We start from the raw sequence: 144,179 nt of genomic DNA, 5'->3' as shown, positions 1-144,179 counted from the left end.
AAGACCTTTGGAATAGTGTTACCACTTTCGGTAAGAAACAGGCCCTAGTGCGAAGCACCACCTTATCAGGGAAGATGGTCAGGTGAGGAGGCTTAGATGACAGAGCCTGCAATTCGCTCACCATCCTGGCAGAAGTTAATACCACAAAAAAAGGATGTTTGGATGGAACGCAACTGGAAGGGGCAGTTGTGCAGGTTCAAACAGAGCACACATGAGGAAGGTGAGAACCAAATTAAGGTCCCACTGAGGCATGATGAAAGGGGCAGGTGGAAACATATGTACAAGCCCCTTGGGAAATCTATTTACAATAGGGAATTTAAATAAAGAAGGTTGGCCCGGTAGCCTTGAAAAGGCAGACAAGGCCAAAAGGTACCTCTTAAGAGTGCCCACAGAAGAGCCATGCTGGGCAAGGGTCAAAATAAATAGGATAACTTGAGAGTGAAGCAGAAAGAGGATCAATAGATCGTTCTGAACAGTATGTTACAAATTTGTTTCACCGGCAGGCATACACAGTCTTGGTAGAGGGACTCCTGGCAGCCATAATAACATTACAAACTTAGGGAGGAAGGTTGAATGCCATCAACTGCACCGCTCAGTCTCCACGCAAAAAGGCATAGTTTACAGGTTCAGGTGGAGGACCCTTCCCTGCTGCTGCAACTGAAGATCCTCCCAAAGGGGCAGCCTGATTGGAGGATCAATGCTTAATTGGAGAAGCTCGGGATTCCAACCTCTCCATGCCCAGTCCAGAGCCGAAAGAATGACTTGGGCCCAGTTGCTCCAGATCTTATTGAGCACTCTGGGCAGGAGTGGTAAGGGCAAAGGCGTAAGGAAAGCCAGAGCTCCACTCGAGACAAAAAGTGTCTCCGAGCAGAAGTCTCCTTGGAAACTCCAGTGCGCAAAACTGCTGACATTGCGCGTTCTCGGCAGAGGCAAACAGACACATTCGTGATCCACTAAGCATCGACGGCTGAGTTTATCCGCCCTAGCATTCGGAGAACTTTCTAGTATTGAACCACCAGCGATGTGCCCTGCAGTCCCAGCCATGCCCAGAAATGAAAAGCCTTGTGGCAAAGGGTCAACGACCCCACCCCGCCCTGTTTGTTATAGTACCACATGGCGGTGGTGTTATTTGTGAACACTTGAACCAGCTTTCCCTTAATTGAATGAAGAAGGGCTTTCAATGTCAAGCCAATCGCACGGAGCATTAGCAGGTTGATGTGGTGCCGGATTCTGCTGGAGAACCAAGTCCTTTGATCTCCACCTCTCCAAGATGACCGCCCCATCACAGGAGTGATTCATCTGGCACTATTGTGTGATATGGGTGGGGGAGAGAGAGGACTGTTTCTGACCCAATCGTAGTTGGTCAGCCACCACTGCAGGTCCTGTACAATTCCCTCTGAGATCTGGACCATGTCGGAGAGATTCCCTTGATGCTGTGCCCACTCGAACTTCAGGTTCCACTGCAGAGCCCACTTATGCCATCTGGCATGTGTCACAAGCATGATGTAGGAGGCCAATAAGCCCAGCAGGCTTAGTCATTCTCACCGAAATCCAAGATAGAAGCTGAAACAGCAGAACCCTAGCCTGAATATCTTGGACTCGCCTATCTGGAAGATTGGCACAAAACGCACCATGTACGGAACAGCTCTGGTGAAAAGAAGCATGCGAGAGGGAGTCAAGTGTGACTTCAGCACATTAACAGTGAACCTCAGTGAATGCAGGAGGTTCACCATAGTCTGGAGGTGGGAGAGCTGGGGCAAGGTCACCTTTAACAGCCAGTCATTGAGATGGGGGAAGACTGGCACCCCTCATCTGCAGAGATGAGCTGCAACCATCAGCATCACCTTGGTGAAAACCCTAAGGGCACTGGTAAGGCCAAAGAAGAGCACGATGAACTGAAACTGCTCATGGCCTACCGTAAACCACAGGTAGTGCCGATGAGCAGGCAGGACGGAAATGTGAAAATATGCGTCCTACAAGTCCAACGCTACCATCCAGTCTCCTGGGGTCCAGGGCTAACAAAATACCTGAGCTAGAGTGAGCATCTTGAACTTTTCTTTTTTGAGCAAGTAGTTGAGGGCTCGCAGATCCAGGATAGGTAGGGTGCAGGCCATACCCTTCTTCAGAACCAGTAATTAGCAGGAAGAACAACCACAGCCTACTCTGGCACCGGAACCCTCTATGGCTCCCATTGGCCAAGAGAGTCATGACTTCCTCCTGAAGGAAAATTAGGTGATCCTCTGTCAGCCGGTCATAAGTCGAAGGCATGGAGAGAGGGGTAGTCTCTAAAGGAAGAGAGAAGCCCCTTCAGACTATCTGAAGAAACCACCTGTCTGACGTGAGGTTTTGCCAGTGGTGGAGATGGGGGCTGATCCTGCCACCAACTGGCCGCCCTTGATCTTGAAGGGTCAGACTAGGAGGCGGAAGTGGTGGGGGAGGAGATGGCCGGACTAGACTTCTGGCTGCCCGAACCACAGGGCAGGAACAAGTTGTGCCCACGTCCATGCAGAGGTTGTGCAACTTGCATGGCCGGGGTATGGCTGGCACAGATGAAAGCCCCTTCCGTAGCTATGAAAGGGGCTAAAAGCAGACAGGGTAATGTGTGGTCACTGAGAGGCCCAAGGACTTGTCCATAGCCTGTGAGTCTTTAAAACACTCTGGTGCCATGTCTGCTTTGTCTCCAAAGAGACAGGTGCCATCAAAGAGCATGTCCATGAGGTAAGCCTGGACATCCCCTGAAAAGTCAGAAGTTCTCAGCCAGGCATGTGATAGAATAGCCACCAATGACATCGCTCTGCCCAGCGAGTCGGTCGTGTCAAGCCACAACGAATGGCAAACTTTGTTGCATCTGTCCGGTCTGATACTGCTTGGTAGAGGATGGCCTGGTCCTCCTCTGGGACCTCTGGCAGAACTTGCGCAACTATTTCCCACAGGGAGTGGGAATAACGGGCAAATAGGCATGAAGTGTTCAGTGACTGCAATGCAAGGCTGGCAGTACAAACGATTTTCTTAACCCAACTCTCCAGCTTCTTGGATTCCCCGTCCGGGTGTGCAGACGGGAACGTGCCTTGTGAGGTAGAGGCTTGGACCGCCAAGCTCTCAGGGGTAGAGTGGTTGGTGAGGAAATTTGGGTCGTCCAGTACAGGGCGATTGTCCTATTCACAGTAGACCCTGCGCTGGACTTGAACCAAGTTCCCAGAAGGGCATCTTTCAAGGCCTCATTGAATGGCAGGAGGGGTTTCGAGGAGGAGACACCAAGCTGCAAAACCTCCCTCAAAATGTTAGTCTAGACTTCCACTAAAGGGAGCTAAAGGTGCAGGACCTCAACTGCCCTTCTAACCAACATAGCATATGAAGCTCCCTCCTCCATAGCCACTGTAGGGTGAAAAAGAAGGCTAGAATCTGGAGAGAAATCCAGTCCAACTGCCTCATCCAATTCCACCTACCAGTCCATTTCATGTTCAGGCTGGTCTTGCAAATGGTCAAGCGACCCCTCCCAGTCCTCCTCCATTTGTAGCCCTTCAAAGTAAGGCTGAGGAACCGACCTAGGACCCAAGGGTGCTGTCAGCGCTGGAATCAGCATCAGTAGGCGGAGATCTGGCTCCAGGTCGTCAGCGTTTGTCCAGATCCACCACTGGATCTATTGGGGGGCATTGGTGTCAGATCTGCCCCCCTTCAGCCTCCAGGGTCAAAAGGCACGCTGGGAGGGTCAAGTCGCCCAAACAGGAGGGATGCAGCGTCATAAAATTATTTGAGCAGGGCAGGGGTTGCTACAGCTCCCATAAAGGCAGGGAGGCGTGGAGCCGACCCAGGTGCAAGTTGCGCAAAATGAGGCCTAGAGTGCAGAGACTCCTCTGTCACGTTGGCTGACGGATGGGGTAAAGTTGAAGCACGCTTCAACTTCTTGTGTTTTTTATGCCTCTTACCTGACCTGCTAGACGACTACGAGTGGGAGGACGAGGACATAGGACTCCCGAGTGGTGCCCGGACCTTCCTCTTGACCGCGAGAAAACCTCTGGTGCAAATGACACCGTGCTGAGTGCAGGGCCACAAACCGCTTTAGGGACCGCTCTTCAAAGCTTTAGAAGCCATGGCCCAGCAGTCGGAGCAGGACAACATTTTGGGAACGCCCCAGGCACCATACACAAATCAAGTGTGGATTCGTCACCGACATGGCGTGGTGGCAGGCACCACATGGTTTGAATCAAGAAGTCTTCTTTGACATGTTGGAAAAACCTACATCCCAAAAAATGTTAGACAAAACGTCGGAAAACCCCTATCAAAAGGTGACAGAGGGTAGCTCTGTTCACGGTCTGAGCTGGCTTATTTATTTATTTATTTATTTATTCAAAGTTTTATATAGCGCGAACAGGATCCTTACAGATATCAGAGCGCTTCACAAAGACAGGGAGGGGCAATAGGAGTAAACAGAGATAATGGGAACAGTATAATAGTCAGTGACATGGTAATAACATGGATGATAAAAACAAACATAAAACCAATCCATATATGATCAGGTAAATAACATGGTAACATGGTAATAACATGGTAATAACATGGTAAGTAACATGGTAAGTAACATGGTAATAACATGGTAATAACATGGATGATAAAAACAAACATAAAACCAATCCATATATGATAAGGTAAGGGAGTAGTATAGAGCAGCACAGGTCATTGATCCGACTACAATGGCGTACAGGTGGATCAGTAAACCAACGTGTATCATATCTTGGTCGGTAGTAAGAGAGTAGCGTAATAGTGCCCCCAACAAGTCAAGTATAGTGCCAGGGGATAGGCAGAGCAGCGGTACAAGCAATGCAGAGTCTCTGACCCAACATCTGTAGCGATCAGGAGATCTTGGCCAGAAGCATTGTTTTCACCTCTTTCTTGAAGAGTGCAGTGGAGGTGATTAGCCTTGTTTCAGGAGGGAGCGCATTCCAGATCCTGGGTGCCATTCCAGAGAAGGAGCGTTTGTAAGTTTTCGCTTTCCGAAATCTACGAGGTTTCAGGAGTAGATTTTTAGCACTCCTATTGGATCTCGAACCTCCTGATATAGACAGCTTTTGAGCGAGGTAGTTGGGTGCCTTGTGGTGCACGGCCGCGTGTGTCATAGTTGCAATTTTTAGCTGTATTCTGGCTTCAAAAGGCAGCCATTTTAGAGACTTTAGGTCTGGGGATATGTGCGAGTGCTTTCTAGAGCCAGTAATGAGTCTCGCGGCAGCGTTCAGGGAGGCTCTTAAGGGTGCTGTTGTGGATTGTGGGAGACCGCTGAGGGTCGCAATTCCGTAGTCTATTCGAGGGATGACTAGAGCTTGTACAGCAGTTTGGAAGTCTTTGGCCGGGAGGAAGGGTTTAATTTTCCTCAGCGTGTTAATTTGGCAATTAGCTGCTTTTGTGGCTTTGCTGACGTGCTGCTGCATGTCGAGCTTGGCGTCGAGTGTGATGCCTAGGGATTTCGCCGAGTCCACGATGATAGGTTGGACATTGAGTGCTGTTAGGTTGTTGAGCCAGTGAAACACTAGGAGGGTTTGAAGTATTCCAGAATTAGGACAGGCGCACTCCCTAGTAACCGCACAGTATCGTGTCACAAAGTGTCAGACTCCAGGCAAAGGGGCGGGCGGTAATCCCTCGTAACCGCTCAAACGTGGATTTCAAATCCACACAATTTTGTACAAAAACAACAATTGCCCCTGCTCTAGGAACATATCATAAAGGCTTTGTAAGTCATGGTAGTGATACAGTAGTAAACCGTGCACATCAAATGTGTATCAGAATCAAAAGCAAGAAAGTTCAAAGAGGTGGAATCCTTGTTATGGAATATAAATTTATTGTTCCTCTTGTTCTGGCCAACACGTGTTTCATCGCAGGGAAACAGACTGCGAATCTTCAGGGCCTTTCGAGAGAGAAGCCGGAAGTAGTGAAAAGGCCACGAGTATTGGTAATGCGCTAGAAAGCGTAGTCAGGAGATTCCTTGAATAATTTTAAAGGAAAAACCTTTCCCGGGAGGAGAGTTAGAGGCTGTTGCGCCAGAAAGACAGGTCTGCAGGCGGGTACACCTGGACAAGTTCGTTCTCCCTCCTGTGGTTCCCGGTGCCGTCGTTCGAAAACGACCGTTTTTCCTTTAAAATTATTCAAGGAATCTCCTGACTACGCTTTCTAGCGCATTACCAATACTCGTGGCCTTTTCACTACTTCCGGCTTCTCTCTCGAAAGGCCCTGAAGATTCGCAGTCTGTTTCCCTGCGATGAAACACGTGTTGGCCAGAACAAGAGGAACAATAAATTTATATTCCATAACAAGGATTCCACCTCTTTGAACTTTCTTGCTTTTGATTCTGATACACATTTGATGTGCACGGTTTACTACTGTATCACTACCATGACTTACAAAGCCTTTATGATATGTTCCTAGAGCAGGGGCAATTGTTGTTTTTGTACAGGTTGTTGAGCCAGGTTTGGGTGGTGGAGATTTTCGCCGGAGGTGAGATGAGTAGGAACTCAGTTTTTAGAGCATTCAGTTTGAGGTGATTATCGGCCAGCCAGGATTGGGTGTTAATAAGCGTGGAATTCAGCTGTTTGATATCTTCCGGGGACTGTAACTTTAGGTAGAGTTGTGTGTCATCAGCGTACATATGGAATTGAACATTGGATGCTTGAAGCAAGGTGGCGAGGGGTTCCATAATGAGGTTGAACAGTGTAGGAGAGAGGGTGGATCCTTGTGGAACCCCTAGATCTGCAGGCACAGGTGTAGATAGTACATTGTCGATCTTGAACCTCTGGGACCGGTTGTGAAGGAAAGACGAAAACCATTTGAGAACAGTTCCCGATAGCCCCATCCTAGTACTTAGCAGCTCCAACAAGTTCTCATGTTTGACCGTGTCAAATGCTGACGAGAGATCAAGAAGGATGAGGAGGCAGGACTCATTACGATCCAGAATTTGGAGGGCGTCATCAATTATGTGTGTCATAGCTGTTTCCGTGCTATGTTTCGCTCTGAAACCTGATTGATGAGGGTTGAGGAGGTCAAATTGATCAATGTGTTTTGTTAGTTGGATTTGGACACATTTCTCCAACAGTTTGGCCAGGGTGGGGATATTGGTGATGGGCCGATAATTGTTTAGGTCAGACGGATCAGCTGTAGGTTTCTTGAGTATAGGCGTGACTTGCCCCACCTTAAGGGAGTCTGGAATGTGTCCTTGTTGCAAAGAGCTGTTAATGATCTTGGTCCAGAGAGGGAGGAGCAAGGGGATAAAGTCTTTTACAGCATTAGCAGGTAGAGGGTCTGTGAGGTGATTAGAGGGCTTCAAAGTGCAGAGCAGTTTGTGTATAGCTTCTTCCGAGTAGGTGTCGAAGTACTGCCAGGATGCCTTGTTTTTAGGTTGAGTGTCAGCCATTCTGGTGTAGTTGGAGTATCGATTTACATCCATGATGAGGTCATTTCTTATGTTGTCAGTCTTATGTTTAAAGAAAGCAGAGAAGGCTTCACAGTGTGGAGTGTCATTTGTTGTGCTATTTGATTGTGTGGGTTGTGCCTTTGTTTGGGTCTTGATTAGCTCGAACAGTTTTCTTGGCCTATTCTTCGCTTGGTCCAACTGGCGGCTGAAGAAGTCCGACTTTGTGCGCTTTATTTTCCTAAAGTAGGCATTTCTCTTGTTCTTGAGCTTTTTGAGATGCAGTGCTGAAGGGTCCGATCTCCAGGTGCGCTCTGCCATTCGCATATTACGCCTTTCGTCATTGAGACTGTCATCATACCAGGGGTTAGAAATGTTGGTGGAGACTCTCTTCAGTTGCAGAGGGGCGACTTCATTGACTATTGTATTCATAGAGTCAAGGTAGTGGTCAGTCAGTGATTGAACATCTGAGGCACCTGAAGGGGGAAGGAGGAGGTTGCCGATGTGGGGAGGTAGGGTGGAGGGGTTAAGATTCTTCAAATCCCTTTTCCATGTTTTGGATTTGATTGGTTGAGTAGGGTTAGGTTTAACTTTTTCGTTGATAAAGAAGGTGATAATGCGGTGATCTGACCAATCGCAGGGTAGAATCGCTTCCAGTTGAATAGCGTTCTCTTTGGCAATGATGAGATCGAGTATCGCGCCTCTGTCGTGTGTTGGTTTATCGCATAATTGGGTGAGGTCAAGCGCATTGAGGAAAGTTTTTAGACTATTCACTGAAGTGTCTTTCTGATCGTTCCAGTGGAGATTGAAGTCACCCAGGTAGACTTGAGTGGTCTGCCGACCGGCGTTGGAAGTGATCAGGTCCATGACTTGTTGGGTGAATATGAGATTGTCACCAGGCGGGTGATAAATGAGATGTAGAGTACATACTTGTTTGCCCTCACTGATGATGTCTAGGCAGAGGAGTTCACAGGAGGAGAGGGAGGGTGAGGTGACTTGAGTAACGGAGAAAACAAACAAACAACGCAAGCACTTTGAGGTGGCACCTATATTGAGGACACAGATATCAGAACGGCGGAGATGGCGCAGACAACATCACGTTGAACTGACCAACGCCACCTAATGGCGCGCAAGGGTATTGCTCAAAGAAAAATTTTCCAGATTTCGTCTAGCGCCTGGGAAATTCAATGGTAACGGATGTGCGGCTCGATGTCTATCAGATCCAGAAGTCAACATTTACTCTGTTTACAGCTCATCTGAATTTGTACTATACGTTGGCCCAAAGGCCTTTTTTATCCCATGCGGTATTTCAAGATTAACATCATAAATGTACAATTCATTGGGTGTTTGACATTCTGCGAGGATCTTTCAATGCAAGGGATCCAGATTTGAGTTAGGGCTAGACAAGGGTTCTTCAGTATATACAACTCATTAGGTAGGCACCTCAGTTAGTACGTTAACTGTGGCTAAAATAAAAACTGTTGAAAATAACCTGGCCCAAAAATCTACAACCAAATAAAGTGGTGGGCAACCAATGTTGTCACTGGTGCATTTCTAGGTCCTTTAGAGTGGTAGAATTCAAGTCAATTACTATCTGGCAGTTATGTGTTCGATGGGGGCACTTGTAATACCAAGACAGCACCCGCTATGCCATCTCCAGGTGTACCTAAAGTCTCTGGCCCAACATTTTTTTGGTAGCATAGGTACAAACTTGACCAATGCCACTCACCGACCTTAAATGCATTACCATTTCCCCTGTGAATCATACTTTATGGGGTCAACAAGAATTCCAAATATTAATATCTCAAGAGCTGGATGAGATAGAAGTATAGTAAAAATGGTTCCGGAATCATTAAAAAAACAGTTATCAAACACAGCTGGACCCCTATTCCAACATCTCATGGTCAACTATCTTCTTTTCTGTCTGGGATTGGCGCAGGGGGCAATGTAGGAACAGAACAGGCTCACCAGGTCAGGGACATGTGATGCAGACCTGGCCAGCTGGGCTTCAGTGATCTTGTTGCTCCTGCCTGTCCTCAGTCTATTGAGATGTCCTCCATGCAGATTCTCCTGTTAGCTTGGCTATGTACACATCTTTCAGAAATTAGGTCAACCTTTTTTGGAAGGTGCAATCCAGCTCTTTGTGCAGATAGATAGGATCATCATCTCTCCAATTTGTGAAACCAATTAAGACACTCCAGTGCATTTATACCTGTATTGCACGGGCCCCATATTGAAAAAGTGCCGACCTATTGGACTTCGAAAATGCAATGTTTATCATGCTGACAAACTGCCTGGGTAAATTAAAACTGAGATGGTTCAAGGGTGGCAGTATTTATCCTCCTGTGCCATGGCAGGAAGACATAGCTAGCTAGAAGGGTGTTTTTAGGTCTCGCCTTTTCCATTCCGAAGGAATGGGAAATGGCGAGAATTCAAGTGCTCAAAATACTCGTAAAACCAAGGGTTTTTTGGTGCGGTTTTCTTCGAGTTCACGTGGCCACAGGCACGCGCTTTTGGGCCATAAACTTTCACGGCCATCTGTTCCCCAGCTCCTGCACCTCCCCTCTCTCTCCCCGCACACAGCCTTACTTGGATTTCTCCTCCCCCTCCCCAGCCAGCTTCCCCAGGCCATGTTCCCTCCCACCTTTCCCACAAAACAGAGTGCACGCCTTCTTATGTTGCTCTTATTATTAAAGTCTGTGACGGTGGTGGCTTGCAGACTGGAGTTTTTTTTTCCTGTTTTGTGGAATACAATAATAAAACAGCTGCAATTCGTGAAATTGTGTTTTCACGTGTACTAAAAGGAATAAAAGAATAACGTATCGGAATTTCATTGTGGTACGTGACCCACCACAAGTGCACGCCTCTTCTGTTGCTCTTATTATTAAAGTCTGTGACTGTGGTGGCTTGCAGACCGGAGAATTTAACAGAGTGCACGTCTTTTTATGTTGCTCTGATTATTAAAGTCTGTGACGGTGGTGGCTTGCAGACCGGAGTTTTTTTTCCTGTTTTGTGGAATACAATAATAAAACAGCTGCAATTCGTGAAATTGTGTTTTCACGTGTGCTAAACAGAATAATAGAATAACGTATCGGAATTTCATTGTGGTACGTGACCCACCACGAGTGCACGCCTTCTTATGTTGCTCTTATTATTAAAGTCTGTGACTGTGGTGGCTTGCAGACCGGAGCATTTAACAGAGTGCACGTCTTTTTATGTTGCTCTGATTATTAAAGTCTGTGACGGTGGTGGCTTGCAGACCGGAGTTTTTTTTCCTGTTTTGTGGAATCCAATAATAAAACAGCTGCAATTCGTGAAATTGTGTTTTCACGTGTACTAAACAGAATAAAAGAATAACGTATCGGAATTTCATTGTGGTACGTGACCCACCACAAAAAAAAAATAGACATGAAATTGTACCAAAACAATGAAACCACAAAATTCCGTGAAACTTCATGAGGCAGAACAATTTGGTGAAACATTCACACCCCATATGCTCGTTCCCTCCCACCCTTCCGACTTCAAAGGAACGCCGCTCCCCTGCTCCCCCGCCGCCATGCAATGCAGAGAGCTTGTTTTCCAAGTAGCTTCCCGAGCTGAGATGAGCAGGCATCGCATTTGGCAATGGTCCTTGGAACAGCAGTCTCAGTAGATTGTTAAGCTGCAGCTCAGCGAACACACCACATTTTGGTTTGCTTGTTTTGATAGGCACTGGGAGAAAGGGAGACTCGAACAAGTCTGTAGTCCGCATCAATGCGGCACGGACCGAAGATAATGACGGTGAATGCGGACCTCCACTTCGGCATGATCATTAAGCTTCCCCCATCCTACTTCACATCACAAGCCCTCCCCACCCTCTGAGCACAAACGGAGCCTTTCTTAAGCGAATGTGAACACTTCCTTATTCCTCCTCCCGCAGACATTCCCTAGACTGCCCGACCCCTCTCTCACTCCTTACACCCTTCCTGCACAGGTCCAGCGGGCGCCTTCGAGGTATGGGCTTCACAACAGCATTTATATTTTTAAAAAGCAGTGTGTGTAAAATCATTTCTAGTGAATGGCTGAATATGCAAAATATTGGGGTGCTCGTCTCATGCTCAAGCTGACCCTTAGGGGGTATTCGTTAGGTGGGCTCAGGCTCGGCCCTGCCTATTAATTTGTTGATTTGCCCACAGACCACCTCTAATCTTCGCGCCCTCCCCGTGTATCCGGCTGGTGTTTGTTGTGAGAAGGGTGACCCAGCAGCTGTGAAAGGGTTTCTGCTTTGGCGGCCCATGTGTTTGTTTCAGTGGTATAGAAATGACTACGGCACATTTTCAAGGTATCAACCACAGTGTGTGTTTGCCTGTTCTTTTTCAGTTTCTCTGCACAGTTTCTCTACATGTGATCTGAATCCTTACTTATGTATGTTTCTAGCTGATGCTCCATGTAGGAAGGTACATCCTGACTATGGTTGCCCCCAACTTTTTGCCCTGTGTTTTAGCTGGTTTTGGACATAGTCGTCCTGGGACCCTGCCAATCAGGACCCCAGGCCTACTGCTCTCTCTTTAAAATGGATTCCATGTACCCTAGGTACATTTCCAATTGGTACTGGGCCACCCTATCAGACCCTGTAACTCAGGGCATGGGTGTACCCAGGGCTGCCAGGGGCTGAAGCATGTATTATGCCACCCCTGGCTGGCCTCCTAAATTTGACACAACTGGCTGCATGACAGCTGGGGCAAAGTCGTGTAATCACCCTTTGCTGTAGGTGTAGTATACCTATACCTAACCCTAAAATGGACACACAGATTCCTATCAGTCACTTCTTTGGCAGGCCTTGACAATCCTGAAGGCAGAGTGCTTGGAATCGTGTGAGATGGGGCTCTGGCATGAGCTGAGCCTGTCTGCAGCTTGCGGAACCAAGTCCTAATAGCTGTTCCATGATATCGCATACCATATACTCTTTAGTGCATTATAATCCTCGCGGTTAAATGCTAACTTTGGTATTGCTTTATCAAAACATGTCGAGTAAGATGTCATACGAATTGGAATACTAACCCCTCGCCAATTCTGGCGACGGGGTTAGCATTCCACCCTTCTAGAGGGACACGACATGTATGTAACTGTGAACCCCGGTTAAAGTTAACTGAAGCCTCAGCTCCACAAAATGGATGCTGCCACCACAGACACGAGTCTGACCTCCTGCTGCTGGGAGTCCTTCCAGCGAGGGAGGCCTGGACAAAGGGTTTCCTGTCCGGGGCGGTGCTAGCACCGTCCCAGACATGGTTTTGTGTATCCTGGGTAGGCAGGGCTTTTCAGGAAGGTGACTGCTGAGTGGCACCCCGGTGCTCATTACGCATAGGCCGGTCTGAACCAGTTCCAGGGGCACACCAGCCCCTGGCCTGGGGAAGTCCGGCATGGCAGAGGGGTGTAACCACCCCCCTCCTAGTCCCACCCATAGGCAGGACCTAGTCACCGGGTCAGCCCCCTTTTTTAGTATAAAGATGGGAGCGGGCCCCCTGTTCAAATTAGATCATCTTTGGAATCAAGACACGACTTTCTGCTAAAGGACTTCACGATTTCTTCATCAAGATTCTCCCTTGTGGCTAAGGAGTAGTCACCCTGCATCTGCAGGCACCATCCTAAAGAACACTGCGGTCTGCTGCAAGTCCTTCATCACGAATCCGACGACCCAGCTCGACGAGACCCGGCTTCCCTGGCACCTCTGACCTCTACTCACCTCTACAGCCAAGCTGAGAACCGTGAGTGCGACGAGACCTCGAGGGACCGACGATCGCCAAGACTGCACGACATCTTTACAACAAGCCCACCGTGTCCTCCACTGGTGAGTGCTTTGGGGTCCGAGAAGCCCCGACCCTGCGCAGCTCCAGCACCCAAGGTCAGCCTCCCTGCATCTCCACGATCTGCGTGGGGCCCTTCTGCTGTTTGCTGTGCACCGCGTTGTTTGGCTACTAGCCGGCTGGCTTGTGGCCTTCTGAACGACGCCCGACGACATCACTGCTGCTGGTCTGGTTGCTCCAGACTGGCCCTTGCTTCCTTCTTGAAGAGAGGCACCCCGGACCCTCCTGGTCCACTCCAGACGCCATTTTAGGTCCACCGCGTGGGCTTGAATTTGCCAAGGCTTTGTTGCCCAATCCTGGGTCCAGCGACGCCGACAGCTTCTATCTTCGTGGGACAGCTCGATCCTCCTTCCTGGTCGCCGACAACGCCTCCTGGTCCGTGAGATCTCCGAGCCCAGCGTCACCCACACGCCTTGTCGAGGTGGCTACCATCCGGTGCCCTCCTGGTGCCCACTGACTACTGGCTAGTAGTCTCGAACTTGGTCCCCTCTGCTTTCAGGTGTCATCTTCCATCGATCCAGGCTTGGATCCACCGAACTTTCTTCACTGGTCGCCTGCCAGCAACTTCTTTCTTCCAGGCTCCTGGTCCGTCAACGAGGATTCCCGACGTCCTTTGAGTCCTATGCAGCTGCAGCCCCTGGGCTAGGTAACTTCGGCATTTTGGTGCCCCAGCATAGCCTCAGTATCCAAGGGTCAGAATCCACTTTCGTTTTCTTCCTACCAGGTCGGGTTCGCCCGAGAACACTAACTTTGCAATTCTAGCTACCATAGACTTTGTCCCGCATCTCGCGTGAGAGTGCACACACTGCACCCGAGTCCCCTGGGTCTCCTAGAAGTAATCTAACGATTCTATAGTCAAGTCCTAGCGATTCCAAAGCCTATTAGTACTGTACTTACCTGCTAGTAATTTCGCATTCCACTTTTCAAGTATATGGTTTTCCGTGCCCCTCGGGCATTTGTGTATACTGTGCTAACTTAAGTATTTTTGTAAGAGTTTTGGTTTGTGCTTAGTCCCCTGTCCTCATAAAGAGTACAGGGCTGTTGTGATCTTTAATAAATAACTGTTTATTTTCATAACACTTGTGTGGTGTCCTTTCACTTGGTGTTCAAGGGGTATATGTGGTATAACAGCTGGCTTAACACGCCCTCTCGAGTCTTTAGCCTTAGACTGCTCGTATCCACGCTACTAGGATAGCTGGTCTATAAGGTTGACTTACAACCAATCATCAATAAGGGTTGCTGGACTGATACATAGTGTTCACTAGAATAGTGACCACTGCATATCAGGCCACCTTCTCACATTGGTGAGCAGCGGTTGGGATTTGAGCTTGCTGTTGTTTTACCACACGTATCCTAAGAATATCTTGTTGAAAGATCACATAAGTACTGTTAGTACATATAACTAAGCTTAGAATACTCTGAGTTCTACTGAACCAGCTGTTACAGCTCCTCAAGGCTTAGCACACCTTGGCTGCAACTCTTAGCAAGGGACCAGTAGGTAAACACATAGTGTAGGTAGGTGCATCACTTACACCACACTAGAATCAGCATGTCAGACAAAGGAGGAAACTCTGAGTATCCCCTTGTGTCAGTGGACCCTCCACAGGTCCTTACTTCAAAATATGCTGCTCTTAGCTTCCATGAGATGAGACAAGTGTGTACCCTCTGGAAGCTAAAACAGGGGTCTAACCCCACCACCTCCTTTCTGATTGGTCTCTTAGAGGCTTATGATGCCAGTAGGGCTGGTAACCCAGACCCTTCTAATCCAGAGGGGAGTTTGCCCTCCTTACAGGGACCCTTTGATAGTCAGGACCATCCCCTCCAGGAAGCAGATGATGCTGAGGATGAGGATGAGGACCAGTTGTCAGGGGATGAGGCAGATAAGGGACAGGTAGAAGTCAATAGACTAACCAGGTCCAACTTAAGCAGACATGAGCTTGGTACTAGGGGACTCCTGGGCCCACTCTCAGGTCAGCTTAACATTGGGAATGGACGAGTTAGGTCTCTATCAAGAGGCTCTAACAGATCCCTTCGAACCAATGGCTCTCTCAACTCTTCTCACAGAGGGATGTCTTCCCCTAGGAGGAGAGTGTATGAAGCTGAAGAAAGGGCAATCAAACTGAGGATTGAAAGGGAAGAACTTGCCCTGGCCAAAGAGAGACTTGCCCTTGCTAGAGAGCAAGAATTATGTGGGCTACAGCCCACTGGTGGCAGCAATAAACCTAGCAATAGGGAAAGGAGTTTTGATACAAAGCACCTGAATAAGATAGTGCCCCCCTTTAAAGAAGGGGATGACATCCACAAATGGATTACTGCTTTGGAGAGAGCCTGCACTGTGCAGGGTGTTCCCCAAAGTCAGTGGGCAGCTATCTTGTGGCTCTCCTTTGATGGCAAAGGTAGAGATAAGCTCCTCACTACAAGAGTTGAGGATGCTAACAATTACCAAATCTCGAAGAATACACTGGTTGATGGGTTTGGTTTAACCACTGAACAATACAGGATGCTGTTCAGAGACACCCAGAAAACTCAGTCTCAAGATTGGACTGACTTTGTTGATTGTGCCACTAAGGCTTTTGAAGGCTGGCTACTGGGTAGTAAGGTTACTGATTTTAAAGGATTGTACAATCTAATTATGAGGGAGCAAATCTTAAATAATTGTCAGAACCAGTTATTACACCAGCACCTGGTAGACTCTGATCTGACCTCTCCACAGGAATTGGGTAAGAGGGCAGACAAATGGGTCAGAACCAGGGTTAGGCCTAAAAACCAGGGTGGTGACCAGAAAAAGGAATCAACCAAGCCTCAAGAGAAGGGTGGGGATAAATCCACAGAGAAGACTTCCCAAGGGCCCCAAAACTCCAACAAGGGTGGTGGGTCCCAGAACACTCCTTCAGAACAGAAGAAACCTTATTGCCATACCTGTAAACGGGTGGGTCATTACAAAAGTGATGCCAGTTGCCCTAAAAATGGTAATAAGGGAAACATGCCCCCAGGTAATACTCCTAAACCCCCTGTTACCACTAGTGGTAATCCCCCAGGTGGTGGGAGTGCCCCCAAGAATGTGGTGGGCATTACTTTGGGCCAACAGGAGGACTATGGCCTAGCCAGGTTCCCTGACCACACTCTTGTCTGTGAGACTGGCATGGGGTTTGCCAACTTCACTACTGGACCCCACCTTTTGGGAAAGTATAGACAAGAGGTCTTAGTGAATGGTCAGAAAGTTGAGGCATTCAGAGACACAGGGGCCAGCATCACCAGGTGGAGCAAGAAACTCACTCCAGAATGATAGGCCTATCCAGACAGGGTAGTGGGGCAGTAATAGCTACAGCCCCAGTCCAAGCACCATTCCTCCCTGAAAAGGTTGGAAGGGCAGTGGTAGCCACTGCCCAGGCTCAGACAGACTTTCCAGAACAGGATAGGAGGGCTGTGACAGTCACAGCCCAAACACAGACTGAGTGCCCTCCTGAAAAGGTTGGCAAGGTTGAAATGGTCTCAGCCTCTACTCAAACAGATAGTGAGGTTGTGAAGCCTGAAACAATGGATCACTCCACTCAAACAGAGAGCATTGAGGAGGAAGAAGAGTCTTCCCCCTCCCAGACACTAGGTGAGAGCCAGCCTCCTCAGGGAACTGACTCTACCCCTGTTGAAGGAACTGCCCCAGAGGTAGTCAGGCCTAGCCTGGCAGAGCCCCTGATGGCAGTGGACCCTTCCCAGGTGGGACCCAGTCTGGAGCAGGTAACCTGCACCTCTCTACCCTGCCTCAGTCAGCCCAGGGCTGAAGAGGTTAGGGAGGCCAGTGGTGGACCCAAAAGGGCCCCCTGTCCAAAAGAACCCCTTAATCAGAAGATTAGGATCACTGAAGCTGGTAAACCTAGCCAAGTGAAAATGAAACAGACTCCTGAGGGATCCCCCTTAAAAGTAGTTAGGGACCTCCCACAGCTGGACACTGTTGGGCACAGCCAAACATGGGGCCTAAAAACCCCAAACCTGACCTGTCCCTCCAGTAAGCCAAACAGAGGGACTCAGCCTCCAGCTTTAGGTAGCCAGAGGCTGACCCTGAGAGCTCAGTGCATCTCAGCTAAAGAAAGAAAGGCACACATGATGGATGGTGATTGGAGGAAGTTGAGCCCAAAGGTAGAGGAGCCTCACTTCAGTACTCCATCCCAGCATCAGCCCTCTTCTTTCCCAAGACACACCAGAGACAGAGATTCCCTATGGTGGAGACCCTCAGATACCCTTAGGGTGAGGGGTTGCCTAGTGGACCATGACACAGGGGGAAACCAAGCCAGAGCTGGTCCTTCCTTATATGGCCACTTAGGTAATAGAGGCTTACCTGGACAAGGATAGCCTTATCTCCTTTCGTTTGGGGGGGGGGGGGTTGTGTAGGAAGGTACATCCTGACTATGGTTGCCCCCAACTTTTTGCCCTGTGTTTTAGCTGGTTTTGGACATAGTCGTCCTGGGACCCTGCCAATCAGGACCCCAGGCCTACTGCTCTCTCTTTAAAATGGATTCCATGTACCCTAGGTACATTTCCAATTGGTACTGGGCCACCCTATCAGACCCTGTAACTCAGGGCATGGGTGTACCCAGGGCTGCCAGGGGCTGAAGCATGTATTATGCCACCCCTGGCTGGCCTCCTAAATTTGACACAACTGGCTGCATGACAGCTGGGGCAAAGTCGTGTAATCACCCTTTGCTGTAGGTGTAGTATACCTATACCTAACCCTAAAATGGACACACAGATTCCTATCAGTCACTCCTATGGCAGGCCTTGACAATCCTGAAGGCAGAGTGCTTGGAATCGTGTGAGATGGGGCTCTGGCATGAGCTGAGCCTGTCTGCAGCTTGCGGAACCAAGTCCTAATAGCTGTTCCATGATATCGCATACCATATACTCTTAAGTGCATTATAATCCTCGCGGTTAAATGCTAACTTTGGTATTGCTTTATCAAAACATGTCGAGTAAGATGTCATACGAATTGGAATACTAACCCCTCGCCAATTCTGGCGACGGGGTTAGCATTCCACCCTTCTAGAGGGACACGACATGTATGTAACTGTGAACCCCGGTTAAAGTTAACTGAAGCCTCAGCTCCTCAAAATGGATGCTGCCACCACAGACACGAGTCTGACCTCCTGCTGCTGGGAGTCCTTCCAGCGAGGGAGGCCTGGACAAAGGGTTTCCTGTCCGGGGCGGTGCTAGCACCGTCCCAGACATGGTTTTGTGTATCCTGGGTAGGCAGGGCTTTTCAGGAAGGTGACTGCTGAGTGGCACCCCGGTGCTCACTACGCATAGGCCGGTCTGAACCAGTTCCAGGGGCACACCAGCCCCTGGCCTGGGGAAGTCCGGCATGGCAGAGGGGTGTAACCACCCCCCTCCTAGTCCCACCCATAGGCAGGACCTAGTCACCGGGTCAGCCCCCTTTTTTAGTATAAAGATGGGAGCGGGCCCCCTGTTCAAATTAGATCATCTTTGGAATCAAGACACGACTTTCTGCGAAAGGACTTCACGATTTCTTCATCAAGATTCTCCCTTGTGGCTAAGGAGTAGTCACCCTGCATCCGCAGGCACCATCCTAAAGAACACTGCGGTCTGCTACAAGTCCTTCATCACGAATCCGACGACCCAGCTCGACGAGACCCGGCTTCCCTGGCACCTCTGACCTCTACTCACCTCTACAGCCAAGCTGAGAACCGTGAGTGCGACGAGACCTCGAGGGACCGACGATCGCCAAGACTGCACGACATCTTTACAACAAGCCCACCGTGTCCTCCACTGGTGAGTGCTTTGGGGTCCGAGAAGCCCCGACCCTGCGCAGCTCCAGCACCCAAGGTCAGCCTCCCTGCATCTCCACGATCTGCGTGGGGCCCTTCTGCTGTTTGCTGTGCACCGCGTTGTTTGGCTACTAGCCGGCTGGCTTGTGGCCTTCTGAACGACGCCCGACGACATCACTGCTGCTGGTCTGGTTGCTCCAGACTGGCCCTTGCTTCCTTCTTGAAGAGAGGCACCCCGGACCCTCCTGGTCCACTCCAGACGCCATTTTAGGTCCACCGCGTGGGCTTGAATTTGCCAAGGCTTTGTTGCCCAATCCTGGGTCCAGCGACGCCGACAGCTTCTATCTTCGTGGGACAGCTCGATCCTCCTTCCTGGTCGCCGACAACGCCTCCTGGTCCGTGAGATCTCCGAGCCCAGCGTCACCCACACGCCTTGTCGAGGTGGCTACCATCCGGTGCCCTCCTGGTGCCCACTGACTACTGGCTAGTAGTCTCGAACTTGGTCCCCTCTGCTTTCAGGTGTCATCTTCCATCGATCCAGGCTTGGATCCACCGAACTTTCTTCACTGGTCGCCTGCCAGCAACTTCTTTCTTCCAGGCTCCTGGACCGTCAACGAGGATTCCCGACGTCCTTTGAGTCCTATGCAGCTGCAGCCCCTGGGCTAGGTAACTTCGGCATTTCGGTGCCTCAGTATCCAAGGGTCAGAATCCACTTTCGTTTTCTTCCTACCAGGTCGGGTTCGCCCGAGAACACTAACTTTGCAATTCTAGCTACCATAGACTTTGTCCCGCATCTCGCGTGAGAGTGCACACACTGCACCAGAGTCCCCTGGGTCTCCTAGAAGTAATCTAACGATTCTATAGTCAAGTCCTAGCGATTCCAAAGCCTATTAGTACTGTACTTACCTGCTAGTAATTTCGCATTCCACTTTTCAAGTATATGGTTTTCCGTGCCCCTCGGGCATTTGTGTATACTGTGCTAACTTAAGTATTTTTGTAAGAGTTTTGGTTTGTGCTTAGTCCCCTGTCCTCATAAAGAGTACAGGGCTGTTGTGATCTTTAATAAATAACTGTTTATTTTCATAACACTTGTGTGGTGTCCTTTCACTTGGTGTTCAAGGGGTATATGTGGTATAACAGCTGGCTTAACACGCCCTCTCGAGTCTTTAGCCTTAGACTGCTCGTATCCACGCTACTAGGATAGCTGGTCTATAAGGTTGACTTACAACCAATCATCAATAAGGGTTGCTGGACTGATACATAGTGTTCACTAGAATAGTGACCACTGCATATCAGGCCACCTTCTCACACTCCATATGTGGTTTGAGAAAGGGAGACTCGAACCGGTCTGTAGTCCGCATCAATGCGGTACGGACCGAAGATAATGACGGTGAATGCTGACCTCCACTTCGGCATTATCAATAAGCTTCCCACCTGCTGCTTCGCATCACAAGCCCTCCCCACCCTCTGAGCACAAACGGAGCCTTTCTTAAGCAAGTGTGAACACTTCCTTATTCCTCCTCCCGCAGCCATTCCCTAGCCTGCCCGACCCCTCCCTCACTCCTTACACCCTTCCTGCACAGGTCCTGTGGGCGCCTTCAAGGTAGGTAGGGGCTTCACATCGGCATTTATATTTTTAATCAAAAGCAGCGTGTGTGAAATCATTTCTAGTAAATGGCTGAATAGAATAATGTATGTATATTAACTATACAGGCCATGTGTAGGGGGCACAAAATATCTAACCTGGATCTTGATTCTTTTCACTAAGCCATATTTTTACATTTTGTTTGTTACACGTTTTATATGCAAAATATTGGGGTGCTAGGCTCATGCTCAAGCTGCCCGCACCGTAATCAGCAGTTGAACTAAGCCAGAACACAATTTTCAGTTTTTTTAGATGTTTCTCACTTCAGAAGGTTTGCTGGTTTGTGGCCAACTAATTATGTCATTTGTATAGCTTATTTTTGGGCCATTTATTAAAGTTGTTTTTCCATCACTAAAACGTTCTCACAGTCATTTTGGCTAGCCTCCACACAACCACACAACTACACACACAACCCCACACACACAACCCCAAACACCTGCACACACACAACCCCACCACCATACACGCATACAACCACTCACACATACAACCACTCACACAACTACACACACACTACACACACACCCCCAAACACCCCCACACACACAACCCCACCACCATACACGCATACAACCACTCACACATACAACCACTCACACATACAACCACTCACACATACAACCACCCACACATACAACCACCCACACATACAACCACCCACACATACAGCCATTCAAACTACACACACAGCACACACAAACACACACATCTGTCGCCCTCACTCTATCTATTCCCCTCACTCTATCTATCTATTGCCCTCACTCTATCTATCGCCCTCACTCTCTCTATCGCCCTCACTCTCTATCAATCTATCTATCTATCGCCCTCACTCTATCTATCGCCCTCACTCTGTCCATCTATCTATCGCCGTCACTCTGTCTATCTATCCATCGCCCTCTATCTATCTATCGCTCCACCACAGCATCACTCAGGGGCACCACAGCATCACTCAGCACCACCACAGCATCACTCAGCACTACCACAGCATCACTGGTTCAAATATGTTCTCTCAATGTTTGAAGCTTTATTGCAAATGTCACAAAAAAATGTTAATATTTCACTTCTGTTCTTGGATTTTAGTCACTGAACATAATCTTCACAACAGTTATTTACAAAAGTTTAAGCTATTGCCATTAAAAATTACAATCACTTTTATTTAAGCATTAATTATTGAAAAAAATTAAAAGCCAATGTTAATTGTAATATCAATACATCTAAGTAAAGGCAATACAAAACATGTGACATTACGAATACTAAAAGTGTCACATATGCTAAAGTTAAAAGTATTGGCATTGTAAATCACAAAACATAAATATAAAATGTCATTTACAAAACCAATAGCTCCAACTTTCCTACTGCGAGACCTATTGGCAACGCCAGTGCTTGTTTTGTTTGTTGCAAGGTTCATGCATAACCTCCAATCACGGAGGGGTGCAGCATCCCTTTGTGATCACTTTCCCAGGACTTTTGGAGCAAGTAGTTTGGTGAAGATGATTTTGCGTATCGAGGGCCAGTGACCAGCACAGGTCGCAGATGCGCGCAACCCAAAAACAAAGCAAGCAGATGGGGGCGCAGGAAACTTACAGTTTCAAGGATATGGGCCGAGAGCCTCTACCCATTCAGAGAGAATACGTTTCAGGGAGGTTATCCTGAGCAGTGGTATGCCCACCTTGAAAGAATGTAGCCTGCATGAAAAAGGGTCCTATCTTGCATACTACACCTGCAGGGACCAAGTGACTCCACCAGTCACTAAGTGTGAATTAGCCACGTATATGAACATACACCCAAGTCTCATCATGTCACAAAATGAAAGCAAGCAACACCAGTTACTGTGACTGGATGGACCTACAACTGTGGGGTCTAATAGGCATCTTCCCGCGGCTGTAAAGAGACCCATGCCACTAAACTATTGATTACCTGCCGCCACTGGCCGTACCCGTCCAGTAAGGTAGCACGGTACTGTACTGCTATTGCCAGCGCTACATATAAAATAAACAGACAGGCAACATATTTCCTAACCATAATGTGCATTTTGTGTAAGCAAAGGACACCTGCAATGCTGCTTCCCATGATGCATCAAAGACAGTTGCCCTGTGCTTCACCTGTTTCACGTGCAAGGAAATATTGCAATGCACTTGCCCATTCATAACCAAGGATGTAACTTAGTAACGGAGATTCAGGCATGTCACTCTCAAAATTCCCAACTAAACAAGTGGTGGGCAGTAAGTTGGAGGGACGAGATGAACAAGTTTCAGGATGGGCTGCTCCCTTGAGGACCAGGGTCAGTCCTGATTTGCATTAGGTGCGCCTTGGCAGTAGCACAGTGGCGAAACAGGATAGGTTGGAATGTTACTTAGAGCAATTGCCACAGGTTTGTCTATTTACAAGTATCTATTCCATTACCTTGTGGGTGTTTGATTGCGAATAGTATGCCAGAAAACCTGAGACTGGTGCAGATTTCCAAGCCTACTATTGCCAATGTTTGTGAATTTCAAAATGTAGTAAATAGGAGCCTATTCAAAGAGTACTTCTATGGGTGCAGATTTACTACTTTTTTGGCAAATCAGACACTATATTTGCACTCTAAAAAATGAACAAGTTAAAAGCTCTTAGATAAGTGAGAAAAATCAATCACCGACAGAGCAGAACCAACTCACTGCCTGCAGACTCACAACCCAAACACCATCCCCAGAAGCTAGGCCCCTGACAATCCCACCAGTGTCTGTTAGTTCTCAAGGGGAACTCATGGCTAGTGTCACGTATGACGCAATGCCCTGGAGTCCGTGCTCTGGGATCACTTATTTTAAATGAATTTTAACTACACACACTCTTTTTCATCTTTGCTATAAGAAGTCTTGATGGAGATTTGTCAAATCAGTGCATGTAGGCAGGGATGCATGTTTCCAGGTTTTGTCTTTCACAAACCGTTTTATCATATGACTGAGGGCCCTGTGCAATAATCCCAAGACGGAAATAGAGGTGGGTGCACAAAGGAAAACCAGAGCCAGAACTGAGAGAAAGGTCTGGCTTAGCTTTAAAAGTCCATGCATGAGCCAAGTCACAAAACGTATGGCATGCATATCGTGCAACAAACAATGTAAAAATGTAATGGTCTCTTTAAAATTCAAAAAAGGTATATTTCTGGAATGTGCAGAAGCATTTCGTCTTGGTACATAAGATTATATCACTGCATGAAGAGACCTTTTTTAAAAGTGATAGTTTTAAAACATGAACTTAGCAATATTAATGGCTCCACTCCTCCCCCAACAGCGCCAATAAGGAACTAAGAGGTGGCAGTAGTCCTGTAAAACCTAAACATGGCCTATATTCATATTATAGATGGAGTAACATTATAGACTATTAAACATAAGAGGTGCTTGTATAGCGCACATTTCTTGAACTTTAGCATTTAAAACTGCTCTAATACGCGGTAATAAAGAAAAAGGACGTTCTGTGAAAAAATGTTTAACTAGGATAACACAATATAAAGATGCGGGGAAGCCAGTATGGATTCCAGTATATTTGGTTTCCCATTTGAAATTCCACCACCAGATGATTTCTACTGCTCTTTCTCCGGTTGTAAATCAAAGGTTACTGTTTTCACTTTTATTTTTGGACCACTAAAAAAACAAGGATGCAGACATACGACGCGACTCAGACCCCCCAGGCCCGACTACCAAGCCAAGAGGGCATTTATTAGGGAGATGTAACACCCCAAACAACACCACCCCCGAAGAGAATGCCCCTGATGCAACTTACACTGCTATTTCCCTTGCCCTACATGTTCCTTTAATGATGTGTGTTTGCCAGAGCTAGTGTCTGCACACCACTTTGAGAGAGTGATGCTGCCCCTGTAACCTACCATTACTTGAGTCAGACTTGTACAGCAACTGGACATTCTGTTCATGGTTTGTGTTGGGAGACAAAAGTGTCCTGCTGATTCCTGTGCTTCAAATTATGGTTGTGTGTGTTTGAAGCTGGTCCAGCTTCTGTATATGATCTATTTCTTTGGTTGGACGAAAGCTTGCACTCGTGCAGTTCATAATCTACCAGTTCAGAGTATGAGAAAAGTGTGGTGTGTGCCGCACTTGTTCTGCATGTGAAGAAAGCTTGCACGGCTTCTAGCAGTGTTTTTCCCTCTTGTGTAGCTTGCAAAGCTGCTACCCGTGATTTATCCGTAGCTTAAGAAAACCTTGGTTAGTAGGAGTCCGTATCTTGCCTGTTTTTGATGGGGTTGCTTACCTGCTGCTGCCCATACTTTACATGTGTGTGCTCCTGCAAACGTCTGCACAGCTGTGATTTGCGATACGTTTTGTGCATGGTGGGGGTGTAAAGCGAAACCGCACTGCTGTTGCTTGAGCATTTTGCCACGTATGTGGTTGTACTGTAATGCAACATTTATTTAGAGCTCACGCCCCAAGGTGAAGTATTGAAGACCTTACACACATGGGCAGCATGCTGCAAAGTGTAAGAAGGGAATTGTTTTTGTTTTGGTCCTATGTGGGAAGTGCTTCCATGTCATGCATGAGGACCACCCAGATGTAGTTATCGTGCAATAGGATGCAGCACTTAGCAGATGGATGGATGGATGAAGAAGTGTGAGATCAAGACGGGCACTTCATGGTTTTCAGTAAGCTGGCAGCTCTCAGCAGCTTTAAAGGTTCCTTTGGTATATCTTATTAACAGTCCACTTTGCTGGTTAATTATTTGGGTTACCCGTTCTGAGAAAGTTGCTTAAAGTTTATGGCGCTGAGCCTACATGTTCCATATGTGACAACATCTAGACTGACTTCTTCCAAGTCCCACCTGACACTGTTGCCTGTGCAGCGTGTGAAGGAAGGCTGCACGGATGCTTTTTTGGTGACACTTTTTACTTTTCATGACAAAAATTGGTGTTCATGCACTTTATAAATGTACCAAAGGGATTTTATTAAAAGACGGGTGAACATATCATAGAAGCATGATTACACAGAAAGGCGAGACAATACAAAGTGTCCTCGTGGCGCAAAGCTTCCTCCACTCCATCTCTCCTAGCAGCTGATTTGGGGCTCAAGGCTGGCGGATCATGTTCTCACAGGCCTGTGCGTACGGGCGGCCATTTTACGCATTTCTGTAAAAGAAAGAAGCAGGGAAAAATAAGTTAGGAAATCATAGGGCGACACCTGCTGGACATATGTGGGTTAACATAACAGGATCAGAGTAGAGAGAACATGCAAAGCAGGCAGTACAAAGAATTTGCGTTTTAGTTCAGACGAACAGCCAAATCCACACTTTTGCTCACTCACACATAATGGCTCAGGTTTACTATGATTTTGCGTTGGGACTTTTGTCAATTTACTAAATTACGCATAGCCACTTTGCGAGGCTTTGAATGGTTTAGTAAGTACAAAGTAATACAAGGCAACGCAAAGTGCTGTTGTGCGTTATTTTGCATCGGGTTGGCATGATATGGGTGGATCATGGGCATTTGCATTCATCCACCCATGTATTTTGCTGCAAACCCATATTCGCAAAGACTTGTAAAACTAGATTTGCGCCAAAAGGGCATCCCTACCCCACAGAAGCGTTACGAGGAGAAATTTCTTTATTTCTCTCCTTTACATCCTCTTTCCATGTGTGCGGCATTCTGCAGAATACATTACAAGGAGGAATATACCTCAAAGGATTGTTTTTGTACAAGAATGTTTACCTTCCTGCACAACACTACCCTGCTCGCAACACAGGCACTGTTTTACTATGTTACAAGGTTGCTTACAATGGCGATAGGCAGCTTACAGTGCACCACTGCAGGAAAGAGCAGCAATGCATATCTTTGTAAACATGGAGCATTTCTGCTCACTCCCCTTCATGCAGTGCTACATCACGTGAAATTATAGTGAATGCGCCTGATGTATCTTAAAAAGTATTGTAACGGTGAGCAGCATAAAATGTTATCAAATATGTGACAAACCTAAAGGGGCAGTGTGCGTATAGATCCAAAGGTCTTGCCTTGCAGAACTATCAAGCCTTCCAAAAAAGAAAAAAGCGGATGCTAGAACCTAGAACTTGTTTCGTCTTCATTTGGGCTCATCAGCCAGGTATAGCTGGGTTCCAGTGCTAACTAGAGCAAAACCAGTCCTGGGTTGCTAGTGTTCCAGTTCAGGGAGGACCTGGACTGGCAGTTCGGGCTAGACTGTACCCACTGGAGGAGGGTTAAAACTGATTTGCATATGGCTGCATCCAAACTGAGATGGCATGGGGTGCAAAATAACAATAGACTGAGATACAGCCCAAGTAATTACAAGTGGCTGAGATTAATTCAAACATTCCATCCATCACATTTCTGTATACTTTAGTGTGTCACCCTAAGTGGGAAGAGTATGCCTAAACATGGGTCCAGTCCACCCTGTGTCACTGAAACCAAGCTATACCTGGCAGCTGAGCTCTCACTAGGATGATACCAGCCCTGTTTACTTGTCATTAAATTTAGGGAGAACCTGGCCTAGCAGCTCAGACTGGAATGTTCTCACTGGAGCAGGATCAAAACTGATATGCTTAATGTTGGATCCAAACTGAGGTAACAATGTGTAAAATAACGATGGACTGTGATGTAGCCCCGACTAATTATCAGTGGCAGGATTAATTGAAGCATTCCATCCATCAGATTGTTGTATACTTCAGTATCATGTTTTGAATAGCCACACAGAATTGTTTATTTGCAGTTTTAAATAATGTGAACTAGATTGATCAGTGTAGCAGAGCGATTTGCATAGGAGAGTGGAGTTCACCAAAGTACGATATGGAAATGGCAAAGGATATAAATTACACCCCCAAAATGAGGATAGCTAGATAGATGGAAAAAAAAGATTGGGAGATATAAGGGTGAGTGTACTCCATGAAAATATTATGAGTATATAGTCCTACATGGTGGAAGTATCAAGAATATATTAGTTTATTTGCAGCAAAGTGGGTTTACAGAGAATTCTCAGTGTCACGGTGATATGGGTGAAGTCTAGAAGTCAGTCTTCTCTCCAGCGAGATCTAGTTCATGCCTACTTTGCCTTGAGTCACTGACTAAAAGTAATGATAGAATCCAGTCATACATGGACACAACTATGGAAAAGTAACTCCTTGAGTTAATTTTTGAAGTTGTCATAGCACGGGTTAGCTCTGAAAGCTGAAGGAATAGAGTTCCCTATGCCGGGGACACTTCCCAAGAAAGACTGTTGTAGAGGTTTTGTTTAATAAAACAAAGGAGTTTCTAGGAAGACATATTCTGCACTTCCAAGAGAAGAGGAGCAACCTGTGAACATTCGTTTGTGGGCCAAGAATGTATTGTTATTCCTATTCCATGGGTTTGTGCACAATCCAGACCACTTTGAATCAGGGAATTGTGAAGCGCTCTACTCACACGTGAGGGTCTCAAGGAGCTGCGCTGGGTTTCTACTAGGGCGAGATCGACGGAGCGGAGGATTCTTTTGGGTACGTGGAAGGAGACTCTTTCGTTGAGGTATTTGGGTCCAGTGTTGTGGAGAGATTTGTAGGTGTGGGTGAGTAGCTTGAAGGTTACTCTCTTCGACGGGGAGCAACTGGAGGTCTCGCAGGTGTTGGGTGATGTGCTCATGTCGTGGGATGCAGAGAAGTCTGGCCACGGTGTTCTGGATGGTCTGGAGTTTGCATAGCAGGGAGTTGTTGATTCTAGCATAGAGGGCGTTTCTGTAGTCCAGTCTGCTTGTTAGGAGTGCATGGGTGTCCGTCTTTCTGGCTTCGGAGGGATCTGCTTGAAAGTCTTGCAAAGGATTCGGAGGGTGTTGAAGCAGGCGGAAGTGACAGTGTTGATATGGCGGGTCACGGTGAATAAGATTCTGCCTTCAATGGAATGCCATTTTTAAGGGGAACATGATCTGGGTGTGCTGGTCTCATGTTTTGTGCTGGATAGGAGTACAGCTTCCGGAATGAGTGCTGCTTTTAATGGTGTGTGGATTTTGGTTAGGTCAACTAGCAGGGAGTTGCTGTAGTCCAGTCTTGACATCCGTCTAAAGTCTTCTGGGGGAACCAAAGATTTGATGTTCTGAAGGCCTCGAATTTCATGTTTCGCTCCCCTTAAAAATGGCATTAATATGGGCATGCAGAATTAGGCGTTTGCCTAGAGTGAGACCAAGAAATTTTGCTATCTTGACAATGGGTGGCTTACATGTAGATTTATTGAATTTAGGCGAGTTTGCACAGGACTGCGTCCTGAAACTCCTTTGTCTGGGGATGCAGTTTCAGGCGGTAGAGACATCCATGTCTAAAGGTTTTCTAGAGTTTTCACCCGACTGACTATGTAGGGTAGGAAACTTTCAGATATAGCAGTCATAAGCGTATAGATGAAAAGAAATGTTGAGTTGTCTTAGGAGGCAAGTGAGGGATTCAGGTAGATACCTGAGAGAGGTAGGAAGATGGAGCTTTCAGAATTCCTTTTTGAAGAGGCAGATTTGTAGAGAGAATTTGGTAATTTGACTTGCTGTGTGTGAGGCAGCGCAGAAATACAACATGGCTGACATCTGTGATGAAGCCCCAACAATGGAGCGCGCTCCAGCTCTCCTTGAACAAGGTGTGGAGACTCACCTCGCCCCTGGGAAGGGTGAGACAACAGGCGCAAGAAGGGAAACGAGCGAGCAGAAAAACAGCAAGGAGAGACTCTAAAGCGAAATTTACGGGAGGACATGGAGAGCGGCTGGAAACCAGTAGCGGCAACCATGGTTCCTGAGGAGGATCTACCAGTCAGAGTATATAACATCGAGGAGCAAGCTACGGGAGCGTCCAAGTGCCCCAGAGACACCAAAGCCGACGATTATGAAGATGGACATTCCACAGACCAGGAGATGGGTCGGGGTCAGAGGCAAGTACCACGGAATGCAGTGGATTTTTGGTGGGCCTGGTGGGGCACCAGAAAATAGCAGGCACTTGGGGCAGAGAGAAGTGCATGTGGGAGTGCATGTGGATGGAAGGGTAATCCCATCACCAAAAGGTTATAGCCACAACTTCCTATTGTACACAAACACCCTTGCCTGGTGAAGGAGGCACTCTGGTGAAAGAGTGACCCGTTACAAATCCTTGTTTTGGATCTTATTCCTTTTTATTTTTGTGTCTGTTTAATTCGGGTGCCCTAAAAGACGCGACACTTCCTGACGGAAAGGTGACCGATCACCAACAACTGAAGCCTTGAGAGACTGATTTGAATCTACTCCCGTCCTTTACTCTTTTGTTCTTCTTAGGTCTAATAAACATATACGCAACACAAACCAACACAGCGTGTATAGCGACGACTTCTACTACTACACTGTGCTTAGTTGAAAAGGTAAGATCTGAATCATATCAGAACTATGCCACTGGTACCCATTTGTTCCTCTAGGGATTTTAGCACTGAGGTACGACTGACAATGTCGAATGTAGCAGAGTGGCCAAGGAGCACAAGGTGACTGGATTTGTCATTATTCTGCATAAACAGCGCATTACTGACTATCTGCAGTATTGTGGCCCCTTTGCAGCAACTGGCTCCGAAACCAGACTGGAGTTCATTCAACAGTTTGTGTATTTCAATGAAGTTTTTTTAACCTGCATTTCAAAACAGCCATCCGCATCCTTAGAAATAATACATATGTTTGATACAGGAAACATTTTCATCAGGCCTCCATAGTCTGTATCTCGTATTTTTAAATGAGGAGTCAATAGGACAATTTTTAGGCACTCTGCAACTACCCCTGTTAGCAGATTCCTTGATTGGGCTGGTTAGGCAGTAAGCGAAGTACAAGTTAATCTTAATGGAAAATCAGGAGGAATAGTGTCCTAGAAGTACACCAAATCATTTTGCGTTACTGTTGAGATTTATCATGTTTGTGGGTCAGGGCCAATTCACAAAGTTCTGAGATAGAAAACTCTACCCTTTTAACTTTCTCTTCAAATAATTTAGAGAATTTATTCACAACACTCTATGGAGTCAGAGATAATAAAATATATTAGGGAGTGGCATTTGACGTTGAAATGTTTTGTTGGCCTATTTTTGCCAGGTTGATTTCCAATCGAATTAAAGTGCCCTTGCTCTTAAATCTTTTTTTTGTGTTCTTTGCATTTTTTTCATAGGGTTTGGAGGTTTTGTTTTGAGTAGTCCTTGCACCATAAACGTTATCATAAACGTTATGTGAATCTAAGACTTCTCTACTGCGTTAACTCTTATATACCATTGAGCACATTTGATATTACCTGGTCTCTTTTTGTTCAACATCTATCATGAGCTGGTTGTAGTGAACTAGCATAGCATTAGCATCAAATTTAGTTTGAGCGATCATTAGCTTCAAAAAGAGATTTAGGATATCAAGACTGAATTTTAGGTCTCGCTTGATAGCGCAACTGCAACCAGACGTAATGTGATCAATATAGTACAGTACAGAAGTATAGAGAAATGCTTCAGCTTTGCTTCCATGTTGGCAGCCAGGAGTACATTTTTTGATTGGGCAGAAGCGGTGTGCTCTCACAGAAAAGTGCTTCACCTCCACACAGATGTTGTTATTTTTTTTATCCAGGAGCCTGAGCTAGCAGCCAGCCATCTGCCCGAGACTGAACACTCGGCAGCACACACATGGCATTGTAATTAGGGCTCCCGGTTTTATGATATTTATTTTTTTGCTAATTTTATCTGTATGTATCCATATTTATTTTGGGTTTTGTGGAAAAAGTAAGCTGAAATTAGTATATTCAACATTTCTTTAACCAAGAAATATGCACTCATCCTTGAATGTTTGCCAGGTTTCAGAACTGTGAACACCCACAGAAGATAAATCAGTGCACTTATATGAAGATATGCAAATTTCAGTATCAACCTTGTACATATCTACTGCTGTTAAAGCCTCTTTACTAAAATTCATTTTTTTAACCCCCTTTTCTAGCAATCCACACATCAGCATTTAGAGTTCCCAAAAAGCAACCCAAGTCCCGTTTTTATCCACGTCTAAAAATTAATACAAACAAGAAAATGAATGTTTTCGGTCTGTATTTAAATGTAAAAATCAGTAAAAAAGAAAAACAGGGAGCCTTAATTGTAATGCAGGTGAAGTGTCTTGGATAATTGATACAGCAGGACTGGATTGGCTATGGTAGCAAGCCAATTATCTTGACTATAGGCTTGGTCTGTTTATTATGAAATGCTATAGCGGAGGCATTAGGCCGAATGTATTTATTGTGAAAAGCATATGTTAAAGTTAATAAGCATTTAAGTGCGAATGTTATCACTTTATATTAAAGCCTGCAGATGGGTATTTTATTACATGGAGTAACACACATTACCGTAGTAGGCAAGGGTTTTTGTGTTGGTTACCCTGTTAAACAAACTGTTTATATGGAAGGGATTCTGTGGGAGAATCATTGATAGGCTCTCTTAGGAGAGATAGTACTTTGCTTAGCCAACTGTAATCTTCTCTACTTTTCTAATTTTATGACTGTGTGCTTGATGGTTGCTTTGTGGAAACATTTAGGCTCCAGACTGTCGGCTTGAGTCGGTGACAAGCTGTAGGCCAGATTGGTGCACTGGGAAACGTTATGTCCAATGTCGTAAACCTGGTCTGTTTATCACGGAACGTAATGACAAAGGCAGTTGCCCCATCTTATTTATTATGAAAAACAATTGCTAAATCCAGTAAGTCTTTAACAGTTAGTTCTCATCGAATGTTATAGACAGTTATTTTATTACATGTAATCTCACAGACCTCTGTATTGGGAAAGGGATTCTTGTTTGTTTTGCAAGCTGTATTTTTGTACATATTTGTAATTCTATATCTGCATGCATAATTTCTGCCAGTTTATGTGAGCTTGAATATGCCGGTGGATGGTAAGGGACAATGCCTATGGTAAAGGTTATAGGCTTCCTTGGTTTACGGAGAAAAGTCATGCCAGATTTCATAGGTGTGATCTGGTTATTTTGAAACATTACGACAAAGCAGGCAGACATAACCAACTTATTGTGAAAGCATGTGTTAAAGACAATATACTTTTAAGGATGGCTTGTTGTTACACTGTGCTACGTCTATAGGCAGGTATTTTGTTACATGGAATTTCACAGATTACTGTAGTAGTCAAGGCTTTTGATGTTGGTGGCCCACCAATACATACCATTGGGATAGACGATTTGTACTATGGCAATTTTTATTAGGCCCCATTATAGGGATTTTATATTGTTTTGACAACTGCGTTTTTTTTTTTTTTATCCTCATTTGCCTGGCCCTCCTCTTATTCAGCCTCCAACTGCCATGCGCGTATTAGATCCAAGTGCAAGATTCCCACAGCACCTGAAAACGCGATTGATAAGAATCGGCAGGAGATGGCCCGAAGAGAAAACGGGTAAAGACTCCAAACTTGATGTTTAACCAGTTGAACTAGCCTTCGAAGCCAAGTGAGGGGGCCTAGTTCTTGGAGTTCTAAGGCATAATCATTGGACGGGGGGAAAAAGAAAAAAAAAAAACCCCGGTTACTGTCTCCACTGAACCAAAAAGTTCCAAAAAGTTCCAAAAAGCCCGGTTGCGTGGACCCCCTGATCTCGACATGTCTGTTTTAGAGGTTGCGTAGAGAGATGATAACCAATTTCAGGCCCGGACTGGCTGTTGAGGGCACCGGGCAATCCCCCGGTGGGCCGCATGGTTGGGGGCCGGTTTTGGGCCCCTGGGGCCGTTTTTGTTACAGGGCCGTTTTTGCAGCATAACGGCCCTGTAACAAAAACGGACGAAAACCGGCCATGTCACAGAGCGCGGTCGCACCTCTCCCCCAAGGGGGCCGGCCGAGCACTTTGCCAGGGCCGGTTCTGGTTCCCAGTCCGGCCCTGACCAATTTGCATGTGTTGGTGCCGAGTTTTCAATCCAAACCTTGCATATCTCTCTTCTTGCAAGCAGTATTGCATAAAACAGAAATGTCCCTGCATCACCCTTAATGCTGCTATCCCATCCAAATATAATCAGGGGAAGTGTAATAGAGATCGAGATGTTAAGAATGGAGTCCAAGGTCGCTTTTGCTTCATTCCAAAACTGTAGTATGTTAGGGCATTCTTTAAACATATGGATATCCGACACTGCGATGCAGTTACATTTATTGCAGCTCTTCCCCGGGATAAATTTAGACAGCTTTAGAGGTATAAAATAGGCTCGATGTATTGTAAAAAAAATGGTTGCGCCTAAGCCATGCAGGTTTAACACACTTGAATAACAAGGTACAGGATTTCTGCCAGATTTCGATACTCTGGGCGCCAAGTTCTGAGCCCCATAATTGTTCCGGGAGGGTGAATTCTCCGTCTATCTCTTCTAACAGGCTCCAGTACCACTGCGAGACTTCTTTGCCCCCTCCTGATCGTGCTACCAAATTCTCTTCAGTGATGCTACGCTTCCCAAGTGTTGTCCCTGACCTGGCTAGTGCATTAAACCAACTGTCTAGTTGTAAGAACTTAAACCTCGAAAGCTCTGGACCCAGTTGGTCCCGTAACTCCTCCCAGGACCTCTCAGGACCTCAATGATTCGCCTACCAACAAATCTCCCCATGTTGATATTCCTCCTACTCTCAGCGGGATTGCGAGCCTGTCTTCCAGGCAAAGTGGCAATCCCGGAGATTCCCAAACGGGTGCCAAGTTAGAATAGTAAGGCAGACCTAGTTTCCTCCTTATATGTAACCATGTCTTCGCTTGGGACATAAGAATTTTTAGTTTTACTTTTTAAGTATTTCTGGTCTCCATATTTAAACATGTAGCCATTAGTTGGTAAACCGGCTCCAATCAACATGGCTTTAAACATGAGACCAATTGATGTATTAGATGGATCTTTTAAAAGCATTCTTGAGTGAGACAGCTGGAATGCCCACGCATAATACTGCAAATCAGGCAGAGACAGACCCCCCTTTTCCCTCCTCCTTCTCAATTTCTTCCATGCCACTCTTGCCGATTTATAGCACCAAACAAAGGAATTAAGCTCTCTCTGACATTTCTCCAAGGCTGTATTATCGAATGCGAGAGGGATGGTATTAAAGATAAAAGTGAATTTAGGAAGGATGGACATCTTCATCCGACTTATTCTACCGAGGATAGTCAGTGGAAGGTTCGACCAAGATTTTAGTAATTTCTTACTTTCATTAAACACTTTCTCGAGATTAACTTGAGCGATTTTACCGACGTCTTGCACTACCCGAATACCCAGGTATCACATTGAGTTGGTTACGTTTAGCTGTAAATCTGGGATGTTCCAAGCCATGATGTCAGTTTTGCTTTGATTGATCTCATAGCCCGAGATACGGCCAAAATCTTCGGCTCTCCTTATTACTTCTGGAAATGTAATCTCCGGATCTGAAGTAAAAACTAGGATGTCGTCTGCATAAAGAGCTACCCGCTTTTCCCACTCCCCAAATCTGAAAGGTGGAATAAGTACATCCCGTCTTAGGACTTCCGCAAACGGTTCAATGTACAGATTGAAGAGGAGGGGGGGAAAGCGGGCAGCCCTGTCTAGTGCCTCTCGAAATCCCAAGTGATTCAGACAAAGTACCATTTATTAAGAGCCGTGCAGATGGTGAGTTGTACATAAGTTCTATGGTACGACAACATTTCTCCCCAAAGTTTCTTCAGTACGTCTTTGAGATAGGGCCAATTTACCCTATCAAAGGCTTTAGCCGCGTCTAGGGTGAGTGTTGCCAGCGGAAGGGAAAAAGATGAGGCGATATCAATTGCCCCCACTAGATCGTATGTTAGATCAGAAAGCTGGCGACCTTTAATAAATCCCTTCTGGTCCTGGTGTATAATTTCCCCGACTACTGAACCCACTCTAGATGATAAGATGGAGGCAAAAATCTTGTAATCGCTGTTCAATAGTGATATTGGGCGATATGACCCAAAGCGTTTTGTACATACCTGTATTTTATTACGATATACTTGATTAATGTCTTGTGGGAAGGCTTATGACTAACAAAGTAGGTCTGAGTTGGTTATGGTGACAAGCCAGTGATTACGGTTATTGGCCTGATTGTTTACAATGTATCATTATAATACAGGCGGTTGGCCTGGCATACTGGTTGTCAAAAGCATTTGTTACAGTCAAAAGGCGTTTAGGTATAGATTGGTATTACGCTGTATTAAAGCGCACTGTTAGATATCGTGTTGCATGAAAATTCAGAGATTACTGAAGTAGGTTTTTATGCAGGTTATCTCCTTTGGCAAACAAGTTTACACAATTTAAACAGTCAGAATCCTTGTATGGCCTTCCTCGGAGAGAATGTATATTGCTTTGCCAACTGTAGTTTTGTATACTATGTAATTTTAGGACTGCATGCCGGATGGTGGTCTTGTGGTAAAGCTTAAGCTCAGCACAAAAGGCCTCAGAAGGTTATAAGCGAACCATGACATCTAGAGGTCTGAATGGTTCAGTAGAAAAATATTTTTCTGTTGCCATAGGTATGATCTGTTTATTATGAAACATTATGACAAATGCACTAGGCCTGACGTACTGATTGTCAAAATCATATGTTAAAGTAATTCGGCACTTAAGGGTGGATAGCTCTTTCTGTATATTAAAGCCTACAGATAGGCATTTTGTTACATGAAATGTCACATACTACCTTTGTAGAGGTAGATTTCGGTGTTGGTTACCAAATCTGACAAACCTTAGGGGAATAGGATTTGCCCTGCAATAATTCTTGTTATAATCTCTTATTTGTCCACCTGGAACGTTAAAAAAAAATACACCCATATATATATATATATATATATATATATATATATATATATATATATATCCATATACACAGAGGACCTTTGGGTCAGCTCTGTTCTGCCCCATGCCTGGCCAAGTGTCATTTACACTCTTCGTCACTCCATGCCAGAGCTACTGCATGGGATAATGGTTCAGTCCACATCCGTCATTGGCTCTCTTGCCATGTGAATGATGTTATTTTCTAAACATATGTGTAAATCAACCTGAAAATGAGTGTGCTTTTGAGTCCGGGATGATTGCCCAGTTATTTTGTCAAATTTTTGCTTTCATTTCTTTGCTTCTCCTCTTTTGTTATTTAAAGTTTCTTAACAGGATACTACAGCTCTCCAAGCAGTGCAAAAAATCATCTGACCAGGTGACCTATTCCTCTAAACCAGGACACCATCACGGAATGTCGTTGTCCGCAGTGTATCATGGTTTTAACAGTCCAAGAGTGCCAACACATTGGTTCTAAATGTGGCAGCAAATCTGAAACTTTAAAATGGTGACAGACTATTGCAATACCTCTGCAGGAAGGACATCCACTGCTATTTTTAGTTTACTTACTGCAAGCATATGCCTTGTGCTTAGTCGGCAGCACATGCTCTTTTTTCTATTGTATGCTTTTAATTTATCTTGCATATATTGTTGAGTTTGTGTGTGTTTTAATGCGGTAGTGTGAGAGGATGAATGTAGCAATGAGTGGATGGTTGAATCGATGTGAAAGAGTAAATTACAGTGACAAAGTGCATGTGTGATGACTTAACCCATCAATGGCACAAAGGGGCATTCATTCATAAGCCAGAGTTAGTTGCATTGCCATTGCTTGTTAATGTTTACTGAAGCTTCCAACTCAGGTTTTACTTATGTTTTAACTGTCCCCAGATTTAACTTTTAGTGCTGTGGAGGTAGAAAGGTAACCGGGTTAAAATTTGACAAATCTAATGGTGTTCGTATTAGATTTATGCTGTCTGATTGAACCCTTTTCATGTATGAAAGCGGAGTGCTTTCGGTCATTATTTTGGAGGACAGTTGAGAAGTTGCTGTATTTTTTTGAGTCACCTCTATGTAGGTTGAAATCCCAAGAAGATGGTGGGGGGAATGGACTTCACTGCAATGAGTTCTAACAGTTGTTTAATAAGCAGGGGGGTTTTCGGCTGGTGGATGGAGGAGGGGGGGGTAAATGTGAAATGCGGTAGATTTTTATCGACGGGGAGAATTTGTAAAGTAGGGAACCATTTCATTTTCAGATTTTTGCATTGTGTGGCAGATCTGTGGATTAGGGTCATCCCGCCTCTTATTTATTTTTTGCAATCTTAGGGCCAAATTATCATTTTGACAGTCTTGGAGCAGGCTGCCACGCCAGCGCTCCACTCCAAGACCGCCAATCCTGAAGTTAGTCTGCCCGCCGGATTGAGATGTGTAATCCTGGCAGGCGATCCTGCGGTAGCAGTTCCACGGCTGTGCCTTTCCAAGGCTCATAGGAGAGACTTAGAAAGGCACAGCCGGAGGAGCGCTGCAGCCCATTCAAGCATGGACAAAAACGCACAATGTTGTGCATTTTTGTCTGCGAAGGAGCTGGGGGGGCAAAAATACAGGGGGGGCACACCATGTGCCCCCCTCCCCTGCATGCACCCCTATGCACAGAGATAAAGGGGAGCCCTCTAGTGCCCCCATACATAGTTTCTTCACCACAACCCTTTTCAGAGCAGGCTCACCGCCATGAAAACAAGGGTAGTGAGGAAACTCGTAATATGCTCGGAGGTGCACAGCTAAACTCTTAATCGGGTCTTAGTCTAGTAATTGACATCCTCCACAGAATGGACGTTGATGGGGGCAACTGATGGTTTCTTCCCATGCAACATTTTCTTTATCTCTAGGAGCTTCCTAGACCGGTTTATGGCATTTCAGCCGTCTGGCAAATAAAGCGGTACCGCTTTGTTTGCCATTAGTTGGCAGGGTATGCTCAGACGTGAGTCCCTTGCTCACTTTGCCACTGGATTCAAGCAAGCCTGGCTGAAGACGGCTGAAATGCCATAAACCGGTCCTAGGAAGCTTGTTTCCAATCCAGGGAAAGCATGGCTTGGCAGTTCGGGCTGGACTGTTCCCATGAGGCACAGGGTCAGACTCATTTGCATATGGCCATGTCTGAACTGGGGTGGCAGAGTGGGCTGAAGAACGGTGATGGATTAAACCCAGATCTGTTGACTGGGTGTGAGTGTTTGATTGGTTCAGATGCTCCGTCCATCACCCCCCCCTTTTGTACCGCGGGTGCTGGTATTGGCATTAGTGGTGGTGGTATTTATTTAAGGAATTTATAAAATGCCTGTATTGGTGGTATTGTTGGTAGGGTATTGGTGGTGGTATTGGCGGCGGTGGTATTGGTGCGGGTGGTGGCATTGGCATTGGTGGTAGTGGTTTTGATGGTGGTGGTGGTATTGATGGTGATGGTGGTGGTGGTGTTGTTGGGGTTAATAAAACAGGCTTTTGAAAAATACCTGTCAGGTGGGGTAATGCAGAGAACATGTAACACAGATCTGCTGTTGTCAGCTTCAGCCCATTAGCACACAATTATGTGATACCTGGAATACAAATGACTTCATTTGCTAATAATTTCTAAATCCATTTTACTTAGGAGGGGGAGTTGAAACAGACAAGATAATGCCGGGTTACAGTGATTGAAGGCGGGCTTCCGTGTTACAGGGCTGCTGTACTGCTCAAAAAATACACAAGCGGTTTCCGCTGAAGCAGAGCAATAAGAGAAACTCAATAAAGTAAATAGTGCTTACAGATTAAATAACAGGTCCCAAGTAAAGGGGCCAGTAGCCATGGGAGGTTACAAATGAAGACAATGCCGTACTAAGGAGGGACTAACAAGCCTATTAACATATCCGAAGGCAGCATCTACGAAAGACATGGACACTTGCAAATGAAAAATATGGGAGAAAGTGGGCCCGGCTTCTCTCTCATGCTCTACTACAGCAGTCTTGCAGAGCGAGCAGTGCATGCGAGCAGCTGCTAGGCTCAACCTAAAAAAGTCTTGGAATTGCTTGCCTTAGACTGGAAAACCATCATACATGCTAATACTGCCTCCAGACTCCACTATGCCAATTACCTGTACCTAGACCTCCCTAGGAGATTTACTCAATGGATCAATTAGTACAGAACACAGTGTCACAACTCATTCTCAACATTGTTCAAAGACAATCTGTGACCAAACACTTAAAGTCTCCCCACTGGCTCCTGATCCAAGGTAAAATTAATTTTAGCGCCCTTACTAGAATTTATAAAGCCTTTCACAGGACTGGTCCTACATACAATTTGAACCAGTTTCAAAACTATTCACATGTACGTTATGATGGTCTTCATCCTTGCTTCTTAAAATCCCCAATTTCAATCTGATCAGAAAGGCTTTGTCTTCCTTGCAGTGAAACTTTGTAACCAACTTCCCCATAAGATACGCTAACTTCCCACTGTCTTCCGTTTGCAAGAAGCTGAAACACTGGCTCTATGAAGTAGATCATTTTTCAAACATTTGTTATTCTGTTCACTTCTGTCAGTGTTCCTTCTTTCCCTCTAGAGCTAGGATGCCCATGATAGCGCATTTGATACCCTGAATACATTTCCTCATTCAAATGGTTAGTCTTTTATTTATCAGATGGGGAACACCAATAAGCAATTGGGGCATTGTAGGAGTTACCAGCTTGTTCATTTTCCCTTTAAGCTGGGCAGTGTAAACCACCTACTTAGAATGGCAATGGAAGGCTTTAGGCCATTGAAGCATGAGGTAAATGTTGAAAAATAAGTAATTCAGAACCCTGTCAGAGATTCTGCACCTTTATAAATGATTTCAGCCATTCAAACATCCGCTGTATGAAGAAGAGTCCATTCAACTGATGCATATTTTGCTACTAAGGAATGTCCCTGTTTTGGTTAAAGTGAAAATCAGATACCATCTTAAGGGAGAAAAGAGAAGGAACAGCTCCTCTGTTAAGAACATATCCTTGTAAAGAAGTGCTCCCAGTTCTCAAAGTCTTTTTGGCGATAGTGGTGGGCATAAGGAAAAGAATGTTGGGGGTTCAATGCTGGAACCCGAATTCAATCCCATCCAGCTGCTCAAGATAGACAGACAGACTACTACTTTCAGTACCCAAAGAAGGTCCTTAAAGTGGAGGGGAGTGAAAAGCTTAGGCCCCCTGATGTATGAAAGTCAAGAAAGGACAGGAAGATTTTATAATCACCTCTCCAGTGCTTACCAGAGTTCCATAAAAAAAGATCATGGCCAAGTGGATTCAGAGGGTGGGCAGCACAAAACAAGCAACCCCACTCAGGAATTCCAGAACCTCACAACAGAGGGAAGCCAAAAAAAAAAACATAAAAAGGCACGAGGAACAGCTTTACAATGATGTGAATAGATTTCAGTATGACATCCTGCCTGTACTCTTTAAAGGGTTAAGAACATCACTCTCCATCTGATATTGGAAAGGACATGGAGAACCAGCCAAAGAAGTGGTATGTAAGAAAGAGGAGGAGGAGGAGGAGGAGGAGGAAGGACACACTCCTATGCAATCGCCATCTGGTAGTGAAGAGGAGGCTCGGACCTTTGAATCGAGAAAGATAAGACAGAAACACCAAGGATTGTGCACTCCTGCTCCTAAACTGTGTTTTCTTAGGGATACGTGGTAGCAGACAAAAGTCAAATAAAAGAACTTTTGAACACTTGACTGAGGAGTTCATACCACCTAGTTCATACCACAAAGTCCAGTATCCTTAAATAGTCTGAAAAACAAAATGCTGTCTGTGGCAAACAAGTCCAGTACCTACTAACCAAACCTCTCACAGCCATAACTCCTGCTTCTGGCTCAATTCTAGGGACAAATGGAAAATCCTGCTCAGAATACCTGCCTGAAGGCAATCAATCCCCAGACAGCATAATGCTTGCAGATAGGAGGGGAAAGTCTGACCATTCATATCGTTTTACTGCCAGGGAATTGGATCTCAATCCCTTTGGTAATTTACAAAGGTCTTAGCCACAATCCTGTCTATTTGGACATGGACTGAGCATCCTAACCCTTTATCTACAAATGCCTGGGTATAGGTGGATATTGCAATTGGATCGCACCAGTTTAATGATGGGGATACCTTCCACAATGCCTAAGGACCTTGAATATAGGGCTATCAAAATGTTGATCCTTATTTCTTCATGCTAGCATTTGTGGTCACCTCTAGAGAGGAGAAAGTTGATTATACACTTCTTTCAGGAGGTTGTCTAGCACTAGCCGCAACTGGAACACTTTAGAGACAGGCTATGAAATGGACAGTATGTATATATTCCGCTTTGAAAAGGCATGGCATATTAGGGGTGTGAACTGCATATTTGTTTATGACATGCCAAATACAAACAAACAATCATTGGTAAAGTAAGAGGTCTCCCTTCTCAATGGAGTTACCAGACCTTTCGGCTTTGCAGGTGCTTTTTTAGCAATGCTGTACTTATTTTTTTTTTTTTGCAATGCTGTAGTGACAAAAAGAAGAAAATGTTTTAAAAAAAGGGGGTGGGGTCGCACACTACTCACACACCGGCGGAAGTTGCCCCTAAGGACTCTGGTCATTGTAGTAGAGTGTTCGCGATGCATCATCTTTCGATCTTGCTATCTTCGCTGTCTTCGCCATCCCTGGACACGTGTTTCGGGTTTTCAACCCTCGTCAGCAGGGATAGGCAGTGTTCTGGGGTCGCCGATGGCTGCCAATATCTGCCAAGTATAGTACCACTCCGGCGCGTAGGTGCGGGATCCCAGGCTCGTCAGCCCGCTGCTCAAGGGAGCTTTAAGTTACAAAAAGGGGGTGGGGTCGCACACTACTCACACACCGGCGGAAGTTGCCCCTAAGGACTCTGGTCATTGTAGTAGAGTGTTCGCGATGCATCATCTTTCGATCTTGCTATCTTCGCTGTCTTCGCCATCCCTGGACACGTGTTTCGGGTTTTCAACCCTCGTCAGCAGGGATAGGCAGTGTTCTGGGGTCGCCGATGGCTGCCAATATCTGCCAGGTATAGTACCACTCCGGCGCGTAGGTGCGGGATCCCAGGCTCGTCAGCCCGCTGCTCAAGGGAGCTTTAAGTTACAAAAAGGGGGTGGGGTCGCACACTACTCACACACCGGCGGAAGTTGCCCCTAAGGACTCTGGTCATTGTAGTAGAGTGTTCGCGATGCATCATCTTTCGATCTTGCTATCTTCGCTGTCTTCGCCATCCCTGGACACGTGTTTCGGGTTTTCAACCCTCGTCAGCAGGGATAGGCAGTGTTCTGGGGTCGCCGATGGCTGCCAATATCTGCCAGGTATAGTACCACTCCGGCGCGTAGGTGCGGGATCCCAGGCTCGTCAGCCCGCTGCTCAAGGGAGCTTTAAGTTACAAAAAGGGGGTGGGGTCGCACACTACTCACACACCGGCGGAAGTTGCCCCTAAGGACTCTGGTCATTGTAGTAGAGTGTTCGCGATGCATCATCTTTCGATCTTGCTATCTTCGCTGTCTTCGCCATCCCTGGACACGTGTTTCGGGTTTTCAACCCTCGTCAGCAGGGATAGGCAGTGTTCTGGGGTCGCCGATGGCTGCCAATATCTGCCAGGTATAGTACCACTCCGGCGCGTAGGTGCGGGATCCCAGGCTCGTCAGCCTGACGAGGGTTGAAAACCCGAAACACGTGTCCAGGGATGGCGAAGACAGCGAAGATAGCAAGATCGAAAGATGATGCATCGCGAACACTCTACTACAATGACCAGAGTCCTTAGGGGCAACTTCCGCCGGTGTGTGAGTAGTGTGCGACCCCACCCCCTTTTTGTAAAGAAAATGTTTTATTTGCTGATGCAGGGGAGCACTGGCAAAAAGTAAACAAGGTCATAAAAGTGAAATGACATACATTCAATTGCATCACCTTGCATGTGCCATGATGCAGCGGCCATTTTATTCTTTTTTTTCAACTTTAAATTTGTGGCCTGGTAGTAAATAGCAGCAGTTGGGCTCTAAAATATAAACAAACATGAAGCTCACAACACGATGAGCGAGGGTGGTTGTTGAAGAAGCCAACGTGGAGATGGCGTTGGTGATACCAACAGAGTGCAGAGGGAGACGGGCAAGGGGAGCAATGGAAGAGTTTGAGAGAGGGAAAAAAAACACAGACTACTGAAGTGGAGGAAACAGCCAACCTCGATGTGTTAAGCTGTGTCTTAAGTGTGCTGATCCTCCGTTCTCTATCCCTCCAGATTTCCTTGCCTTTGGAAACTTGTTATGGTTGATCATCCAGACTATCTCCCTCATCAGTCAGAAAAGTATCTAGTTACCACCACGGATGTTTGAGAAAAGGCTTTTCTACACATATTGTTGAGCATAATGTTCACATTGGATCTCAGCTTTTGGAAGTAGTCCCTACTACTTAGGCCCCTTTCTGGCGGTTGCCAGGGAAGGTAGACTCTCTATAGAGGTCAACAGAGATCCTGAGACTGAAACCTTTAAAATGACATTAGGAGCCAGCGAAGAGGCAGAGAACACTACTACAGATAGCCCTCTTTCGCTGCTTTAGCTGTTTGTTTTGGTTACATTTCTCCCTATGCCCTTACAGGTTTCTTCTTCCTTACCTGTAGGGGACTCTGAACATTAGGACATGAAGCTAACAGTTTACTTAGGAAAGTGCTTTCCACATGACTGCTCCTCGTGAGCTAATAAAAAAGCAGAATAGCAGCATGTGCAAGTATGCCAGCAGACCATGCTGCTCTTTAATATGATTTGAAGATATGTTACCAAGGAAAGCAAGTATTGAAGCTTAGTATCCGCTCGAAAAAAACCTGATCTTTATTAGGAAGTGTAGGTTTGAAGGAGCACAATTTACCAGCCACACGGAAATACCAAGCTCTGTGAGGTTAGTTCCTCTGTGCTGTCGGCCACAAGAAACACATCTGTTTTTGTTCTTCAACGCCATTTTAATACTCCTGCAGTGCATTAGTGCTACCCTGCTGTTGACATGTCAGCAAATTCTTAGATGGTGACAACTGGTCAAATGATTGCTGTAAATCCAGTCTTCTTCATACCTTTGTCCCTGCAGCCTCCTGCCCCCTCAATAATGGCACGCGTGCCTCCCTGTCAGAATTCGGAGTTCTAGTTCACTGACTGAGCAACAATAAATATCCAACTAGAACATTACTGAATGTGACTGAGGAGGAGCAGGACGGGACCCGTGGTCTGGACCGGAGGTGTACTTCCGCCTTGCCACCACAGGAAGACCCGGAACACGCCAGCGCTCTAGTCTCTGGACGACTGGAGGGGGCGGAGACACGCCTGACTGCGGAAGTAAGGGGGATAAGAGGACTGAAGGGGGAACGGACGGGGTGCAGCGTTCGAGGCAGGAGAGCCGAGCACCTGGAGGGCGGAGAGGAGAACCGACGGAGAGAAGAAGGACGAGTAACGCGTGGAGAAGGAGTAGTGGACGGCGAAGGACTAGCAGAGGAGAGAGCGGGGAACCGAGCAGGACCAGCGGAGGAGAGAGTTGGGAGCCAAGCAGGACCGGCGGAGGAGAGAGAGGGGAGCCGAGCAGGACCGGCGGAGGATAGAGAGGGGAGCCGAGCAGGACCGGCGGAGGAGAGAGAGAGGGGAGCCAAGCAGCGCATGCGGCGAGAGAACACCGGAGCCAGGAGAACGTTCTGTACACCACTCACAAACCCGGTGGGCCGACAGGAGGAGGAGACGCCCCAAGTCCATACGCCGCGGTCCAAGGAACAGGCAAGTGCCTTTGCAAGGGGAGTTTTGGTGGGTTGAGTGGGGAGGAGGGAGGTAGGGCACTTGAGCGGCTTGTCGTATGTTTTTAACATTTTTCACAAACCCCCCCCCCCACATTGACTGGTGAAGGTAGCACTTACTGAAGCCATAAGACGTTTACTGATCCCGACCCTTGCACCCTCTGTTTTTCCATTCTGAGACCCGGGAACCCAAAACCTAAGACCAAGCAGGGGCACAGAGTGCTTGACCCATACTGCACGAGGAGGAAGACTAGAGACCAGCCTACCAATCCTCAAAGATCTTGTTGTTTCTTTTCCTTTCTTTTGGCTTACTGCTAAAGCCTCAATAAAATACCTAAACACAAATAGATCCTGTGGTTTTGTATTCTGCACCCCGTGTGACCCTGGACCCGTAAAGTGACATATATGAAGAAATTATCCTCCCTTCCTCCCACATCCCTATCCAAAGTGTATCTTGTCTCCTTTCTTCACTTCATGAACACATTTCTAGAATCAGGGATGTTCCCTCACCTCACTAAAAATGGATAAATCCTACTCCTCTATGAAAAGCCACACTTGAAACCAGCAAAACTCAACAACTCTGGTTTGTTTTCACATGTTCCTTTCCTTTGGGGTATATCTAGCTCTAGGTTCATCTAAACAATAACATTCTCAAAGATTACCCAAGATGATAATGACATCCTCAAAAGGAGCACATCATGACTCCTGCTCAGCATGCCAGTCATCTGTTAGTCCAGTGCTTTAAACGGGCCGGTACTCACCGGTACAGAGTACCGGCACTTCTTCGTTTTATCACTCCGAGTACCGGCACTTCTCCATTGCCGAGGAGAGTACCGGTACTCACGAAGCCCTGGTGCTGGCGGCCTGTCTCTGACAGCAAATGCACTTCTGTGGACCTAAGTCGAGCCCCTGCTGAACTATTCTGGTTGGGCTCATCTGCATATACCATCTGGGTGTTCACCATCATGCTGTGTTGTAAACACAGAAATCGAGGCAGCCCGGTGACAGCGCTATTCAGAAAGCTGTGGAAAGTAACCAGTTTCAAATTGCTTTAATCCTACCAGATTCTTTTGTGTAAGTGTCTGATATCGTTTGTCTCCTTGACGTTGTGCTTGCCTGCGATTGTTTTTGTGTGAGACAAATAGGAGACGGGGTAGAGAATAGGCACACTGTTTGAAGGCATATTAAAAGAAATGTACGGAATGCTTATGTATGCACATCTGCTTGTTTCTTTCTATATCCCTCGCGAATATATGGTATTGTGCCAAGCAACAGCAATTAACAGGAGTCATGTTGCAAATATTACAAAACAAGGAAATGTGAAAATATCACCACGTTTGGCTTTCGTTGTGTAATGAGTAAACACACCTTCTTTGTTTACTGAAACACATTTATAATGTGTTTTGGTATGTGCTGAAAGTAGTATATAAGTCCAGAAGCCAACCGCCACATTTAAATGAGTACCTGCACTTTTTCACCCCCATTTAAAGCACTGTGTTAGTCCCAGTGAGCCCCCTGCAAATTCTAGATTTGAAGCAGGGCTCAGCGGTTTCTGTGATGGGATTATCCGCACAGTTAAAACAGCCATGGGCAAAGCTACATTCTGAACATTTCCAGAAATGCTGATGTGAGCCATGGAATATGCCCCCTCCTCCAATGTAGCTTTTACCTCTAACTCTGTATCTTTGAATCTTACAGTAGTCTTTGATTGTTTAACTGATGTTGTCTTGAGATTACAGCTCTGTAGTAATGGCTTTGGTTAGGATTTCTGAATCAGGGGGTGCTTTTTGTCACGCTACATGAACTCATATCTACCTGTCACACTGGATAGCTGCATAGACTACTTTAAATTGGACAAGTCCCAGTCCCTAGTACTTTTAAGTTAAAAGTCCTGCATCTGTCTACTCTGCCTCATTCAAAGCCCAGTCTCATACATTTCAATAGGTGTCACGAATTTCACAATTAACTCCAATCTTGGTTCTGGTTTGGATGGGTCTCTATCCTCAATTAAATTCTAACTAACTCACAATTCCTGTTCTTTCCTTGTTTTTGTATCTATTCCTTCCTTTTTTATATTTATTAAGCTTTACAATCCTTGCTTGCATGTTCTTGATTTACCTGCTGCCCTGTTCAATCTCTGACACCACTATTTGAGTACAGCATCTATTATTTTAGGCATGGTGCCTTCCATGAATATGCAAGCTAAGTATCTACACCATGTAAGCGACATCACAAGGGTCATCTGTGCCTTCTATGAATTCTGGGAGCAGGACTGTATTAAAACCCTGAACTGTCGCAATTCGCTATATTGTGCATAATCTTTCTTTCCCAGTTTAGTGAATATTGCCTGGCACTAGTCTCTACAATGTCTATGTGCATGTTGGCAGTAGTTCAAACGTGTATGGCTCTAGTCACAGTGTTATATTAGTGAAGCACTACTGCAGTAAAGGTATGTCTGCACTAGTAGAGCACAAACCAAATGCCCATTTACTACAGTACTATCAGCGTTTTATCCTCTGTCCCCCTAGAGAACACAGACTTGGGGGATGACCTGCAGGAATAAGGCAGCCTCACGAGGGTTAGCTACCCCTCGCGAGGCTGCCTTATTCCTGCAGGTCATCTACATCTCATGTACTCTCTGCAGTCACAGCAGAGATACTTCACCAGTTCAAGCTATGCGAGTCACATGAATCCTGGGATAAGAAGACCAAAGCCCAGCCCCAGTACAAAGCTATTCTCAAGTGCCTGCTGTTCTTTGGAGGTGCAGACCCTTTCTGCTTTAACCTGATAAAGGTGTGGGATGTACACTAGAGGAACAGGTGGTCTATGAGGAATGTGTAGCACAGCCTTAACCGTACCATCTTTCGGTGCCAAGACCAGCACCTAACCTGGGAATGATAGGGGGCTTTGAGCCCGATAGGGCTTTCTCCGACTCCAACTGGACACTTTTGGCAGCCCAGCTGAAAGGAAAAGAGATACTCAACACAAAAATAAAACAAACAAGGAGGTGAGACTAAGAAAACTTTAATGTAAGTAGGAGTGGATGACTGTAGTGTGCCTTAGAGTTGGACAGTTGGCTTGTGGTGTTGAAAGAGAGCGACTATTCCTTGAAGGCACCAATCCTCTTTATTATTTTTGTAAAGCGCGACAGCTGCCCCAGCAAAGAAGCGCCCCGGCGCCGATAGCAATGAGGTGGACAAGATCAGGGAGGGGCCCCAGGGAAGGCCTACGAAGTGGGAAAGAGCATGGGTTTTATGGCTTTCCTGAATTCTAAGTGATTGGTTTTTTTGTAAATCTTTTTATTAACAATTATCAAAAAAGGACAAAGCAAAAGCATCAGGTGAATTACAATTTTCTCATTGGTCAAAGATACAGTCTCATTAGTACAGAATTGTAAAAACAATATATAAGCTATGAGTCACAGGGATTCTTGAGCTTCCACCTCCACTCGTCGCGCCGGGGGCGCACAAATCTCTCCTCTAACTATTCCAGGCCCCCAAACCTTTCCCCATTTCTTGGGACAACCCCAGGCCACATATACCGACTTCTCCCTGAACCTTCACCAGTCCAAGTCCTCCGCCCATTTGGAAACCCGGGGCGGCTGGCTGGCTCCCCACAGTTGAGCGATGTTTTGTTTCGCTACCATACACGCCAGTGTTACCCATGGTTTCCCATATGCATTCAAGTCCGTGGGTTCCCACTCATTCAGTATACATCTCCGGGCCTCCGGCCATATCTCCACTCCCAAAGCGTTTCGTAGATCGTCATGAACCTTCGTCCAATACTCCTGCACTTCCGCGCAATGCCAAAGAATATGCATAAAGGTGCCGCGCTCTCCACACCCCATACGGCACTAACCACTCTCCATTCGTACCAGACGAGGCCCTGTGACATACGACCTATGCAAGATCTTTAATTGTACCAGTCGAAGTCACATCTGGATTGCAACCACCCGCGGGGAGATCCCCTCTGTCCAGTCTTCATCCTCTAACTTCACCCCATCTGCACTCCACTGTGTTCTGATAAGTTCTAGCGGGTCCTCCATATTATTAATAAGCTTTTTATATATTAAAGAGATAGTCTTCTCTGGGAGGTATCCGTCTAGCACTCGATCCTCAAGAGGAGAGGCCTCGGAAAGTGTTGCGTCTCTAGGTATGTGCGTGAGGAGAGCGTGCTTGATCTGGAGGTAACAATAGTACTCAATATTGTGTAGGCTGTATTGCTGCTTGAGAGAGGCGAATGTATGCACTATGCTCCCTCCCCACATGTCTTTGATCCGTGTGATCCCAATGAGATAACACTTGTCGAATCCCTTGGACTTCAACAAGCCCCCTAGTCTCTCCGAATTCCATAAGGGGGTGGCCAAGGTGAGCTTCCCCTCCCAGGTAAGATATCTAATGGCCGCGTGCCTTACGTGGACGGGACCCACTAGGGAAAACCACAGAGGTTTGGCATACAGCGCCCTGGTGAAATCACCACCTGGCGCCTGCCAACGGTCCATGGCATACCCTGGATCCTCCGGAGGTCCATACAAGACATGGCTCACCGCCGCAAGCTGAGAAGCCCAATAGTATTTCCGCAGATCTGGCAGTCCAATCCCTCCACCGTACCAAGGGAGAATGAGTTTAGAGAATGCTATGCAGGGTCTTCCGTCCCAGAGAAGGTTCCTCTGGAGGGCCTCAATATCTTTGAAATAGGATGCAGGTACCGGGTCCATTGTATTCTGTAGTACATATAAAAATCGGGGCAGGGCCATCATCTTGAACAGAACTGCCCTACCCAACAGTGAAAGCGGAAGAGCCCTCCAGCGCTCGACCTCCCTTTTAAACCGGTTCAGGTGTACCGTAGCTTTGGGTCAAGTGTAACATAAATACCTAGGTATTTAAACCCTACTGGCTCAATCTGTATAGGGCAAGACTGCGGGATCACTGGCGCCCCTGAGGACAAAGAGCACAGATTTCGTCCAATTAATTGCGTATCTGGAATATTGTATAGTAATTGCATTTATATAGCGCTTACTACCCCAGACGAGGTGTTGAAGGGTTTTTTCGGCGAGTACCACGCTACTCCGGGACCCATAGAGGATTCGTGTTGAATTAGTATGGTGAAACATGCAAGTACATTTTAAGTGGTGGATAGGTTAGTCAGTAATTTGGATTTGGAATGATAGCAGAAGGATAGAGGTGGACAAAGGTTTGTATTTATATAGCGCTTGTTGACGCATGCTATTCAGGAAGCCTACAAAGGATTAGTGGTGAATTAATATGGTGAAATATTAAGTCATTTCAGTGGTGGATATTAGTCAGTTACTTGGAGTGAGAAGGATAGTGGAGGGATAAAAGGGGAAGAAAGATTTGCATTCATATAGCACTTGTTACCCCTGATGGGTGTTGAATCGCTTATCTGGCGAGCAGCACGCCACTCCGGAACCCATAAAGGATTTCTGTTCAAAATTAGTATAGTAAAAAAAATATGAAGTAATTTGAGTAGTGGATAGGTTATTCAGTTATTTGGGTAGTATATTAGTGTAGTTTAATATGGAATTTGTGAAGAGAACACGTAAGTCTGTTAATTTTGATTGAAAAGGATAGTGGAGGGAGAAAAGAGTGAAAGATTTTTTTTTTAGGTCTTAGCAATAGGAGGAGGCTTTTGTAGGAGTTAAAAGGAGTTTTGGGTATTGCTAAATTGGAAAAATCACAGAAGTTCTGGCCCTAGTCCCAACCAGTCTCTAACAGGCAACTGCCCTTGTCTTCTCTGCCCTTAGCCGCGAGACCGGGCTGAGACGCCCTAAGCCTGGCCTTTTTCATAGCCCAGGTGAACCCTTCAGCCAATGGGAACCCTAGCCCTAACACTATCCTATCACTACACTACACTAGCCATAAAATCTAGAACCAATAGGAGACCAGGACCTTACAGCCAATCTTAGCCCTAGTCCAAGCACCAAATCAGTTAAAAAAAACCCTGATCTCTACGTCAAATAAAGCCCCTAGCCCTACCAGTGGTCCCAAAACAAGTCCATGCAACCAATGGCACAGGTTGCATGGGTAGCCCTAGTCTCTACTTCCAATAGAAAGCTTAAACCTACTCTAAGTCCCACACCTAGTCCAGCAACTAATCACACCAGAAGCCCTGATCGCTACTTCCAATTAAAGGTCTAACCGTAGCACTAGTCCCACCCTACTCCCAACAACCAATAACATAGGAAGCCCTAGTCCCTACTTCCAATAGAAATCCTAACCCTGGCCCTAGTCCCAACCCTACAATGATTGAATCACAGACCCAGAAACCAATCAGAACCCTCAAATACCCAACCAATGAGGACATTAACCCTAATCCAATAGAAACACCAGATACAACCACCAATCAGTGTAGACATGTACCAACCACTAGCAGACCATATAAGGTCCCAGCGACCTCAGACAAGGTTTGCTGGCCAGGGAGTTGGAAGCTGCTTCTCCTGTTCAGAATCTCCTAGAAGACAGACAGGCTCAATCCACACTTTGGACTGCAGCAGGTAAGTGCCTCACTAACTTGAAATCTAACAATACTGTGTGAATAAAACTTTACTCCCCCTGCTGGCCAAAAAACGAAGTGCACAGGCCCTAGTAAAACACAGTTTAAACAGCTCACAGAAGCACCCTCTGATGTAGAAAAATCCATGTTGCTGGAGGAGAGGGGGGCTGGTTTAACTGGCATGTGAACACAAAATGGTGGCTGGGAGTGCCCTGTTTTAACATACAGGTCTTAGGACAGAGCAAAGGAGAAATTTGGAGGGAAACAGAATTGTCACCAAGGAATGAGAGGGACAAACTACAGAGGTTGGACTGCAAATCCCACAATTCAACACACTAAATTGAGGCAATCATGGGCAGGGAAAACCACAAATGTAAAACACAACACAGGTGATAAAATATGCAATTACAGGCAGGCTAAAACTGCAATTTGTTAACTGTAACAATCACAGGCATAGACCATAAACACAGAAAGTGAAAATCGTTTTTAAACAACTTTGTCTTGGGAAGTGAAATTTTATACTTCCACTCCAGTGTCCACCGCAGGCCTCGTATTGACCGGTCCCATCTAACCCATTCTGCCAGAGGCTCCAAGGCAAGAACGAAGAGAAGCAGGGACAAAGGGCATCCCGGTCTCGTGCCCCTTCCAAGGGGAAGGTCGGGCGACTTGCAGTTGTTTACGACTACTCTAGCCAAGGGATTAGCGTATAACGAACGTACCCAACCTACAAACTCTGGTCCCAAGCCCATCTCCACCAATACCCAGAACAGATAGGACCACTCTACTCTATCAAACACCATAGTGGCGTCTAAGGACACTAGTTCCGCCAGCTCCTAAATCGTCGGGGATCTACCCAGTATCCCAGGCAACCTCCGCAAGTTGAGAGCTGTATTTCAGCATCGCATGAAGCCAGACTGATCCGGGTGTATCAGGGTGGTGATTACCTTAACCAATCAAGTAGCAAGTAGCTTCGCCAGGATTTTAGGCTCAGCATTGAGCAGCGAGATTGGTCTGTATGAGGAGCAAAGCGTCTTAGGTTTGCCTGCCTTATGGATAACCGCTATATTTGCCCCCCGCTGGTCATATGGGAGTCGACCCTTCGCTCTACTTTCTGTGAACATGGAGCGAATATACGGGGCGAGTTTATGGGCATTCAATTTATACAGTTCTGTTGGGATGCCGTTCGGGCCAGTCGCCTTCCCGGATCTTACCCCTCTGATCGCCTGTGCCACTTTATCATCAGTGAGAGGGGAGTCCAGATATCCCTGATCTTCTTCTGACAGCGCAGGCATATGGATGTCCCTTATCATAGAACTGTTCTCAGCCTCTTTATACCCTCCGACCGAAGTGTATACACCTCTGTAATATTCTGAGAACTCATCTGCTACTGCCTGTGGGTCTGGGACAGCGAAATAATCTGCTCCCTGTAACTCCGGTACCAGCCGTGAAGCCCATTCCCCTCGCTCGAGCCAAGAAATCAATTTACCATCCTTGTCTCCATGCTCATATATTCGACTTTGGGTGACCATATTATGAGCTACCGCCCTGTCTCTAGCAAGGCCTTTGTACTCGTCCTATCATAATTTTAAAAGATGCATGTCCGCCGGAGCGGCTGTCTTGGCCACCAATTCGTCCAACCTTGTCAGGTCTGCTTCCGCCCTCTCGACCTCTGCCTGATGCTTCCCCGCCATCAAGGACAGGACTTCCCCTCGCACTACTGTCTTATATGCTTCCCACAATGACTGTGCCGAATCAACAGTACCTACATTTTCTTGGAAATAGCGATCCAAAATCTTGGCAATCTCTCTTAGTAGCAGGGTCCCTTAAGTACCACGCACTAATAGGACCTACAGGCTCCCGAGCTCCACCCACAACCACATAGGAGAGTGATCAGAGATACCCCTTCCAAGGTATCGTGCCTCTCTGACAGAAGCTGCTAGGGCCCCCGGTATCAATATGTAATCTAGTCTGGACATGCTGCGGTGCGCAGCGGAAACGTGTAAAGTGCGTCTGCGTCGGATTTCATATCCGCCAGCTATCCACAAGCCCCATAGTTTCTAGGAAGTCCGAGAGCCATCTATGAGCTGGTCTGCGTATTCTTGCCGGGTGTCTGTCAATCTCCCCATCTAGCACTGCATTAAAGTCGCCCCCTAACATCAGAAGGCCCAAGGGCAAGGTGAGAAAGACAGCCCCAAGTCACAGAAAGTGTCAGACTGAAGGCCAGGCGGGAAGTAGATCGACAAGAAGGTAATCCCCCCCCCCCACCCCCCTCCACTGTCCCGAGATACCAATATAACGGCCCCTTTGGTCGGACCACGTGGCCTTGATTGCTAAGGGAGAGGAGCTTTTTACCAAAATTCCAACCCCCCTGGACTTCGTGGTAAACCCAGCATGAGCTACCAACTTATATCCTCCTTTATGGAGAGTCATGCAGCGATGGCCTATGAGATGAGTCTCCTGCAATAGCACTACATCAGGAGAATGCCAGCTCACCAACTGATTAACCATTCCTCTCTTGATCCCGTCCCCAAGGCCATTCACATTCCAGCTCAGCACCTTTAGCCCAATCCCCAGCTAATGTTCGACATTTAACCAATATGAGTAGTGTCCGACCGTAACATTGTCACCTGATGCATGAAAGGTAAAAATTAAAGAAAAACCCCACAGTGCAAATGATACTGCGTGTAATAGGATCAATCTTAACCAAAAGACTCCCAACTGGCATTGTGCCAGTCACTCACTGCATCGGGGCGTGAGACGCCCCGGCCAAACGCACAACTTGGGTGTGCCTAGAACAGGCAGTAATCGAACTACTTGAGATAAGTCCAGGTATTTACAATTTGATCCAATTTATACACACTTTAAGCCACTTCTCAACCATTTTCTCTCCACACGCGGAGTGGATTTGTCATTTTACAAAACTTCACTGAAAGTGCACCTCTTAGTCACTTTTGTTTTACCCGATTACATCCTGTCTTTCAACATTCACAGTACAACTGAGGGTTGAAATTACTTATCTCAAGTAGTTCGATTACTGCCTGTTCTAGGCACACCCAAGTTGTGCGTTTGGCCGGGGCGTCTCACGCCTCGATGCAGTGATTGTTTGTGACCCAGGTGCCGTGAGGGCATGGCACCAAGCCAAGCTGCACGCAAACAGAGGATTATTGTTGAAGTTTGAAAAACGTGTTTAAAAAGAAGGTGTGCATCCCTACCCCCATATTTTATTGTGCCAGTCACCCCATAAACTAACCTACTGACTAACTAAAAGTAGAAAAGGAGGAGGTCAGGACCCAGTCCCCCTCCACCCCGCCCTTTGAGTGTCCACCCCACCCTATGTCCATGTCCACTCATTGTCCTGGGACCAAAATCAAAACAGAACATATGGGTTGAACCCACTACCTGTCGCTTTAAAAAAAAAAGTCCCAGACAGCCTGCGGGCACCATCATTCCTCTTCCTGCAGTCTGTCATCGCCATCACGGTCGTGCCTCTCTTGTCTGTTCGGAGGACGGCTTTCTAACCAGTCTGCAGCCACTTACGGTACTTCAAAGAACCAAACCCTCCCTTCAGCCTCCAACCTCAACCGGGCCGGGAACATCATTGCGTATTTCAGTCCTGCATCTAGTTTCTGCTTTACTCCGAGGAAACTTTGGTGCGGTTTCTGAACAGTCTGAGTTAAATCCAGGAAGAACGAGAGCGTGGCGTTTTCAAAGCGAAGGGGACCTCGTGATCGGGAAGTGTGCAGGATAGCTTCTCTGTCCCTAAAATTCAACACCCTCGCAATCATGGGGTGTCGGGCCCCAGGTTTGGGTTCCCCCCCTCCCCTCCTCCCCCCATGTGCTCGTTCGATCGTGAAGAAGTTGCTTAGTCCCCTGGGCTTCAGATGGTTAAGAACAATATCCTCGATGAATAGGTCCAGGACCGGGCCCTCGGCCTTCTCGGGGACACCAATAATGCGAACATTGTTGCGCCGAGCCCTCCCTTCATATTCGTCCAGCTTCCAGTTGGTCTGGGTGCAGGAGGCTTGGAGATCACGTACTTCCTGCTGGAGCTGCCCCACGTCATCCGTTAAGCTAGCGGTCTTGATATCCAGGGACTTCCCTTTCTCACTCACCTTAGTGAGATCGGCTCGTATGAGATTGACCTTAATGGTGACCGCATCTAACTTATTGCCCAGCGATTCCATCTTTTGACCCAGGGAGGACTTCACACCATCAATAGCTTCCATCACGTCAATCGGGGTCGGTTCAGCCGACGGGCCGACAGACTCCCCTTCGCTCGACTAGATCCGTTTCGACTCAGACGGCGATCCCCGAGGCATCGTGTACCGGTCAAGTTTGTTGGTTTGTATCTGTTGCGACCCTTCAGTGGTTCTTGACTGTTGCTTCTCACTCTCGGATTTTGACGCCATCTCAATCGCCTCCTCGGTGGATCCCTGGCCACTCCACTTCACCCAGATGCAAAAACGGCTCTCGATTCAACCAGTCGGGGGGGGGGGGGGGGGGGGGGGGCGGGAGGGCGGGGCGGCACGTATGTATGCGGTGTCCCCAGGCAGATCTGGTCACAGGACCGTCGAGCGAAAAGGGCTCAGCCTCAAGACAGCAGTCCCCAACTGGCTAGTCAGACCTCAAAGCACGAGTCCACGATCTCAGGTGAAATGCAGGGCCAGCGAGGCGTCGTCCCGTCTATCTCAAATCACTATGTCCAGGGCCACTCCGGGCGGGTTGGCCCCCACCATTACCTAAGGAGGTATGTTATAGCCGGCTTTGGCGCCCCCTGCCACAACCGCTGCGCCACCTCCACTGTTCACCCCAATCTCTGCCCCCCCCCCCCCGGATTCAATGGCACCAGCGCAGTTCAATCCAGCGGCCAAGGCGGGTGTATGAGGAAAACCAGCCCAAACTACTACCGATGCCCAGGCTGCTGGCGCAAGGCGCCTCTTAGTTCCCATCTTGAATAGTTACCAATCAAAGAGACGGGCGCTGGAAACAGGGACACCAGAACAGAGTTTTATTACTCATGAGGAGAGCCTGTCATTTCAGACACGAAACACGGTGTCTTCGGGAGGTGCTCTAACAGGTTCTCTGAGACTGCGTCTTTTATACACAAGTTGATGATGCATAAACATTCCTTATTACAATAAAGACATTGTGAAGCAAGGAGAAGACGTCCCCGGTACCCCCCCCCCCCTGTTCCGGTTTATTGCAACACGTGGCTACAGTAGAGGTCCTCATCCCCCATACAATAGGAGGGGGTTACAATGCAGCAGAGTGTTCCACTGATTCCTTTGGAATGTGTGTGCCTGATCGGATCTCAGGGGGTGGGGAGGTCATGATCAATAGTAGCTCCTTTGAAGAGGGGAGAGTGCATACAGTAGCGGGCAATAAACTGTATCCTCAGGCTGAAGGATGACCAGCGGTCCGTGCAGACAGTCGGGCTCAGTGGAAGGGGTCATCAAAGGAGGGGTATTCAAGGAAGGAAGGGAGGTGTTGCTCAGGCGTGGGGTGTGATTCCCAGGGGCAGAGTCGCACAGAAGGAGAAGTCTTATGACCCGTGCAGGAGAGAGCGGGGGCAGCCAGAGTGCGCGGAGGAGGGGTGCCGGGAGTTAAACAAATGGGCAGAGAGGCCATGGTGTCTAAATGGTTGTTTGTGTGTGTGTGTGCATGGGTCTATGCTGGCGAGATGATGCGGTCAACGCTTCACGGTATTCATTCTGCTTACAGTGAGGGTATGGTGGAAGCAAATGAACGCCGCTTATGTGCATTAACATTGTCATTTTCCACATGTAGGTCTCACTCCCGGGGGCCCAGATTTCTAGCCACCGTCACTCAATCAGGGGGCAGCCCTGCAGGCAGCAGTTCTTCATCCGGGGCCAGGCTTCTCTCAATGCCACCTCCTCCAACGCTGTGCACCGGGAACCTCTGCAGCCACCCACAAAATCCCTGCGTCCAGGGCCACTTCGAACGGGTTGGGCCCCACTGTCACTCAAGGATGTACATTGTGGCCGGCTTTTGCGCCTCCTGTCGCACTCCCTGCGCCATCTCCACTGCTCACCCCGATCCCTGCCCCTCCGGAGCTCAATGGTACCAGCGCCATCCAGACCAGCGACCAAGATAGATGCAAGTCCCACTCCCGGGTTCCCGGGTCCCCAGCTTCCAGCCACCATCACTCAATCAGGGGACAGCCCTGCAGGCAGCAACTCTTCATCCGGGGACAGGCTTCTCCCAGTGCCACTTCCTCCAGCGCTGTGTACCAGGAGCCCCCGCAACCACTCTCAAAAGGATGGAGGGGAAATCCCAGGTTCGAATAATCATCTGCCCAGGTCTCAAAATTATACGGCGCCTGTAGCAGTTTTTTGGGCACCGGGGGCGCACAGTGTCTTCCTGCGCTCTGTTCTTAAACGGCAGACGCGCTCCCCGGGCCGCCACCACACCTAATGCGAGCCCTGGGTCGGGAGGACTCCCCGCAGCCGTATCCCCCACAGCCGCGCCACCTCTTATACAGAGCAGACGGGGGGAGGGGGAAGAGGGCGGGGGCTCACACACCGCAGAACACTCTGTCTCCGGCACTATCCGCCGGGCGCCAGTGACTGTCGATCCGCACCTGGGCCCGACCGGCAACTTACGGTTTGCGGCCCCGGTGTTATTAAAACTTGCAGCCGGCTCTCCCGTCCAGTCTAGTTCCCGGCTCCAGCCAGCACCAAGGCCTCAAAGGGCACGCCGTCCATCTCCGGCCCCCGATGGCACAGCAGGGCTGAAGCAGCAGGAATAGGCACCGCTCACCTTCATCCGGGTAGCGGTGGGGTCAGCAATCAAGACGAGTTCCAGGATAGTAGGATGGGGGGGGGGGGTTCGGGGGGGGGACAGGTCCGGGGGAGCTGAGGCTTCACGCGGCCATCTTTAACCAATGTGTAGCTCCTCCTCTTCTAAGTTATTGTTGAGCCGACGAATGTGGGCGGGCAGCGAGTTCCAAAGGGTGGCCGCTCCGTTCCGGAAAGAGGGCCTCGGCGCGCGAACCATCCTAACCCGGGGAACCACCACCAGGTGTTGTCCCATGGAACGGAGATGACAGGTGGCGGGGGGAGCATAAGGTAAAAGCAAGATACCAGGAGAGCCAGATTTCAGGACTTTGAAGGCTATACAGAGAGCCTTGAACTAAATCCGCCTGGCCACAGGCAACCAGTGGAGATGGCGAATGTGGAGAGATCTTGCGGCTGCGTTTGTACCCTCTGTAATCTATGTATTTCTGTCTTGTTTGCTCCCAAATACAGTGAACTGGCGTAATCAAGTCTAGACATAATCAAGGCCTGAATGATGATCTGCCTGGTAGGGGCATCAAAGAAGCCCAGGATGGGTTTGAGCCCTCGCAACAGCCCAAAACAGGTTCCAGCTACCTTTTTAGTTTGGGTCTAGAAGTTGAGAGATGCATCCATCCAAACCCCTAAGTACTTCACTGCCTGCTTATGCAATGCCTAGGTTCTCGGGCCACCAGAGCCCACTCCATTAACCATGGTCTTCCCCCAACAACACCACCACCACCACCACCACCTGCACCTGCACCTCCACCAAGCAGCAGGCTGAGGGAGGAGCCCTGTGGCACCCCTTGCTTGATGGGAAACTTGCCAGAGGTGGGGGGGGGGGGGGGGGGCAATCACCTGAAACATCCTATCAGCAAGGAACGAGGCAAGCCACTCCAGGGCTGATCCTTCAATTCCAGCCTCCTCCAGGCGTCGCAACAGAATGGCATGGGACACTGTATCAAACGCAGCACTGAGATCCAGAAGTATCCGTGCAGACATCTGCCCTGCATCCAAAGCTGTCCAAAGATGTTCCGTCACAGCCAGGATCGCCGACTCTGCTGTGGCCAGGGCAAAAGACATTTTGGGAAGGGTCTAATCTGTTGTTGGAGTTCAGGTAGTCTGTGAGGAGGGAGTTGATGCAAGCCTCCGTGATCGTTGCAGCCCAAGGTAGCAGGGAGATCGGCCAAACGTTTTCTGGCTTTTTTGGGTCCAAGAAGGGTTTTTTAAGCAGCAGTATCAACCTTGTCTGTTTAAAAGCTGTATGTACGATCGCAGTATTGAGAGTCCCATTGATCACGTGTCCTAGGGGGAAGTAAGATAGTGGATAGAATTTTCCGAAATTGGTCAGGTTTCAGTGGGATCGGCTGGAGAGCCGGACTTGATTTTGGAGCTCAGAGCAAGTAATTGATACGGAGGAATGAAGGGATGAAAGAGGTAGCCGAATGGATGAAGAACAGCCGCCTGAAACTGAACTGAGACAAGACGGAAGTCCTAATCCTGGGCTCCTCGCCCTCCGCCTGGGACGACTCCTGGTGGCCCCCCGCCCTGGGCACCGCACCCAAACCGACCGACCACGCACGACACCTGGGCTTCATCCTGGACTCCTCCCTCTCCATGACCAGTTCAAGTCAACGCTGTCTCCTCGTCGTGCTTCAACATCCTGCGCATGCTACGGAAGATCTTCCGGTGGATCCCCACCGAGACCAGGAAGACGGTCACCCAGGCCCTCGTCACCAGCCGTCTGGACTACGGCAACTCCCTCTACGCCGGAACCACCGCCAAAATCCAGAAGAGACTCCAGCGGATCCAGAACGCCTCAGCAGGACTCATCCTGGACATCCCCCGCCGCAACCGCATCTCCAGACACCTGAGAGACCTGCACTGGCTCCCGATCAAGAGAATCACCTTCCGCCTCCTCACCCACGCACACAAAGCCCTACACAACCAAAGCCCAGGATACCTCAACAGCCGCCTCAACTTCTACGCTCCCAAACGCCAGCTTCGATCGACCGGCCACGCCCTCGCCGCCGTCCCCCGCATCCGAAGAGCCACCACAGGGGGAAGGTCCTTCTCCTACCTCGCCGCCAAGACTTGGAACTCCCTCCCGACCCACCTCCGCCTGACCCAGGACCACCTCGCCTTCAGGAAGCAGCTCAAGACCTGGCTGTTCTAGCAGTAGCGGACCCCCCCCCCCCCCTAGCGCCTTGAGACCCTCCGGGTGAGTAGCGTGCTATATAAATGCTTTGATTGATTGATTGATTGAGGAATAGGTGGAAAAGCATCTAAAGTGACATTGTAGGGGTTGCAAGATACCTCAAGAGGGCCGACGTGGTCCGTAGGGAAGGACTTGTAGATGACTTCCACCTTCCTGACAAAGAAGGTGGCGAGCTCTTCACACTGCTGATCAGTGGACCTGCAGCACCTTTCTGAGTTTTAAGGCAGGAGACTATCGAAAAGATACTCTTCGCCGGGTTGGTACTCTCGCCGATTTGCGGAGCATAGAATGCTGCACGCTTGACGTGGATGGCTCTATGATAACTTTTAACAGCTACCCAGTAGCGATCCTAGGAGGTTGGGTCAAAAATCGCTTCTCCAGATGCTCTCCAGCCTTTTACAAATTTTGCGCAGTTCAGCTAATTTAGCGTTGTACCATGGGTTGGATTTTGATTTACGATTCATGGACAACTTGGCTGGAATCCAGCGATCCAACGGCTGGTTAATCCAATCGATAAAGGCCGAATTAGCCTCATTAGGGTCAGCCGGCAAAACTGGGATGGTGGAGGAGAGGTGGGCTAGGAATTGGTCCCAGTTCAGTTTATGCCGATGGCATTTGAGGTAGAGTGTTTTGTCTAAACTACGAGCTGGTGCCATGCCCTGAATGGACATGGGGACCAAATAGTGATCAGACCAACCCATCAGTACAGGGGGTCGGACATTAAGGGAAGGGATATTTGTGAAAACTGGGTTCAACAAGTCGCCAGCCGAATGCATTGGTCCTGAGACCAGTTGATCGAGCCGACAAGCTGCAAGATCGGCCACAAAATGAGCCACATCGGAGTCAGAGTGATTATCCAAGTGCAGGTTTAGATCACCTTTGACTGTAAAATTCGAAGTATTAACTGCCAGGGTGATGACTGTCTCGATAAGAGCTTCCCTTAAAACTTTTGATTGACCCAAGGGTCGATAAACAAGTAAACCTGTCATAGTGTACTTAGGATTAAGGGTGATTTTAAAACTGGCAAATTCGCAGCCAGCGACCGGCTGCTTTATGAAGGTGCAGAGGTAGCCGGTTTTAAAAATAACCACGATACCCCCGCCTCTCGTTTCCCTATTGAGGGTATAGATGTTATAACCCCTTTTTACTGGGGGGAGGTGGTGGCTGTGAGGGGTTACTGGGATGAAAGACATGAAGCCACAGCATCTGCAGCCAAAAGGACCCTCTAAGCTACCCAGGCCAGATTGCTTACACCTGCCAACCCGCATCCTGATTGCTAGTAACTCATTCTGGGCATAGCTATACCCCATTTTGTCGAAAATGGCAGCATGTCTGGCAACGAACTGGCACAGAGGGGTTTGCCTTCGGCACGGCCGGGCTATCTCTTACAAGGTTAACATAGGCCCCACGGACTTTTGCAATCACATTTTCACAGGAAATCCATGACACATTCAAAGCACATTTCTTGCTGATTAATTGGCATTAATATCCTCTCATAGTGAATTAATGTATAATTTTGTATAAGCTTCATACTTAACAAAATAACCGCATCATGCAACATTGTAGTCGATGAGCATATGATGACTGTGTTCTCGGTAGATCATTGCCAAGACTGTTCCGTTAGTGAAGGCCTTACAGTTTCTGCTGCAGTGTCTTAGAATTTTGTCTCGTAAAGCATCATTTTTACCCAAAGGGTGGTGCCAGCTATGTGGAGTAATAGCCCTTATTATGTAAAGGTCATTGTTCTTTGAACTGAGATAAGTTAGGTCTCGTTATATGCATAATTCTACTCCTGTCCCTTATTTCTGCTAACTTGTTTCTCCTGACCGACAGGTTGGGTTCCTAAATTGAGAACCATTTTATTGGTATACAGTGGTAGGCTGCTGTTACCGTTATCTTCTGAAGATATGCCTCTACTTCACTTGTCTGCTTGATACTTTTCCGAAATGAAGTGGGTAGTTCAGGAGGTACCTGGTGAGAATGTTCTTTCTTTCTCATATTCCTTGCCGTTGGAAGGACTTTTTTCCAAGCGTTTTGTGGATTTCAATTATCCATCTCATTTTCAAACTCACATGAATAAGATAGCAAATTTAAAGCTTTCTATCCTACAGCTCAAAAGGAAATTTTCAGTGTTTACATTTGGGCCCAATATTCATGTCTACGTTAGCTAGGATAAATGCCTGCATATTATATAAGCATGAACAAGATGGCCGCCTGGTAGGAGCTTCTGTGAAGAGCTCCCAGTGCTTGGGATCCCGTTCGGGCATTATCCCTGTTAGCACCCACCAGCACGACGGAACAAAATCAGAAAAAGCAACGCAAGTAACTGGATTGCCCGCTGACCCGATTTAAGGAGGTTGGGGCCTGAAAAGCCCCCGCGATCGGACACTCGGCTCAGACACCCCCATCGCTGAAGCTCCGGGAGCCTGCTGAGCCTGCACCGCGGATCATCCGTCCACCAGCCCAACATTGGTTTCACGGCGGCATAAGAGGGCACCCCCGTCGCGTCGCAGGGGCGGCTGAAGCTGAGCCGGCACCGCCCGCCCGAAGGCATCGGAGGGCCGAGAGAGCCCCCCCCCCCTGCCTTCTCAGCAGAGACGCGGGCTGGTGTACCGGTGTACCGGTGTACCGGGCCAAGGTAGTCTTCAGGAGTTCGGCTGTCGGACCAGCCCTCAGCAGCATAGGAGTCCCAGAGGCATCGGGGGACAGAGAGGATTCACGGTGGCACGTCGCAGAGGTAGCTGAAGCTCCGTGAGCCTGCTGAGCCGGCACCGCCTGCCCGCTCTCCAGCAGTGAGGGTTCAAAAAGGCCCCCCTCTCGTCCGCTCCACGGTGGAGGACGCTGGCTGTTACGCCGAGACTGCAAAGAGACGTGGCAGACCCCCCCCCCCCCCTCATCCCCCCGCACCGCAAAACCGGAGGCTGGACACGGGCACAGGAGAGACGACGGATGAGCAGAGGTAGCCCCTGGCTGCACCGGAGACTGGATGCGACCGGAGGCTGTGGCACCGATGCCCAGAGGAACGACTGAAGTGAGCCCTGAGTCTAACAAGAGCTGCAGGGGCGACAGAAGACCAGAGCCTGCCCCCATCGGCACCGGTGGATACCTGGTAATTAGTTGCACCGCTTCTCTGGGTAATACAGACTTGGAGCCCTGGATCTAAACATTTGAGAGCACGCACATTCAGTTTACATATATCTATGAATTGGAAGGGACTGAGACAATCTTGGACTAAAACATTGCTTCTGCAAAATTCTGCTGGCAGACTCAACAGGCACACAGAGACTTAAGGTATTTATTTCTCCCACCCGCCTGCTCACTTTTTAAAAACTACCTCCTTTGTTCAAAATGGCTGGGGCCATAAAACTGTTAGCAATAAATCCCCTCCGGTACCTCTTGTGTCCACGAGGCTCCTCAGCTTAACTCCCCCACACAGAGATAAGAATCCCTCCCAGCTAGCCTTGAGCATTGCTTGCTCAAATAGAAAGTGAAATTCCTTACCCTAGGCTCAAAGTAATAGCAGCAGACAGAGGACTAATATCTCTATCTCCCCTGCTTGCATGATTGGGGAAGGGAAACTGCTCCTCCCTGCTATCTAAGCAACAGCAACAAACAGAGGACTACGGTCTCTATCTCACCTATTTGGCGGCCATTTTAGTCTAGTCTCTCTCTTGGGCGGCCATCCTGGACTAATCATTATCGGAACATACACTAAGAACTTATCATTTTAATCTAATCTCAAATACCGAGTACTTTGCTCAGTTATGTATTTACACCTTCTTGTAAAAGAATGTCTGCCTATTATTGCAGTATTATACTTCTACTTGTATTTTGACCTTCTGTACTGCACAGATTGCTACCTCACATATGAAAGATTGTTTGCCTATTTTTGCAGTATTATACTTCTGCCTGTATTTTGAACACTTGTAATGCACAGATTGCTACCTCATATACCTTGGTTGCTAACTAATGTCAGTTTTGATTCTTGAGTCATGTACATTACTGTCTACATCTGTACTCTGTTCTTATACTTGATCAGTAGTACACCTACACTTGTATTCTGCACTATTTTGCACATTTCCGCAACCTGCACCCATTCCCACTTTTCTCTCCTGGTATGCACCGATTGCTACCTCATATATCGCATACTTCTTTTGTATTCTTCACTATTATGCACAGTTCTGCAACCTGCATCCATTCTCACTCTTCTCTCCTGTAATGCACCGATTGCTACCTCATATATTTCTGGTTGCTCACTAGTGTCACTTCTACCTGTATTTTGTACATTTGTAATGCACAGATTGCTACCTCATATTTTGATTGCTCACTAGTGTCACTCCTACCTGAATTTTGAACATTTGTAAGGCACAGATCCCTACCTCATATTTTGGGTGCTAACTAATGTCACTTTTGATTTTTGATATTTGATTCATTTTTGTTTTTTTGATTCATGTAAATTGTTGTTTGCATTTGTATCCTGTCCTTATACTCTATCAGTATTATACTTGCACTTGTATTCTGCACTATTCTGCACATTTCCGCAACCTGCACCCATTCCTACTTTTTTCTCCTGTTATGCACCGACTGCTACCTCATACATCATATACTTCTACTGTATTCTGCACTACCCTGCAGTTATACAACCCGCATCCATTCTCACTCTTCTCTCTAATGCACCGACTGCTACCTCATACATCTCTGGTTGCTCACTAGTGTCACTTCTGCCCCCTAGGTTCACTTTTAACCCATGCAACTTGATATTTGCATCTGTAACCTGTCCCAGTATTATACTTCTACCTGAAGTATTATACTTCACTTTTGTATTTTGCAATTTACTGTAGGTATTTGCTCTACTGCACACTCTTATATCCTGGTTATGCTGGTTGATCACTAGTGCCACTTTTGTACCTTGTAATTTATTGTATGTATTTGTTTCCTTGCACACTCTTACATCTGGGTTATGTTGACTGATCATTAGTACCACGTTGTATTGTGTAACTTATTATATGTATTTGTTCCTCTGCACATGTGTACCACTATAGTGCATTACCCCATACCCTCCTAAACCACCATCGCAACATGGATCCTATCGGCAATCACACATATAAAATCAACTACCCACCGTCACTCACCAAAAAAGCCGCTAAACGCTTTAAACACAACTTCTTTAGGTCACACCCTGAAACCCACCTACTTCTCACCGGTCAATGGATCCCTGAACACTGATATCATATTCCACACCACACGCAGAGCGCAATGGAGAAAAGCGTTTATCACCTTACTCACCGTCTCCTCCACCAGGAATTCCACTCACAGCCTAACTCTCTCCATCACACCGTCCCAATTCTTCCCAGGCAGAGCCACCATCACTATTTACAATAACGGGATTGTCCTATCTCAATCCACAGACAGGAACCTGGAACTACTATACAACTTGTTCCCCACTTTCAAAGAGCACCTCTCCAATTCGCGGACCAACACTCCTATCTCCTCCAGTCCCACCATCCATGACCTCACAGCTCCTACCACCCATAACCCTTCTAACCTATCTCAGAGCCAATTACTTACTACACACTCCTCAATCAGGGACACACCTACCACCCCTGGCCTCACATTTCACACCCACAACCCCTCTATCCCAGTTCAGCACCAGGCAGTCGTAACACACGCCTCAAACACAGACACAGATCGCTCCCCCTCATACACCACTCACACCCCCACCCCTTCTACTAACCATCGGACCTCCACACATACCATCAACACTCCTCTCACACCTACAGCGGGCTTTAACACTCCGCTCACCCCTGACAGCACAGCTCCCACCCACAACACACCTAACCTAGTTCAGCAACAGAACAACACGCATTTTGTCAATTCTCCCCCTTTATCCCCCCCCCCATTCTCAGTCCCCATTACCCCCTAACCAACTACGCAGAACACACCTCCTCTCTTAATTTAACTCCCCCACCCCACAACAGGACCATCTCCAGTCCCACTTCCCCTCCTACTCTCAGCCCCCACTACCCTTCCTGCACCCCCACCACTACTAGCAGTCTCCCAGCCTACACCTTGACCCCCCCCGCCTACCATCAATGCCCTCACTCATACCACCAACCTCCCCCCTACCACAGCCACACCCCTCCCGCCCATAACCTCTTTCCTCCCTAACACCATCCCGGACACTAACACAACGCAGACCTGCTCGAACACCAGCCCACTCTCCCACCTGCACGCGAATTCCCTGGTCAGTCATTCACCTCTGACTACCACCCCCACCTCCACCACCTACCCCACGATGGACAACATCATGGCCACCCTTATGCAGATCAAAGAAGACATACACATCATCAAAGAACGACTCTCCACACACCACATACACCCCTCACCCACCTCCACCTCCCCTCCCAACTTGTCCCCTACCCCTCCGACTGACTCCCTCACTCAACACGCCCCACACCGGGCGTCAATCCCTGCTCATAGGCGCAGCAACTGCCCTCGTCCCCCTCGTCGCCCCTGCAACCCTTCACACAACCACACCCCCCCGCCCAACTTGTCCCCCACCCTTCCGATTAACCCGCCCACTCAACTCTCCCCCAACCTGACCTCAATCCCAGCTCGCAATCGCAACAACCGCCCTCGTCGCACCCACAACCCCAATTCTGACCTCAACACACTCACCCTTCTCCGCTCCTATGACCCAGCCCCCCAAAATCACACAACAACCCCACACCTCACCATTCCCACGATACATTCAAATCCCCTTAGACCCCCCACACTAAACAGTAGATTCTCCATCCCCAATAACCTTAGAAAAGTCCCTCTCTCTCTAGAACCATCTACCTCCCTCAACACACCCCGTCTCAAATGCACTCTCCTCAACTGCAGATCGGCCTCGAAACATTCCGCCGCCATTGCTGATCTCCTCTTATCGCTGGACCTTGACCTAATCATCCTGACTGAAACCTGGCTAACTGAATCTTCGAAACCTATAATGGACATTCTGGTTCCTCCCAACTACCACATTATCAGGCTCGACAGATCAGGCAAAATAGGTGGTGGAATCGCATGCATCTACAGGAACAACCTCTCTGTTCTGAAAGTCGATTCCACCTCCCTACCATCCCCAACATCCTGGGAATACATCTGCCTCGACATTATTAGTGAGGGCAAACCGATATGCTCTCTTCACAGCATTTACCACCCACCCAGGGACAACCTCACCTTTTCCCAACAAATTATGGATATGATCTCAACCAATTCCGGACGGCAGCTCACCCAAATATACCTTGGCGACTTCAACCTCCACAGGAACGATCGCAATGACGCGGTGGTAAATAGTCTTAAAAATTTCCTCGATGCCCTTAACCTCACCCAAATATGCGACAGCCCGACCCACGAGAAAGGTTCTATCCTCGACCTGATCATCTCCAAAGAGGACTCTATCCAACTCGAGTCCATCCAACCCTGTGACTGGTCAGATCATCATATTGTCACATTCTTCATCAATGATGAAGTTAACCCGGCACAATTCTCCAAACCCAAAGTCTGGAAAAGGGACATGAAAAAACTCAACCCAGGCTCTTTGCCCCCTAACAGTTGCAATCTCCTACTCCCACCGTCTGGCGCTACGGACGTTCAAACCTTGACTGACCACTATCGCAACGCTATGACCTCAATAATTAATGAGGCTGCACCTATGCAGCTAAAAAGAGTCTCTACTAAAATCTCCAATCCATGGTACGACGGGAGTCTCAATGAGGATAGACGAGCCATGCGAATGGCAGAGCGTACCTGGAGATCAGCTCCCTCTGCAATGCACCTAAAAGATCTGAAGAAAAAGAGAAACGCCTACTTCAGGAAAATAAAACGCTCAAAAGCAGACTTCTTCAGCCTCCAGCTCGACCAAGCAAAAAACCGCCCGAGAAAACTATTTGAGCTAATCAGAGCACAATCCAAGGATCAACCCCAACCACTCAACACTGTACGGGAGGCACCCTCCTGCGAAGACTTCGCTACTTTCTTTATCCAAAAAACTGACAACATAAAGAACGATCTCCTCATTGACGCAAGCCTCTACTCCAAACCCCAGTGCCTAGCACCCATTGAACCAAAAAACAATGCTACATGGTCAACCTTTGGCACATACTCGGAAGAGGAAATTGGCAAACTGCTCAGCACCCTGAAACCATCCAATCACCTCACGGACCCCCTTCCTGCTACCGCAGTCAAAGACTTTACCCCTTTGCTTCTCCCTCTCTGGACTAAAATTATCAACAGCTCTCTCCAACAAGGAAGCATACCTGACTCCCTCAAAGTTGGTCAGGTCACACCTCTACTAAAGAAACCTACAGCCGACCCCTCTGATCTCAACAATTACCGTCCCATTACCAATATTCCCACTCTCGCCAAACTGCTGGAAAAATGCGCACAACTACAATTGACTAAACACATTGAACAATTTGATCTCCTTAACCCTCACCAGTCAGGCTTCCGAGCAGGACACAGTACAGAAACTGCTATGACTCACATAATTGACGACGCACTCCAAATGCTAGACCAAAACGACACCTGCCTCCTCATCCTCCTTGATCTCTCTTCAGCATTCGACACCGTTAAACATGAGAATCTACTAGAACTACTAAACACAGAATGGGTTTATCTGGAACTGTTCTCAAGTGGTTCACTTCCTTTCTTCACAACAGGTCGCAGAAATTCAAGAGCAACAACCTGATGTCCTCGCCAATACCCGTAACGCTAGGCGTCCCCCAAGGATCCTCTCTTTCCCCAACTCTGTTCAACCTAGTCATGGAACCTCTCACCACTTTGCTACAAGCATCCAATGTACACTTTCACATGTACGCCGATGACACCCAACTTTATCTCAAATTACAGTCCCCCAAAGACATCTTGCTCCTGAACTCCACGATCAGATGCACCCAATCCTGGCTTGCCGACAATCATCTCAAACTCAATGCCCTGAAAACAGAGTTCCTTCTGATCTCGCCTCCAACGAAGATCTCCACCACCCAAATTTGGCTTAAACACCTAACCGCACTCAATGTCCAACCCACCATCGTGGACTCAGCAAAATCTTTAGGCATAACACTCAACACCACTCTCAACATGCAGCAACATATCAGCAAGGCAACAAAGGGAGCGAACTTCCAGATCAATACTCGGAGGAAACTTAAACCCTTCCTCCCAGCCAAAGACTTCCAAACCGCAGTACAAGCACTTGTCAAACCTCAACTTGAATATGGCAGCATCGCCCTCTGCGGACTCCCCCTAACTACAACCGCACCCCTAAGAGCTTCTCTAAACGCTGCAGCGAGACTCATCACTGGGTCAAAAAAGCACTCCCATATCACCCTGACTTGAAATCCCTGAACCGGCTGCCTTTTGAAGCCAGAATACATCTGAAAATCGCCTGCATGACACACAAGGCGGTACACCTAAACTCACCCGGCTACCTCGCTCAGAAACTGTCAATCTCTGGCGGAGCCAGAAACACTAGAGGCACAAACAATCTTCTGCTGAAACCTCGAAGATTCCGAAAGGAAAAAACATATAAGCGCTCCTTTTCAGGAATGGCGCCTAGGATCTGGAACTCACTCCCTCCCGAAACCAGGCTTATCTCTTCCACTACACTCTTTAAAAATGAAGTAAAAGCTATCCTCATGGCTAAATACACTTGAACTACTATCTCGAACACTGTTAATACTCTGCACCGATCTGTACTACATGTTTGACCCCTTTGCTTATTTGTATTTGTATTAGTTGTCCTATTACTCACATGATTGGCTTTGCAGCCACCTATTTGTACTGTTTGACCTATTGATTTATTTGTCTGATTATGCTCCTTCATGTACTATTCTTTGTAAAGCGCTCTGATATCTGCGAAGATCTTGTCCGCGCTATATAAAACTTTCAAAATAAATAAAATAAATTTTACTAAATAATGTGCAGGTCAAATTATTAAATGAGAGGTTTAGGTGGGCCCCTCCTCAGTTGACACAGTAATGGGAAATTCACTTGACTATACCAGATATTAGTTACATGCCACACCTTGAGACCGGATTCGTCGAGACAGCTATCCACTCGTGGTCACACTTATTGGATACCGACAGCTTGGCTGTGCTCTCTGGTGAGGAAGTAGCTGGTTTAGAGACGCTCACCTAATGGTGCTATGTAATGTCAGCAATCCGTCCCAAAGCACAGAAGTCAACAGCCATTAACAACCTTTTGGGAGGCCATCAACAATCTGCTGGGGCACCTGACCGATGCCCCTTCTGTGTCTACAGACCAGCTGGGGGAACTGGCTCCCAGATAAGCATAGAAGCTCAGGACACTAAAGCAGATACCAATCTGTGAATGTCGCAATTAAAGAAAGAAATGGCTTCTCTGCGACAGGATTTTTTACTATTCTGTGTCGGAGTTTGACCAGTCTATCCATAAAGATGAACGCAGGGTAGACCAATTAGAGGAAATAATGGCAGTTGGAGCACATCATAGAGAGGTACTGGGTACCAGAGTTAAAGAACATGAAACTCACCATCAGGTTCTGCCTGACCGAGTCAATGATGGGTGAATATAAAGCTTGCAGTGCTAACTTGTGCATCAGAGAGATCAGAGACCGGATCTCCGGCAACGAGCTGGAAGATTATGTGCAGCGCCTCCTTAACTCCATTCTGAAAAGAAAAGAAGATGCTGCCAGTGACCACTGAGCATTCTTTGCATTTCAGATAGCAAAGAAATTGACTCCTCGAAGTGTTGACCTGGGTGTACTTTTTTAAGGCGAAGGAGGCTATTTTGAAACCAGCAAGGTTAACTGACTCCATAGTATAGAAGTATCTTTGTCTTCCACTGCTGTTCTGCCCTGACATTGACAAGTAAAGATCACTCAACATAGTAACAGGTCATCTTAAAAACAAACAGATCCCCTATAAATGGGCCTGTCCATTCTGCTGGATGTTAACTTTAAATGGGAAATTGACGGTTGCGACTTCAATAGAAAAAGAAACCAGCCATGAACTTCGAACTAGGTGTGGCAAGGAAGACCCAGATAAAACAGCAGAAATGCGGAGAAAGACATGGCAGAGACAGCAGCCACAGAAAGCCAGAAGAAAAGCCACCAACATGACACAAAGAAACAATTTTTCAGCCAGCAAAGCTGAACCCGACTCCAATTAAAAGACCTGTCCTAAAAAGGGCCCCCAGAAAGACAAAACGTACAGTATAGTAATTCTAAAATCAAGGAATGATCACCTAAGAACTGACCATCGCCTGGTAAAGTAAGTGCATGATCGACATGCTCTTTTGTTTTATCCCTCTCTTCTTCCTTTGCTGAATTCTAAACTCTTTCCTCTTTGCTTTTGACAAGACCCAAAGTCAGAGAGCGAGCCCCTCGTACTGCGAGGTTAGACCACTGTTCTCGATTAATACTTAGTAAGGACATAAGTCAGGGAGTTTTTTTGGTTCTCATATTGTCTGTTGCTAAACGCATTATTAGTGGTTTATGTAACCTCTCTGACACCATCTTCAGTAAGAACCAGTTGGCGAGAAGGACTTGGTTTACTGATTTCTCTCGTAAGTGTCCCTGATACGAGAATGCCTGGGAGAGACTTTATGAATCACGTTGAGTGGATGGATGAACTGAAGCAATGCATGTGATCACCTCACAAACCTTAACACAGCCTCAAGAGCACCTCGGACGATAACATTCCTGCCACTAAACAGTTAAACATAAAGCACTCTTGCATTGGCTTCATGTGAAGGGAGCAAATAATGTTGTCCCCCTTAAGGAGATCCACCTCCTGATCACTCATGCCGAACGCCTTAAGACTCAATATTTTTCTATACAGGTGGACTCCACTACCTCACAGGTCATAGGGGTGGCTATCCAAAATCTGTTAAGGCATTCAGAGTCCCCAATTCCTTTTGTAGAGACAAAGAAGGGCGAATAGCTGTCTGGCGAGGCATGCTCTAATGGCACCTGCTCTCAATAGTTTCAGTATATGGACCGAACAACAACAAGGAGAGGTTTTAATCGCCACTTTCTTCTTCATATCACTGTCTTTGTGGTGGACCATCCAGTGATAGCTGGGAGATATAATCTTACCTTAAATCCTGATATGGACAAGTTTGCTGCTCCATGGCACTCAACCCCGGCCCTACCGGCTGACAGGAGGTGTGAATGATCTACACCTTAGATGTTTGGCGACCTATGCACATGGCTAGAGAGCGCAGGAGAGTTTACTCTTTCTCCTTAAAGGTCAATAGGTTTAATTTGAGAATAAACTTTCCCTGATCTATGCCCCTCATGCAATTGTGCGCTCTCGAACCATGCTCCGGTTCTTCTGACATTCCAGGTGGCGTTGGGGACCCCATGCTTCATTCAAATATTAGGGTAGCCTCAAAGAAAGACTTAGGGGAGAATAAGACAGAGGCCAGTTATATGGGACACAAAGTTGTAACAAGAGGTGAACTGATCAAACACAAAGCTACCTTCTGTGGGACGGCTAAAGCTAGATGTCTTGAATTGAAGGCCAAGATAGCTAGTCTTGGGGGCATGGCTTGGCAAGCCAGCATGGCGGACGTGTGCTGAGCGAGCTCCGTCCAGCCCGAAATTAATTAGTCATTTATCCTGACTTTCCGAAGATAATTTGAACCCCGCTGAGACCCTGCAGTCCCTAGACATTGTGGACACCGTCCTCATCTGCAGCGGGGCTTTTTTTGGGGCTTGTGGCAGTGCTGGGGAGCCTCGACCGGGACAGGGCCTGCTGGGTCCAATGGGTTCCCTAGTGAAAGTTTTAAAAGCTATTTCATGCAACTGGCCCCTCATTATCGATCCGTAGTGGAGGATGCCCATGAGGAGGTGGTGGTGGTGTTTCATAAGCCGGGCAGGCCCCGGAGCAACAAGCATTCTATTGCCCAATCTCTTAAATACAGAGACAAAAATTCTGGCCAAAGCCCTGGCTAATCGTTTTCTGCCTCACATCACCAGGCTGGTCAACCCGGACCAAGCTGGGGTTATGCCCAAGAGGGCGACCAGACCTAACATCAGGCGGTTACATGTGGCAATGGCCGCTATCTGGCAGGTGGGTGAAACAGCGGCGCTTCTATTGGCTGATATGGACAGGGCCTTTGAGTCCCTGAGCTGGGTGTATTTGTTTGCATAGTTGTGAAGACTCAACTTTGGACCGCGCTTCCTTTCCTATCTAATGCTCCTACACACAGATTTGACTGTGTCGGTGCGGGTGGCTGGTGCGACCTCGTCCTCTTTCTCTATCAGGCAGGGCACGCGGCAGGAATACCCCCTGTCCCATTATTTATTTGCTCTGGCTATGGAGCCATTGGCTGCATGGGTGCACATTGATACACAGGTGCGGGGATTTGAATGGGCAGAGGGACTATCAGATAGAATCGCATTATATGCGGACGACATCCTTTTCTTTCTCACAGTCGTGGATAAAACGGGAACGCGGCTACTGCGTATCATGCAGATTTTTGGGGAGGCATCTGGATTATATATGAATCCCCATAAGTCCACGTTATGTATTCTCAAAGATCGGAAGAGCGTGTGGATCTCCTCTGTCCAACTGGCAGTGGGGGGCCAGAAATACCTAGGCGTGTTTTTGTCGTATGTGCCGGCCGTCTCCTGGGAGCGTAACCTGGTTCCGGTGTGGTAACGAATACACAATGAGATCAAGTCCTGGTCTTGAATGTCCCAGTCCATATGTGGCAGATCGGCCATTTTTAAGATGGTGGCACTCCCCCGGCTACACTATCAGCTACAGAACCACCCTTATCAGATCCCGTCCCGATGGTTTCGACAGGTGAATGCAGTGCTTGGCCAGTTTCTATATGAGGCGGGGGGGGGGGCGTTTAGCTTTGCAAACCTGCTGCTTGTCCACTTACTGTGGGGGGCTAGCGCCCTCAGATATTCTGTCGTATTATCAGGCCTCACACCTGCTGGTCCTTAATGAGTGGTGGTAGGGCAACAGGGATGACCCAGCATATGCGGTGGAGCTGCAACTTATGGGCCACCACTCACTGCATACACTCCTATACTCAGCCACTGCGGGGCTCACTTCCGTCGGCTACACGGGTGGTATTCCAGATCTGGAGACAGGCGCTGAGACGGATGTGGTGGTGGAACACGCTGACCCGGGAGACTCCCCTATGGAATAATGGATCTTACCATAGCTGGCGGCCCTATAAGGATTCCAGGGGTGGGATAATATAGGCATTTCAGTCCTAGCAGATGTGATGAGGGGGCTGACGCTCAAATCTTTTCAGGACCTTCAGACAGACTTCCTCTTGCCGCAGTCCCAGTTTTATCATGATCTTCAATTTAGGCATGCTTTATCCCTCAGCTTGGAAGGCGTGGTGTCCTTGCCAGACTTCAGCCCACTGGAGGAAAAAGTATTTATGGGGGACCTTGAGGACCGTAAAATCTCCCAGATCTATCTGTCCCTGGTTACTCACTGCTCTTTCTCGCTTCAGAAACTCCGGGGAGACAGGGGGGGGGGGGGTTGAGATGTGGGTCCACTGGAGGAGGAAGACTGGAACGAGGCCCTGGCTGCTCCACGAGGGGCGGCCCCTTGCCATACGACTCCACCTCATCCAGTTCAAATACCTACACAGGGTTTATTTTACAAGAGCGTGCCTGTGCACGGCGGGGCTGGTAGCCTCTCCTATGTGTCTTAGATGCAGTCGAGAGGAGGGCATATTTACACACACAGTCTGGCACGGTCCTTCCCTAGATCGTTTATGGAGGGGAGTGTTTACCTGCCTCTCGGAGGTTCTGGGGTGGGAACTTCCCCGCACATCGCGATTGGCTCTGCTTCATGATATGGAAGGAATAGGAGGCAATATTTACAAGCGGCATCTGATGCAATTGAGCTTCACCCTAGAGAAAAGGGACATTGCCAGGGCATGGAAGGGGCCGAGGGCCCCGCCCCTCTGTGGCCGTGCAGCAGAATGGCTTGAATTTCTGTATGGGGCTGGAACAACCCATTCTTGTTGCTAGGGGGTGCCCGAACAAGCACTACAAGATCTAGAAATGTTGGGCAGATTATCAGGGCTTGTTATTAGATCCACCACCAGCGACAGAGGCTCACCCGTTGGGCTGACTTACATACACATGTTGGGAGTGTGGGGTTGCTGGGGGGGGGGGGGGGTGAGGGGGTAGGTCCTCCTACTTTATTTGTAAGCTTTGCTCAGGGATGTAAGGGGGATCGGGGGGGAGGAGGGGAGTAGGGGTAAATGGTTATGTTATTCATGTTTTCATACAACTATGTAAAAACTGTCAAAGCCATGTCTTTTGTATGGTCTGATTGTGCAGTCTTCTCTGGAGAGCAGAGCCCTGCAATATATGTGTGACTTGACAAATAAAAATCTGTTCAAGAAGAAAAAAATTGATCGCTAGTCTCAAGACCAAGGGAATAGTCCGAGAAAGGTTTACAGGGACCTTCACTCCTGTAAGATAGAACTAGAACTACTGATGGTTAAAGACGCAGCCCATAACTTACTGAGCAATAAATAACTATATTAGGAGTAAGGAGACAAGGCTGATAAGCTGTTAGCATACGTAATAAAATTAAATCGATATTATTAAGACATCGGATGGTGCACTTAAAACCTCGGAAGAGGAAGCAATTTCGTACAGTACTACAAAATGGTGACCAAGCCACTCCTATCTTTCAGAATCAATACCTTGAGGGAGTCCTTTCTGGATATACTTCAAGACCTGTTGGAGGGATTGGAAGAATCTCTCAGAGAAAGAAATAAGGACTGCTATAAAATCTTTCCCAAACAGGGCTCCTGACCCGGAAAGTTTCATCTTTTTAAATTCTAGTCCATCCCCTTGACTAAACTCTTTGAAACATTCACAGTGACGGGTAAGATCACCTTTACGATGGAGATAACCCTCATGCTTATATTAAAGCCCAACAAAGATCCATTTAGATGTGATTCGTACAGGCACAAAGTTTGGTTAAATAGTGATGTCAGGATTTTCATCAGAATGCTCACAAGTGGAAGTTGGGATATGGCAACTAACAGTTTCACCCTACCCAACAAGCTTTATATGAGAAAGGAAAATGGGAGACAGTATACGATTAGCCCTGAAGTTGAATGGTGTAGCCTCTCAAGACCACCTACAGTTAGGGCTTCTCTCGCTTGAGGAGCCGGTCTGGGCCTAAAATCAGAAGTTTAATATTAGCACATTTTCAAGAGCCTTCAACTTGCAGAAATGTGATATCTCGACTGTCAGACCCCATTTTTTGACAAGATGCATGAGGCAGGGCTGTCCACTGTCTCAATCTATTTTTGCATTAACAATGAAGGCTCTGATTCATAGAGTAAACGCTAACCCCAAGATTACGGGTAGATCAGTAGCAGTGATCAACGCACTCCTCAATAAGCCCACAGCTAACCTGAATCAACTGAGCTATGTTTGACCAATCTCCCTGCTCTCCTATGCATCCAAAGTGATTAAGAAGGCCATCAACAAGCAACTCACAACCCACATTAAGCTTTACCATCTTCTAGAGAAAACTCAATCAGTATTCAGAAAGAACCACCACACCAAAATAGTACTCATCACAGCCACAGACGACATTAGAACTATCCCAGACCGATGAGAAATAGTTGCCCTCATCCTGCTCGACATCTCCTTAGCAATCAACAGTTTCCCACAACTCATCCTCTCTGTGACAAACAAGAAAACCACCACCAGAACAAACTTCAGCAATTACATACCTCTGGTTGTAGACTGGATGCGAACCAACTGCCTGAAGCTCAATTCTAACAAGACAGAAGTATTGGTCTTCGGCAACAAGAACTACCTATGGGAGGCTGTCAGAGCTAGTACCTACACCCACAGACCAATCAGGAAATCTAGGGAACATCCTAGACGACAAGCTTTACAGAACTGCTCAAGCCCACCCAGTGAGCACCTCCAGCTTCCACATCCTATGCATGCTGCAAAAGATCTTAAAATGGTCAGCACACCAGACGGACCATCACACAACCACTCAGCCCCAGCAGGCTGGACTATGACAACACTCTAAAACGGAAATTAAAAAAAAACTCCTACACAGACTCCAGAACATTCAGAATGCTGCTGCAAGACTCATACTCCACCTCCCACACCGCACCCACATCACACCGCACCTCAGTAAGCTTCACTGGCTCCTCAATCACACGTGCAGACAAATCAAACTTCTCATGCATACATACAAAGCCCTACAAACACATGACCAGAATACAGCCACATACACTTACAAACCCACCAGACACCTACGCTCTGCCTCATTCTCACAAACTACCTGCATCCACAAAACCAAGAGGGAGGTCACTCATTCTCCTACATCGCACCCAAGTCATGGACCAACAACCCATAACACATCAGAGCCTCCTCCTAATTTCTAGAGTTCTGCAAGAAGCTGAAGACCTGGTTCTTCGTATAAGCACCTCAGGGACCACGCAACCATACACCTGCCCAAGCTCTAGGAAAGCCTCGTTTGTGATGTGTGTTCTATCCAAATCGAGAAAACTGTTGAAGCAGATTACGGTAGCCTTGTTCGCAGATGTGCTGTGTTTTTGACAAATCCCACTAATTCTCTCCCTAAACTGTTAGAAGAGTTGTAGATATTCCAAACATTTTTGGATTTTCAAGTCAACTACAATAAATCAGTTGATCTACAACTGGGGTGGGCTACTTGAGTGGGGTCTTGCCATCATAGGTTACTTAAACGTATAGGATTAATGTCCCCCCCACCTTTGGATACCCTTTTCAAAGACTTATACAGATGGGGGCTGCTAGACATCTCATGAAGACTGAATAAAATTAAAATTACCCTCCTCCCGAGGCTTATGTATGCTGCAAGAAAAATACCCTTGATTTTTCTTCTTAAAGTAATTCAAAACATACAGAAAAAGATTATGGTCCTTCACTTGAAATGACAGATCACACAGAGTGGCGAGAAATTTCTAGATTGATCCCAGTGGAAGGGAGGGGTTGGGTTATTTATACATTTTTAACCTGGAACAAGCTCCTTGTGAACATCAGACGCTCTGACCCTGCACACTTTCAGGAAAGACCACAAGACCTGGCTTTCCGACTGACCTGGAGCTGCCCCCTCCCCCAGCACCTTGAGACACTCACGGGTGAGTAGCGCGCTATATAAACCCCCGATTGATTGATTGAATTCGTAGTGGCACAGCTATCTCTGGCCTTGACCTTTATTTCCAATTAAAAAAATAAAAAATAACCTTAGTACTGTATGGACCAGGTGTCCTGCGGGGTGCCCTCATCTAACCTACTCTGGCTGCCACCTCGTTCAAAAGACTTTTGGGACTGGTTATTGATCTTCGGTGATATTCCACTTTATCACTGACAAATGTAGTTCATTCATATCATGCAACAACTCACCTACATCCCCTCACTCAGATCATTATAAATCCAGACTTTCCACTAGGAATGTATGAGAGCAGTTACTCCACCTGGTCTGAAGGCTTTATTGCGGTTCTGGGCAGGGTGTATGAGATAGGAGCACTTAAGACTAGATGTGTGCCAACAACTTCTTCCTGAAACCACGGGACCTCTATAGAGTCAACCAAAATTGTTGCACAGGGCACGAGACCCTAAAGATATGGACATCAAAATTTCAGAGGACTTTTGCATACTCACTTAGAGAAGGGCGTCTGAATCTCAATTTGCGTAAAATACTAAGAAACCGGTTTCAAAATTATGCTGGATGGTACTTGCCACTGATTTGCCTGAGGGCAGAGTATGGAGCCTCAGTGGTTGCCAACATGGAAGTGATTAATCTTGTACTTATTGTCATTCATATGGGTCGGGCGGGGGGGGTGTTTGGAGGTAAAGTTGAAGGGGGAGTCGGGGGGTGATGTGCAAGGCTTTTGGGAGCGAGTCATCCAGGAAAATAAAAGGTAACAAGTTCATCTGGCACTGATCTCTCGAATTATCTAGTAGGAGGAAGCAGAATAAGCGTGCTTGTTTCCGCTTGTGACACTTACTGGCAAACTGAGATCTCTGCAGTTAGCAGTGATATTAACGGCATCTCAAAAGTGCAGGGCTCATCAACCCCCACAAACACACACGCATGGAATCTTTAAGCTAAAGAAATGTGGAGTAATTTTGCAAGATAAAGTAACTTATTTTGAGAGACTATGGACGCCCTACCTCACATATCAAAGACAAAGCCTGAGAGCTCTTCCGCCCGCACACTCAGCTGTTATCTGCAGTTAACGAGAAGAAAGCATCTCCTCATTAATTTGGATGGGTAGGTGTGGGGCGAACGCACGATCGGCGATTAAGATGATTGTACAATGGCTTTTGGTGAGAGTGCGGGGGATTTGTCTCAGGTAGATCATTGGAAAGTATGGTACTACCAGGAAACAATGTAGTGAACGTTACACCCCCTTACCCACATAAAATGGGAATATATTAAGTGTTGATCAGGACTGGTGTAAATTTAAAACGTTAAAATAAAGTGTTTATAAAAAGGAAATTAATAATGTAACCAATATAATTATATTTATCACATTCTTTGCCAACAAGCTTACAATAAAAACAGTCTCAAAAGTTTGAGCCATTTAATGTCCTTCAACTTCAAGTTGTCAAAAGTTGTTTTACAAGGAATTAAAGTTAAAACAGTTAGCAAATCTATGGCAACAATGAACTTTTCCTACATCATATAATAAGAGGCACAGAAATTAATACAATTTATTAATTAATTATAGCCTCCAAAATATGGAAGTGCGTATTCTTTGTGATGGCATTATCGTGCAAAAACCACAAGTCTGATTGGTGAGAGAGAAAAAAGATTGCAACAGCTTCACATCAAGCTTAAAAAATAGTGCTGATTTTTGTTTAGAAAAATCAACATGTTTACATGCTCTGCTGTTAGTCTTGTAATAAGACAGTTCTCAGTAAGACCAGCATTTGAAAACAGGCGTTCTGCAGGGACAGATGATGCGGGAACACACATGTAACTCTGCGCCAGTTTTCCAAGAGTTGGAAAACGCTGTGCGTTGACCTTCCACCATGCTAAAGGACTACATTCCAGGGAAGGACAAGGTTCTCTGAAGTAAGTGTTCAGTTCATTTTCCACTGCATTCTCCACATTACCTTTTACAGAATAATCTTCACCTAAAAGCATAACGATGGCGCTTTTCTTGGCCTCACACATGGTTTGGGGGGTTGGTTCTGCTAGTTCATTCACTTCAGCCACTTCCGTCTTCATTGGTTCGATCCCAGCCTTCGGAAGACTTTCTCCTACTGGGGATGCAAGTTGAAGAAGCTTTGATTTAGCTGTAACTTGGAGGACAGGTGAAAGAAACCGCATGTGCTTATGGCGTGGGTCCAACATGGAAGCAATCAGGGCTGGTTTGGCAGCAATGGCAGGATCATGGGGCTTCATTCGATGCTCCAGCGAGTGACGTACAGCAGCCTTGAAATTAGCAACATTTCCATTTTCAGCAGGTGACCCACTTCGGAGGTGAGTTTGAAGGAGGCTGTTGCAAATTGGATAAATATCTGAAATTGAGAAGGACTGTTCAGCAGATACTGCTGCTGTGGCATATTTTAAAGTGGAAAGTAGTGGCAAGATATCTTCTATGAACTGCCAGTTCTCATCTGGCATCTGAAGCTTTTGGGCAGCAGACTGTTTAGTTACAGAGCCATCTGAAAGGACAGCTGTTATAGCCCACCTCTGTTCACAGAGTCTTTCAAACATGTTATGTACAGACATCCATCGACTGCATGACTGGATCAGACAGTGCTGCTTAACCTGAAGCTTAGCTTGCTTTCTTACTAGTGCTTCTGCAGCCACGGAGCAGTGGTGGAAGTGGGCAACTAGTCTATTTGCAGCTGCAACAACACAAGCAACGCCACAAGAAGAAAATCCATCATCTATGGCAAGCTGCAAAGTATTGTTAAAACAACTGATAAATTCCCATGTGACATACTTGGGTACGTCGGCAAGCACATCGCTTGTATGATCAAGTACGCAAGCCAAGACTCGTCCTGCCAGTCCCCATCTTTCAACCACCAAGTGCAGCTTCTCAGCAACATTTTCTGCGGCATGATGCAATGCTAGACTTTCAGTATGTAGAACTGCTGTTCGAAGCTCCCAGTTTTCAATATAATGACAAATGACAGTCATGTAGCTCTCTGCAGTCAATGCCGTCCACCGGTAGGTGGTGAATGCTACTTGAACAGCAGCTCCCAAGTGTTCCCTAAGAGACCTGACACAGTTGTCATAGCACATTTCCAATCGAGACATCACCGTCTGTCCCCCTGGTACACAGTACTCTGGTTCAACAAAACTCATCAGCGCACGAAAACCTGTGCCCTCAACAACACTTACAGGCAACATATCGGTGATGATCATGGAGCACAACAAATTGGTCACTTTTTCGGCACGTTGTCTGCTGCATTTTCTTGAATTGCCGGACTCAACTGCCATCGAGGTTTGATTTTTCCTTTCTTTTGCACAGGATACAGAAGGATGCTTCAGCCTCAAATGGTTCAACATTGTTCCAGGACTATTTGCATACTTCAGCTCAGTTGCACACATTTTACACTGAACTGCATCGTCTCTAATTTTTGTGAAATAATTCCAGGCTTTACTCCTTTTTGCTCTCTCCATTTTCTGTAAGCTCAAAGGACCCCCGTACTTCTGATCATTTGCAACGTCTCTATCACCCGTGCACTGTGTTGACCTCTGCTCTCATTAAAGTGCTACCAGAAGCACAATGACCGCTTTAATCAAGAAAACATTTACATTTTTTGATTTTCCTAATAAATAGTCGATCAGAAAGAGTACATGCATGAGGCTGTCATGTACTAATACATATGTACAACAGCTTATACAAGACCAAAACAAACTTTCATCAAATCACAGAGATTGCTCTAGTAATGTGTTTGTGTCACACATTCGAAGGCGGATTAAGGGCATATTGCTAGAGGACTGGGCCATTGCCTATAACACAGTGGACTGCCACTGTATAACCACAAAATATTCTCCAGAACATTCTCAATGAATTTTGATCAGGCAAACTAAGCCAGTATGGGTGAAGGCATACATGGGAGCAGAGTACATATAAAATCTTGAATGTTTTAGTACATTGAGATTTGACCAAAGGTGTTGGAGAGTTTTCAACCAGTTTTTGATAACCATCTAACTGCCTTCGAGGAAATGTACCAATTCTTGAGGTAAAGCACAACAAATCAGGTATCAAAAGGCAAAGTTCTGTTCATACTTCTGAGCAGATCAGTGCACTTTTCAAAACCGCTTTTTATTCAGGCAAATAAACTAAACAATTTCCATGTTGGAACTTATTGACTGAAGGACGAGAACAACTAGTTATAAGAAATGCATGTGCAGCAACCTGGCAGCCCTGACAGTCGAAACGGTTTCCCCACCTTCGCCTGTCGTTAGGATGGACGCTGACGACGTTCAGGCTACTTCTCTCCAATGTATTTTACTTCTTTCCCAGTCTTCTTTAAGGTGTCCAGTAGGGTGTCCACATTGTGGTCAGACTCAATGCAAACAGTCTTGTTATCCAGATCAATGTTAAACTCCACCCCTGACAATGAAAGAACATTTTTAATCATAGTTTTTATACAGCTCCAGGCATGCTTCAACGTTAGACACAAAACACAATACCAAACAAAGTCACACAGAGATGAACAGTAGGACAAGGCCAGAGAGAGGATATAGAAAAAAAGAAAAAGCTACTTACATGTAACTACAGTTCTCCTGCAATGGTATAGTTCATAGATTTATATCCTTCATTCTCTTTTTTTGGAGCAGGGAATCCCAGGTAACATTACAAATAGCAGCGTGAGTTAACAAGCAAAAGAACAGGTTCCATTTCACAGCATATTTACTTTATTGTGATAGTCCATCAGCCAATAAGGTTAATAAGCTCCTCCTGAAAGTCACCAGTATTCAGATTTCTAAGCACTAGCATGCACGGAATATAAAGATCTGGGTCATGTAATGATACGCACATGTGCGCAGAGATGTAGAATGAAACTGTGCATCCATTTTTGTTTCAATTAGTGCGTGTGCTACTGCAAGAGACACAGTTCATCAACACTGACATTAGAGAAGTTGGTGTCAGTTTTCCTAAAGTATTGCTGCAGCAACGCAGAAACATAAAAAAAATTTTTTTTCATGAAAACACATATTCCTCTTTTCTAAGTATTTTTATGAGATGCACTCTCTGTAGCAACATATCAACTGCAGAAAAATACATTTCTTGGAAAAACAAGACAACAAAACCTCATTCTACGTTGGTGTGCATTTAATCATAGCATTGCCTATACACAACTATGCTGGATTATACAGCAGTACTACTAAAATTAATGATACCACTTACATAGATTCTGTCCATTTCATGGAGAAGCTTTTCTGAATGTTCTGTACCATAAGGAGCTAGGTGAAGGTATTGATTAATATTTCAACATAAATGTGGGGTTGATTCAGAGCCAAGCCACCACCACCTAGTACTGCCTAATCAGTTGAGCTTAGCTACATCGAACAACCTTCGTACCATATTTACGGTAATGAGTAACCTCGGTCTAGAACTAGCGGTCTCAGTCTCTTTGAATGCGGCAAAGGCATTTGATTCAACTTTTGTCATCAGTGCAGGCTCGGTGTGGGCTTGGACCCTACCTGCTAAGATTGATATATTTACTATGTTTGAGCCGAAAGCTTGCATGTGCATAAATGGGTATGTATCCGCATCGACCACTGGCATGTGCTGAGGGTGCGTAATGCATGTCACAACACTTCCTTTACGTCGGTTTAGCTCTTGCCATCTATGTTTAGAGATGATATGTTCTAATTCTCCTGGGGTTCATTTATCACTGATACTAGGGGGAACTAAAATTTGTATTCCGGTCAGGGCTACATATAAATTGAAAGACATTGGAAATCTTACCTCTCGCGTAGGCCACAGCTCCGATGGAGACAGAGTACTCTTTACGATGATGCTCAAACTCAATTTGGTATTTAGGTGTGAAGATACAATTGGATAGCGATGCAGTGCTCACAGAAACCATGGTACAGGGCTTCTGTTATCAATGACAGGACAAAGTGTCCCTGTTAAAATAGTTAGGTCTATGCTATGTAACCAGTTTGTCAATTTTACTATCACACCTAATAAACAAACACTTTTCAAAACATGCTCCTGGATTCTGAAATTTACACTGGGAGGGAACCGGGTCCAAATGAAATAGGATATTTTAACATTGCCATGCGCCAAAGGAAGCCAGTGGCCCAGATAAGCAAAGATTTGGGAGACTGCTGTTAAATGACACATTAAATATTGTTAGAAGGTACACTTCTATTCACCCACATCACAGCAATACTTGGGTAGGTTGCCAAGATGACTAAAAATAGTAAGAAAAGCATTGTTGATGTTCCTGTTGAAGAGACTGTGTGGCTATAAGATGGATGAAGAGCCTGTTGCCACAAATAAAAGACTGGTTCAGGAACTTCACATAATATAATGAGAAACAAGAAGCAATTGCGACACTGAAGACCACGAGCTGGCTTCGATGGACTATATAGGAACCACTTAAAGGATAACCAGAACATCTTGGATGCAGTTAAGTACGTAGAGAGGAATGTTTTAAAAGTATAATAAGACCAATAAAGGGATCAGACGGTTTAGAACAAAGTGTTCTGATATTGGTCTGTCGGGTTAAGCACATTAGGTGGGTAGATGTGGTGCAAGGGATGTGAAGTCATACCCATGGATATTAGCTGTGCAAAGCTGGTAATGCATATTTAGACATGTGCATGTAGTCCAGGGTTCATACTCAAATTAATTACTCAATGTAAGAATGTGTGCACACATGTGGAATTCATAAGACTGTTATACATTATTATGATTCATTGTCTGCTGCGTGATCTGCAGATTTCAACAAAACAACGTTTCTAGCTCAAACGGTTTAAAGTTACCAAAAATGAAGCAACACGTGTGGTTGCACAGTGTAAGACCCTTTGCAAAGGTTGACTGGTCACCTTACAGTTCTGATAGCTATATTGAGGTAATTAACGGGTACTAATGAGGTGCAGCCAATACCAAACAGTGTAAAAATGACGGAATAATGTAGTAATACTATCACAAAATGCACTGCATTATGCCCCATAATTTACCTTCTTGCGGTCATATAATTCCACAGGCCCTGCTTAAAATGAAGTGCCAATCAACTTTAATAAAAGTATATTAGCTCTCAGCTCGTGGCGAAGTAGCAAAAAAAGGCTGTTCCATGATTATTTAATGATTCATTGTACCAAAAATGATTTGTCACTGTACGTTTATCTGGCTCTAGATAAGAGTTGAATGGTGGACCGTTGCTGAACCTTGAGACCACATTCAGTTGTAGATAAGGCATTCAGCAGTTGTGAAGATAATGGGCAAAATCATTTTTCACTGTGCTAATCACCAACTTTCTTCCATACCGATGCATAAGGCACAGTAATAAAAATAGCCCATGTATTTTTCAGAATATATCTAGTTTGCCGTACTGTTGAAGTGTTCGGACTCCAGATGCTGGATGGTCAGGAGCCTTTCGGTCTAATGCAGTGAGCGGAGATCATAATGTAGAAACTGAACCCTCTCTTTAGATAGCAGAGCCTAGTCAGTTTTGTGAAAAGGTGGTTTCAGCTTTCTGTACAAATATTGCCCAAGTAGGAGCAATGAGAATTAAAGTGAATCACTTCTCCTTGATTTCTGTGTAAATGTGCAGGTTGAGGAGAAATTGAAAAAATACGCAAGCAAACATCCCAAACTAATTAATTCAAATAGGCTACTTCTGCCCACTGCTCCCCCATCCCGCTTACAACCAGATCCTGTTATCCAACAGTTTGCAATTCTTGTGCTCTCCTAAATCCATTTAAAGCTCTATCCAATTATGATAAAAATACATAGATTATCTTTTCTCATTTGACAAGGGTCCAGTGAGACAGTAGCCATTTCAACAATGGCAATAGCAGAACTGTGAAGCACCTTTTCTATAACCAGTGGCAAAAATGAGATTTCATTCCTGGAAGCTTTTTGGAGAGTTTACAGGGATAGACTGCGTATGAGAGTAGGATCTGCTTACTATGGTTACCCCCACTTTTTGCTGGTGTTTCACTGTTTTTCGACTTTAGTCTGGCTGGGGGCCTGCTAACCAGGACCCCAGCCTAGCTGCTTCCTCTCTAAATAAAATTGCATGTACATTAGGTACACTCCAGATTGGTTACTGGGTTACCCTTGTGAGTCCCTAGTATATGGTACCTTGGGTACTAAGGGCATAGGTGCCCCAGAGGTCTACCAGGGGGTTAAGCATGTATCATGCCACACCTGGGAAGTCTTCCAAAATGACACCACAGGACTGCTACTGCAGCCTGAGAAGGTGGTGCGTGCACCCCTTACTAAGATATAGGTTACCTATATCTACCTTAAATCATTGACACATATAAGCCTATCAGTCACTCCTATGGCAGGCCTTATCAATCCTGAAGGCCGAGAGCTTGGTTTTGTTTGAGAGGGTGCCCATGCATGAGCAGAGCCCCTCTGCAGCTTTCGGAGCCTATTCTCTGAGGCTATGTGATGCAGCCAGACCATATACTCTTAAGTGCATTATATATCCTCCCGGTTAATGCTAACTTTAGAATGGCTGCATGGAAACATGTTGTGTTTGGTGTCAAACACTTTGGAATCCTACCCCCCCCCCCCCCCCCCCGCCACCATCCAGTCCTGGAAGCAGGGGTAGAATTCCACCATTCTAGTAGGAGAGACATGTACACACTGTCCTAACCGGTAATAGTTTAAAAGAACCCTAGCTTCACAAAATGAATGCTGCAGCCACAGACACGGGTGTGACCTTCCGCTGGATGAAACTCCGGCAGGGGAGGCCTGGACAATAGGTTTCCTGTCACAGGGAGGTATAACTACCTCCCAGATAGGCTTTAGTGTATTGGGGCTGGGTGGGGGCACTCAGAGTGCTTTTCCGGCAGTGCTGGGGGCAAATTTGGTGTCCCTGTGCATACCCCAGTTCAAACCGGTTGCAGGGTCGCTCAGCCCCTGCTCTGGCGCGAAACTGGACAAAGGAAATGGGTGTAGCCACCCCTCTTTCCGGAACTTCCCATAGGTGGGTCCCCAGAGTATGTCTAACCCCTTTTCTTAGTACAAGTAAGGGAAACCTGGCAACAGGACTTTAGATTACACCTGGACGAAACGGATACTGAATCCTGGCACTTCGACGCTCTACTCAAGACTAGAGGATGGAAGAATCTCCCTTGGCGTCAAGGAGTGACTTCCTTGTTCAAACAGGCACCAAAGAAGCATCTTGCCAGTCTGCATTTCCGAAGCTCCCATCGCACTCCGAAGTATTTGCGACTCCGTACACGGACTCCTAGACTTCTCAGAGGCCGACCCGAGATCCCAACAAGCTGAGACCTGCAGCCTTCACGAGTGACATGGGACCGAAACTCCTGGACACCGTGCACATTTGCTAGTGCATCGACTTCCTGAGCTTTCCCGAAGTTGTGCATTGGGCTACTTGTAATCCAAGCCCCGAGCACCATCTGCACCAAAGATTGTGGGCCTACACTTCACGAGCGTTCCTTGAGCCGGCTTCTAGCAGTTCTGATAGAGGCCCCTTCGCGATCCCTGGTCCATCGACTGGTGAGTCCCATGAAGGTAACTCTACTTTCCTTTGGGCTTCCCTGGTTGCTCCAGACGTGCCCCGACTCCCCACCGAGTGGTGAGTCCCTCAGACCTTTCTTGTCTGCACCGAAGCCAATCTCTGCTATCTGCGTGGGTTGCTGTTCCAAGACTTGTTGGGTCCAATCCAGAACCCGACACCGCAGAACTCTACATCCTTCATGGGACAGCTTGAATCCAGCGCCTGGTCGTCGACACCTCCTGGTCCTCGTGGCTGAAGAGTCAAGCTTCACCTTCACCTGCAAGCACCCGACAGCGGTGGGCATCCGCTCATCGCCTTTCTGGTCACTGGCAAGTGACCCAGACTCTGCCCCTCTGCTTTCAGGTTCTTCACATCTCCGATCCAGCCTTGGATGCACCCGGACACTTTCCACTTGGACGCCAACAGCACTTTGCAGCAGATCGCCATTGAAATAGACGACGAAACCCGACACGAAAAGACACCTATGCACCAGACTTCCCTGGGTGAGGTAACTTGAGTACTCCGGTGCTCCTGTGGGTGTGGACTCTAGCACCTCCTAGTTCTACAGGGGTTTGCTCCAAGTCCTCTTCTAAGTGTCCTTTATCTCTAAAATTCCAACCGTGACGACGACAATAGAAGTTAATGGTGATTTGCGGCTGTGTTCAGACCCCGTGGGTCCCCTGTGTCACTACCTTGGGTGGTTCCAGGTGGCCCCAGCTGTTATAGAGGCTCTAGGCCTGGTCTCTATGTCAGTCGTGGTTCTTATAACATTTTCTTAATATATGGTTTGGTACGCCCCGGGTGCTCAACGTATATTGTGCTAATTTACTGTGTGCTAATTAAGTTTACTGAATGTACTTTTGCCTCTAGCCTCATAAAGAGACTAGGGGGATGGGTTTAGAATAAATACATATATTTTATACATATACCTGGTGTGATTGGCCTTTCATTTGGTTATTCACGAGATTATAGACTGGTAAAACAAGCTGCTTTACATTCCTCCAAGACTTAGCCTGAAGGCTGCTCTCCACAGCTACCACTAGGATAGCTTTCTATAAAGGTTGTCTTTAACCTACCATCAATAAGGGTGGTTTGGACTGGTGCAAGGTGCCCACTAGAATAGTGGACAGCATATGCCAGGCCAACTTCTCACACACTGTACACTATTCTGCACTGCAAGCTGACAGAAAGGAAGACTATTAGAGTACTCTTGTTACCAAACACGCTTATTACTGGATTTCTTCCCCATAGTGAATTTCACAGGATCCGGCGCAACTGTAACCAAATAGAAGATTTCTTCAGAAAAGCTGAAATCCTATCAGACAAATTGATATCCAGGGGCTAACCAAAACACCTAGCTCCCCAAGCGCGCCTGCTCCTGGGAGACATTGCTCACACAAAGGACTAAAGAACGCAATTCCAATAGATTAGTATGTGTTACTGTTTTTTTCTCCAGATTTAACTTTGGTCTCAAAAACAATGAAAGATAAAGGCAGCAGGTGACCTTGCATTGGAACCACCAAAGATTTCTTTTAAAAAGGGGAACATGTTTAAAAGATCACCTTGTGAGGGAAGCTATCCCCACAGAAAGAGCACCAGCTAAATTAACAAAACACTGGGGGATCCCATCTTTGTTTAGCCACTATAAATATGGCCGGTGCAGCGTATGCCAATATATAGGATTCAAACCTTTTGAACATGGGGACATACAGATAACTTTAAAGAATTTCTCAAATTGCAATAGCTAGCTATTTTTTATGGTATAGTCAGTCCTTGTGATAAAATATATAGGTAAAACACAATGAAAGCAAGATTTGCAAATGCCGGAATCGAAGGAGGACCCAATGCAAAGTCTTCTCTGCCCCTTTAGTGAAGCACTTCATTGAACGTGGCCACTTCTATAATGATGGCAAGTGTTCGTAGGACACCAGAAAAAGGTGGTGGAATGGAGTAGTTGCTAAATGAAGAGGAACTCAGATGGTATGATGAGAACTGGCAAGAAGACTGGACCACTTTGGTGTAACTTCCTACATAAGATACTGTTGGTCGCACAGACCCCCTAAAATTGACTTGGAATGTTGCCTCATACTATAAGGGCTAGTCGCGACTGCTACTCCTTTTTGCCACTATTTAGGTTGCTAGGTTTATTCTTTCACTTGGTCCGTTACTTTAACGGGACAATTATTAGTTTATATACTGCCCTTATTGTAATTTTTGATTATGTGAATTGTCATATTATATCAGTCAAGGTTTTGCTTTATTCTGTTCCATTCTTCCATTTCATCACAGCTGCACAGTTCTCACTAACATGGTGATTACATACTACCTTGATCCTCTGTTTCGACTACTATGTAACATGCACACTAACCCAGCTTGTGGTCCTGTCTTCGCAGATTCTGCTCCAGCCGCAGGAGTTGGCACCTCTCACCCTGCTACTTATCTTCTTTGAGAGCATCTCTCCTGGACCCTCCGAGCACATCCTGATCACGCTTGTATGAGTCCTCAACTGGCCTCACTTACCCAGCTATTGTCACCAGGAATATTGTTGACTCCCCGACATACATTGTGTCTGGCGAGGATTGTTTCTTCGTATCAGTTCACTAAATTACCACTCACCAGCTCATCTCTTTGTGTCTATAGAAGAGTTCCATTCATTTTCCACTTCATTTTCCTCAGACTAAACGTCCTTTGAACTCTGAGGTACTGTACATAGACAAGCTGTATACCTCCATTCAGAAGTTTACCATTTGCATTTTCTCCCCTTTCATCACTTGTGTGCCTCTTCTATGACTCACATATTATCCACTTTTTTTGTACCCACAACTGTCAATAACCTTGACAAATTGTGAGTATCACCCGTGTACCTTAATTCTGGCAAACATTTTTAAGCTCTCCTTTTTCTTTTTTCATTTCTTTTTCCAGTACTATTTAGGGCTAAGTTATATACCTAGAGTACTGATGACGATTCTGGTATTGCCTTTGGGATCGAAACAACGACCTTAAATGCAGAACCTTTTCCACATCACGTACTGAACAATCAACTGCTGTGGTCAAAAGCCTGCACATTAATTATGCACTTAATACATCTTGGCATCAAACTGAGAGTACCTTTGCTAACTTATGGTGATGTTTCTTCGTTTTGATTATAGGTCTAGAATGTAAGGTGAAGAACACTCCAACACTAACCTTCTGTTGTGTTTATGTACAGAATCTGCAAATATAAAAGTCATTCTGGTATGCAAAGACACATTCCATTTTCCCAAATAAACTAAACATAAGCTTCTGGAACACAGAGGCAAGGACAAACACCCTCATACATCGGAATCCACCTTCAGGAGTGATTCAGATTGTAATGTGGCCAGACTGGCGTGAACTCAAAACTGATGAGAAGCAGATTTCAAGTATATTGTACTAAAATATTTCTCTCGCTCCAGTATAGCTAAGATCTCCTGAATGCAAAGAAGGGGGTGACAATCCACAATTATGTGTTTATTAACTGAATGAAGGTCAGCACACAGTCTAAACATTCCTATTTTTTTTAAACAAAAAAATATAGACAAGATCCACTCAGAAGCTTCAACAGATTCCATGACAAACTAAGCAAACAACTCTTGCAAAATTAGGGCAACTCCTTCCTGACAGTTATTGGAACCGTCCTTAGTTTACACCTAACTGTATGACATTTTTTTTAAACTGTATGTCATGGGAAACCCCTCTCACTGTTCTAAAATCTTTAAGGAATACGCTTTTGAATTTTTCTAACACCTTCTCCAATGTACCATTGGAAGTAGTTGTACAAAAGTGACAAAGTCAGGTCACACAATATACTAGATATTCAGGAATGGGATTGAGCACATTGGCCATGTTCCTTTGATGTTGCCAACCTAAAACAGGTTGACCACACTTAGCAACAAACACCTTTCTCATAATGAACCCCAACAAACAAAATTCTGCCTAGTAGAACATACATATCCGTTTTTCTAGGTCACATTGGTGTTAGCTTCTTCACACAATGTTCTTGTCCCGCACCAAGGAAAGCTTTTTGTATTACCATTTTTTTTTACTAGACTAGACCCGAGAAATCGGGAATCAGAGTTTTACATGAGCACCAGTTTCGTTACAGACGTTAGTGGATCCTATTTCACAGCTCTATGAGCAAATATGTAACCTTCATGTTGCTCAGAAAAAGGAGCAATTCATCTTTAACCACCGGTTAGTCAACTGGTGAAAGTGTAAAAATTAAAACATTCCACCACAGTGAGATGTTCCTCAGTAGAATGTTCCTTGAATCGGACTTATACCTCTGAACACTTCATAATACTGGCATGTACTCAAACATGAAGGTGGTAACAAGGAAGATGTTCAAAGACATCCTGATCTTCCAACCTCAACAAGTTAAGAAACACTTTCTTTCTGTTGGAACTGAAAGAATCCCCAACAATATCCAGTAGATCATTTAACAGCACTGATGCTGCGAGGGGTATCGTTTACAGTAAAGGGCTTGGAGCCCCCATATTACTTACCATTCCCTCGCTTGACTGTCAATCTTTTTAGCCGCCTCCTAATTAGCCACCACATGTCTCATGCCACATGCCACTTTCTTTTATTTCTCTGGAGCATAGACCAAGTACCAATTGATTTTGTTTAATTGGTGTCCTTCCGTTCCTCGAGCTGTGATTCAAGATAACACAACTTTCACTGACCAGCATTTTTTTCTACCATTGACTTTGTTCTACATTACTTTTGTTTTGTTCAGCGCTCCCTTTTACCAACACTTTTGGGTTGCTTAATTTTTTTTGTAATTTCATATTTCCTTTTACAGGAACAAATAAATGGCTTAAATGTTTAAAACGGACCGGAGACTGACTGCATGTGTGCCATGGACTCCTGAAGCAGCTACCCTCTCCAATTTTTCCAAATCCACTTCAATCTACCCCACTCCAACACAACCCACCCCAATCAAGTCAGCCCCACTCCCGAGTCATCACAATATAGCCCACTCGACCTCACTCCAGACTACCCGACTACTCCAATCTAGACCACACTCAAATCTACCCCACTACACTTAACTCCCCAACAACCTACAGCAAACAACCCCACACTACTCCACTCTAATCTACCCCTTCTCCACTCAAACCTATCCCACTCCACACCATCCCAAATTACTCCACTCCAATCTACCCAATTCACCCCACTCCAATCTACCCCACTCCAATCTACCCCACCCCACTAACGTTTAGCCATGATGAACAGCAGCCTTCCATCAGATCTTCTATCCCCACCAAGTTAAGTAACAACACTTTCTTTCTGTTGGAACTGAAAGAATCGCCATCAAAATCCAATATATAGTTTTTAAATGTTGTAAGCCATTTCTCCCATCGCATTGATGGCTTTCCAGGTTCATGTACAAAAAAAAAAGTCTGTTGATTAACATAGTGTTGTGTTGCTAGGCAACTAGGTTGCCTTTTGCGTGCTCGTGGTTTTCTTGTACATGCTCGCATATGTTTGGAATGTATTCACTTGACTGGTGTTCGAGTTCTATTGTGGGGAGTTGGCAGATCTGTACAGGAGTGGACACTGAGATGATGTGTTCCCTCCAGGCTCCTCTAGAATAAAGGATTATTCCACTATTGCATGCCTACAGCGTCTTTCCTTAACTGGCAAAAAGGACCTGAGGAGCTATTGAACCACGCGTGCAGGAAAGGTTTTTTGCCGAATTGAACATTTGTCGTATTATGCACCTCCTGACGTTTGTTACTAATTGTTCCTGCTGCACCTGAAAATGTAATTTGAATCTGGATTATCTGCCTCAGTGTATTTTTTTGTGAGTAAGCTGATTTTTGTATCCTTAAACAGCTGTCAGTGGATTGGGGATTTACCTTTTACCGTTGAGAGAGCGCATTCTTCGAGGTGGCTTCGGTGTTCCATGTCGCACCTACCCTCAGCCTACGATCTCATATCTTCAGTGCTTCGAATGCGTCCACTTCCTTCTGCGTTCCAGCTTCAGCTCACGGAACACCACAACCTCCTCTGACGTCCTTCAGCGGAAGAACGCCACTAGGCGGGTCACCCTACGTGACCTTCCAACGCCCATCTTTGTTTTTGTCTCACAATTGGATTTACTCGTTGCTTGGTTACCAGCTAGTCGGTGCTGATACTGCTGCATCGGTTATTGTTTTGCACAACCGGCATACAATATATACAAATTGCATCTACTGCAGGTATTGTGACAATATTTACAACTTGTATCAGAATTTAACGCTCTTTCTACGGATAACGCTCAGTCCACAGTTTTGAAGTGTACCACCCTTTCAAACCTGCGTGACTTTCTTAGACTAACGCTCGTTCTACAGTTTTTTTGAAGTGTTACGGATACCACCCTGCAGACCGGTGTGACTTCCTTAGACTACAAGTCTCATCAGGTCTACTGAAGGCTCTAACAAATAATGCAAATTTTAGTATTTCTTCTCCCCAACCATTTTGGGTCTCTGGTAGTGAACCTCCCCTTAAGTGGACAGAGTGGAAGGCATACTCTGTCAACTACATTGAAGCAAAAAAGATGGCTGCTGAACAAAAGAAAAGACTACTTTTACGTGCGCCTGGACTGATGGGACCAAAAGCCTTTCATCAGTTAACCTACACTGTTACTCCTGGAGATTTTAATGCTTTTGAATGTGCCTTACTACAGTTGGATAACTATTTTAAACCTAAAGTATGCATTGGTGTCACAAGGTTTTAATTTTTTCAGAGAAAACAATCTGAAACTATAGATAACCTCGTATCAGATTTGAAGAGGCTAGCTCTTGATTGTAGATTTGGGGTACTGCATGACGAGTTGATTACAGATCAGGTCGTCATGAATGCCTCCAATCCTACGATTCAAGATAGATTGTGAGTGAATGGCGATGATTCTCTAGATGATGTTTTAGCCATTAGGCAGAAATTTCTGGTCGTTGTGCTGTTGCGATAAAAAATGATAACCAAAATGTAGCTTTAATTAGTAAAACCAATGTTTCCAAGGATTTCAATAAAGGCCCTCCCAGATTTAAGGACAGACCGCACTCTATGGACTGTGCTAGATGCTATAGGTGTGGCCGCTTGGATCATCTTGCCCATAGTAAATCCTGCCCTGCCATCAAGCAAAAAATGTACCAATTGTGGCTTAATCGATCATTTTGCTAAAGTTTGCAAAAGGAAGAATTCCAGAGTTAAGTATGTCTCTGATGATACTGATTCTAATGAGGTAGTGGATGACTATTCCAGACCCTAATGATATGATTCTAAGCCACGAGTTATCTACAAACTTTAGAAGTAATCTAATGCTCAATGTTAATGGGGCTATTTGCACCAACAAACCTGTTTGCAATATGTTGATTGGTGGTGTGAATGTGGATATTACTGCAGATTCTGGGTCACCTTACACCATAATCGAAGAAATGTTATGGAGAAGTAAATTTGTTAGTAAGGTAGGTGAGATTTATTGGAACCATATATTCACCCAGAGGGATATAGTGGAGAGAAAATTGATCTAATTGGCTTCAGATGGTTTGTTTTTGAGTTCAAAAACAGACAGAGTCATACAAAACTGTACGTTGCCAAAAGTGCTCCCCCCCGCCAGTTTTAGAATGGCTAGATCAGAAGTGGTTTCATATTATTTTAGATTCCAACAGTGCAGAACAAGTTTTGATTGTTGACGAGGTGGATTTCTCCAGTTGTTATTGCCAAGCGCACCAATGGAAAAATCAGCTCTGTGTGGATCTCCGCCATCTCAATCTCATAATTGACAAATTTCCCCTACCCAAAATTAATGAGATGGTGAGTTGTCTCAAAGGGGCGAAGTGATTTTCCACTATCGACCTCTCTTGAGCATATCGTCAAATTTCCTTGTCCAAAGACTCTAAACACCTTACATCATTCATAACCCCTTTTGGTTGCTACCAATTTGCTTACATGCCGTTTGGCCTTGCATCAGCGCCAGCTGTGTTTCAGCACCTGATGTTCCACTTATTCAAAAAGAGTTAGGGGTAACCTTTTTTAAAGATGATGTCCTGATATATGGAGGAACTAAGGAGGAACATGATGCTAGACTTAAAGTTTTGAGCATACTAGAAAATAAAGGACTTATTTATTTTAGAGGTTTTATATAGCGCTGGCTGGTATCAGAGCGCTTTACCATTGTAACAGAAAGGTGTTTAAATACAGGTACAGTGTGTACAAGTACAGAAAGTTGATTCATAAATGAGCAGTTCACATAGGATAAAGGTTAAATTAGATGAAAAAGTAAAAAACAATTGCTAAACACAATGAGATCTACAATATAGAGTTTGCAGTTTGGTGGGAAGGTTCGATATAGTATACCTAGGAGCAGGAAGGATAAAAACATGAAAGAAAACTGAAGGTCATAAAGTGTAGTAAGGAACGGGAGGTAAAGGAGAGGCAAGGAGGGCAAGGTGATCAGATTGAAGGGAAAGAGAGGGGGGGGTCACACGCCATAGGCGGAGTAGCCGGGTGGGGGGATGCTGAGAGGGCGAAGCCACTCGGGAGGGATTAGAAGCCCCTGTATTTATTAAGGAGAAGAAGTTGGAGTTCTTTTTTTAAGCTGGGGTAGGACGGGTTACAACGGAGGTCTGTTGGGAGGGCATTCAAATAAGTGGGGCATTGCCTGAAAAGGAGCATGACTGAGTGGAATTCTTTTTCTGAAGGGGGGGGGAATAAGTAGGAGGGTGTTAGAGCTTCTAAGGGATCGCGTGCAGCCTGCTTTGGTCAATTTGTTAGCAAGGTATGTCGGTGTGTATTGCTGGAGGATTTTGTGCGTAATGCAGGCGGTTTTATAAGTGGATCTGCCTTCAATGGGGAGCCATTTGAGGGTTTTGAGGGCAGGAGAGATGCAGTCAAATCGTTTGCAGTCTGTGATAAGCCTGGCCGCGAGGTTGAGCACTGATTTTAGAGGTCCCAGGTGGGTTTTGGGAATTCCGGTGAGGATGGCATTGCCGTAATCAATGCGCGATAGAACAAGAGATTGAACTGCCAGTTTAAAATCATCAATTGGGATGAAGGGCTTAATTCGCTTAAGGTTACGGAGGGTAAAGAGGGCTCCTTTGGCAGAGTTTTTGATGTGTATGTTGTGTTAGGCGGTTGGCAAGGGAGATGCCCAAGGATTTGACTGAGGTGGCTAGGGACAAGGGGCAGTTGAGGGCATTAAGGTCTGTGATCCAATTTTGAATGGGGAGCTGGTTGTTTTTTGGGGAGAAAAGAATAATTTCAGTTTTTTTAGGGTTAAGTTTGAGGTGGTTCCAGTGGAACCAGGCTTGAATTTTGATGAGGGTGTTGTTTAGGTGGAGGAGGCCAGCATGGGTTTTTATCTTATGGTAGAGTTGTGTATCATCAGCGTAAAGATGGTAGTTGATCCCCGGCTTGTTTGAGGGTGAGGGTGAGGGGTTCCATGAAGAGGTTAAAGAGGGAGAGAGTATGGATCCTTGCGGAACTCCTAGAGAAATGGGGGAGGGGTACGATAAGCAGTTGTGGATTTTCATTTGTTGAGCACAGTGTTGCAGGTAAGAGACAAATCAATTATGAACCATACCATTACGGCACAATCGTTCTCTAAGGACTTTGAGTAGAACAGAATGGTTAACGGTATTGAACGCTGCGGAGAGATCGAGGAGGATCAATAGGCTAGATTCGCCATTGTCGAGGGAGTGGTGAATGTCATCTACAATGTTAAGGATGGCGATTTCGGCGCTGCAACCTTTCCTGAAGCCTGATTGGAGGGGGTCAAGTAAGTTAAAAAGTTCAATGTGTCTGTCAAGCTGAAGGACACATTTTTCAAGGGCTTTCGAGAGAAGGGGCAGATTGGAAATAGGACGGAGGTTGTTGAGGTCATTAGGGTCGGCAGTAGGGTTTTTGAGAATGGGGGCGATTTGGCCCAGTTGTAGGGATGTGGGGACACAGCCGGTGGCTAGGGAAGTGTTAATGCTCGAGGTCCAGGAAGGGGTAATGATGTGTTTGAGGTTTTGGACAAGTTTAGAGGGGAGGGGGTCTTTGGTGTGGGAGGAGGGTTTAAGTTTCGCAATGATGTCAAAGACATCTCTTTCAGTAACTGGCTGGAAATTATGCCAGGCGGCGTTATTTTTAAGGAGAGTGTTAGAAGGATTGGAATCGTGGAGGGTGGAAGGAATGGAGGGTAATGGGAGATCAGTGTTATGTAGGATCATGGAGGGAGCAGGGGGGTGGGGGGGGGGGGGGGGTGGGGGATGCAGGAGAGTTAGGGGAGATGTCCAAAATGGAGGTAGGGGTCGGAGTCTGGAGGAAGGATGGTTCTATTCTAGCAATTTTTTCAGAGAAAAAGGAGGGCTATTTCTTCGCATCTAGTGGTCGAGGCCAGAAGTATAGGAGGAGTGGATGAGGTTTGATTGCGAACAAAGTTAAACAGTTCTCTGGGTCTATTTTTGGCTCGGTCCAGTTGTGCTCGGAAAAAGGATGCTTTTTGTTTAAAGATGTGTTTTTTGTAAGATGATCTTGCAAGTCTGAGGCGAGCTAGATGCAAAGGGGTAGGGTGCTGTCTCCACGTTCCTACAGTCCGTCTAAGTGACAGTCTTTCATTATTTAGCTCAGTATTAAACCATGATTTGGAAGGAATTGTTCATTAGTTTTAAAGCTTCAGCGGGGCCAGGAGGTCCAGGGTATGCACGACTGCTTTGTTGTAGTGTTCTGTAAGATCATTCGCATTCAGTGAGGGAGGGATGGCGATAAGTTGGGCATGGAGTTTGGATTCCAGTAAATCAGGGGAGATATTATTAAGATTTCTGGACAGTTTCATGGGTTTAATGATTTTCGTGGGAGGAGGGATGGCAGAGACCGCTATAGAGAACAGAATGAGATGATGGTCGGACCAGTCGATGAGAACGATGTTGGATAGGAGGGCTAGATCTTTGCTTGTAATGATGGCATCTAGGATTGCTCCTTTGGAATCGGTCGAAGATTTACAAAGTTGCTCGAGGTTATTGATCTCGAGATGGTTGGATAGGAGGGTGATAGAGGGGTTGTTGGTCTCATTCCAATGGAGGTGGAGGTCTCCCAGGAAAATGTTTTGGGAGTTAGAAAGTGACGATTGTGTAAGAAGGTCGGATAGCTCATTAACGAAGGGATATGCATTGCCGGGAGGGTTATATATGTTGTGAAGGCGAATGGGTTGGGAGCCGTGAATTTTGAGTTCAGCTTCGAGGTATTCAAGGGCGGAGTAATTCTTGACAAGGGAAAGTTGTAATTCCTCTTTGAAGATGATGGCAACACCACCGCCTTTTCGGATGGGCCGGTCTTTCCTGAGAATAGAGTAGCCCGTAGGGGCGAGGAGGTCAAGGATGCTTGTCGAGTGATCATTGATCCAGGTTTCCATTAGGAACGCGATGTCGATGGATTCACTAAGAATAGTTTCAGAGATTTCAGTGGCATGTCGAACAGCGGACCGACAATTAAGCATGCAGGAAAAAGGTTTAGAGGGAGTTTTGGGGATTGGAAGGGAGTGGATGGAGGCGAGTTGCGGAGGTGGCCTAGGTGAGCTAGGTGAGAGGGGAGTTTGGCTAGTCCCCAATATGACAGCGATGCTGGAGACAGGGGGAGGCTGGATCTTAGTGGGTGAGCAGGGAGGGTAGGATTTGCAGAGGTCTAGGATATCCATAGGTGAGAGGGGGCAGGTGGTGCGGAGAGGTCTGTGTGCGCGGCAGTGTAGAGGAGTTGTGCAAAATGGTTTGGGGGTAGTGGGATTAATAGGTTTGGTGTGAGTGGAGTTTATCCGAAGTGGGAGGGCTCCGTTTTTGTGGGAATAGAAATCAGATCTAAGATGAGCGAGATCTCTAGTGAGAGCAGCGCGAATGCGTTCAATGTTGCCAAAATAGTTAGATACAAGACTAAGGTGGGAAATTGGGGAGGGAGCAGCACCGGGTGTTTATAGTAGGGCAAGAGGAGAGGCATGGAGGGGGAAGGTGGGTATAAAGGGTGAAGGAGGGGCAGGATTGTTCGGAAGTAGGATGAAGGGCGGGTCGGGATGGTGGGAGTCATGAGTTTCAAAGGGAGAGAGGATGGGTCTAGGGGAGGAGGTGTAGGGGCTATTCTGGAATAGAGTGAGAGACGGTTCGGGGTGGTGGGTGCAATGAGTTTAGAGGGGAGAGAGGATGGGTTTAGGAGAGGAGAAAAGGGTGGGGTCAGAGGGAGGAGAAGGGCACGGAGAGTCCGTAGGGGGGTGGGGGTTAGCACACATGGCGTGGAGAGGCGTGAGGGGGGGCAGGTCGTGTGTGCGGGGGATTGAGAGCTGCTGGGAGTAGGAAGGACCTGGGGAAGAGAAGGGACCGTGGGAGTAGGAAGGCCCGGAGGGCTGAGCGAGGGGGGGGGGTGGAGGTCAACAATTGTATGGCATTGTTGGACGTGGACATGTCTGCAGAGGGGAGTAAAGGATAAGGGAGAGGGGTTAAAGTGGAGGGCAAAGGATGAGAGAGGGGGGGGGGAAGGTTGTTGGCGGAATTGTGAAGTTGGATGGTCAGCAATTGTAAGGTATTGTTGGACGTGGGCACGTCTGCCGAGGGGAGTATAGGATGAGAGAGAGGGGGTTAAAGAGCAGGGCAAAGGATGAGAGGGGGGGAAGGTTATTGGTAGACTTGTGAAGTTTGATGGTCAGTGATCTGAAGTGAAATCCAAAAGGTGTTAAGGTGGGGAACGGCAGCTTGGATGAGGATGTTTCCGGTTTTAAAAATTGAGATGTCGATTTCCCCAGGAAAGGTAGGAGAGGGAGTCGTGGATAGTTTGTGGCCATGGGGGATTTTGAGGCACTTTGTGACTGGGAGAGATAGTAAGAAAGTGCTTTTCAATTTCGAGGGGCGTTTGGAATAGAAAATGTAGTTGGTAATAATAGGGGCGGTAAGGCTGTAGTAGTTGTCAACGAGGAGTGTTTCAGGGTTAAGGACGAGAAGGCTGTGTTAGAATTTTTTTTTTGCGTATTTTGAGAGATTGGGGGGGGGGGGTAGAGAATGGACCAAAAGTTTGGGCCGTGTTTGGATATATGCAGGGGAGGCATAATAGGGTTGTGCGGAGGGGGCACTAAGAGGGAAGAGAGGGAGGTCAAAAGGAGTGTAGCAGGCCGAGGTAGGAGAGGGAGGTAAGGGGGTGTAGCAGGCGGTAGTAGGAGAGGAGGGGACAAGGGAAGGGAGGAGTGGAGGACGAGAGTGTAAGAGGAGGTTATGAGGAGGCTAGGGCAATAAGTAAGAAAGGACAAAGGAATCAGGCTGGTAGGGAAGGGGGGGGGAGGGAGGGCTAGGGTAAGGGAGTCTCCGCAGACTGAAAGGGAGCAGTCGAAGTTCCCACAGCTATTGAAACACGGCAATCAGGGTAAGCCCCAGCGTAAGGAAAGGTAGGGAGAAAAAACACAAGCTTGGATGCAACAGACGTGCCAGTGAGAAGCCCCGTCAGGGCTAAGTAGGGGGGCTTATCACAGAGAGGAAAAGGGCACAAGGGGGCATACACCCTCATTTGGAATCAATGCAGCCATATTAGGGGAACTTAGGTACAAAGAGCTGGACACACAGGACACTCACAGAAGTGGAGCAGTACAATTATAACGTTAAAAACACCTACACCTTGCAAATAGTGGCATCGAGAATTAGGCACATCGTAAATCACACATCGAACTCCAGTAAATCAGGGCTGATTGGAGGGCAGATGTTGGTAAAAAATTACAATAAAGGTGCGGCATAGGCCAGTTTGGCAAGTGAAAATTGGGGGCAGCCTGAACATAAATTTAGCAATGAGGGGTTCAGGGTCTTTCGAGGCTGCAGCTGTGTGTATCAGGGGGAGCGTGGACATGCAAATATCATTAGCTCAACATTGCAGGAGACTGTCACTCCAGTCCCACATCCGGAATTGGTCAAATAGGAAAAACAATGAGGGGCGAAATTCAGGGTAAGGCCATTAGGGGGAGCTCCAGGCTAAGGAATGGTCTCGAGGACTGGATCGAGCACTGGATCAGTATAAGTTCACAGAGAAGAGAAATCAGGAGTGTTGCTGTAGAAAGGGGCATTGTTTTTTTTTTCTCTGTTGGCTACGCGTCCATCTTGAGGAGCCTAGAAGGCTACAGACCCCGGCTAGACGCCATTTTGTTGGACTTCAAAGGGGGCACATATTTAGCTCCAAAACAACCAAGACAACCAAGAGATCACACAGTTATGTCGCAACCGTGCATCTACCACACCTTTTAGCGCTGCCTCAACTCCTCTAATTCACATTAGCCCAGTTGGTCTCCCTACCCCAAAGCCACTAATAAGGTAGCGCTCCTTCACGTGTCTCCACTCACATCATAACAGCAAATGAAGCGATGCTGGGCGAAGGCAGCCTTAGTGAGGCAGGCCCTGATCGGTGCTGCGGGGGGGGGGGGTTCAAAACAATTAACTAAATTCCCTGGTGGGAACCTCGGCAGTCTGGTCCCAGTCATAAATGGAGCAATGTCCAAGTGAGCGGACGTACTGAAGGTCACTACGTCATACGAGGCAGCAGTGAGGCGCTTTGTGGTTCATAAGCGCTCAGTCAGGGGAGATGGCGGCGACGAAAAAGCCCCAAGGCGCTCGGTCATAAGAGGCAGCGGTGAGGCGTTGTTGTGGTTTCAAGGCCCTCATCTAAGAGAGATGTCGGCGGAGAAGGGGCTGCAACATTATTATTGCAGGGGATGATCGCAGACCAGCAGTGGGTTAAGGATGCTGAGGTCAAAGTTCAATTTCTGGCCCCTCATGAGGAGAGACTAGCGGCGCATCAGGCAGAGAAGCGGCGTGGAGCTGGGCAGACAACTGCGTCGTCTGTGGCGCAAGGCTGCATCCCCGGCAGTGATGAGGCACCAAGAACTCACCGTCAGCAGGGTGAGCGCGAACCGGATGGCAAAAAACCCAGTGGCCTTCCAGGTCGGAATCCTCCGCAGTACTGATCTCTGCGTCGAGAAGTTAGCAGCCGGGAGGAGCGTCCATCCCCAGAGGCGAGCGGCGAGGTGGAAAAGTCTCCAGGAAGAAGCTGTGGGCCTGCGTCCTTAGGCGCCCAAACGAGGAGGGGAATGGCGATGCAGAGCGGTCCCTATCGAGGCAGTGATGAACGTCGTCCAGGTGAGCAAAAATTACCTTTTTGTTTTTATGGGATCCAGTTACTTATAATGTTGCTTGTAGGTCGAAAGATGCCAGTGGATGGCGGGTCAAACGGGTGATATTGATCGATGTGATTATCCCCTACCCTGGAGCTCCTGCAAGAGAGCTCCTACTCGGCGGCCATTTTCCATGATCATTGAATTACCATTGAATTTTCTAAATGTAAATTTGCATGGGAAAACGTAACGTATCTTGGCCAAGTTATGGATTATAATGGGGTTAGACCTAAACCTTCTTTAGTCTCATCAACTGAAAATGCTCCAACCCCCACTAGTAAGGGTGACATCAGATCCTTCATCGGCATGGCAGAGTTCTGTGCCAAGTATGTTCCCAATTTTGCCGACAAATATTTTAACATTAGTCAACTACTCAAGAAAAATGCGAGTTTCTCATGGTCTACTGAATGTGATAATGATTTTAAAGCTATCAAATCTGCTATTGCTAAGGCTGCTTCTCTCACCAGTTTTGATCCAGCTGCTGAAAGTGCGGTTACCACTGATGTTAGCCATAAGGGTTTGGGGGCAGTTTTGTCTCAAATTGATGGTAATGGCAAAGAACACATCATTACCTTTGCCTCCAGGTCCCTGTCTCCGTGTAAGGAGAAATACCCTATAATTGAGAAGAAAGCCTTGGCTTGTGCGTGGGGTTTTGATAATTTCAAATCATTTACGTGCTGAAAAGTTTGCACCTTAAGATGTGACCACAAGCCCTTAGTTAAAATAGTGCAGTTCTTAGGTGCATCATGTAGGTGGAATCAATATAACAAGTTTTAGTGTGGATCATCCACATAAATCTTTTCTAAAGTGCAACTGGCATGTAACTGGGAAAGCTCTTTGATATTCCCTGGAACAGGGTTCAGTCTCAATCTCCGTGCAAGTGCTCAGGCTTTTGCTGAGTGTAGAATGATAAAACCTCAGAAGAGCGCCAAGAAACAAACACAAAGATTATATGAAAGACTGAAAATAAGTTACTGTTGTTGAAAATCAGCCAATGCTAATGAAATAGATGCAAAGGAGAGAGCTATTGACCAGGGCTCCTTTACACAAACTATGGGTTGTATGCACTTGTAGAAACAGGAACCAACAAATATGTGGCATAATGTGATTTTAGCCCTATCAACATAACTTCCAACAGAGTATCTGCTGCAAGTACTAGATGGCTAGTGCTCTATTTTAGTGCTGATGAAAACATCTAAAGCAAACCACTTCTGTCCCCGTTGAGTGCACCGTCTCTTATATACACATCAAAAAGTCCCTGTACAGGTAGTCATATCTTTTAAGGGTACCAAATATCTTGTATGAACTACAGCAGTAGATTAAACCCTAATGCTCAAGAGCAGAAATACTTCTGTAGATGGAGGTCTTGTTTACATCAAAACCTCCAATTTGATTGCATTCTGTTAATCATCCAACTATGCTAAGGTAAACCCACGTGGAGCCATTTAAATTAAAATCCATCAGCAATACCTGTCGATCTCCCAAAAGTAACTACTAGTTCTGAAAAAAACCAGCAATGGAACATGTCCTGCCCTTTTCAAACTCTAGACAGAATGTGTGATAGTTAAAGAACATCAACATATAAGATAGATTGACAACCATAACACGGACAGCAGCAAAGTAAATAACATTAAGACACAGTTCAGTTGTGATAATGATTGCATCAGTGGAACTTGACATTGGTATCGGCAAATGCAGTGCAATCTTCTCTCGGTGCTAAGAAAGAAGCTGAAAAAGAGAGGGAGAGCTTGCACAGATATGATCAAAAGAACGGCCTGTCAGCCAGTGTGACTGAGAAAGACTGCGACCAACAGAACAAAAGCATGCTTTTGGCACAATAGTGTTGTGCTGCTGCCTCGATTTCAAGACTTACAATTGTGCTACTGGTTCATGTTCAAGTACACTGAAGTAGAAGAAGAGAATCGGTCTACAGGTCACCACGGGGAATGAATGACTGGAAGTAAAAGGCATGTTAACCAGACCTATTTTCCTGTGCACTGGTGCTCACCAAAACACTACTGTATTAACATTCTGAACCATTTTTTCATATTAAGTAGTAGGGTGAGGAAGCACATCCCAAACCTGGTCCGCAGCAAGATCTACACGGAGGCACTGGCAGGCCAGCATAATGCATTAGATGGCATCTCACTGCCATTCCTCATTCAGAAAGCCAGGACAGGTAAACTTGATGTAGCCGAGACTGAAGCAGGGATTGGAAGGCAGATGCAGTTAATAAGACTCTTCTCCATTGACATACAGGCCACCTAGACACATGTATATTTGCAAGGCAAAAACTCCAAGGAGATTTTTTTTAACCCAGGTTTCTTATACAAAGCTACGTACCGAAATGCAGGAAATTTAAAAAAGTGCAGCACCTATAGGGTATGGGGCATAGGTGATGGATGGATACTGGTGCAGGATTACAGGGCTGTTTGGTGTATATTATGAACTAAAATACAGTTGTGTGGATACTATTCAGGTGTAGGTAGCGATGTAGGTTGCAGGTGATTGCCAGTGGGACTTATACAGCTAAATGGCGGTGATAGGATTAAGGCAGCAGTGTATGGTGTACGTATTTGGGATAATATGCGAAGGGCTGAACAGCAAAAGGGTTTTCAACTGGGTATGCGGAGAGGGGCGCTTAGGCAACCTGGTTTGACGGAGGTCTAAGCCACAGAAGATCCATAAAGTAAGGGGTTAAATAGCACTGTAGGGTTTTTATGGTCTGGCTTGACAGCACAGCTGTCACCCAACAATGATATGAGATCACTAGGAGAGGGACTTTGTTTCCACCGACCTATTGAGAGCCAAGAGTACATGGTTTGATTGGGCAGAAGCCGTGTGCTTCCACAGAAAAGTGCTTGAACTCCACACAGCTGGGATCGTTATGTTTATTTATCCAGATGCCAGAGATTGAACTTTTAATACCTTAACAGCGGCGGCAAATCTGCCGCGGTGCGTTCCATTGAGTGGGCGGGCTGCATCGCCCAACAGACATGCGCAGCACTACGGAGATAGTGCTAGAGACGGCTGTTGTCAGACGGGCACAACGAAAGGGTTAAGGGCGCGCGCGCACACACACACACGCTAGTAAAGAGTCTTGCATAACTAGATCATTTATGGTGCTTTTTCTCTGACAGCACCACAGGAAGAAGTCCTAACCTAGGTGGATTAGGACTGGCTTGACAGTGCAACACTCGCCTAACCACTTAACCTACAACAATATCATTCTCCTGTTCCTTTGTTGGACACTAATACATATCCATTCTGGCACTATCTATTTATTATACTTCAGCCACGTGGAGGGAGTTCCGTGGGGCAGACAGGCGGGGCGGGGGAGGGGCAGGGTGGGGGGTGATAAACACCGGAATATGGATAATTGGAGGCAAGTAAACAATTAAATTAATAAAACGAATTTTGTTCCATGCCCTGCACCGTAAAATGCGAGGCAGTGCGCGCTACGAAATTAGTTTTATTAATTAAATTGTTTACTTACCTCCAATTATCCATATTCCGGTTTTCAGCACCCTCCACCCTGCCCCTCCCCCACCCCGCCTTCCTGCCCCACCGTAACTCCCTTCACGAGCCGTGGATGTTATACTTCACATTACTATATAACATTCTTTTAAAGCCAGAGCTATTGGCATTGCCAATGCTTGTTTTGGTGATGGCAGCACACATGAGTGAAAAGTGGGAGTCTGGAGGAAATGTGGTTGGTATATGCGTGGCAGTATCAATACAGTCCTACAAGAGTTGTCCCAGAGAGTATAACCAAGTATGCAAGTTCAACCTCAATGTACCTTACAATAATAGATTCCATTTTTTGGTGATAAACTTGGAAAAAAAACAACAAAAAAACACAGAACAGCCAAAGGTGATGATTGTTTCTAATTGCAAATTACCCTTTTTTGCTCCAAGCTTCCACTGGCCACAGTAAAAGTCAGACAATAAAATATTGCCCAACTCCAAAATGAACCACCGACTTGATCGTTGGAAAGATCTTCCAACGGGGAGGTCAGGCCTGGCAATTAGATGCAACTGTGACAATGGATCCTCTAACTAACATTTGCGCAGATCAGATCCAAGGCATGGCATTCTATGCAACCCACCAGCGAAAGACAAAGCAGCTATATTCATATTCGAAGGTAGAAGTGAGAGGGTCAGACCACAAAGACATGAGGAGAATATACACAAGCCATTGTGGAACAAAGCATATTCCAATATTTCTTTCGGTTCATGGTTACGGTCACCACATGAATACTTTGATACCTGGGTACCCTCGTGCCACTGAAGCTGCTGGTATGAGCAGTCTTCTTCCCTCCAGATACCAACATTCAATCAGAATCAGTACTAGAGGAGTGTAGGAATACATGTGGCAAATACCAAGGTACGAGTGACAGGGGAATGTTAATCTTTAATGAGAGCTTAAGGGGGCTCTGCTGGGTGCAGACCTTGTTCTCTGAATAGAGGGGCTTCCCGAAGGTAGTGATTCAATAAGGAGGCTAAACAGGCGGCAGAGGATGGGTGCAATTAGACACGCGGACTGATGCCTTGAACTGTGGATTTAGTTAAAGCACCACTGCAGTTAGGTGTTTGCAGATGAATAGACATAGGGATTCATGGTTTCTAATTAACTCCCAGGTTGAAATAGATTCCTTGGCATATTGCTCATTCAGTCTCCCGGGAACATGTCTTGAATACCACAAAGTGCACTAACATTTTCTTTCTGAACAGAAGGGGGACCAAGACTTTGATCAAACAAAATTATGACTGCAGAGTTCACACGTGAAAGATTGCGATGACGGGCTTAATTAGGTAGGTAGGACCTTTTTAAAGGCAGCTATGAAACCATGCAATACAGTCCACAGACTGAGCACAGCAGGGCATGAATGTCAAGAACAGGCTGAGGTTTAGTACAAAATGGTGCATTACATCTAGGGTAGCCGTTGAAATGAATAGTTGTCAGTGTGCATTGCCATCTTAGACGGCATGTAAAGGAAGACGGGTGGCATCAGGGCACTGCATCAAATTAGGAGTAACAAGGTCTAACTAGAGGCTCAGTAGGAGGACAGTACCAGTTACACTTGGGTTAGGGCCAAGACTTCAAACCAACCCTGATGAGTGGGGGTTGGAAATTAAGTACATAAAGAAAAGACAATAGAGTTCACTGGAAAAAAAGTTACAGCTGAATTATAAATATGAACGCACACAATACAGGTCATAACTCACGGTGTCCACCATGCACAAAACATTTTTCCAAAGGCACACATGCGCAAACAACATTCAACAGGAGAACAACATGTCGCGAGTTATGATGCGTTATGGGCATTCACCATAATCAGAACGGTCAAATGGTAGTTTTACATGTTTAATCCAGAACCAGAACTCCGTTTCCAACTGTTTTTTTCAGTGGAAAACTATATCTCACACAATGCTTGTACGCAGAGCAAATAGAAACAAAAGTAAAATTCTCAATAATCACTGGAAAATGTTGAATGAGACTATGGAGAATTCACAACAAATATTATGGCATGATGCACGGCAGTGAAGTAACCCTGCCTTGCGTTCCACTCCTGTAATACCAATGCAATATTTTATCCCTAATAGTACAAGAGTGTTTGTAGGTATCAAACAGAAAGAAGCAATCAGCAAGCGAGCATACCTACACAATAGCACAGCTTATGAATTGTAAGGGCAATCTGTGTTAACGTTTATTTTCCAGTAGGAGACTGTCCCTAATGACCCTACTGATTGAAAATGTAGTTTCACCACAGATTTTCCCAGGCTGTGCATAACTGTTTATTCTCTCTTGCCTCACAAAAATCTTAGGTTAGGACCTTCGCTCTGCTCTAGTCAATACTCACCATCAAGCTTGTTTAGGACCCTGGTGACTGCACTTGAGCAGCCTTCGCATGTCATGTCCACAAAAAACTCCCGCTTCTGCAATATAGAAAATGTAATAAGAGAAAGTCAGAGGGCCGTTATACTACTAGTCAATGTAGAAGGATATTTACTCAAATACACCTGCAGGGACAGTAATCACTGTTAAGGCAGAGGGGCTGGTGAGTTGTAAGAACATCCGAAGGGATTAGGCTTAGCATGGTAGCAGATATCTGGTGTATTCTTTATGCACAGTGAGTGGACCAGAATCCATTTCTGTTGCATTTGAGCACTGAACAAGAGAAACACAAATAAGTTGGTCCGTGTTAAACACTGGCACCAATGCACATTAGATCTTAGGGGGTGTTTGAAAGATATACTCTAAGGTAGAAGGCTAGACAGGATATTCAGTGGTTCATGACAAAATAACAAACTTTCAAATATTAAATGTAAGGTGTGCTAAGCAGTGTATATAGAGGAGGCTGCAGCAGCAGTGCAAGCCCTCTACAAGCACTCCTACAGAAATACATAAAAGAGCAGGTGCAGCACAGGCAGCCATAAGGAAAGCTTACCCCACTCTCAGAACAGATATGGCACAGGCAACAAAAAAAAACAAGCTTGGGATAGGATCCTATTGTGGTGTTCCCTGATCCCATCTCTGTTTCTAGGCAGGCATGGTTGAAGGCAGGGTCCAGCTCTGGGCCGTTCCATTCCAAACCAAACCATGTATGCAGGAGAGAGGGCTGCGGCAGGGGGCTGCGGCAGGGACCTGCTGCTGGCACCTATTTTTCTTCTCAGATCTCCTGTGTCATCTGTCAGAGCATCTTTGTGTGGCAAATGTTAGAAATTGGGTTCCTGGTTGGCTGAGGTATGCACCCAGGTCTGTCAGGAAGTACCCCTCTAGTCAGGGTAAGCTAGATACACAAATGAGGTAACATGTGCTCACCCTCTGGTAGATAGGCACAGAGCAGTGAGGCTTATCAAAAGAAGCACTACATACAGTAATTCTGCACAGTAACAAAATGAAAACACCATAAAGCCTCCATTGAAATTATATAAATATAGGAAATACTTTGCAAGTTATCAAAAGCAGGTAAAAATTAGCCTTTAAGTTAGGAGCATAAGAAAGTACAATCAAATCCGTTTTTTATGGTTTTGAGTGTTGGAAGAACACTCGTGTTTTTGACGATTATGCACGGACATTCCAACGGGGTTGCACGGAGTTTGGCCTCAGAAAACAGAGGCTCGGAAGTTATGCGGCTTGCAAGGAGTGGTGCAAGTCGTACCCAACATGCACGAGCATGGGAGATCTTTAGTGAGTCCCCCCCCCGGGACCACACCGGTTCTTTGTACACAGTCCCTTCTCCAGGCGCTCGACTCAAGCAAGGCGAACCGCTGACTGGAGGGCTGTGCCTCTCTCCCAACACAGTGCACATATGAAACACAGAACAAGTGGGCCATCAGAAATAGTCAGCTGCAAACACCAACAAGCATTGAAAAGGCAATAGGTCTCGCCTTTGTTTAAGCTAAAGCCATTTGCTTTGCTAATAGTATTCTATTTTAATTATTTAGTGTATATTGTGATATGAGCATACATTTGCTCTCCCCTCATCCCTTTCTTCTGCCTCATGCTATTGTAATCCTCACTATACGAAATTAACACACATACTATTCTTCTATTCATTCACTTCCCAAATCTGAAACACTGCTGCTCTTTTCCTACGAACGCTATGCTTTAAACTACTACACAGCTAACAAAATAATTCTAACTACATACAACTGCAACATATCACAAATATACACTGAATAATGCATAACAAGAATACAATACCATTAGCAAAGCAAATGTCTGTAACTTAAACAAAAGCGCGACCTATTGCATTTTCATTTTTTTTAGGCGGAGGAAAGGAAAGAAATAATGAAGCACAATGACAGTGACATGCACATACTCGATGGTTAGGAAAAACAGGGGGTGCAGAGGGAGATTAGAGGGCTTGAACTGAAGGGCGAGGGAGAACACACGGACGCAGATGCAGACAGACGGCTCGTGGTCAAGCTGAGACCTTTAAGAGTATATTAGATTCTGTTCTAGCAGCTGTGATCTTCCAACAAAGAATTCTTCGAGCAAGTGCCAGACAAACAACCCACCCTGCTTAGAACCCGAGATCAGGGCGCCACCATGTTTGAAGAGGACACCTCCACACTAAACACGCTTGCGGCCAAGCTGAACAAAGCCTTTGAGCCTCAAGCGGAGGTATTTTCACCAAGTTATCGCATTCCCAGTCACAAAAAGCACTTCCACGTAATAACAAGAAAAAGAGAAAACATGTCCTGTCGCCTCACCCCACTCCGTACACCAACTCGGTCAGCCTCCTACCCAAACAGCCTGACTCCCCTTCAGGGATCATAGGGGTCTTTTGTTATGAACGGGTGACTGCGCAGCTGCTCCCGAGGCAGCAAAGCCCCTCTGATTTTCATTACTCCCCCCCCCCCCCCCACCCTACATAAAACTGCATTAAAAAAAATGAAGGGCGGTAGTGCACTTGGAGACCATTACATTGAAGCTCTTTGCTGAATTCAAGGAGAAAAGGAAAGTGCAGTGGGCAATACGTGCTATCAGGGCAACCCCTATGTCAGCGACTTCCAGCCTGGCTCAGCTGCGCCAAACTTCCAGCATTCAACCCTTCCGGGAAACTTACAGAACACTGCAGTTTAAAAAACGTGAAAATACTCTGCACCCATGGAAAGCATCCTTCCTCCTTAGAACTCTCAAGCTTTCTTTGCAATACTGCTCGATTGATACATACATAGGTTACTTGCCACATACATCATGGTTTGGTTTTTTTTGCAGTTATTTTTTATATAGCGCGAACTCGACCCGCAGATATAGGGGCGCTCTACAAGATCACCAGTTGAATTGTAGACACATTAATTTTTTAGGCACGGAGGGATTTGTTCAGCTTCCCAGGATGTTGAGCCTCGCGCCTAGACACGGACCCGGTTCCTCGGCTTCAAAGTTGGCCGCTCTAGCGGTTAGGCCTCTATTAAAAGCCTCTGCTAGTGACTGCCATTTTATGTACAAATGCATCCAAGTTGGTCCGTCCACCTGTCACTCGACTTCCGTCGGGAAACCGAAACCTGTTCCGAACTCCGATGGTCTCCTTTCGGGGTCGATGTTAAAACATCAACACCAAACCCCGCCAAAGTCCAACTGTTTGGTGAAAGCAGCCACTTGCCAATGCCTAGTGTCCTTATAGTGCCTCTTTACCATTGACTGTTCTATGCGCTTTTGATATATGAACTCTTTTGCTTTAAAAAAACAAGCGCGGCCGCGAAAGAGCTGTAAATAAAAACAAGCATTGATCTCTTGTCTTTATGGGGCCATGTATTTCTAATTAGGAACACATGGCCCCATAAAGATAAGAAAGTGCTTTGTGACAGCAGCAAAGCAGGAAACCCAGTCCGGATCGGAGGCGAAAGGTCATCAACAAAAAACCCTCAATTCCAATGGCAGGCCACCGTTTAGCATAAACTGTGACGCCACCCAATCTAAATGAGGGGCGGCTTCAAGCCCTCTTCTCAAACTCCTTGTTCACAATAAATCTTGCCGAGCGAGCAGCACATGCTCTGCAATGCTAGGAGAGACCTAAAAAGGGTGCCTGATCTCTCTCCCAACAAGCGCATGTTTTGAGCACAGAACAAGCAGGCAATCAGGCACACCCTGGGGTGAGCTAAGTGCCGTTGCCGTACACACAAGGACTGGATCCCAACATCCCTTGAAGGACATATTCTAGGTAGCAGGCCACCACAATAATGCAGATAACAAAGTGGCAGTCCCTCCTGCAATCAGTAGGCAAACACAGCAAAGCAGTTAGCAGAGTGGCAGTTCTTTCTGACAGTACAGCAGTCCTTCTGGAATACGCAGATTTAGAGACAGCTGTGTTTAGGTACAAGTCCAACAAATGGTCTGATTAGAGAAGGTCAGGGACCCAATACTTGTGCCCAAAAGTGCCCCTTGATGTGTGGGTTACTTCAAGAGAACCCTCTGAAGTGCACGTCCCCTTTCAGTCCAGTCCTGTCTGCCAGCCTCGCTACAGGGGTAAATAATCCCTTTGTGTGAAGACAGGGCATTACCTATTCAAGTGAAGTGCTACCTCCTCTCATGCCTCCTACCCAGGATGACCCATCCGTATGCAGATTGCAGATGCAGTGGAGTGTTCTGTATTGTGGCTGTCAGAGGGAATGCACAAGTGTAGCTGTCATCCCAGACGTGTATTGGAGACAGGCTGTAACGCACAAGGAGCAGCAAGTGCAGAGAAATGTTCACTTTGTAAAAGGGGAATTTCTAAAATTGTAAAGTTAAATCCAGCCTGACCAATAAGTAGGATTTATTTCACCATTTCAAACATATGAAACATCAATAAGCTACTCCTCTCTAATCAGGAATTACAGCTTGCAAAGCATTAAGGAATTCATAATGCTACCACATAAGAGAGGTAGACCTCAGAGTAGTGAAAAACAAAAAAGGCTGTTCATCACTACCAGGACAAGCAAAACATAAAACGGTACATGGCCTACATTTTACTCACAGAGCACCCTGCCCTTAGGAATACCTACGGCTTACCTTAGGGGTGACATAGGTAAAAAAAAAATGTTTAAAGGGGAGCTTAAGGCTCAGCAAGTTGGTATAAATGCCACGTTGAAGTGGCAGTAAACAGAGCACACAAGCCCTGCAGTGGCAAGCCTGAGACAGGTTTTGAAAGGCCACTTCTGTGGGTGGCATAATTAATGCTGCAGCCCACAAGTAGCATTTACCTTACAGGCCTAGGGTATATGGTGCACCACTTTACAAGGGACTTAGAAGAAAATTAATTATATCAATCACGTATACACCAATTACACACATTTTGTTACACACCTACCTCAGCTGGAAGCAGGTGCCCTATCAGGTCAGCAGGAAGAAAGTGACCGAATCTGGAGCAGGTACGCCACAGCCTAGAGAAAGCTGCAGGCTTGGTGGACCGGGGGTGGGTGGGAGGGGTTGGGGGGACTACAGTTCCCAGGAGCCAGTGCGGCACGTCGCATGCGTGCACCGGAAGTAATGACCTCCAATAACGCCGAGGGTTATGAAAGCCGGGTGTTGAGAAGCCTTGGCGCAGATTATCCTGTTCCCTAAGCGTGCAGTCGGGAGAAGTGACTGCGCATACCAGCCTGGTGCGGTAAGGGTGTCAGTGACACCGTCCTCTCGTTTTTCGTTCGGTGTCTCAGTCCTTGATGCCGTTTGAGTCGACAGAAACAGTTCGCAGTCTTTTCTAGACAATTACTCAATCTCCTCCTTGTGTAAAAAAGGGTTCTCTGAAACCCCCCTGTATCTTTGACTTTGCTAACAGAGAAGGAACCTAAGTGTGTTCATTTCACAAGCACTTTCATATATCTTGATATAGAAACTATTGGACTTACCAGGTGGTATATTGGCTGTTTGTTGATTATCAAATACAAATTGTTTACCAGTGACATCATTACAAAGACTATGATTTATGGCATTATGAAGCTAATAATGCTCCGCAATCTCTCAGTCGCATAATCCGTTGTGGATTCAGTTCAGTATATTTATGTTCAATGTTGGTTTTTTTTGTTTGTCTTATGTAGCAAGGGCTCTGAAGAGGATGAACCTAGAGACCACCTTTCCTCCCTTGTGGTGTGGGACATGGCACCAATATTGGTAGGTTTTCTGTGTAGGAGGACAGAGTCCTATGTTGTTGGGTGATAAGTACTTCAAGGTATAACCTATGATTTGTGTTCACAGTATGATCTGACAAAAGACTTAACTGGTAGGAAGAGAGTTAATCATCCTACGTGCAGTTACTCCCAAAAAGTTTATCTTTTTCTTTACAGGTATATAGGAAGTGGGGTACGGATTTAAACTGGAGAAAAGTAAGTCTAGATATATGTATACCCAGAGCTATAATAAGGTGTTCTTCTTTCCACAGGTCTCCCTCCACGCTGTGCCCTTCCTTTCCTTCCCCCGATTGACCACCTCAAGCTTCCGTGCTAATATGGCATTTCGGAATTGAGGGTGTCAATAAGTGGACCCAGTTAAGCACCGAACCGATCCTGAAAGGCCTCCGAGGGACCTGTGACACATTTAGGTAAGAAGCACATGTTTTTTGGCACTGATTAGCAGTGAGTGCTCAGAGTACTAAAGGCCAACAAAAACAAGGTCACAAAAAGAGGGGGAGGAAGGCAAAACGTTTGGGGTAACCCTGCAGAAAGGGACTTTTCCAAAAGCCACTCATAAGTCTTCTACGGGCCCCCACAGACCCTCATCTGCTTATCAGAAAACTCATATCACGCTCTCAGTCAATCTCAATTGTGTATTAATACGGTCCTCACCTTGCAATCACGGACTGTCTACACTGGCTCTTTGATGGTGTCAGCCTTTGGCAGACAGTAACTAGCCTCACAGGTAGTCTGCAAGTCCTAAGACACAGGCAACTGGTGCTCAAACAGTCACCAGCGGTCAATTCATCCATCAGAAAACTCTTAATAGGCACCCAGATCCTCCACTAATGTGGAGTAACTCCTGATTGACCTTCAGGAAAGTTGAGGCAGAGATTACAGTATTTCAGATAAATCAACTTTAGCCTCAAGCCTCCTAACAGACCACCATAAATTACCTTGTGCCAGTCCTCAAAGAATGCAAGAAGGGCATTCCTACATGAATGCAACTGTTGGCAACCACCATAGGTTGTCACAATGGGTGTCAGTTTGCAACAAAAGGTTTCAAAATTGGCCTAATTGTTAAGGGAGCTTAGAATTACAATGGCAAAAAGTCAGTGAAACTTGTAACAGATGGAACCAGGAGGCCTGTAGTGGACTCTAAGAAAACTTTCCAAATCCTTTAAAGCCCCTAGCTGGACCTCAAAGACACAACTAGACCAGAGCATATACCACTGTTCTTACAGCCTGTCATACTGCTTTGTAGAGAGCCTAAGTTGGCTCTAGTAGCATTTCAGTTAGTGAACACGTTTTTGGGAGAGAGCCTGGTAAACGTGTCACTGCGTTATGCATCTACTGCAAATTATCAGGCTTTGTCAAGACTGATAAAGGTTTTCCAAACTTGCTCAACAGATCACTAAACTTCCTCTGACTAAACAAACAAGCATTGGCATAGCCAATAGGTCTCGCCTTTGGAACCTTGTAATCGAACGTTCAAAAAGTTTGCAGTCTGAAAATAATTTAATCTTGAAATAAAGATAAAACAAGCATTGGCATAGCCAATAGGTCTCGCATTTGGGATCTTATAAGTGTTTAGCCATGCAACAGTTGGTGTTGTTGCACCAAGGATATTCTGCTGCATAACTAAATACTCATAGGGTCCAAAAAGCGAGACCTATTGGCTATGCCAATGCTGGGTTGTTTTTTGTTGCCGTTTTGTTTAAGTTGCCAGATCTACAATAGGTGGACATGGTGTTTGTTAACAGTTCTTTGCATCAAGTGAACTTGTTTTCATAACTCTGAATGTTGTTTCCATTCTGGTTGTAGGAAGCAGTCATTCCCGGGGGTGTTGGGGCTGCCTAGCTGTGCGCATGCGCCAAACTTTGCAAATGAGAAAAAGCCTGGTGCCGGCGCAATTTACAAGTGTGGAGTGAGTGAGCCCCAAGCAGCATGACTCACTCACACAGGAGTTCATGCACTGCACAGCATACTCAGCATGGTTTAAGGAAACCCGACCCACTCCCTCCCAGGCATCGAACACATTTACCAAGAAACTCTGGAAGAGCCTGCCTGCTGCACTGACGGCTGGTGGTGCGTGTGTGCCTGGTGAAAGCGTGCACTGACGGCTGGTGGTGTGTGTGCCTGGTGAAAGTGTGCTCTGACGGCTGGTGGTGTGTGTGCCTGGTGAAAGTGTGCTCTGACGGCTGGTGGTGTGTGCGCCTGGTGAAAGCGTGCTCTGACGGCTGGTAGTGTGTGCGCCTGGTGAAAGTGTGCACTGACTGCTGGTAGTGTGTGTGCCTGGTGGAAGCGTGCACTGACGGCTGGTGGTGTGTGTGTGTGTGTGTGCCTGGTGAAAACGTGCACTGACGGCTGGTGGTGTGTGCCTGGTGGAAGCATGCTCAGACGGCTGGTAGTGTGTGACGGCTGGTAGTGTGTGACGGCTGGTAGTGTGTGACGGCTGGTGAAAGTGTGCACTGAAGGCTGATAGTGTGTGCCTGGCGGAAGCGTGCACTGACGGCTGATAGTGTGTGTGCCCGGTGAAAGCGTGTACAGACGGCTGGTGGTGTGTGACGGCTGGTAGTGTGTGTGCCTGGTGAAAGCGTGCACTGATGGCTGGTGGTGTGTGTGGCTGGTGGAAGCATGCACTGACGGCTGGTGGTGTATGCCTGGTGGAAGCGTGCACCAACGGCTGGTAGTGTATGTGCCTTGTGGAAGCGTGCACTGACGGCTGGTGGTGTGTGCATGGTGGAAGCATGCACAGACGGCTGGTGGTGTGTGGCGGCAGGTAGTATGTGCGCCTGGTGAAAGTGTGCGTGCCTGGTGAAAGTGTGCACTGGCGGCTGGTAGTGTGTGTGCCTGGTGGAAGCGTGCACTGATGGCTGGTGGTGTGTGTGCCCGGTGAAAACGTGTACCGACGGCTGGTGGTGCGTGTGTGCCTGGTGAAAGCGTGCACTGACGACTGATGGTGTGTGTGCCTGGTGGAAGCAAGAGTATTCACAGTGATCGAAGACACAAATGAAACTGACAAAGAGAAGGGGGGAGTGCGAGCAGAGGAGCATGATAAACAGCTAGAAGACACAAATGAAGCAGACTAGGAGGGAGAGGGAAAACGGAGGTGGGTAGTGCAAGCAGAGGAGCCCGATTACAGCAATAAAAACACAGATGGCAGCTGTGCACGAGCTCGTGAACGCAATCTGTAGGCCAGCAAAATCCTCTGGTGGCACTTTTAAAAGCCACTTACTAAATGTCTCGAAGAAACAGCTATGCGCGGTCTCAGACGAGACCTACAAATCAACGGTGGAAAAAAAGGTAAATAGAGAACGAGAAAGTAACCCATAAGTAAGTAGCATCTGACAGTATGAAAGCTTTTATGGTCCAGATCTTTTAGCGGAAATACATTAATAGCACCAAAGGAACAGCCAAAAACTGCGGCCTTAAGGATGCCGTGGACTCTATTTCATTTATGTCGGGGGGGAAACAAGAAAACATTTATGTTTTAGATGTTTTATGCTAGCAAATAAAATAGTATTGCGAGGGCCATCCATACGCGCGAAACGCATTCTGTAGATGATCATACACGATGAAGGGCCTAAAAAAGGGAGGGGTCACTTGGAAGAAGGCAAATACCGTGCTCGTTGCCAGCCTTCCAGCTGCTGGCTAAATAGCAGCCGTTGTTATGTTTTGGGTTTTAGTGAACAACCGGAAGCAGAGTGGATGAGCTGAGATTTTTACATGGCACCTGCTTTTTCCTCCCAGATCCCAGCAGATGCGTTAATGAAGCCAACAACTGGTAGCCAACAAGAGACTCTGCAAAAGTAAGTCAAGAGAAGGACCACATGACAAGACTCCGATGTAGGAAAGAGGGCTAGACGAGAGCAGATCGTCATTAATAAAGCAAGGGTTAGAGCAGGGAAACGACGAGCGTCTACGAATAAGTTAAGAGGGGACGCAGAGAAAGCGGAAGCAGGGAAAAAACACACACAGCGTTTCCCTTGTGGTAGCGAGCAGGGGCACCATCTGTTTGCAAGATAATTACAAACAGATGTTGCCAAAGCTCGCTCCTGCAAGGGAAACGCCAAACATGCACGCAATGCAATACAAAACGTGCACTTTTTTGCCAAAAAAGCGGATTGATTCCAAAAGGCCCCCTACTGGGGTGGAGGAAAGTTCCCCATCTTTGGTCTCAACTATAGAAAAAAGTTTATTCAGGGTCTGCTAACACTTGAAAGTCCTGGATCTCCAAGTGTGAATCATAATTGAACATAAAGGGTCTCAAATAGCTGGACCTATAAATATTCTAGAAAGAGGAATAATAATACAAACATTGCAATATTGATGATACATCATCCTGAATCTAGGCACTGAACATCCTCTAGGTGCTTTGATTTCAGCCAGCAGGGGCCATTCCAACTGACAGGCCCCCCTCGTAGTGACAGGTGGGGAAGGAGACTCTCGAGCTCGAGATGCCATATATGTAATGTACAGACTCCAAAAGTTTTAGGACGATTCCTGGGAGGCAACAATTCACTATACACTTATGTTTGAGTATTACAATACAACATGTCTCTGGACCATTGTGCCAAGGTAGGAGGGGGACCACGCAACCAATGTATTGCAAGGACGCGCTTAGCAAATAATAGGGCCATGTCAACCAAGCGCCTGACTAGTTTATGCAGTTTCTTGGAATAGCCAAGCAAGGCCAACAAGGGGTCAGGGTTGAGGGTTCCTTGTATGACCTCACTTATTTCGTCAAAGACCTGTAGCCAAAAGGTCGCAATAGTGGGGCACAACCAGGCTAGGTGTATAAAGTCAGCCTCACTCATCCCGCATCTTTCACAGTCAGCTGTCTCTTGTAGCCCACATCTGCGTAACCGCACTGGTGTATGGTATATCCTGTTAAGGAATTTAAATTGTTTGAGGCGGTGTCGGCCATTGAGAGAGATTCGCTTAGTAGCGTTGCAACAATATGTCCACATGTTGTCATCTATCATGATCTCTAGGTCAGCCTGCCATTCAAGCCTAGCTTTTGTGTACATATGTCCCCGGAACTCCATGGTTCTAGAATAAATCAGAGATACCAGTCGCTTCGGGAAGCTGGCTCGAACTAAAGTTGTGAAGGAGTGTACTTCTGGGGGTAAATTGTATCTTTTCTTGCCAGATATTACTGAGAGGATAGGCCTAGAATGTTATTACTCACACACAGGGCTTATTTACACAGTTTCAAATCCAGATCAAGACTGTGGGAATATACAGTGTTTTGCCACATACTGAATGGCTTTTGTGAACCTCACTTGGTGGTTAGTGGCACGGCCAAATCATGAGATGACTGGGACATAGAACAGTGAGCAAGTGTCCGATTCTAGATCCAGTGATTAATGTTCCTCTGAAAATGTAAGTCACAAGCAGTAACCCTTACCACTTTTTTGCTTCATCCTATAAATTACATTTTAGGCCACAATTACAAAATGTGAACTGGTTACAAATGTTGGAAACACATCAGTATTCTTAACCGTCAATGCTTTGTTCAAAATTAAAAAATTGGAAGATGAGGAACAGAATTGGGAATTGTGACTTTTGTAAGATTGAGAACGCTATATGATAAATAGTTATGAATTTTAGAAAGGAAATCAGAAAGACAGGTGATCTGTTGTCCCGCTTTGACCTTGAGGTACAGTGGAGTATCATCTATATGATGGTGGTGGGTGACATGAGAACATTTTTTTTGTCATCAAGACTTAACGTATGTGTTAAACCGCAGGTGAAACAGTCAATTCTTCATGGATGCTATAATGTGTGGGTACTAAACTTACATTTTCGCAAGGTAATTGTGTACCTAGGTACCAGGTAAACCAAATTAAAAGGGGCCCGTCGCTCAATAATAAGGTGTGACTATATGACATGTAGTGGATTGGGTTTCACCAGTATATCAAAAGCCATTGCGAGATGCATGAGGATAAGTAGACATTCTTTCTGTAGGTGTACTTACTACAAGTAAACCTACACAAAATCTGATCAGGGTAGTAACTCATGGTGATGTGTGCTCAAGGATAGGGGGAGGATGTGGCCTAACAGCTAGAAGGGTTGACCTCCAAGCTGGGAAATCGGGTTAAAGTTTCTGCAGGGCCGCTCAATAGCTTGTGATTCTGGGCTAATCACTTAATCTCCCAGTGCCTAACAACAATGAAAGTCCGGCTTTAATACAACTGGTGCTCATGTAAAGCACTCCGATACATTCAGGTCAAGTTTGCGCTATATAAAACCCAGGGGGAAAAAAGAAAAAAAAGATCCCTTCATTCCACACCCGCTCCAATTGCGTGCGTGGGGACTATGCACAGAATCCAGATGTGCCTGTTGTGGCATCTCTTAAGCATATTTTATCCACTGTGCTTTGAAATGCTCCCCTATAGCTACTAATTGGTTCAAAATATTTGGTACTATCACCTTTGCCTAAACTGGCTCGACTGAGTGGCACGTTAAATATAGTACAGGAGAAGTGCCAGTATATGTCCATTGATCCACTGTTGGGAATGAGACTGGCGGCTTGCCACAGGGCGAGGGGCAATCCACCTGTGATGGCAGAATGGTTGTAGGACTTAACATACTGTCAGCAGCAGGACACATTATCTTTTGATTCCACCTATGAACAGACTGACATTTGGGATCCACTGCATAACTCTCTTCAGAAAAGGCACACTCACTCCTGGTGGACACCCAGGCTGACAGTGCTAATAAGGCTGTTCTGCTCGCTAACAGCTGTACCTGGTCACACAATAGTGGCTAGTTCCTCCGGGGGTGGCCGGATCATCGGTGGATATTAATGTGGCATATGTGACTGATAGGTCTAGCATTGGATAAACCCTCCCTGTTTCAGGTGGCTAGTTAGCGTGGACGCAGCCCTCTTGGATTGTAAGCGTCAATCTCTACTCGGCCTGGTTCATTTGTTTATGTGAACACTGTATTGCAGGGCATTGTCCGGGGGATTGTGTATGGCAGTGTTGTTTCCATTGTTTTGTTATTCTAAGCTGTTGTATCTACCCACTGAAACTTAAATAAAAATTGCAAGAACAAAAAAAAAACAAAAAAAAGGAGTATACCTTTAGTAAAAACGAGGATAACACACACAATCTTTTGTCCAACTATCTCTCAAGAGCATCGCTCACCACATGTCTATTCACACTTTACTGAATCAGTAAATTGTTACCAAACGTAAATCACAAAACAAAGCATCAATGTTTTTAGTGACTAGCTTGTGCCTTAAAATAAGCAAAAGCATGCCTCAATTGCAAAACCAATTGGATGCACATCATTCTGCACAAGTTCTTAACATTTGATCCAACTTGAGTTATATAGATTGCAAAGGTTTGCTCATTTCTTTAACAAACATATGGTCAATAAAAATGCCTTGTTCAGTTACCAGCTTTTTGTGAGGGATTTCTAACAATTCGAAACTGAATTCACGTGAGTGCTGAATCGCTAGAAACAGGAAGCTTGATCCTGCAATGCTTCATTCTGCCTCGAAGCTGGGAAATCGTAAAATGTTGGAATCGAAAACGCCCTAAGAGGTGATTAGCAAATCATTTACAGCACGTGAAATTCCAACTGGGAGGCTGTTAAGTGGAATGTCTGATCCTCTTAAGTAAATAGGCATTTCTGTTGACTTTGCCAGCATAGCTTTTTGGACACTAGTCTGAAGCTATAGTTGCAAGGGCTTATAAATACAATAACAGAAATGTCTTTATTCCCTAAAGAATTTTCTTATCACTCTAATTGTGCCTTCTTTTGCGATTTTCCCGATTTTACAATCTAGTGATGATGTATTCTCTAAAGGTCAATGTTCGTAATACGTCACGCGTGGTCCTGAAAGGCAGTCAGTGAAACTACCAGTGCATATTTCACAATTACTGCAACATAACAATTGACACCCACAACTTTTTGTAGACATTTTTAGTAGCAAGTTAACCGATTACACAGGTTGAGTTAACTCCCGGGCAACCTAGGTGTCAGTGTGAACTCAGCGAACAGCTGACACCCATCCTGAAAAGGCTACCACTTTTCTATTGACAACCAAACCAATACCATTACATTTTATTTACAGCTCATTAAATGTAAATGGGTTGCAACTCCTGCCGTCAAACACCTAACACGTCAAAGTAATATCAAGCAAGGTCCGCCCCATAGTTGATAATCCGCGGGAAATTATAACTATAAAACTTGTAAACCTATATAAAATACAAATTCAAAGTTCACCTGTTGTGTCGTGAATGCAGGTATGATTTGATTTGTAATCGGTTGAACACATTATAGTGAAGGAAGGACTGACTATTTTTGGGAGGGTAATGCGGGTCTGCAAAGACACCCTAAGGAAGTAAATTGTGGCATTTTGCTTTTTGAAAGTGTGACTATAATTGAAAAGAGAGTGATGCTGTCTAAATAAGGATGTGTTGGCTGGTATGCAAGTCTATTTTATTCACTCAGAGACCGACTCTTTCACTCACCCTAAAACTGATTATTTATAAATCACAAGGGCTCCACCATCCCACCGAAGGATTTAGCCCCCTCCCCAAAAAAAAAAACAGCAACTGCCTTTCCACTCAAAGTGGTAGTCTAAAGTTTAGGGTTGAACAAATTGCCTTTTCAAAATGAAAAAAGGGTTATTTCTTTAACATTAATGTTTTGAGGGGCAATTATTCTAAGTAATTGTTTCTAAACATGAAGTTAAAAACGATCAAGAAAACACCACTACCTTGACGACACTGACATCAGTGAAACAAGGAAAAGGTTTGTCACGTGGACTGTATGTAGACAATGTCGTTATAAGCGAAGTAACATTACTGCCATGTAAGCCATATACAAATTATGGGGCAGATTTATGAGTTCTGGCGCATCTCTGCAAATCAGCAGGGAAGCGCCAGCAGTTCCCTCCTTGCGGCACCACAGATGCGCTGCATTTATAATACGGCGCACCATGGTGCAAGGAAGGGCAGATGCGTGACGCATCTTGTGGTGTACGGGCGGCGCATTGCTGGAGTAGCGTCGCAAGTGCGACGCAACTCCTGCAATGTACAGAGGCCACCCATACATAACATGGTGTGTCACTCCTTACGCCTGCTTCAAGCAGGTGTAAGGATTTGACCCAGCAGCGTCGTAAAACTGACTCCGTGAAATCTTGTAGATTTCACTGCGTCAGTTTCACGGGGCTTTCCTACGAGGGAACGCCCACCCTGCGACAGAACGCCCACATGAAACCTTACGCAGGTTTCATGTGGCGCAGGGCTTTACAACGTGACGCATCTGCCTAGATGCGTCACATTGTAAATAGGTCGCAGGGATGCGCCACGTTTCCGCGCCGTTGCGTAACGCAATGGCGGCGTAAACGTGGCGCAAGTCCGACATAAATCTGCCCCTATGTTTGTATAGCCTACGTACTAAAAAAAGTTCCTCCAAGGTGCATGAAAACTGGTCGCTCAAAGAAAATAAGACACTGAAATTCTAAATATTTGCCTAGGATCACACAATTTGGTCAAGTGACGAACGTGAGCCCATTGTATATATTGCGAACTTTGCCTGACAATATTAGAGCACTTTAGGAAAGCACAACCCCTTGTTACATATTTTTAGGCACAGGGATATTTGGCGATTTGCCCTAAATCACAGGATGTTGAGCTGAGACTGGGAATCAAACCTGCCTCAGCTCCAAGGTCTGCAACTCTAGATGCTAACCACATCTACCCACCACATAAAAACATTCATCATTTTAAATCAATGTTACACTAGATATATAAAATAAAATAAAAAGTCGGGAAAAAAAAGCACAACTTGAAGCGTAATGGAAGGCTGTGTGACTTATTTTATGTCAATATTGTCAGCTTCCTTTGTCTTAACAAAACAAGCACTTAGGCACTTGCAAATCCCAAAAATCTCGCCTTTTGGGCTTATTGTATTTGCCAAGGTTTTAGGCGAGGCTTCACAGCACTGCTGATGCTCAACATCATGGCAAAGGGGGGGGGGGGGGGGGGGGGGGGGGATGATGCGACTTTTACCCCCCCTTATTCTGTTAAAAAACTGCTAATCAGTACAACAAAAAGTTGTTCCACAAAAGACAGCAATGGAAGCTCTAAAAGCAAGGCAAAGAGAGAGATGGTAAGTAAGGAGACTGTGATCCAAGAGAGGGACTAAGACAAGACTGGCAAACTGTAATACGGAAAGCCATTGAATAAGAAGCAATCAAATGACAGTGGGAATACATGGGCATTTGCCTTTCTGCAGAACCCAGAGGGTTCCGGCTCGATTTAGGTGTACGTGTGTTGCATATCTGAATGCAATAACAAAACGCGCAGAGAAGATTAAAAATACCTTCTGGGTGGCACACTATGGCAATTACAGTAATGTAGTTTACGTTTTAAGTCAAGCCTATAATTATACAGACCACGCCCCCTTTAGAGACACTCCTACAGTTTTTTCACCCCACTTACAGCACTGATCCCTCCATCCCAAAACCACTCACCGGCATCTCTCTGTCTCTTTCTCTCCACAGCACACACCGAATCTGTTCTTACGAGCTCGACAGAATAAATAGAACAACAAATCCCATTCCACCTCACTTCCGCTTCCGACGTCTCGCTGATGGAGTTCACTGACCACGCCTTCATATCCGGGAACTGCGTTCCTTCGTGCCGCTGCACTTACTGTTAAAGACACTCAGGAATACGTCAAACCGCGGCCATTTTAGAGCTTATTGTTGAACCCAGTGAGACGGCACGGTGAAGCGGAGCAGTCACGGCCGTGACCCGATGTACGTTCCACATAGCGTCAGCATTCTGTCAACCACCGTCGTTAGGCTGGTTTCGCCTTCTTTTTGTAATTATATTCACCCTCTTAAAAACAACGTTTCCATAAACTCCCCACCGTTTGTAAACCGACTTCACATTATGGTGTCATCTCTAAGGGACATCGAAATGCCAAAAGTTATTGTTCTTTGATCGTTAGCTCTAGACTTTCTAATTAAAAACACAGTGAAAGCGCTTTGTTCCGCACCAAAGCAAAGCCCTGCAAGAAATCCTAATGTGTCAATAAATGCAGAACTTTTTTCCATATGCCATTGTAATTAAGCTCAGCCTAATTTCTTGCGTTCGGTATTGATACAAGCCTCAACGTCCAATTAAAAAAAACCTCTGTCCCTTATACGATATGGTCCCTTCTATCAAACAAGGAGTTGTATGCCTCCCCCTAGGTTCGCCTTTAAGAGATCTAGCAATATCAAGGACAGACTTGTCCATAAGCGCGAACCAATTGAGGGCAATAAGAGCATCACTACTGTTCCCAATGGGCACTACCCTTGTGGTTCCTGTTCTGTGTGCTCGTTAACAAAAAAGTGCAATACTGTGATCTTGGCCTCAGGCAAGGAGTGGTTTCTCAACCAGTTTAGTAATTGCAACACCACCAAAGTGGTATATCGATTGCTGTGTGAATGCGGTTTGCAGTATATTGGATTAACATCACACAAAATTAAGGTCAGGGTACAAGAACATCCGAGTACCATAAGGGCAGGTAAGCTCACTACTAAATTGGTTCAGCACTGCTCAAAGGAAAAACATAATTTCACCTTGACGGTACTTGAAAGAGTGAAGGGTACTCCAAACAATATTGAGAGTGTGCTTCTGTCTAAAGAGGCCCATTGGATTTAAAGAGAAAAAAGTGATCAGCATGGTCTGAATGAGATTATAGAGTGGAACAGGGTTAAATAAAAAAGATTGTGTCTTACCCCATAGAATACCCTTTTTAGGTCTCGTGACCTATCAATGCGGATTGAGCGGAGCAAGATATAAAGGGGCTTAAACAGAGCTTACCGAGATCGGGCGATTCCATGCAGTGCCCGTGAAAAGCTCGCTCAATGCGCATGTGCATTGCCATAAAAAGCGTGTGCACAGACACCAGCCTCCCACCCACAGTCATCTCCCAGCGTGCGCTGTGCCAACAAGCCTTTGAAGTGAAGCTTAGCTTCACTTCAAAGGTATCCGCTCCCCCCGCCCCCTGCTTCACACGTCTCATGGCCGCCTCGTATTTCTCCTCTCTCCCTTGCCTCCCTCGCCCTTGAGCGTGCCTAAAGCGCTTTAGCGAAAGCGCAAATTCCAGCCACGCTTCTTGCAGTGAAATGGAAAGCTCTTGGCAAATATTGACTGTTCGCTTTTAAATTGCTTATTCTTGTGTTTGGGTGTTAATCTGTATTTTCCCCGAGACACGGCCGGCCGGCCGTACTTTCACTTTCACGGCCGGTAGGCCGTGTCTAGTTTTTTTTTTTACTTTAAACACAACTCCGGGCATTACTACTGACCAGCAACTAACAGTGTACAGTACAGTAATCTATATAAAATGATGTGTAATGAACAGTGATGTATCTTTAATTGTCCAGTGGGCATCAAATATAATACCTCAGTCAGTCAAGATATCTTTATTCGACTTTTTCCAAGTCATACAAAGAAACATAAACAGTAAAACGTGGCATAAAATACATATATGTTGTTGAATGTTAAAAAACGACACACTTCATACACGTTAAAAAAATACTATGTACAATGATTTAAGAAGGCGAAATTTGACCGGCAGCTTTCACCCTTGCTGCGGCCACTAAAAAATTTGCAATACAAAATGTTGTACGTGGATTTGACGCAAGCTGTAAATAAAGCAGCGCCGGGCGTACCCGAGTAAAACCTGCTTCTCTCAAGATGGGGAGCAAATATTTTTTCCTCTGCTCGTGATATTGGCTACAGAACATGACGCAATGCATCGTGTCCTGTACCGAAAAGTCATCACACCTGCAAGGTGGGGCTAACTCTGGCTTCTGCCATTGCTTAAAAGAACCCAGGTAAAAATGTATCAGGTTGAACCTGAACTTTGTCAATAAAAACCTATGATAGGGATGTGTAACGAAACTGAGATAAGGGGCAAGTAAGGGAGCGCTAACCAGGAGGTTGTGTGCCCTAACTGAGGGCTTCAATAATTCAACATCCTCTCGACGAGCTGCCTTCTTTTCCATAAATGCCTTTTTTTTGTGGACGATGTCTGATGCCTTGATTTTTTCTGGGCTTTGGAAAAGTTCTGGTCGGCCTAAATCAGTAAATGATTTGTTTAAATAGGTCAGCCATGGAATGCTCTTAAATTTTTCTAGGGAGAGTACATCTTTCAAAATGGTATGGTTCAATGCTCTTGGCAAATATTGACTGTTCGCTTTTAAATTGCTTATTCTTGTGTTTGGGTGTTAATCTGTATTTTCCCCGAGACACGGCCGGCCGGCCGTACTTTCACTTTCACGGCCGGTAGGCCGTGTCTAGTTTTTTTTTTTACTTTAAACACAACTCCGGGCATTACTACTGACCAGCAACTAACAGTGTACAGTACAGTAATCTATATAAAATGATGTGTAATGAATAGTGATGTATCTTTAATTGTCCAGTGGGCATCAAATATAATACCTAGTTCGCTCCCCCAAAGTTAAGTTTTATAAAGTCCATTTCTGAAATGCGAGAAATTCTTGCTAACACAGCTTTTATTAAGTTAAGGAAAATGTTTTTTCAAAATTATTGATTTCACCTAGGCTCAAATCTGGTATTGACCCAAAGCAATGAAATACGAGCACATTCCAAAGTAAAGTCTTTCTTGTTTAATCATCTGCCCGTATCTCCTGAATCAGATAGAAACCTTGGGTTCACAGTTTACAACATGTTACATGGGATTGCATTTACCAGAGCTGAAGTATTGAAAGAAAGAAGGGGCTTCGGGTTTTGGTTGGTTATTGATCACGGTCTGTGTATTTGCTCACAATGCACTTACACAAATTTTTCTAGTGTAAATATAAGTAAATTCTGAATGGGTGTTGCTGAACAGTCCTCAGATCGGCATGTTGTGGTTCCTGCTGTAATTGTAGTTACAGGAAGGTTCAATATCTGGAGCATGGCAAGGAGACAAGGTTGTGGCTGGGGTAACCTCAGCACTGCAAATGTCTTCTGAAGCACTTTCCCAGAGGTTATTAAACTGCCTCTGCTCACCACTCTGCCCGAATGCAGAAAAACCGCACATCTACTCAAAGGGAAACAGGATGGGAACAAAATTGACATAAAGGAAAAATATTGCGCATTTAACTTCGGCAAAGATACATTTGCTGTTCCCACTCTTCCCCGCCCTCTTGCTCCCTGCACAGATGTAAAACAGATAATTAAGGAAGCAGTGCACCTTATTTTTGTTACAGTAAACAGTAATAGACGGCCACTTGCTTTCCTCGTGCGAGCTTAAGGTTGAGCCGAGTGGCCGCACGCCGTCTGTGACAGGAGCCTCCTCCTCGAGTTCAGCTTTTCGTCTAATGATACCAGACATCAATGTGTTCTCATCCCAATTTGCAGACTCCGCACACCACTCATGCACATCCACCGCCACATCCACTGCCACATCCACCACCACATCCACCACACCCACCACCACCACATCCACCACATCCACCACACCCACCACCACCACATCCACCACACCCACCACCACTACATCCACCACCACATCCACCACAACCACCCCATCCACCACCACCCCATCCACCACCACCACCGCATCCACCACCACCACCGCATCCACCACCACCACCGCATCCACCATCACCACATCCACTGCATCCACCACCACCGCATCCACCACCACATCCACCACCACCACCACATCCACCATCACATCCACCATCACCTCCACATTCACCATGACATCCACCGCCACATCCACCACCACATCCACCACATCCACCACCACCACATCCACCACATCCACCACCACCGCATCCACCACCACCGCATCCACCACCACCACCACACCCACCACCACTACATCCACCACCACATCCACCACAACCACCACCCCATCCACCACCACCACCGCATCCACCACCACCACCGCATCCACCATCACCACATCCACCGCATCCACCACCACCGCATCCACCACCACATCCACCATCACCACCACATCCACCATCACATCCACCACCACCCCATCCACCATGACATCCACCGCCACATCCACCACCACATCCGCCACCACATCCACCACCACCGCATCCACCACCACCACCACACCCACCACCACTACATCCACCACCATATCCACTACAACCACCACCCCATCCACCACTACCACCACCACCGCATCCACCACCACCACCGTATCCACCACATCCACCACCACCACATCCACCGCATCCACCACCACATCCACCACCACATCCACCATCACCACCACATCCACCATCACATCCACCACCACATCCACCACCACATCCACCACCACATCCACCATCACCTCCACATCCACCATGACATCCACTGCCACATCCACCGCCACATCCACCAAATCCACCACCACGACATCCACCACCGCCACATTCACCACCACCACATCCACCACCACTTCCACCACCACCGCATCCACCACCACCACATCCACCACCACCGGATCCACCACCACCACATCCACCACCACATCCACCACTTCCACCGCATCCACCACCACCACATCCACCACCACCACCACATCCACCACCGCATCCACCACATCCACCACCACATGCACCACCTCATCCACCACCTCATCCACCACCGCATCCACCACCACCACATTCACCACTCCCACCACCATCACTTCCACCACCACATTCACCACCACATCCACCACCACTTTCACCACATCCACAACCACCACATCCACCACCACCACATCACCACCACATCCACCACCTCCAACACCACCACCACCACATCCACCACCACATCCACACCCACATCCACCACCATCACCACCACATCCACCATCACCACCACCACCACCACATCCACCACCACATCCACTACCACCATATCCCCCAGATCCACCACCACCACATCTATATGTGTGTGGCTCTGTGTGTATGTAGGTGCAAATGCAATGTTCTTGGATTTTCGTCACAATAAAATACACTGAACATAATCTTCACAAAAGTCATTTACAAACGTTTAAGCTATTGCCATTATAAATTACAATAACTTTTATTTAAGTATTAATTATTTACAAAATTAAAAGCCATTGTTATTTGTAATATCAATACATCTAAGTCACGTAAATACAACACACATTGCATTACAAATGCTATAGGTGTCACATTTGCAAAAGTTAAAACTATTGACATTGTAACTGACAAAGCTATTAATTTTGCTACTTTCAAAACCAACACATAAATAAAAAAAGTGTCATTTACAATACCAATAGCTCAAACTTTCCTAATGCGAGACCTATTGCATTTCCAATGCTTGTTGCTCTTTGGTGTCCACTGGGGCCCTGGCTGTGCGTTACATTGCTTGGGAGGATGATAAGTGAATGTTAACATCCAAGCATGAAGGTGGCAATCGCCGTGGCTGTTGTATGTGGGTTATCTTGATGTGGTTCCCCTGCATCCAGACCACCGACTGTGGAGCTAGACTTACATGCACAACAGCCGCGGTGCGTCCATTGGGGCGTAGGGGCGTAGCCCCACAGCCCATAGAACCGCGGCTGCAAGTAAAATAAATGCCACTTTATTTTTTTAATTAATTATCAGGATTATCCGAGCGCCGCCGGGAATCCGGGTAGCACCCGACTGAAACGGGAGTGCGCTGCGCAGGGGGGCGGGCGGGGCTAGTCTGAGTGACAGCAGGACGAGTCCACGTGACGTACATTTGTCAGACACTGCAGGCAGACCTACCGCGCAAATGCTGCTTGGGGCTGAAACTAGCCCGAGCATGCGCATGAAAGTTCCCCCATTACAGCTAGTGACCAGGGGGGTGCTGGTTAAACCGGGCGGCAGCCCCCGGCGTTAAAAAGGGCGACAGGGCGAGCAGTTAGTGTGCCCCCACAAGCCAATCCTGGCGCTGCATGCAGCGCCAGAATTGGCCGGTCACCGCGCAGCAGGGCAGGGCAATCCATTATTGGATGCCGCGCGTGGGTGGCTCAGCCGCACTGCACAATGGCCAATCACTGTGTCTGACTTCATGTAGTCATGCAGTGATTGGCCATTCGCGGCGCGCGGCGCTGCTGACAATGGATCCGGTTCTGGGGCCCTGGGACTCGCCTCGTGGTGTGTGGAGTGGAGTGTGCTCATCACCAGCCTGTGCTTTGTTTTCTCGAGTCTCCTCGTCGTGATCATCACTACTTACAGTAGACAGACAGTACATAATACTAGTGGTCTCTTCTTTTAGTGAGTATCTCAGTTGTACTTGTTTTTTAGGAAGATAAATGTCATTAGAGGCCGGGGCCCGGGGTGTATGCAGTTCCGTCCTAACTTCGGTCGGATATATACTTCGGTGCTATAGGGTTTTAATAGTGGAGTTCCACGTGGTTTTGTGTCTAAATGTAATAACAGTCCGGTTTCAGATTTCACCCGGCAACAAGATCATGGTTCATGTTCGGGCGAGGAGATGAGCGGACTGAGGACCTACAGGGATGGGGAGAGTGGTGCAAACAACAGGCAGCACACAGACACTTGTAATTTGTGCCGTGTTTAGTTTACTTTTTGTTCTAGTTTTCGTTTGCTTTGTTTGGTCGTTCATGTGTTGCGAATTAGTGTTTTTTTTCTTGAATAGCACACTCTACAAACCGTGCCGCATCTAAGCACTCTTTATTTAAGCGGTATAGTCATGTGTGTCGCCTTTCGGTTACAGAAGACGCAAGTATAGCTTGATGAGAAGAAGAAGGGAAAGTTTAAAGTCCATATTTTATAGGAAATCTAGAAAACGTGAATGCAAAACTATTAAAGTACAAAAAAGGAGAAACAACGACATGATATTTCCAAAAGCAAACACAACTCCTAAAATGTTTGCTTGGAAAAAGACTGAATTCGAATGAATGGCTGCCGCTTCAGGATGGTGTTAATTATGTTCAACACAGACCCATTTAGAATACGGGGACTTTGGAAACGGAGTAAAATACACGAGCAGGGATAGCGAAATTATGGCTGCATTTTAACAGCTCTCCTCGCTGCCTTTCTGGCCCACGAGGCCAGCCATTTGTAAGAGAGGGGGGCCGTGCCAGCTCCGTAGACAGGCAGAGAGAAAGGACGGGCGGCGGAGCGGGAGGGGGCACAGTCAGTCACAATAACGCATAATGATGTTAGGCTCTCTGCATGCTTAATAGCTGCGATGTGCTGCGCCGCACAATATCAGAGTGTGGGCAAGGGGCGTCGAGGACGGAGCTCGTCTTTTACCCATGGTTAAGACTACACGCTGCAAAAAAAGATGTTTCTGTGCTACAGACATATGCTCGAGCGGGGCTAATGTGTGTAATGACCAACCGTGGATAATATTTTCAGTTGCGACCCCACACAGTATGGTCAAGTGGGAGAGCTGGGACTCCCCCTCCCCACAGCCGGTCCGACTTAATTGACAGGGCTAGTTTGCGTTCTCAGTTCGGTCGTAAGCATGTATGGCAGGATTGGGTACTTGTTGGCAGCATTGGTATCTCCCATGGGTCAGGTTTTTGATGCGTAGCTCCTCAGTGCACTCCTTACAGCCAATAATTTGTTTCAGTGTATCTCCAAAGGGCAACTTGACCCAGCGTTAGAAGCGCAGCCCTTATCCCATCCTGGGGAGATCAGAGTGGCAGGATGAGCGCAGTGAGAGCAGATCAGCATTCACTCTTAAACATGGACCAGCCCTAGTGCTGGCTGGCTGTCCTGATGTCTACATGGCACCTTGTTTTCAAGCTTTGCTAGTGGATATCCTTCTTAAACTCTTGCAAGTTAGCAAATGTTTCTCAGGCATGGCTTATTAGATGTTAGACTGCTTGTCACCATCGAAAATGACATGAAAATTCTACCAGTCAAGTTCCATTAGCATTGGACGTAAGATACATCATTACACATCACTAAAAGATAATAGCAACACGTTACATCAATCCGTCCAAACAAGTTACTCATTTACCCACTTCATCTCACCCATCCACCCACCCCAGACATCGACCCAACTCATTCATCCACCTATTCAACCCTCCTATCCACCGAGTCACCAATTCAACCAACTCATTCATTCATCCATCCTTCCAAATCATCTAACCACCCAACTCACCCATCCATCTATCCATCCATCCATCCATCCACCAACCCATCCCAGAGTTTAGTCTAACCACTCATTCATTCACATCCAACTTATGCATCCACCAACCCATCCATAAAGTGTGTGTACATAGATAAACAGGGATCTAATGACTACAAAAATATTCAGTTCGTCTTGTACTCTGTCTCGGATATAAATTGTGGTGGTCTTGATACCCTTTATGCAGTGCTTAATTTATATATATTTAAAAAAAATAAGTGCAAGGGCCCACATGTTTTCTAAGGAGTCCAACACTGGTGGTTTCTGAATGCCCGAGTTGCTGATTATCAAGACTGCCTATTCATGATTCCACTTCATGCCTCTTTTGTACACCTGTCATCTCCTTATCTCACACTTGGGGGTTTGTTTGCATCCCTGCGTTCTACCTTTGTTACCAGTTTTCTAACTCTCTCTGCCTCAATCTACTGATTGAGGTACTCAGAAATGCATTGTTATCTCTGTTTTTGAAAGTTTTGTAGTGTGTGTTCTATTTAGAGACTACACAGATGTTACTGGTCAAATGGCATATTAAGTACACTTTGTTTCACCTTAACACTATCATCTGTGTGGAAAGACATGCGTGATAGTCACATGCTTTCAAATGGTAAAAGTAAGGTGTGGTTCCCAATGCTTTGTGAAGGCTGTTTCCCAACTGCTGTGAAGAACTGAAATCTTCATTCTCAGGGAATACTTACTAATAGAAAAAAGAACTTGGCACAGAAGCTGAAATATGAAAAGACATCTTTGCCCTTACATAGGCAATAATCTAAACTCACGTCAATCTGAATCCAGGTCTATATTCATCAGATCATCAAGATGTTGCTGGAGCATAATCCTATTACTTAGCAGCTTCTTTCGGGACAGGTCTCCTTACACACGTAGTAGCACAAAGGCCGCATATGGCAGGACCAAATAGGGAATACCTCTATCTGTAGTATGTGGCATAAGACCACACACCCAATGAATGAATGAATGAATGAAGTGGGATTTATACATGCGCAACTTAGCCCGATGGGCGTCAAGGCGCCTAATTCAATGTCTAGCTGAAAGCACCAGGTGACAGGAGCTTACTGATAGGCCTTAATGAAACACCAGGTTTTAAGGGCTTTCCTAAAGAGATCCAATGAGGGCTGTGATTTGATCTCAAGGGGAAGTGTGTTCCATAGTTGGGGTGCCAAGATGGAGAAAGCCTTACTCCCCCATCTAACCTTCCTAGAGCGCGGGACTACCAGGTGGTTTAGCTCTAGAGAGCGTAGACATCTACTCAGGACATACCGAGTGAGCAGGGATCCAAGAGCATCGGCAGGGCCAGCCATGAGGGCACTGTAGGTGAGGCAAAGGAGTTTAAAAGATACTCTGAAGGAGATAGGGAGCCAACAATTAGTGATGTTCACTACTAACTGGTGTTGATGCAGAAGCTGTACAAAGGAATTATTAATAAACTCTGACCTCCTAACCAGTTCATGTTCAGGTAAAGTATGGAAAGAATGCAAAGGAGTAATAGTAGGAAGAGACATAGGTTGGGAGGTGGATACAGATGTCAATTGGGTAGAAAAAACAATCCCACCCATAAAAGACAATGTCATGTTTAAAAACACTAGAAAACACGTTATTAAGAACATATAGACAACAGGAGAAAGTAATGACCACCATTAGAAAGAAAATTATAATTTTCACAACTCTATGCAGAAAGCAAATCCTAGAATTATCTAGTAACATTTTTATGGCTCCTATGCATTTCAGTAACTTATTATATGTTCAGGTGAAACAGTGGTGATCCTTATCAATGCTCTGAGGTGAAAAGGGAATACTGTTCCACAGAGAATGGACTTTATTCTGCTTTTACTAAACAGAATACTACTTTAAAACAATGCCAGCACAAAAAAATAACAATCAGTCTCCTAACACCCATTTTATGTAATCGCACGGGAAATACCCAGAGTCCGTCCAAGCCTCTCTGGCAGGCTTCTATTGTCCATCAAATCTTCTTTTGTTGTTTTCTTCCGCATGGGCCTCTTCATTCAGGCCTTTCATAAAAATAGTACTTATCAGTATCCGTTGGAGTGCCCTCCTGGCAAACACTCACAGCTCATTCGACAGTCTCAATGTCTCAATGCAGTGCACCAATATTTCCTGTGCTGCAGGTACTACAGATAGTGTGCTCTTCATTGATCAAGGGCACAGATCATCTTATGCAGACCCAAGTACTATTAATCGGGAAAGAGCAACAGACTGTCACTCTCAGCAACACTTTCAGGTTCCAACACTCTCTATTCAGTGTCAGAGGATGCTCGGGCTGCTCTTTCATGGGCACTATAATGTAGTGCCTTTTGCCAATCTCAAATCCTCCAGGGCACTGCACTTCCGTTGGAGCAAAGGAAAAAGGGATGTGTGGCCAAAAACGTAGGCCAAGGGGCTCAAGGGACTGCACACTGTCAGAGGTTAACAGTACATGACAGGTGGAAAGCTGAAGCCTCAAAACAACATAAATCCTTCTCTTTCGCTCTTTTGCACTAAAATTCTGGTTCTGTGATGTCCAATGCCATCTGATGGAGCAAGTTCGATGCTTTGGAGATACCGTTGATGGCGCGCTGGCGATTGCTTGTCCAGCCTTACTGCTTTCTGGGTGCTGGGACTGTAGCTGTCACTGATGGGAATTAGACTTACATCAGAGTTCCGCAGGTTATTATGACTTAATCCCGCAGAACCTAGTGACGTAGGAAATGAGACATAGTTGTTATTTTCCTTCAGTTCAGTACAAAAACAGTTCATTGTATAACAAGGGGACTGAAAACAGGTGGCCTGCGATCTTCAAAGGAATGGCCATACACCATAGGACAATTCTGGTCTAGAATACACTGTCAATTTCAAAATGCAATACAAATTAAAAGGCAGTAGGCAAAACAGTGCCTCTAGGCTTTTCAATTGGGTTTCCATATGAGAGCATATCCTCTACCATCTAAGGGTAGATAACTACACGAGAATTCTATCTAAATGGATGTCTTCACACATAGTGGCATCGTCTAATGGGGTAAACACATTTTCTTTCTCAATGATTACATATAGGTGTTCCTAAATTCCTTATCTAGAACACCTCAAAAGAGAGATCACATAATACATATTATCAGGGACATGTAGATACCTCCCTTTAATAATTGTGCATCAGGTGGACTATGCAATACAAAATCTAATGATCAAGATGTGGAAACAAAAGACAAGAACTAGAGAGTCCTCGTATTTCCATTATTTAAAATACATCTGGTCCATCAAAAATTAAAGCAGCAGAAAAAAGGAACTAAAAGCCAAATTAGAATAGGCATTGAATTTGTCATATTCAAAAAAACGTAAGGTGTCTCCTATTGAGGTGGAAAACTTATCTTACTATAGTATTGAGTCAGTTAATCAGTCCATCACTACCCTAACAGTCAGAGTGGAAAACATCAGAGTAGGCCTAAAGACATTTTTTGAAAACCAGACTGGTCATACAAAAGGGAATTATACATAATATGGGGTCCCTGGTACATTACTGCAGTCTGGAAGCGTGAACCTGAGCAATACACCAACTGGTGAAAGGAATTTGGAAATGGGAAATGGGACTAGGTAAAAATGAAGCCTTGTTTCCTTTATGGTACAAAGCCATACACTACTTAGGAAGCAGAACAAAACTGACTAATGTAATATATAAATTAGGTCACCATGTGCAAGAGTCACAAATCTATAATTTATCCTTACATCCAATCAGGATACATACATTTAGGGCTGCCTGTTCCTTAAGGGGGTGGGCAGTACGTGACTAACAGCATGTGATGTGACAAACTTTGATCCTGTATATTTCTTTTATTTTACTTCAAATACCATTAAAGTCAAATTTGACATACACTGATGAAGTGTTGTCTGTCTTTCTGTGAAATTTAGTGTCAAAGCAAATCTACCCAACTGTTTGCAGGATACACATCGTCATGTATATCCCTTCACAACACAGGTAAACTTGTAATAGTATCAGAAGCAGCAACATAAAACAAGAAAAACATGCAAAAAAAACGTGCAGAACGCACATGTCAAGCCATCAGATATACTTGCTGTATATCAAGCAAGTCCTGTAATTTATGCACTGTGAACCTGCAGCCCAAAACCCACTGTTCAGGCCTTCTTAATTTGTCAGGTTTAACATCAAAATTACACTTTCTTTTACACACTTTCTCTTACTTTCCTCACACTTACTTTTACTTTCCTTACCCTCCTTTTGACAGCTGATCACTAGTCAGTCGTGATCGGCTGGCAATACAACCTACTGTGGCACTTTAGACATACGAGACCATCAAGAACAATCCATCATAGAACCAAATATACAAACATGAAAACCACCTGAACATTCTTTTCCAAAGGAGGTACGCAAAAACACATCCCTTTTTAACCAACCAAACTCGCGTGTCTTGTCAGCCTTAAAATCACCCAGAACAATCCATGAATGATCTGTGGGCAGAAGCCAAAAAACATACACAACACACAAAAGAGAGACATTTATATTAACAAACAAATATCCTACATAACTTGTAATCAGAAGACAAAACATGATACACATTAACAGACACAAAAATAAATCTCTATTACTTAACTGTTACCATCTTGTCAGTCAGCTTGCAACATTAATCCATTTTAACTTTCCAAAAGTAAAATTCTTTCACTGACACTCCATGTTATCTTTGCCCCACAATTCGTTCTTACTTAGGCATGTAGTCTTCAAAATTTCAATCATTTTCGGTCAAATAAAGCAACTAGCAGACATTATTTCTTAGAGCAGAAATACAAATGTCATGATGTTGGGACTTTCAAAGAAACCTTTTTTATATTGTCCCTTTGGAATTAAGTTCTTTAATTTTATTGATGTTTTTAAGGAGAAACCAGAAATCCCACCTTTCAGAGGCCTGTTTAGCAAGGTCATTCTGCATTCCACAGAGACAAGGCTCGAATTTAAAAGGTCACAAATGTCAACATGACAGCCTCCTCCATTGTTTACAGGAAAACTTAAGATAGCATCTTAGCGCAACTTGAGCCTCTGCAGCTTTCCTAGCCCCCAGCTTCTGCTCACTGTGAAGCTGACAAAGACAGAAGGCCTACTACATTTACTGTGAATGATTCACAGAACCTAATAACACACATACCAGTTTTTAGAACAAATGCTTGTTGCAATGGTACTCATTTCAGCAACCTTAATTGGATCTCACTGGGCCATTTAAAAGTAAACCCAAATGGGGACAACCTGCAAATTTGTATTATACCTAAATGTATGCATTTACTGAAGCCTAAAGCACTTTAAAACTATCATAAATGGCAAGAATGCTGTTTTAAATGGTCTATTTTACCCAAATTCGACTTTGATGTTTGGGGCACTTAAAAATAAATATCCTATACTTGTGATACATATTAATCATCCTCAGAATGTTCTTTACAAGAGATTTTTAATCAGACATATCCCATGTAAATCTTTAGAAAAATGAGTTTTGTACGCCTGCGCTAAGTGAAATTCCATATGCTTATGTTCTCATTATGCGATATAGCACAACTTAAATTAAATTTTAATGCTAGGATGTCATAGTATGAGCATTAAGCTTCATGAATAGTAAAAAAACGAATTTTGTAGCACTTATTTTTAATAATTATTTTTCAAAATGTATTAATTATTTTTAATAAACCCAATAATTTTTGATAATCCCACATATGAAAGCGAGCTGCATCCCTTACCTATCATTTTAGACGCGTTCATTTATAAGCCGAAGCACAGAAGCCTAACTTATAATATGACAAAATGTTTGCGCCACTTTTTATCTTTTTTTAAAAAGGACAATTTTATTTAGCAACAGACCCAAGAATATGCTTACAAAATTTTGCTTAATAGACTGAAAACATAAAAAACCCACAAACACACATTTGAGCTCATTTCAGACATAAACAGAACAAGCATTTACAATGCAATGGTCTCGGCATTATTAAAGGTAGAGCTATTGGCATTGCTTATGACTTTTTTTATCATAAATAAATAGCATTGTCATTTACAATGCCAATAGCTTAATCGCTTGCATATGCATGACCTATTGCATTTATACACACAGAGCCACCCCCACAAAAAGCTATCTACACAGGAGGAAAAAGTGAGATGGGCAGAAAGAAAGACAAGAATAGAAAGGGAAAGGAAGAGTGAAAGAAGGAAGGAAACTTCGAAACAAAGAAGGAAGAAATGGTGAAGGGTGGAAGGATGGATGGACTTTAGAATGAACGAATTGGAGTAATGGATGGAGCAATGAGTAGCAGAGTGAATTGAGGATTGGTGATGGGCTAGTGACTGGATCGATGGCTAAAAAGATAAATGGATGCATGCATATAGAGACGAGTGGATGGACAATGAAGGAAGCATGCAAATGTGGATGTATAAAGGGTGAAAGCGGGAACCGATGTGTGGATGGATAAGTGAAAGGAAGGACGACGAAAGGGTATAGGAAACTATTCTAGGGAGTATGGGCAGTGTCCCTTGGTGCTATTTAAGATATGGTTCAAGGTGGGAGCTATTTTACTGTTATTACTACTCAGTTGTTTCAAAGTCTATGAAATGCTGCATTTCATTCCGCAATTGGGATAGATAATCACATATGTCAAATGCTCGAAATCCACATCCTCGCCCCCCCCCCCCTCTCCTCTCTCTAAAAGCCTCACTGCGTGTTTGCTCATTCATTTTACCTTACTGACTCGGGCTTCCAAATCCGTGATCCCAGTGGGGAAAGAGAAGCCGAGTTTCTGTCTGAAAGGACACCATGCAGGGTCTTAAAATAAGTCATGATCTAGTCAAGGATGCATACAGAATACATAATACACACACACAAAATCCGCCCATCTCTCTCCCCCCACCCCCATCTCTTGCATGTCACCTATCTGCAAAGAAGGACACATACTGTGGGTGCAAAAGCTTCCTTTACTCTGGCCCGGGCGCTGGCCACTCTGGCATCGTCTCATTAGGACAATGCGTGGCATTACACAGTACAAGTTTTGTAAATTATCACGCAGAAGCCGCTCAGTTAACCCTCATCTAAATTTCTCAATGAAAACTAATTTTAATCCAGATGATTTGCACTGAACCATATGTCAGCACTTCAAACCTGCTAATGTGGATGGGCTGATGAGACAGCAGGCTGTGATGTCAGAGAGCTGTGTGGCAATCACAAAGACAGCACATTCTGAAACAGGGAAGATAAAATGCCTATAAAGTACAGAACAGAAATAGCAACTTGCTCGGCACATTAGCGATTTACAGGCATTACCAGCCAGCTAGGAGATACACGTGCTGCAAGTGGTTTGGAAACCAGCACGAGGCACACTAAGTGCTAGCCACATGCGTACACCTGGCAGGTTCACACAGCATCTGCTAGGACATACCTGGGTGGTAGAGTGAGTGCCAGGCATCAACAGGTGCCTGGAGTTTGCTGCACACACCTGGAGGTAGCGACTCCAGTCTCTTACACAGATATTACTAGCAGCCTGCGCATACTTGTGAGGTGCAGGAACATTAACCACATGTACCTCACGGATACACAGTACACATGTGCTGCTGGCCTCCATGCACCTAAAGGGACATGCCATCTGTCTCTGACTTGTGAGACATAAACTGTACTAAACCAAACACATGCAAACAAATGGGTGAAAAAAGCAGAGTCAGCCGCCTGCACATCGGAGTGCTACAGACAGTACCTGCTTTCAGCAGGCATCTGGAGGTAAGGTTTCTACAGGTAGTGAAGACAATACTAAACACAAGCCCATATCTTGCAATCTAGGATGGAGGCAGAATCCTCACAACTGAAAGAGCCAAGTACATGATGTCACGCGTCCACACCTCGGAAATGCAGGCATTGCCTAAAGCATATCGGCAATACAATGCACCACATATACCGGGGAGTGGGAGGAACAGATGCACAGTATTGTAAAGTGCAAGATTATGACAAGGAATCCAGGAAACAACAGGTAGTTGAAAGCATACTTTATTTTGTTCCTTCGAGATTCAGATACATTCCCATGAATACCCGTAACCGTAAATTTCCCTCTAAGTATCCAGCACGGTCCCTTCAAACCCATACAATCACACGCGACCTCCAACCAATCAGTATACACACTCGCGACACATTCAAACATATACACGCCTTCACAACATGCATCCACACGCACGCGCAACCATTTAAACACAAACACACATTCATCCGCTCACTCACGCGCCTAAACACACAAGCTCTCGTTTTTAAAGTTCCATGCGCGCTCAAACGCTCGTGTAACTTGAACAACATACACAACACACAGGCCTTCTGCAAAGCACACACCAGAGATGCACAGTCCCAGGCACCCGCACACTCACTTTGGAACGAACAGTATGAGGCATCCGCACACAATTAGGGGGCACACAGTAACCACCTGCAGCCGCCTGGAAGGTACACAAAAAGTCACCTGCGCATACACTGCTTCGTAACTCGCTACAGAAGCAAAAATGCCCAAGACCCACCTCCGCTTAAATTTACACTGGTTTCTTTAGTTCTAATCTGCCACTTTACGGTCGCTTCAAAGTGCTCTCCCCCCTGTGAGCCCCCGTACCGTCTGCCTCTCGCCTGTCCCCTCACTAGACACCATGATGCTAATTCAATGATTGAATGATTGCAATGAGTTATGAGCCTGACGTGGCTCGCGCTGCCAGTAATTAATGCGGCCTGCGCTCCTGAGGATTTCCTTATGCTAGAACTCGCCGCCGGCAAGACGGGGAGGGGGGGGTGTTCGCAGATCGGTGGGATCCAGGGCTCATACGGTATCCGAGGTCTTCTAGGGTCAATGGGTACGGGAGGGTAGAGGGAGGAGGGAGACTGGATGGAGGCGAGCTGGGAGTGAGAGTGCAGGGAGGTTACAGGGCAGAGGAGCGCGCAGGACGAGAAGCGCCGAGAGGGAGCCTGCCGGAGCAGGGAGCTACGGACTGGGAGGACGGGTGACGGTCGCTTCAAAGTGCTTTCCCCACTGTGAGCCCCCGTACCTTCAGCCTCTCGCCTGTCCCCTCACTAGACACCCTGATGCTAATTCAATGATTGCAATGAGTTATGAGCCTGACGTGGCTCGCGCTGCCAGCGGCCTGCGCTCCTGAGGATTTCCTTATGCTAGAACTCGCCGACGGCAAGACGGGTGGGGTGGGGGTTGGGGGGGGGAGGGGGGTGTTCGCGTATCGGTGGGATCCAGGGCTCATACGGTATCCGAGGTCTTCTAGGGTCAATGGGTACGGGTGGGTGGAGGGAGACTGGATGGAGGCGAGCTGAGAGTGAGAGTGCAGGGAGGTGGGAGGTTACAGGGCAGAGGAGCGCGCAGGACGAGAAGCGCCGAGAGGGAGCCTGCCGGAGCATGGAGCTACGGACTGGGAGGACGGGTGAGAGCGAAAGGGAGTAGGGAAGTGGGAGTCTGCAGGGGCTGAGAGGGAGGCTGCAAGGTGACTGAAGAGGTGACCTCACAGGGGACGAGTTGGTGCAGGCTAGACGGCGAGAAAATGGCGGACTCGAGCTTCCGATATTTTTTGGATTTGGGGGCGTGGTTTTGCTGTCCTGAGTGACGGACTACGTCACGAGCTAAAGAACAGCAAAAATGACGCCCCCAAATCCGAAAAAGACGGAGCCTATTCAGAGGGACGGCTCTCTCCTCCAATGGCTGGCCTCCGTTTAGGAAGCCAGCCAATGGAGGGAGAGCCAAAAAGAGGGCGGGATAAAGCAGCCCTCTTACTGACATTAATTCTCGGACATCCGGTCTGCCGACCGGATATTACCGAGACCTAAAAAGGGTCAAAAACACTCAGGACACA

The 144,179-nt window shown here is 46.1% G+C and overlaps 1 protein-coding gene across 1 annotated transcript; it reads right to left on the bottom strand.

The window, feature by feature from the left end:
- Positions 1-25,562: 25,562 nt before the first annotated feature.
- On the bottom strand, positions 25,563-125,831 carry ATOX1 (antioxidant 1 copper chaperone). The gene is made up of 4 exons (XM_086931271.1): positions 125,692-125,831; positions 109,454-109,529; positions 83,156-83,319; positions 25,563-25,768 (listed from the first exon to the last, which is right to left on the bottom strand). The coding sequence occupies exons 1-3, from the start codon at positions 125,695-125,697 to the stop codon at positions 83,195-83,197; spliced, it is 207 nt and encodes a 68-aa protein (XP_086787397.1). The 5' UTR covers positions 125,698-125,831; the 3' UTR covers positions 25,563-25,768; positions 83,156-83,194.
- Between the last annotated feature and the right edge of the window lie 18,348 nt (positions 125,832-144,179).

This window comes from Lissotriton vulgaris, chromosome 7, assembly GCF_964263255.1.
Source record: "Lissotriton vulgaris chromosome 7, aLisVul1.2, whole genome shotgun sequence".
Taxonomy (NCBI): Eukaryota; Metazoa; Chordata; class Amphibia; order Caudata; family Salamandridae; genus Lissotriton; species Lissotriton vulgaris.
Note: the sequence above shows the minus strand (reverse complement) of the source record. Positions and strands in the feature narration are given on the sequence as shown.

What these genes read in the sequence shown, in the direction of transcription:
- ATOX1 (XM_086931271.1), bottom strand. An exon ending in GGTCCTAAACAAGCTTGATG is followed by an intron (nt 83,320 to 109,453) that starts GTGAGTATTGAC and finishes TTTCATTGTCAG; the next exon opens with GGGTGGAGTTTAACATTGAT.